General features: G+C 37.4%; 5 protein-coding genes across 11 annotated transcripts in view; 2 read left to right on the top strand and 3 right to left on the bottom strand.

Annotated features, from left to right (window-relative positions):
• Positions 1-888: 888 nt before the first annotated feature.
• map3k15 (mitogen-activated protein kinase kinase kinase 15) lies at positions 889-31,349 on the bottom strand. Of its 3 annotated transcripts, XM_079863960.1 has the most exons (30): positions 30,561-31,349; positions 28,886-29,025; positions 26,551-26,574; positions 24,391-24,468; positions 23,507-23,700; positions 22,332-22,500; positions 22,142-22,248; positions 21,842-22,012; positions 20,736-20,848; positions 20,459-20,618; positions 20,079-20,229; positions 19,877-19,984; positions 19,747-19,796; positions 19,449-19,544; positions 18,843-18,930; positions 18,603-18,736; positions 17,519-17,646; positions 17,308-17,438; positions 17,120-17,225; positions 15,447-15,604; positions 13,496-13,679; positions 11,135-11,312; positions 7,974-8,148; positions 7,711-7,896; positions 6,382-6,487; positions 6,048-6,279; positions 5,073-5,188; positions 2,143-2,252; positions 1,937-2,013; positions 889-1,718 (listed from the first exon to the last, which is right to left on the bottom strand). In XM_079863960.1, exons 1-30 carry the CDS (start codon positions 30,865-30,867, stop codon positions 1,622-1,624), a joined length of 4,074 nt encoding a protein of 1,357 aa, XP_079720086.1. In that variant the 5' UTR covers positions 30,868-31,349; the 3' UTR covers positions 889-1,621. The 3 variants fall into 3 exon arrangements, with proteins under 3 accessions (XP_079720086.1, XP_079720087.1, XP_079720088.1); XM_079863961.1 differs by lacking the exon at positions 24,391-24,468; XM_079863962.1 differs by lacking the exons at positions 24,391-24,468; positions 26,551-26,574 and having other exon boundaries at positions 30,561-31,348.
• A 2,157-nt stretch (positions 31,350-33,506) lies between these two features.
• Positions 33,507-78,232, bottom strand: sh3kbp1 (SH3-domain kinase binding protein 1). Of its 3 annotated transcripts, XM_079862956.1 has the most exons (19): positions 77,889-78,232; positions 65,820-65,977; positions 50,844-50,967; positions 49,986-50,027; positions 49,506-49,612; positions 49,237-49,366; positions 47,719-47,912; positions 43,871-43,946; positions 43,645-43,739; positions 43,268-43,369; positions 42,794-42,845; positions 40,604-40,675; positions 40,187-40,346; positions 39,346-39,413; positions 39,008-39,117; positions 37,560-37,709; positions 36,052-36,269; positions 35,627-35,690; positions 33,507-35,127 (listed from the first exon to the last, which is right to left on the bottom strand). In XM_079862956.1, the coding sequence occupies exons 1-19, from the start codon at positions 77,890-77,892 to the stop codon at positions 35,089-35,091; spliced, it is 1,965 nt and encodes a 654-aa protein (XP_079719082.1). In that variant the 5' UTR covers positions 77,893-78,232; the 3' UTR covers positions 33,507-35,088. The 3 variants fall into 3 exon arrangements, with proteins under 3 accessions (XP_079719082.1, XP_079719083.1, XP_079719084.1); XM_079862957.1 differs by lacking the exon at positions 49,986-50,027; XM_079862958.1 differs by lacking the exon at positions 37,560-37,709.
• Positions 78,233-80,693: 2,461 nt separating this feature from the next.
• On the top strand, positions 80,694-96,322 carry klhl24b (kelch-like family member 24b). Its single transcript, XM_079862959.1, has 7 exons — positions 80,694-80,877; positions 81,910-82,888; positions 85,400-85,584; positions 87,662-87,780; positions 91,546-91,734; positions 93,755-93,943; positions 94,714-96,322. The coding sequence occupies exons 2-7, from the start codon at positions 81,969-81,971 to the stop codon at positions 94,912-94,914; spliced, it is 1,803 nt and encodes a 600-aa protein (XP_079719085.1). The 5' UTR covers positions 80,694-80,877; positions 81,910-81,968; the 3' UTR covers positions 94,915-96,322.
• A 36,124-nt stretch (positions 96,323-132,446) lies between these two features.
• On the bottom strand, positions 132,447-134,566 carry camk2n2b (calcium/calmodulin dependent protein kinase II inhibitor 2b). Its single transcript, XM_079862412.1, has 2 exons — positions 134,330-134,566; positions 132,447-133,755 (listed from the first exon to the last, which is right to left on the bottom strand). The coding sequence occupies exons 1-2, from the start codon at positions 134,487-134,489 to the stop codon at positions 133,685-133,687; spliced, it is 231 nt and encodes a 76-aa protein (XP_079718538.1). The 5' UTR covers positions 134,490-134,566; the 3' UTR covers positions 132,447-133,684.
• A 3,406-nt stretch (positions 134,567-137,972) lies between these two features.
• The window catches only part of chrnd (cholinergic receptor, nicotinic, delta (muscle)), a 6,766-nt gene continuing 559 nt past the window's right edge, over positions 137,973-144,179 (top strand). The window contains exons 1-12 of one of the 3 annotated variants that reach the window (XM_079862411.1): positions 138,025-138,111; positions 138,259-138,393; positions 138,882-139,027; positions 139,489-139,533; positions 140,084-140,193; positions 140,281-140,436; positions 140,538-140,647; positions 140,728-140,928; positions 141,809-141,920; positions 142,046-142,160; positions 142,986-143,196; positions 143,298-143,416. In XM_079862411.1, coding sequence (XP_079718537.1) covers positions 138,336-138,393; positions 138,882-139,027; positions 139,489-139,533; positions 140,084-140,193; positions 140,281-140,436; positions 140,538-140,647; positions 140,728-140,928; positions 141,809-141,920; positions 142,046-142,160; positions 142,986-143,196; positions 143,298-143,416 — 1,383 coding nt within the window. In that variant the 5' untranslated portion in view covers positions 138,025-138,111; positions 138,259-138,335. Of the gene's footprint in view, positions 138,394-138,881; positions 139,028-139,488; positions 139,534-140,083; positions 140,194-140,280; positions 140,437-140,537; positions 140,648-140,727; positions 140,929-141,808; positions 141,921-142,045; positions 142,161-142,985; positions 143,197-143,297; positions 143,417-144,179 lie in introns of all 3 variants that reach the window. The other 2 variants (XM_079862410.1, XM_079862409.1) reach the window with 2 other exon arrangements.

The following is a 144,179-nucleotide window of genomic DNA, read 5'->3' on the forward strand; positions in this document are numbered from 1 at the left end:
AGAACAGGAAATCTTACAATAACAATGTTTTCGCTCCTCATAAAATCAAACTTCATTTAACTTTTAATAAAATTCTTTCACATTTCATGATTTTAAATGCATGTCTTCCTATCTCAAGAATGTTCCCATGATTGCAACATTTTCCATAGTTTAGTTTCCAAACCATGGCAAATATTTGAAGGCAGTCAGATGACTTGCTTATTCTAACAACTGTAATGTTACATTTAATGGAAAAACTATTTGCTGTGTTCAGACAATTTAGGAACCCAGTTGCATGTCTGAACTTTATTCACCAGAAGAGTTTGGCAATCAGAGAAGCAAGTTGGCATTTTTTCTCAGACACAGCCTGAATATCCAGTTTACAAATCATTTTTAAAAGTTAGAGAAAGGCATCGTCCATCATCACATCACTTTAGGCGCACACAGTAGAGAAATAATTTAAATAGCTTAGATGGAACAATGGTGCTCAAGCACAACCGTTTCCACTCAACAGATCAACATATGCAATGCATTAACACTGAAACACGACAGTTGAGATATAAAACAAAAGATGAACAATCAAATCAAACATAATAATCTGTGAATCCAAGACAAACACTTTTGGTGCTTTGAGTCATTGCATTTTCAGGTCATGGTGTTCAGCTCTGTATCAGACTACATGAAGGCTGAATGAACCTGAATTAAAGCAACTACTGACACAACAGGTCTCATCATTCTTAAGAAATTGGACACGTTTGTGGAACGTAAATTGCAGTTTAAGCCAAAGGTTTTGTTTTCTGCAAGACTGGTCTTGCACATATTTTTATAAGAAATGAAAGTTGTGCATCGGTTAGGGTTGGGCCGATAGACGATGCCATCGTCCATCGCGATGGCTTACAGACGTCGATGTTTCACCGTAGGCATCATCTGATGACAAATTGATAGACATTGCCCAACCCTAGCGACAACTTAAGTACAGGTAAGTATCATAGTTCCTGAAGTTGCAAATGAATGTTATGACGATGAGTTTATGTTCATTTAAGTATTTATCTACGTACTGGGGTAATTACATCCAAACTTATTATAATACATCTAAAAGAAGCTCCTTAGCCCTGGTCCGAGAGGTCTGTGGTCATTTTGTCCATACAGTGCCTCAAAAAAGTATGTCACGTAATATTTTAGAATGAACTCAACACATTTTCCAGACTTGTAACGCTAAAACAATCAGTAACCTATATAGACTTTCTATCATTTAAAATGGCATGATCTGAAGTCCTACATTAAGTAGGTATCACTCTCTCCTCTTCCATTGTAGGCCCAGTCCCAAGTCACTTGGAGAGGGTCATTCCTTGACAGGCAACACCTCTCTGTAAATAGCGGAAAGTACGATCTTTCCTAGATTGAGCCGTTTCATCCGCATGGGTTTTCCAATTGAAATTCAATGGAAATTAGATGTAAATCTTGGAGAGGCTTAAAACATATACAAAAATACCACAAAAACATTAGGTCATAGCTGAAAGACAAGTAAACATGTCCAACCAGGAGAGAGCATGACATAATTACAAGTCTCTCGTTATAGGGATGTGTGTGAGGATGCATTGTGCTGGCTCAGGTGTTTATTATCAGCAACTTCCTGCTGCTTTCATCCTTCTGAATTTCCCTCGTCATTATTGACCTTTCTAAGCCCTTTATTTCGGTGTCTCTGAATGGCTTTCCAGACACGACACAGCACTCCACCCCTATAGTATGCACAAAAACAAAACATATGCATTTATCTACTACAAGTAGATAAGGTAAGTACACGTGAGTGCACATACTGTAAAATAAAGTGCAACCTTGTTATATTTATTGCATTTTAAATGTGGCTTGCGTGATCAAATAATCAAGGTCACTTTATGCAAATGAATAGTATTCACAATCAATCACTCAATTAAACATATAAAAATAAAACCCTCACCTAAGCCTGAGGCAGCGAAGGTCTTCTTTAGTCACATCGCTGAGAATGTCATTGAGTGTATAATCTTCTGCAACAAACTGTCAGAAACCACAAGCACTTGGCATGAATCTTCTGTTCGTTTATCAATGAAAACAGTGAGTCATCATTTTATATTGTGGGAAAGACACTATACACACAGCGTGATTCAGCGTTAAGTATGTTTTCACCTTATCTGTGGTCTCGGAGTCAACACCCTGCTCTTTCAGCCAGTCAATGAGCTTTTTGTCAGGCTCGGGCTGTGCAGAAACTTGAAATATAGAGGGGGTGGAGGGTGTCTCTGATGAGGACAAAGGAAAGATGAAGGAATATTTAAGCACAGATGCTAAGATCCTTCTAGACAGCATTTTAAGGCTCACAGAGTAACAAGACTGCAGGGCATTCAAAATCAGTCACTTTGGTGCCATGGCCATTTCCTAAGATTATTTTCTCATCCAATTGCCTGGCAAAATCCATGGCATTGCCTCCCTTGCCTCTAGTGCAAATATGACAAAATATGACATTAATCACTCGTTTTTCTAAAGTAACACTGTCCAACAGTGACACCAGCAGGTAAAGTTACAGCGGGACAATGCGTCTCTCTATGATTGGCTATAATTGGTTAGTCCGATAAATCCCACCTTTTGTTTTCTTGCGCTAATCAGTCTGAAATTAAGCATAGAGTCAGTTCTGGTAGTCAAGCTCTCATCAGCTGACTCTCAGCTGATGCACGTCTACCTATAGGAATGCAATGCCTATCACTGTAGACATATACCCAGATAGCACACGTACGTCTGTAAGATGTCTGTTAAACATCACTTCATCTGGAAAGCATCTGCTGTTTACTAACATCTGATAGACATCTTCAAGATGTCAGTTTAACATACATTTCTAAATCATCACATCTTAAAGACATCTTCTAAACGTCTATTTGACATCTGACAGGAAACGTCCTATAGACGTATTGCAGATGAGCAAACACTCTTAAAAATACGTCTTCCATATGTAAACGCACATCAAATAGACCTCTCCGTGATGTATGTGTGCTATCTGGGTATAAGCTCCTTCAGTATTATCAGCAGCTATCACATTTCTCAGGAGTTATTTACCCTTCTCCATCCCCAGCTCCTCCTCTCGCCAGTCAGTATGGCAATCTGATTCCCCTTGAATCAGAATAAAATCTCGAATCATGTACTTTAAAATCTTGAATTAATGATATCTGCAATACATTCATGTTGGTTCTGTTCTGTTTACCCTAAGGGTTATTGCTGCTCTCCCTGCTCTTATCCATGCTAGGCTGCCATACCTCCAATCCTAACTGTATGCTAATTGTCAATCGTATTTGCCGACAGTGGTTCTGGCAGAATTAATGGTATTAATGGGAAGAATATTTAAAAAGTAAGTAAACAACTCAGCCACTTAGACATCACTGTTTTATGTCCCATCAAACTCAAACTTGAAACAGCATTTTGTTTGGTGAAATTAAAGGTTCATCGTCGTGGCTGTGATCAGTGTTTACAGAGCTTGATGACTGATGAAAATAAGTTGACTATTAAAAAAAAAACAGCTGAACATCAGTTCACAAGTAAAACATATTGTTTAAAGGGATACTCCACTTTTTTTGGAAATAGGCTCATTTTACAACTCCCCCAGAGTTAAACAGTTGAGTTTTACCGTTTTCAAATCCATTCAGCCGAACTCCAGGTCTGGCGGTACCACTTTTAGCATAGCTTAGCATAGATCATTGAATCGGACAGGACCATTAGCATATCTCTCTCAAAAAAATGACCAAAGAGTTTCGATATTTTTCCTATTTAAAACTTGACTCTTCTGTAGTTACATCGTGTACTAAGACCGACGGAAAATGAAAAGTTGCGATTTTCTAGGCTGATATGGCTAGGAACTATTCTCTCATTCCTGCGTAATAATTAAGAAACTTTGCTGCCGTACCATGAGTCCAGCAGGCGTAATGATATGACGCAGTGCCTGAACTGCGTCACTTCCAACGTGACCAGGACTAAGTTTGTCTAACCTATTAGACTTATTTTCAGGCACTGTGTCATATCATTACGCCTGCTGGACTCATGGCACGGCAGCAAAGTTTCTTAATTATTACGCAGGAATGAGAGTATAGTTCCTAGCCATATCAGCCTAGAAAATCGCAACTTTTCATTTTCTGTCGGTCTTAGTACACGATGTAACTACAGAAGAGTCCAGTTTTAAATAGGAAAAATATCGAAAGTCTTTGGTCATTTTTTTGAGAGAGACGCTAATGGTCCTGTCCGATTCAATGATCTATGCTAAGCTATGCTAAAAGTGGTACCGCCAGACCTGGAGTTCGGCTGAATGGATTCAAAAACGGTAAAACTCAACTGTTTAACTCTGGGGGAGTTGTAAAATGAGTCTATTTCCAAAAAAAGTGGAGTATCCCTTTAAATTGTTACTGCCTTTATTTATTATTTTTGTAAAAAAAAAAAAAAAATGAAAAAGTCAAAATGTATAAAAAGATTTATACTTGGTTTTAATAAAAAAAAAAATGTAATAAAAAAATATTTGGTACTATATGGTTATCCGGACCACATCTGACCACACGTGACCACAACCGCTCTTGGTTGGTCGTAACCCCAGTGACGGATAGGTTTAGGGGCGGGGTTGGGGTAGGTCATCACATGTGGTCCGGATAACCGTATAGTACCAAATATTTTTTTGATGTTAGTAATGTTTATTTAACCAGGTGTCAAAAAATGTGACAACATTAAGTGTAACTAGGACATAAATTTACATTTGATTTATAAAAAACAAACACACATTAAAATGACTTTGAGGACTTTCCCTCTTCATTTCAGAAAACCACAGCACAACACTGTTGCCTATGTCGGCGGTAGACAGCATGGCGACTTGCAAGTTTTTTTTAACAGAACTTGTATTTGCTTTGTTCTATAAACTGGTTGTAAACAACTCCAGAGGTCAGAATGGGACACAGGAAATCAGATAGTGGTGAGTCGAACACTTTCTCTATTATCAGGCCTACGTATGATTTCAGTGTAAATAAAGACAGAGTGAATGGCATAATAAGCGAGTCTAAATCAATAAGTGTGTATGATTTGGTTACACAACGAACCTGCAGCAGACTGCTGTCTGATCCTGATTAGCTCGATGTCGTGTACCCGCTGTTGGAGAGTTTGTCTCAGTACCTGCTGATACTCTCTCTCTTTCTGTACCAGTTCTTCAAGCAGCCTGCAGAGAGAGACATAACACACTGTCTCTCAAACTGTTCAAGCTATAGTCTCTATTATGAACAAATTGTAGTCTTCAAAGATCACATTTCATCAACAAGAAATGTCAGCAGACAGAACATTGTAAAAACAACATCAAGATCTACACTCAAAAGTAAAACGGGAAATATTTTGTATAAAATGCAAGGAACACAATGATGGTTTTTCACAAATATGAAAAAAAAAGTAAATAATTAAATTTTCAATAATAATAATGGAATTAATTGGTAATATACTCAAGTATATTTTTGAATATATAAAATACATAACCATTCAAAATTCAGGGGTCAAGTTTTTTTTTTTTAAAGAAATTAAAACTTTTATTCAAGGATGCATTGGTGTGATCAAAAGTGACAGTAAATGTATTTATATTTTACGAAAGATTTCTATTTCAAATAAATGGTGTTCTTTTGAACTTTCTTATCAAATAATCTTTTTTTTAATTGTATACCTATTTAATTGTAAAAAAAACTATTTTAAATTATAAAATAAAAAAAATTAAAATATATATATATAAAAAATCTTTTTACTGTATTTTTGATCAAATAAATGCAGCCTTTGTGAGCAAAAGAGATTTCCTTTATTTAAAAAAGAAAGAAAAAATCTTACTGAGCTCAAACTTTTAAATGGCAGGGTATTTGAAGTAAAATAAAGATCCATGGCCAAGAATTTTTTTTTATGATAAGTATTTTTTATTTTAGTTCTATTTTGAGTTTTGTTTTTCAATCCACTCGCATTCGAACTGATGTCAAAAATGTATTTTTACATTTAACTCCCTTCATCAGAAAGATATTGAGTGTTTTATGAACTGCGGTGTGTACCTGCTAGTCTCCTGTTTGAGGCGTCCGAGCTGGGCTCCCAGCGGGTGCTGTGGCCGCTGAACCTCATGGGATATGACTGAACTCAGGGTGCTGACTCCTGACGTGAGGGCTTGATCTTCCTGCGTCGTACGTGCCACTGATCCAAAATCCCCATCGTCCTCTTCATCAACTTCATCTGCGTCCTTATCTGCGCCCTCACTTTCCGATGCAGGCCCGAAATGTGTCTGTAGCTCTAGAGGAAAGAGAGAGAGAGAGAGAGAGATACTGTTGAAAAAAGGTCTCAGTCCTCTGGTTTCTGATTTTCCTTGTTTTTCCTTGTTTCTCACTCACAAACCTGGAATTAAAATTGTAACAGCTGCCTGCACAGCCCGTCTGATGATGTTGTCCATGGCAAACATCCAGTGTGGTTTAATGTGATGGTTCCTCAACACTTTATTCACCTGAGAAACAAACAGTGAGGAAAGATGGATATTAATGTCATAAAACTCAAACCAAACACAAGAGGGAGACACTGAGGCAACACAAAAATGAGGCACTAACAAGATTCTAACATAAGGGGCTTTCGCATCGAAGGAACCTTTTCATAATTCCTAGAAATATTGGCAGAAGTACCCGGATTTTGGCGTGTTCGCACCGCAGGAACTAGGAACGATTTTAGTTCTAGGAACGCCTTTTGGAGGAACTAATTTAGCTCCTACTTCAGAGTAGGGTCTAAACCAGCACTATAGGAACTACCAGTGACTTAAGTGTACGCTGATTGGCCGAACGCACATGAAACACCAGCACCCGCCATTTTTAAAAAAGCTCTGTAAACACACAGGTTATAGCCTATATATTTACTCAAGAAACGAACATGGAAAACAGTGATAGATGGCCCTCTGAACCTTTACGCTGAGGAGAAAATACAACGCAACTTTGAGGGGACCAAGCCAAACATGATTAACTTATGTATTTCTGCTCAGCTACAGTAGTAACACTGGACATCAACCACACGGCATATGCTAATGACTTTTCATTACTGTCTACTTTCTATATATAATTATAACAGTTCTATCTAATAACGTGTTAGACACATCGTAAAGTAATGAACATGGAGAATGCGAGCGCTGTAGGCTCATTCTCTGGCTGGTGTTCTCTGCGCCGAGCGCCGTCAAAATAAAAGTCACAACAACAAGCGCGGCTTACGTCACTTTAGAGTTCCTACTGGCGGTGTGCGAATGCAACCAGGAAACCGTTCCTAGGGGAACCATTAGTTCTCGGGGAACCACCCTGGCGGCTAGTTCCCAGAACGAACCGGTGCGAAAGCCCCTTCTTTATCATATATGCAAAATATGCTCCAAGATGTTGATCACTATATAGCAAAGAAAAATCTCTTTGATGAATGAAGAAAGAGAAATATCTTTGAAGAATGTATTTGGTCCCAAAACAAGGTGGATAAAAATCACACATCATTTGATCAATGTATAGCTTTGTGCTGTGCGATTATGGAACACTGAAAATCCTCTGTTGGTGGCACATTGCAACAAAAACAAGAGCAACAAACATATCTTCTGAGAGATAAATAGGATTTCATCAGTTGTGTATCATGCCTGAGAAGGACACTGAGATTGTTCACTACAGCAGCATTAGAAAAAGATACTATTTTGAGCCTAAATCCACTCACAGAATCCTGGAAACCAAACAGAACAAGCTGGATCTGGTTGATTGACGTGCTGTCAAAGTCCAGGTCTAATTTGAGTTTTGATATAGTGGTTGCCATGACGCGTCGCTCGGGGCAACGTATAAAGTCCCGTAAGATGCAGATGATCTGTTTGATGTGGTCCACCGACAACTTCAGCTCCTCCTGACCCTAAAAGACAAGGACACAATAATCAGTGCATGATCCAGACTATTCACACACTAACACACATTCGCAGGGGTACACACCTGAATGTGGTTCTCCATGAGGTTGGAGGTCACTTTATCTTGGTCCTCATTGAGGACCTTGTAGAGTATGGCGCGTCTCTCACTGTCTTTCTTCAGCAGGAAGAGGCCGGAGTCGCTGTTCTCAGAGGAAGCTGGAGAGCTGCGGTCTTCTGCTGTAGGACTCTCATCTGGAACACTGAATCACACACATTTAACACTGATTCAGTGAGAACATATTAATCCAAATAGTCCTCTACTTCAACATATTTTAAAATGTCATTTATTCCTGTGATGGTAAAGCTGATTTTTCCGCATCATTACTCCAGTCTTCATTGTCACATGATCCTTTGGATCATTCTAATATGCTGATTTGCTGCTCAAGAAACATTTCTTATTATTATCAATGTTGAAAACAGTTGTGCTGCTTAATATTTTGTGGGAAATGTGATTGAATAAATGTTTAAAAGAACAGCAAAAAACAACAACAAAAAAAACTTCTGAATGGTTGTATATACACTTACAAATGCCATGGTTCTTGACCATTGATTCTACTATGGTAATGCAGTGTTTTTGGACATATACATGGTACTTTCAGAAGTACTTTCTAGTACCATATACAGATACGGCCTTTGCAATTCGGAGGCCCATTTCAAAGAGAATGAGAAAAAAATTCTCAATTAGAAAAAAAGACAGACAAAAAAACTGTATGCGACTGTAATTACTTTATTATCTCTTATTTTACATATGATACTCTATTTATAAACGCATTTTATGCACCACTATCTCTTTAACCAGAATCGCGACCAATCGCTGGCAAAATCACAACCATGACCAAAAACAGCATTCAATCTTCATTAATCTTAGCCCCTCAGAGTATATTGGAGTATGACACGAAAAGACTAGGCATGTAGAGCAAAGAAATAAAAATGAGAGAACAGGGATTAGATAAGGGGTTTAATGGAAATTACAAGTGTGTTGCAAACTTGCCCTGACAAGTTTGTCCTTATCCAGCGATCTCATAACACTGTGCTCGAATGACAGCAAGTGCAGACAGTCTTTTAATGCAGCATGATGGATTTAATCGCAAGTGTGATTTTATCAGCCGCAGACACGAGATATAAATATAGAAAAATAAAAAGATGGGGGGGGGGGGGGAAATGAAATAATACTTGTAGATACGAAGCTAAAACTGTCATTAGTTGGCAGGAAATCATTGTTTTAACAGGCGAGTCATTGGCCGCATCTGAAATCGCATACTTCCCTACATACACGGATGACCTACTACTTCCGGTGAGATTTTGAAGTGTGCATACGATGGGCACTTTACTATCCCATGAGGCCACGGGAGAGGATTTGTGAATGCCAGTGAAGTGACGCAACTGATGCTGGTATGTCACATCATGATAAGGGCAACATGGCAGATGTAGTACGTCCAGATTATATTCATACTTCACATATATAAAGAACATACTTTTTTAGCGGTCGTTAAGTAATTAATTATTCAAAATAAGTATCTACTCAAGAGAGTATGCGATTTCAGACGCAGCCATTGAATCAAACAGTCAAATGTTTCGTTCAAAACGGCTGATCATTCAGAGATAAAGCAAGTGACTTGCTGAATTCGGAACTACATACCAGCATTCTACTCTTACAATTTCTGCCATAGATAGATATGATTAATCTAGTACGGGTAGTATAGTATGCAGTTCTGTATTCAGTGTGCCTTGAGTCGTTCATTAGACCGATTAGTTCAATAACGAAACATCAGTGTGTTGCTCGGAGATGCGTAATTGCTCTACTGTGGATTTGTTTGGAACTATTTTCGTTTGCGAAATAGAGCAAAAACAGACAATATTCTGTTTACAAAAATAGTCTAAACTGTAAGTCATCTTATATTAAAGGAGAACTCCGGTCAATTTTAACATTGAGCTCATTTTTTTGTCAATTTGGAGTGCTGTCAATACAGAGAACAACGACAAAAATCGGTGTTGCCTACACCGTGTTATCCTCTTTTTAAAATTTGCACCCTGTTGACTTCAATGGGGCAAGTTTTAAACCTGCTTTTAGCCTCTTAACATCCTTGATGTGTCATTACAAGTGCACAGGTCATGTGAGTGATTCCTTCAGAGTGAACTTTAATAAAATTAAAGTAAAATTGACCGGAGTTCTCCTTTAACTTCTTGTTTATTGAACTGTTGTATAAAATCAATATCACATTTGCAATTGTGCTGATATTCAGGAAAAAGCAGCTCTTACTCGTGTGGTATTGCCTAAATGGCATACTTTATTGTATTTATTGCCATACATCTTATATATTTTCATCATATCTTAAATGTTGTCAGCATTTAAATATTAATTGTATTAATTTGGCTATCAATAAATTAAAACAATTTAATCTTATGATTTTTACCATATTTTTTTTTTTAATTATCTCAAATATGGAATTTTAAATGTTTTATAATTGTTATTAAAAATGCACTAGTCAGCAGCAGAATGTTTATTACATTTTACAAACAGTGTTTTGCTCATAGGTGATCTCATACTTTTTGAGCTTTCAAATATCAATGAATTAACTGTGAATTTAATATATCTGAAATGTAAATGTTAACTTTGGCAGCCAAAGTATAAATAAATCTGGAGTGGTGATTAAAAACGTGATTTCGTTAGAGGAAAGAGGAAACGTGGTTAATGTGTGACAGCTCTGTGATTGGGTGTGTGTGCGTTGAAACCGAGGTGAAGAAGTGGTCAGTAAAGTGTTCATGGGATTATTTTATGAGCAACCAGAGAGCACCTGTTGTAAAAGGCATTATCTCATTACACACACATACATACACCTGCCCAGAAACCGCGGCCCAGCACACCTGTCTCCTCATTCCTCCGTGTTAATTAAACAGCGTTTCCAAGGAGTCGACTAGCTGTCAGGACAGGCCTCAGCGCTTCATGCCCAGGAAGTTGATTTACTGTCGGGCTGAGAGCCGAAGCAGACGCGGGTACTCAAGCTCCGTAAACACAGTCACGTCATTAACATTCCAGACGCTAATCCAACGCTCACATAATCTCATACATATACACACTTAAGCAACTGCAGCTATCGCTGACCAGCGCATGACCTAAACTCGTCTGGACCGGTTTTCAGCTCTGCATTCACCTTAGTGCTCTGGCGAGGAATCTTCTGAGCTCACCTGAGGAAGTTTGAGTTGGGCGGTTTGATGAGGTTCTCGGAGCTAGAGCGTTTTTTCTTCTCGAAAAACACGTCTTGTTTGGAGTCGCAGTCTGGAGACACGGAGCCCGGTTCACTGCTGCTGCTCCCCGTGGCCTCCGTCTGTAGCTGTACTGGTAGCGAAACGCTGCGGATGTAGTCTAAGAGGAGTAAAACACACACGCGGTTATACGTACACACACCCACATATATGCACTCATTCAGTCAGACCAGAGTTTACCACCATTTTTGTCTTTTTCCCACTCTGAAGTTCAAACCTTTCAATAAATATTTATAATAGCCTAGATAATAAAGTCAAGTGTTAGCCTATATTTTTAATTCATTTTAAAACGAAACATTTTATTGGGGCTGTCAATTCAACATGTTTTTTATATTGTTATTAACAACAATTAATTATGCCTCCTAAAGGCCGTTAATAGACTATACAATAGACATATATAAATACCTACTGTATATACACATACATAATAAACAAACAATTTATTTACATCTAAAGACAAGTTTTGTTATGCCTGTTCAATGATTAACTCATCTTCCACATTAATATAAATGTATTTACATTAGGGTTTTTAAAGCCGCAAATATGTGAGATTGACTGTAATTAATTAGATTTAATAATAAATAATAATAATTGACTGACAGCACCCAATTGAATTGAATTGAATTTTCCATTTGGGTTTCTATTACAATATAAAAGCACAACATTGTAAAACTTTACAATAAGGTTTGATTAGTTAATATTAGTTAACTAGCCTACTACATTAGCTAACATAAACAATGAAAACATACTTAGTTAATGTTAATGTAATTTCAACGTTTTGTAATACATTATTAAAATCAAAAATTGTATCTGTTCATATTTTTTAATGGACCTGAGCTAAAATGAACTGTTGTATTTTTATTAACTAAAATTATCAAAAATGAATAAATACTGTAACAAATGTATTGCCCGTTGTTAGTTAATGCATATTAACTAACATTAACTAATGGAACCTTATTGTAAAGTGTTACCCACAATATTACAATAATACTCAAAAAAAATTCTAAAAAGCTTCAATAGTAAGTTAAACCCCTAGAACCAAATCAACATTAAATCACTGAGAACAGAAAGGAAAAGAAAACTGAAGAGAATTAGGAAAAATATATCACAAAGAACCAGAGCACACAAAGAACATGCACTCAATACAATAACCAGAAACCAGCAAAAGATCAAGGATTATGATTTCATGGTCCTCAGGAACACATAAGCACACATAGATGGGAGACACAAACCTTGCCACACTGTTACACAGAGAATCCAAGCAGCCGATTGGATGGCGTGAAGGGAGAAGGAAATATTGAGTTGTTATCATCTGCGTGCTCCAGATGCAAAGACTGCTCAAAATATACCTCCTTCTAAGAGGAAACTTTTTTTGACCAAATTTCAAGGGAACACGTAGCACGTATCCTTCACAGAAATTAAATTTACCAGAAACCATTCCAAAAACCTTACTTGCAATAACAAATTCTTTCAAACACATTTTACAGACCCAAAACATTTGAACGGTAATGTATACAAAATTATATTTAATTTAATACCTAAAAGTATTAACAAAAATAGTGTTATTTATGTAGGCTAGCCTATGTTTATGCTTATTAGAGTATCAAGCCATTAGCTTAGCAACATGCTAACACTAAACTATTCAAATCAACCAAGGCTTCTGTGCAAAAAGGTATTTATGTTATTCACTACATGGAGAGTTTTTTTAAATGAGTCACTCATGAGCTTAAACCACAGACAGCAGTAGGCAGCTCACTCGTATTTGGAAAAGAGCTTGTCTCTCACTAACATTGCTAACATTGTTGTCTTCTGTCAATGTCAAAGAAACCTGAGTGGTTTGTAAGAAAGCAGTGTGCACGTTTGTGTGAAACACCACACCCTGAGAATGCTTTTCACGGACAGCGGGGTAGCTGACATGTGCGGCAGGATGGAAACAATTTGTGATGGTAGCGTGAGGCCGTACTGTGGGCTTTCCTCTGACCCCTCCCCTTTTCCAGGTCCTGTTGTTCCAACCCATCTCTTGTGCAAGTTCAATCTGGACCGCAATCGGCCGGCTGAGAGCAGTTCGGACCTGTTGCGAGGATCCCAGACAGCGCAGAGAAGCAGGAATGCTGGGCTATGGGGGGGTTTGGCAGCTCTGTGTGTTTGCCTGCGAGAAATGATCCATGTGCGCTCTCTCACAGACCCAAAATGCCTTACACACCATGGATATGACCAGAAGGGTCAACCCAGGTCACATTATTATCACAGCTGCGGAAAGCAAGACTTGGTAAGAGACGTTACCTGAGGGTTTGAAAGCGATCTTGCTCTTTTTGCCTTTGATGTTTTGACGCAGGAACAGATCCTTGAGCAGGTCCCCAGCCGTCGCTCGTTTATTTGGGTCCGGCTCGAAGCAGGAAAGGATGAAGGATTTGGCCTCTGACGAAAGAGACTCTGGGATCTCAGGATGGATCTTAAACATGCCCACCTGGTAAAAATGAAAACAGAGATGAATGGAGATGCTCTCTGATTAATAATAGCCTATTGAAAAGTATGAACAATACACACTATTTTACAAAAAAAACAATGCATCTCTACAATCAAAAATCATACTGCGATGATCCATATTTTTTATTCAGAGGATAGGATTATTTTATTTTTTATTCATCATTTTAAAAATAAATAATTTAATATTAATAATTATATATACATACAAATAAATCATTTCTTGGTCGGTTACCTTGTGCTTTGAAACTAGATTATTAAACAAAATGATTTCTAAAAAAAGATCTCCAAAAATACTGTAGTAATTATATATTACTTTAAAAGATCCAATAAATTAATACATAAAAAATTATATTACACACATATGCACACACACATTATATATTGCTTTATACAGTACCTTCAGGACACATATACATAAATAAATTATTATAAATGATATATATAATTTCAATGTTATATATGGTAAAGCTGAATTTTCAGCATCATTACTCCAGTCTTAAGTGTCACATGATCTTTCAGAAATCATTCTAATATGATGATTTATTTTCAGGGATGTTTTCCGAATAAAAGTATTCATTTCTTTCATTTCTTTCCAAAAAAAAAATAAATTCTTACATATCCCAAACTTTTGAACAGTAGTGTATAATAAGTGTAGAATTTGCACTATTGATATATTTTCAAGTTTTTTAATCAAAGTTGGCATTAACATGCTATAATTTCCATCTAATGATACTAAAATTAGTAAAGATTAGGGATGCAACGGTACATGGTAAAATACCGGACCGTTCGGTCAGCCCTGCACGGGACAATCTACCCTCGTGTCCCGCGGTACTTCGGTTTTGCCATTGAGTTCGCGCTGATCCTTTTAGTTTTTGCTTTAGGCGCCGTTCACATATCGCGCCTAAAAACGCGTAGAAAACGCTAGGCGCGCCGCGTTCTCCTTTTTCCAAAGCGCTAGGGCGGTTGCCTCCGGAGGCGTCGGTCGTTGCTAAAGCAACTACTGTATCAGCTGCGCTCTGGTTGGTTCTTGTCACGTGACCTACGGTGCGCTTGCGGCATTCTGAAAAGTTGAGAATTTTCTGCTGGGGACATCGTTAGTGCCAACCGGCCTCGCCTTGCACCAGACAGTGTTGATAGACTCATCTTTTTGCACAAAAATCTCTCAATAGTGGATGAGTAAATAACATTGCACTTTGTATCCTGAATGCAGTATTTTTTCATTATATTATTTTGCTCTGCTTTTTTTTATTCAAAGCACAAGCTAATTTATGTTTGTTAAAGGTAAAAGTGCACTTTTTCTTTCACATTGATCACTTCATATACCAGTTATCAAGGTTTGGAATTGGGATCCACTTGAATATTTTGAAGTGTGTTTGTTTACATTTTGTATTTCATATAAGTGATAGTTGAAGAGGTTGAATTGTGTTGTTCAGTACAGACTAGAGTGTTAATTTATTCCATACATTGATGTTCTTCCTACTGTGACATTCTGTTTATGCTCATAAGAAAAATAAAACATATTTTTGGGATGAAATAGCAGTCTCTTTCTGCACAAAACATGTACCGAAACCGAACCGAGACCGTGGCCCAAAAACCGAGGTACGGACCGTACCGTGGGCTATCTGTACCGTTGCACCCCTAGTAAAGATAGGCTATATTTATTGGGAATACACATAAGTGTGAAGTATGCAAATGCACTAGAAGTATCAGCACATTTCTATTTTTTTTTTATTAAATATATTTATACCTTGAACATGGCAGCCTGTGGCTCTCCCAGCTCATGGAAAGGTGGTTTGCCTGTCGCCATCTCTATGATAGTGCAGCCCAGGGACCAGATATCAGCAGGTGCCCCGTAACCTCTAGGGCCTTTATCGATGATCTCGGGGGCCATGTACTGCAACGTGCCTGGACAGAGGTTTACCAGAGAAGAGCAGAACTTCAGTAGATACGAATGTGCTGTGACAGGATGTTACACAGAATACAATAATTCATGGAGAGAAGTTCAGAAGTGATGACGATGACAGTGGAAGGAGAGAGGGAGGACGGATGAGTGCACCTGCTCTGATGCTTCAGCAGTCACTAATGAAACACAAACACACTCCTTTCTCAGACGCTATGCTAATCTAATTACTCTCCCACAGGAGACATTCTCATGTTACCAGTGACCAGGTCTCAGAATCGCTCACCACACTAGAATAAACGCTGTCTATTTTGAGTCAGGAGATAAGAATTATCTAAGTCCTGGAAAGTCCACACCAGTGGTTTGGATAGCAAAACGACTAACAGTCAAGTGTTTGTTTGTTTTTTTAAATATAGAGGAGACCCTTTCTAAAATATAAAGGGAGTTATATAGACTATTGTTCAAAAGTTTGGGGTCACTAAGATTTTTTTTTTAAAGAAATGAATTATTTTATTCAGCAAGGATGCATTACATTGATCAAACGTGACAGTGAGGACTTTATAATGGTACAACATATTTGTATTTTTTAACAAAAATATTAAAGCAGCACAACTGTTTCCAATACTGATAATAACAACGTTTCTTGAAAATTAAGCTTGTCCATCACAGGAATAAATTACATTTTAAAATAAATTCAAATAGAAAACAGTTATTTTAAATTGTAATAATATTTCACAATATTACAGTTTTTATTCTATTTTTGATCAAATAAATGCAACCTGGGTGAGCATAAGAGACTTCTTTGTCAAATAATTTTTATGTCAAATTATTATAGTTAAATCAATTAATTATTAAATAAATATTTATTTTGAATGATTAATCAACTATTATTATTATTATTATTATTATTATTATTATTATTAATTAAATAGCAGCTATTTGTCACGTCTTGTTTTGGTCCATGTTTCATGTCAGACGTGTTTCGTGTCTTGTCATGTGATTCCCTTGCCTTCATGTGATCCTGCCAGGGGAATGGTCTCCTGGAAACATATGTGGAGAAATTTAGTGAACTCTGATGACATAGGATCACAAGACTAGAAAAAGGAATCACATGACAAGACATGAAACATGACTGACAAGAAACATGGGCCAAAACAAGACGTGACACATTGTTTTACAATTGTACACTATTTTTCTCTCAACCTTTTTCCATCGACCCCAGTTTGAAAACCCCTAATGTAGAGCATTAAAACTGATATTGGAAATCGCATTCTAAAATGTATTAATGTATGCTGACAGTGTTGGGATGGAGGAGGTGCCCTGACACTGAAAGGGGAGGAATGAAATTCTCCCGGATCCTGTTTGGTGGGCTAATGATGGACTGAACTTTAAGCCCAAAACCCTGACCTGGCAAGACCACCAGAATGTATGATGCGTGACACACAGCACGGGTCAAATGAAACAGGCGCGAGAGTCACATGGAGAGCACATTCTGTAACTAACAAAAGGCGATAAAATACCAGTAAACGTTTCTGTGCAGGGATTGACTCCAGCCAGCCTCTTGGACGTGCCGAAGTCTGAGATTTTCAACACGCCACTGTAGGTGTTGACTAAGACATTGTCTCCCTGTGGACAGATGAACAGGCATTGAACTTCTGGTTTTGATTGCCCGCAAATAAAGACCCAAAAGGTTTGTCACAGTTGTTACCTTGATGTCCCGATGAACGATTTGGTTCTCATGCAAATAACGAAGTCCTTCCAAGATCTGCCGAGTGTAGAAGATTATGGTGGCTTCTTTAAGAGGACCCCACTTTGAACGTAACAACGCTGACAGACTTCCTGTGGAGGAGAGATGATGAATCATTTTTAAAGTAGAAAAGATATACTTAATATTCTTCTTTCAGAAACCACACATGTACCTCCAGGGACCTGTTCCATGAAGATCTTGATATAGCCATCCTCTGACACAGAGCCCAGGTACTGAACAATGTTCCTGTGTTTCAGGTACTTGTGGAGGGCTATTTCCTCATGCAGTGGTTGGGAATACCTGTATGTATCAGCGTTATTATAGTATTATTTAAATGCTATTATAGTATTTATTAATATTTCAAATTAGCTTTTATTTTTATATTTGAAGTTTTCTATTTAGTTTAAGTTTTAGTAATTTTTTTTGTCATTTTTACTACATTTTTAAAGCTTTAGAATTTTGTTTTCTTTCGGTTATAGTAAGTTTAATACTTTAATTTAAACTCATTTTTTACATTTTTCTAATTCATCTTATATTTTATTTCATCTTTATTTCAGTTAACAAAAACTATTATTAGCTTTACTTAACAATAACAACACTGTAGAGGTGATATCACTTATATGTATCTTATGGTTTAGTATTGTAGAACTACAATCGAAAAAATTTAATTCTCTATTCATCTTCCCTCCTGAAAAGACCATCTAAGACATTTCTCTGTGTCATACAGGGACCATTTTTCACAATCAAATCAATTCCAGATTGATAAAATTAAGTCCTACCCAACATTTTTCATTTCAGTTGGAAATGCATAATATTGCTCAAAAAATCCAAAATACTGAAAAAAAATATTTTTAATAATTTAAAAAAGATGAATTAATTGTAAATTTTATTTGTTAATTAAAGTTATTGTTAATCATTACATTATCATTTTTATAATTACTCCCACTCACTCACTCTTATGTCGTTAAAAACCTGTATGGCTTTCTTTGTAAGGTTGGGAACAAACAACATTGTAGCCCACTGACTTTCATTGTATGGAGATTAAAAAAACACTGAAACATTTTCCAAAATATCTTGTTTAATGTTCCACAGAAGAAAGTCAAACAGGTTTGGAACAACATGAGGCTAAATGATGACTGGATTTACTATTTTTTTCCCTTTAAGACGTCTGATGGAAACACCAGCATCCATAAGCCAACAAGCTGGTGAACATCCATGCTGGCCTTTTCAAAAGGGTTATCATAAAAATGTCTCACCTGCTGTCTCTCTCTGGGATCTCTTTGATGGCAATGCGCACCTGGTTACTGAGGTCTCTCCCTGCGTAGACCACTCCATACGTTCCCCTACCTAGAACCACCCTGTCGCCATTTTCATTGTAGTCGTACTCGTACTATAGAACAATTCAGGAATTAAGTACATCAATCCACACAAATCCAACAAGAATCGACTAGTTTTTAGTCTAGTTAGACAAACTAGTTAGTCTTTGAAGCGTTCACCTCCAGGGTGTCCCCGTCTCCCTCTCCCTCCAGCTCGACAGCGTTTCCTGATCCGTCAGTGATCAACTCCTTCACCATGGAGCAGAACCTTCAAACAGGAGACAACCATTCCCACATCAGTAAGCAGATTATTTTTTTCAAATAACCAGTAAAGTAACTAATTTCTTTTAAATATCTTTTGTTACTTTTTCAAATAACATAAGATATTTTGTTTTCTCATTTATTGACTGACACCTCTCCTGTCTCCATGTTGAGAGAAATCAGGAATAAGTGCAGAGGCGTTGTGTGCGCTGTGTAAACATGATGGGTATTGTAGATCAATACTAAATGTGAGCATGCATTTACTCAAACAGATTGAGTATTCCTCAAAATGGATAGAAAATAGTGAATTGCAAACTCAGAATATTAGGCAAACCTGCAATAATTAAATATTAAATTACACAAATATCCTTTATGTATTTAATCTCACTTTATTAACCAATGTCTTTGCTTCTGACCTTCAATGAACCAATTCAACCATACTAACAAGCCATCATGACTTTAGATGAACATCACATTTGCGTTTCATTTTTATATATTATATAGAAACTTGACCTAAACACCAACCTGCCACACTGTTCCTCTGTGGAGAAGTAGATCTGGAAGTCGTCCGAGTTATCGTGGACATACAAAAAGCAGCAGCGCTCATCAAATTTTGAGATGCTAGAGAGTGGAAGGAAGCAAGATTTGTTTCACATCATGAATAAATCACATTTAAATGGAAGAATTGCAGCTGAAACAACATATGTTCATATTTTGGCCGATATTAAAATTGTATATTACTTACAAATTTATTTTTTTTAATAGTTTTTAAAAATACTATTGTTAATTTAACCTTAGAAAAAAAGTAGAGACAGAATCTCACCTAATGCCTTTGATGGATGACGCCGTGAAGTTCCACTCATGTATTCCCTTCTGTAACCAATTCGGAAAATCAAACAATGATACACAAAATAAAAATTTTCAGCAAACATGACGTCACATAAAGCACTGACCGTCTCAGAAGGGGACACGTGCCATATTGAAACATTCTTCTCGTCAGCTTCACTGTTAATGGACACATACGAGGGCTGGTACACTTTAGTCGGCTCCAGAATCAACACCTGCGAAATGGAAAAAAGGACGAGCGTATTAAATGCCGTTCGGCCGATTCAGTTGTGGTCCTGGATAAGACACTAATGCCAGGCGGTTTAGTACCGGAAAACGGAGGCCATTTGTGGTTCCCTGTGTGGCCTCCACGATAATGTCCATCCAGAAGTTGAGTCTCTCTCTTTGAGGAGAATGCTCAGTGTTCTGCTTCTTAAAATGCTGAATCAACTGAAGGTTTTGGACGACTGATCGTAGGTACCTGAAAGATTAAATTAATGCGGATTGCATTCAAGCCCAATTTTGCCATTTTAGAAAGTTGAGCTGTGAAAAGAAATTATGAGTAGAAGGAGGATGTGGCCAGATTCAAATTCACATTTCCAGCATTTTGGCGAAATGCATCAGGACACAACTGTTTGGCCACAGCTCCAACTCTATTTCTTAAACTTTACGTATAAAATAAATATTCTACAGGTATATTGTATATGTACCATATGGGTGGTTTGAGTTTGAAGAGTTTCTCTGCAGCCTGGACAGCTTTGGGGATGTCATTGGCAAGCATGCCGACAGTAAAGAACTGCCCCACATCCCAGTAGTTATTCATCTTCTCCAGACTGCCTTTACGGCCCAGCAGACTGTTCAACCTCACACCTGAGAGAGAGAGAGAGAGAGAGAGAGAGAGAGAAGGTGATAAGGAGGGAGATGTGTGCTCTTAATGAAGTGAATGGACTGAGAGAAACAGGATTCAGGAAGTGTGCTCCTCCTCACCGATCTTCCTGAGTTCTATGGAAGTCTCAAACTGCTGTCCGGACACTATAAGCAGCACTGCCAGATTAATGCCTGAATACAGAGTGGGCTGCAGCTCAAAGCCTTTTCTATACCTACAACACACACACACACACACACACACACACTACACATTAACATTTTCTAAAGAAATATAAAGTCAACACCACAATAATACAGTGCCATAGGTGGACGCCAGTGCTTTGCTATGTACTGTAATTGCTACGGGTTTTTAGTAGATTTAATGTGGATGCTAGGTTGTTCTTGGTGTTTTAACCCACTTAATGTAATTATTAGGGTGTTTTAGCACATTTAAGGCCCTGATATACCTCAAGCAAAATCGAAAAACTGATGTGACGTCATTTCGAAGTTTGTTTGGAGTCAGATGTCCGTGGGTAAAAACATGAACCCACTGGAGAGCAGCTTTATATAGAAAATTAAGTTGTACTTCGGATGAAATGAGACACTGACACAGTTTTTCATGTTTAATACGGCAAAGCTGTTTGCTTTTAACAATCTACCCCTGAGCGAAGAACGAAAGAGAACTTCGGCTTGAGTACATCGAGTCCTTTAATGCGGCTGCTAGGGCGATCTAGGTATTTTTAATGCATTTTATGCAGATGCTAAAGTCTTCTGGGTGTTTTTTGTGCATTTAATGTGTCTGCTCTCCTCAGTATTTTTAGCACATTCAGTGTTGTAGCTAAGGTGTTTTTAGCGCGCTTAATGCGGTTGTTAGAGTGTTCTGTGTGTTTCAGTGCATTTCATGCACCTGCCAGGGTAATCTGGGTGTTATTAGCATATTCAATACACCTACTTGGGTGTTCTACCACATTTAATGCAGCTGCTAATGCATTCTGACAGTTGCTAGGGTGTTCTAGGCGTTTTAGCACATTTAATGAGGTTGTCAGGGTGTTCTGGGTGTTTTTTTTAGCATACTTAAATTGGGTGCTAGGATGTTCCGGGTGTTTTAGTGTAAAATAATGCAGATATTTGTTCCAGAGCCCAACCTAAAGAATTTCCTTCATTAAAAACAAAAATAACATGACCTTTGAAAAGTGAGTTTCGAGCAGCTCATTTCACTCACTCACCACTGGATGGCGTTCTCTCTGTTCTTGGTGTCCTTGCAGTCAGAGTCGAGGAAGATGTCTTTATAGATGCGCCCACACAAGCAGAACATATCAGGTGCAGGGTGCTCACATGACTGAAGAACCTGCAACATCACACGCAAAGCCTGCTCTCGATCTCCAGGGCTGTTTCGTCTGCGTTCGCACACACACACACAAATATAAATGCATTTGTTCCTGAGATCAAACGGCGTATAAGTCAAATGTCTGTTTGCCAAGCATATGAATAGGAGAATATACCACACAATGCAGATTTGTGGTCACCTATTGAGCGCAAAAGCATAGTGGAACTGAATCATGGGCTGGATGGCCAAGTCACAGGTGGGCAACATCTCAATGGTCTGTACCAATTTAACCATGGCATCATAGTCCTGAAAACACGAACCAATGACCATTAAAACCCAGCTGTAAAGTTTTTTTTAATGCTTAGATGTTTTTGGTTTATAGTATTTACCTGTATATCTCTGTAGGAGAAAAGCAGGTTCATTACAATGTCCTGAGTCAAAACCTCAGTGTTGTCGATGCGGAGTTTGATCCGGGTAAGCTCCTTAGCCAGCTCCTCACCCTGGTATTTATCTCGAGCTTTTCGGATGTCGTTCAGGAGAGTGTCTTTGTAAGAAGCACTGTCGAGAGAATTTACAAAAGGATTTAGAATACACTGATAAATCTGCTGGTACTATAAACCTCAGATCTACTTTTAAAGGGTTGCTTCACCCAAAAATTCATTAATTTCTCACCCTCATGTAGTTCCAAACCTGTAAGACTTTCGTTCATCTTCAGAACAAAAATTAAGATTTTTTTAATGAAATCTGAGAAATTAGTGAATTTTTGGGTGAAGCAACCCTTTAAAAGTAAAGATTCTTTATTTGCATCTATGGTTCCATAAAGAACCTTTAACATCCATGGAACTTTTTCATTCCACAAAAGATTCTTTATAGTGAAATAAGGTTCTATAGATTATTAAATGTTCTTCAAGTTAAGAAAAAAACTATTTTAAGAACTGTTCATTGAAAGGTTCTTTGGGGAACCAAAAAAAGGATCTCCTCTGGTATCGCTGCGAAAACTACGGTGGCAGAGAGTGCTCTTTTTTACAGTTGCAGCGCATTGAGCACTCTCGGCCCCCTGTAGAAAACACCTTCTTGGAAACATCTGATGCATCTAAACATCATGCAACAACAATTAATTTAGTTTGTACCTTAAGTGTTCTTGTCCAGCTATAAAGTGTGTTAGCAATAGTCAAAAATCTAGTGTACTTTATGTAACAGGGTGCTGAAATCATGGCACTACAATCTGCGGGAGTTCTAAAATTTGATACCAGAGCTCTGGGTGAAATGACACCCCGATACTTGTTAGAAGCTACAGTAGTTCCTAATAAATATTGCATGCACCTGTGCATGTCTGTCCTGATGATATTATCTGACTGCTACATCCCATTTGGGCTGAGTCCCATTTCTTCAATTCAGGGACAACGAGATGTGGTAAAAAAAAAAGTTTTAACAATCACAAATCACTTGATTTATCTTCAGCAAAAATGTCATGACATCGTTGCGTAACTCTGTAAAAGGATATCCTGAAAGCAAGACCGAGTGGGCATCCTGCCAAGAGTGATCATAATGTGAGCAGTCATACCAAGACGTGACATGAATGTCTTTGAGTAAGTTGACAAAGCGGTCCACCAACGGGACGCACAGAGGTCCAAGAAGGTTGTCCCAGTTGGGTTGCATGTACTCCGATGCTCTACGCTGGGCCACGTTCTCACAGCACAAGTACTCGTTGTTGGGCGTCATCAAGTAAGGGATGAAATAGTAGTTTCCACTGGAGGCCTAAGAAAGAGAAACAAATTCTAAATCTGTGAAAAAATGCAATATAGACCTATTCTTTGCAGGTAGGAGCAATTTAGAGACCACTGGAATATGAAGTCTGTACATCTGTAAAAGTACAAACTGTCTGTCAGAGGTGACTCTGTGTTAGTGATCATGTACTCAGCAGCTGCCAGCCAAGAGATGTGAAGTGCCAAAGGAAATCTTGTTGACACCTTTGTGATCATGTACTGTCCCAGAATTCCAGGGTGAAATGGAGGTGGCCGAAGCACATCTTAGCAATCTGCCACATCAACACCTCAAATGCAAGGGGTCACCTAAAGCCTCTTTCAAGTCAAATGGACCCCATATACTTCTAGACTATTTAAACTGTTAGGACTGTGTTCTAATCATAGCAACTGAGCACATTTTAAATTCTCAGACTCTTCAGCTAAAGCATTGTGATTTTTAAAATGGGGTCCAAGGGGCCATAAGGGCATGGAGGTCCAAAAAACTACAAAGCCATTGGATCCACTTAATGGAAATGATAAAGCATTTAAAATTAAACAAGCTGTTTCTCGGCAAGAAATAACTCACTGACTTCTGACTTCACTGATTCTTTTAGTGATAGAGACAAACATCAGAGGTCACTCTCATACCAATACATGAATATGGGATTTTCCCAGCATGCACTAGCACACTCGCAGTACCTACTTTGTTCCTTAGGCTGGAGCCCCTGTACTCAGGAGGCAACTGGACCCATGGGAAGCCTATTTTAACAGGCCTTGCAGCCTACTCCAGGTAACACACGAGATAGAGAGAAAGAAAGAAAAGGAGAGCAAACAGTGAAGGGAACTGAAAGGAAAAGAGAAAAAGAGAGTGACAGAGAAAGAATATATAATACACGGCACAGTATGAATTGAAGACAGGAAAATAAAGGCGGAGTAAGACAAAAGCAAAGTTCTTCCAAAGAATTCTGTCATTTACTCACCCTCATGTTGTTCCAACACTAGTCACTCTTTTCCATGCATTTACACTAAATAGGGAGTTGACTTTTCAAGCTTTCAAAGAGATGTAAAAACTATAAAAATATTAAAGATGTGGTTCATACAACTCATGCTCTGTATGAGAAGCCATTTAGAAACCGCACAACACCTTTGCGTGAGGCAGTGGCGTTATTGTTAAATAACAACTATAACTACTAAAACTTTTTTGTTAATCGAAATAAAGCTGAAATGAAATAAACTATAAATATTACATTAAAAACTTAAAGGGGACCTATTATGCCCCTTTTTACAAGATGTAATATAATACATAAATGTGTCTGTCGAGTTTCAGCTAAAAATACCCCACAGATCATTTATTATTGTAAATGCTCATTTTTGAGTGGAAGAAAAACCATGCTTTTCCGTGCATGTATCTTTAAAAGCAAATGAGCTGCTGCTCCCCACCCCACTTTCCAGAAGAGGGCGGAGCCTGTACAGCACTTGCCTCAGACACTCTGCCAAAAACTAGAACATCTGTTTAGTTTTGATTATCATCTCTATCGCGGTCACGTGACATCGCAGTTCTTCATCATTATGAAAGTTTATTATCTGCATTAGTTTGAAAGCCATGTCAGTCTAAACTTCTGATTTATGGTTTTCTGAGCGCACACATCCGAAGCACTCGCACAGAAAGCTGGCTTTCAGACGCCGAACTACATTCTCTTTCATGTCTTATTGCGCTTAAACTGTCAAATACATACAAGGTTATGTCAAAGATACTCAAACTGATATAAAAATAATGCTAAATAAAAAAAAAATTTTTTTTAAAACATAACAAAATTAATAAAACTGAAATTAGAATAAAAACTGAAAATATAAAAATAAAAGCTAATACAAAATAATAAATACTATATGTAAATAATACTAAAATAACACTGGTGTGAGGAGAAAACATATTTAAGCAAATTCAAATCCTAGCTTCATCCTTGGTACGTTAATGAGAGTTCATGAGAGAAGTAGCAATTTGGAAATTACTCTTTTCAATTAATTGGCTGATCCAGTTCATTTGTCTTACTCTTTTTACAATTTACTCATGAATTATTATTCACACAGTGATCAAGTTACTGGGAGTTAATGTCATCCGAAAAGAATACAGATTTAAATTTCACCCTGTTCCTCACACAAAGCCATCACATGACACCAGAAGCCCATGAGACATATGGACCATTTTTATGACACTTTTAGAGTGTTTTTGCGGGGGTTTGACGCTTGAAAGCTTCACTCAGCATAGAAAACAGAGCAAAGAAAGTCATGCGAGTTTGGAACATGAGGTTGAGTAGATAATGTCAGAATTCTTGGGTTAACGATTCCTGAGAAAGATGCCTGAATAATTCCTAATGAATGTTAAAGAGCAAACATTGAATTTCAACACACTTTTGCTTGTTTCTGGACCATTTCGATGAATCACATAGATATAAAATGCTGATATAAAAGATCAGATTCCGCTCTGTATCCAATAGACGAGGTTTATATTTAAAGACTAACACTCAACGACCATCTCCTTTTTCAAAACCACTAACTCAGAGTACCATGACACCTTGAGAGCCCTTAGGGGTTCATCAGAATCCTGCAATAGTCTTCACACCTGGACACGGCGACCCACCAGAACCTTGTGTCCACTCACATTAGTGTACTGTATGTGCATAAAGAAGAGTTCAGGAAATGATCTGCCCACCAAATGAAGTGGAGGATATATTTTCGAACCCTGACACAGAAGAGCATGTAAACGTATGTCATAAGAGCTCCAAAAATAGTCTCATACACAAAGCTCTTGGCACACCAACAACGGACTCCAAACCTCATCAGATTACATCCTTTTGATACTTACTGTGTTTTTCTGTGCCACCATGTCCTATGCAAGAAAAAAAAGAAAAGAAAATAATTACTCCATTTCCAAAAATGCATGCATGCTAAAGCCATAAGCCTCAAGAAACAGTGAATTTAGAACAGCTAAGGGTGTTGTTAGGCACGACGCAGAGCAAAATCCCCTTAGCTGTTCTAGATTCACTGTAAACCATAACTTCACAGGGCGTATTGTTTTTATAAAACGGTTATTCTACATACCTGGCATGGTTTCATAAAATAAACACACAGACAACTCTTCCGTTAAGCATTATAGTTCATCAGAACAAGCAACACAGAGACATAGTGGCGCAGTAATATTGATGTAATGCGGTCATAGGTGTATGTTTGTAGAGACATTTACAATGGCTTTGAATGTGGCTCAGCCAATCATAATCAAGGACTAGGACTGTCCAGGACTATAAGTCCCAAACTTCCAATGTTTTGCTGTCATGTCATTTATTATACTTATTCCATGACTGATGGCCATGTGGTGCAGTGAATGAAACCGGACTGAATCAGTTGGACACAGCAGCGTGACACAACTTATACACAAACAGATCGTGTGATGCTCCTCCCCACATGTGATTGTCATCATTTCAGTATGCTAGAACACATGCCTTCCAATGTCTCTGTGGCAACGTGGCTATGAGCAGCTGTCCCGGGCAGATAGCATTCCTTAGCACGAATACAGACCGTGTTGTTCAGGCAGCGCTACTGTCCGGTGCCCAGAAAAGATAAACTCCTTCCTAAGCTGAGAATAGCAGGTCAGGCCCTGCAGCTAGTAGTGGGCGGCCTCTTTGTTCAGATGACAAAGATACTAATGTAAGAGCCTGAGTTAACTAATGTTACCCTCCCATCAATCCTTGCTAGTATACACCAAATACAAATTAGCGTCTGGTTTAAGACATGCTTTTTGGGCCATTATGCCATTATTTACCACCCACCAATTTAGGAAATACATATTCCTGTCATAACTTTTTCTAAGTGCCACTACACAAATACTAGCAAGGATTGATGGGAGGTTACACTTTCGAGCCTTCAAGGCTCTTACATTCTCTTTTAGTATCTTTGTCATCTGAACAAAGATGCCACCCACAGGCGGCAGGGCCTGACCTGCTATTCTCAGCTTAGGAAGGAGTTTATCTGAAAGGGAAACTCATTTAAATGCATATGCAATACAGTCAGCCACAAAAATAACCCTGTCTTTAGGAAATCCTGAAGGTAGTTTTTTAACGCCAAAAGAGGGTTTGCACTGGTGCAAGCTATTAGTAAATCTGTCCCAAAGTCTCTTTTTGTGGACATTTTTTAGGTGAAAAGCAGTTAATTAATTTAATTTAATATATATATATATTCTAGAAATGAGCTAAATAAGACAAAGCCTCTTTTTGTGGATGTCTTAAAAGGGGAAATGTTTTTTTTTTATTATTAATAAATAGGATTTTCTTTAGGGGTAAGATTGTGGTTTTGGATAATTCTTAGTCTAAAACATCTGTAGTAATTATAATTAGCTTGATTTAAAGGTATAGCACTTCATTTTTCTGCAATCAGCAGCACTAAACAATGGCAAAAATACTTACTGTTACCAAACAGGTTTCCAATATTCCATTATTTATACAAACATGTAGTCCCACCTCAAACTCAAACTATTAATTAATCCAGTATTTACTGGAAAATCAGTAAATCATTGATCTTAAAATCATTGAACATCAAAAAAAGTGACACACAGCACCTTTAAAGGTGATATATTATGATTTTTTACTTTTTTTTAGTGTGTAATGTTGCGGTTTGAGCATGAAAAAGGTCTGCAAAGTTATAAAGCACAAAGTCCACTCCAAATGGACTTATACTCTATATCAGTGTGTACTGTTTCTGAACCCCCTGAAACGTCCAGGAACGTACACATCACAATATCCCTCATTAAAAAAATTCCCACCAAGGCATATATGCAAAATAAACGGGTGAAGCCTGGATGAGTTGTGTTGAAACTTGCAGTAATGATAAGGGGAGTGGCATTCCCGAAAATGCTCGAAGCGGTTGACCAATCATAACACACTGGTTCAGCCGACCAATCAGAGCACATTGCACATTTTTGAAAGGAGGTGTTTCATAGAAACCAAAACTAAACAGAGCGTCACTGACAGACTGTATTTTAAAACAATGTAAAATATGTGAAAAATAAGGTGTTTTTTTGAACATTCAAGCATGAAACCCTATTCTAGTAGACCCTAAAAACAAAATCAAAACTTTGTAAAAGGGCATGATAGGTCAACAGAAGTCTAGGTAAACAAACTGTTTGTGAGTGTGTTTAAGACTCTCACCTTAAGGGATTGTGCCGTGTCAGGGTCCGTGTCGTGGTAGAGGATGACATTGTTGGCCATGTCAAAGCTCTCACGCACACCGAGGTGATAAAACAGGGATGGCTGTCTGAACACATCGCTCATATCCACAACTGCAATGTCTGCAATCAATCAGAGACACAGTAAGCCCTCTGGGAGACCATAATGCAGAATCCCTCTATAGTACACTCTAGTTTTGCATACTTAGGGCATCAGTCTCAGTGCCTGTTATTTAAGAAACATTTTTATGAGCTTCTTTTGTTTATTATGACTGTCCATGACAGCACACACTATAAACTATTTAAATAAGCTTGTGTCTGTTTAAAGTTAGTCCTAAGGGCATATTTGTTCTACTATATATGGTTATATTTGTTAGTTTCCAGTCAAACAGTCTGTGCTTACTCTGTTGAAACTACTCAAACATCTGAAATCATGTTTAAAAGCCATGCAGAGGCAAGACCAGACTTGATGTACTGTAAGATGCATGACTCACATTCTTAGTAAAGAGGAGAAGAGGAAAATACAATAACAAGAAGACTATTCTATAGAACTGTATATAGAGAGTTTTGTTCAGTAGAATTCAAAGTTTTAGCTCTAAAATGCACTTTTCATCATTGAAAATTGCTGTAAATGCTGTAACGAATTCTGCATGCACAAAAGGGCACAGCAAAGCTTAAAAACATTCCCATTTTCTCACCCTCCTAAAGCTCATATGTAAACATATTTTGATCACCCAGAGTAATGCGTGCAGCCACGCCCACGACAGAGAGAGAGAGAGAGAGAGAGAGAGAGAGAGAGAGAGAGAGAGATACTTCATACTAGACCTAGCGAGTAAATTCCAGGAAAGGAATGTGCTGGAGGCAGAAGATCCCAAATGCACACCTAATATCCCTTGAAAGAGATTGCCATGACCTTGCTTTTAGTAATAGCCTTCCCATAGGAAAGCCCATTGATCCCTAACCATAACATCACATTATATATATAAATAAATGTATACATATATGTATACATTTTTTTTAATGTAATAATTATAATGTTTCTTATGTTATATTGTTTTATTTATAATTATTTAATGAATATATATTTTTTTTTTTTTGCATGGTATTACTAATATTTACTTTTTTAAATGAATTTAAGTAATAATTATAAGAGAGCAACTGCAAGTTTTTGCATATGCACAGCACCACCATTTATTTATTTATTATTTATAATTTTACATTTTTTTTTATATTGATGTTTTATGAAGTTTTGTTTATAACTTTTTATTTTTATTTATATAATATTATTTTATTTGCATGTATTTGCACCATTAATACTATAGTACTATTCTTACAAGTAATTTAATTCAATTGCACACCCATGCTCTAAATCTTACATGACCAATGCCAATGAGTTTCTATTCTTAGATGCACCATCCTGCAGGGCTGAATGTTATCTATGGAAGTCCTGGTCCAAGCGGCTCTCCAAAATTACACATTTTGAATGTTTCCGTAATCCAGCACACACTATTCAACTCATCAGCTCCTTGTTAGAGGCTCCAAGAACTGAACTGGGTGTGCCAGATAAGAGAGACACCCAAAGGGTAAAGTGTTGGGGGGCTCTAGAACTATAGCCCCCTAGAGCACCCATGCCTTAAACCTGCCTTGCAGAGCCTCACCTGCGTCATAAAAGGTATCAAGCACGGTTGTCTCCCCAAAGTCTAATCGTCCAAAAGTCACTGTAGTTAATATGGCACTCTCCGCGTCGCAGGCGCGCTGGAGACACTGGAGCGCCCCGGACTCCGGGCTGTTCGCGGCCACTGCTTTCAGTCCATCATTCAGCACATAAACCGCTCGCAGGGACCTCTGTTTGGTCACCGGACTCGGGCTGGTCACATCAGTCCTCTCCACGCCTGCAGACATGGAAACCGCTGCGGTGTGGTCGCCACCAGTCTCTGATGTGGGTTGATTGGACATGATCTCCATACTGCGAGTAATTGTTTTGTCCCTCTGCGCGTTCCTCCTTTTCTTTGCGCCGTTAATCAATAATGAATAACCAAAGTGTAGTGCGCACCTGTGGCACGGAAAGGCGCGTGGCTGTGACGTCCAGCGTCTTGCGATTCATTAAAGCAGCGCGCATCACTAAATATTACAATCCGGTCCAGTTTTATCTCGTTTGCGCCAGCGGTTGTGCAATTATACAAAATGCAGCTCTTGTGAATTAACGCGGAAAGTGCAGATAGTCAGACAAACTTAAGGCGCACCGCGCACTCGATGTCTCCAAAGACAGGCATTACCATCCTATTTGAGGAAGTCATTCCTCCTGCCCTCTCTGCAAACTGATCCGATCATTTCCTCAAACGTCTGTTCTTCCGTTCAGGCGTAGCCTAAGTATATTTCATAAGAGTTTAGTGCGCGAGGAACGTCTCGCGGTTGTTGCTGCATGTACAGACTCTATTGAATCATCTGGAACAGATGTCTAAATATAAAACTTGTCCGTGCTGATACGCGCATGGCAAACAGAGCACCGCCACCAGATCCATATAGCCCAGGGCACCAGCTCATCAAACTGGTTTACTTTCTGTTGTTTTCTTTTCATTTCAGAATCGAGAAACTGGAAGTAAACAATTCCAATTCATTGCAAGGCTTCGTTAAAACTTTTCCCACGCTCACTAACATTCAAAAGAGTTTAGTAATTTTTCCTCAATTGTGCCATTTCCATCACGTTTGAAGTGTAGAAATGATGAGGTGGAAATTGCATTTTACATATTTAAGTAATAAAGCGACCGACTGCTTTTGTTTCGCTATTTTATGACTCATAGCCTACACAGAATTAATATTTTCGTAATTCAAAAATTACGCACCATGAAAATATTCTGTAAAATATTCACAAATGATAGGCCTACCTTGGTTTTCTTTACACGCCACAAATTTCACATTTTATCTCACTCTTCAGTGACACGGATGCCTTCTTGGTAAACAAATACACGGTTTTAAACTTCATTAGGCGCAAAACGGCGACGTGACGTCATAACCGTGGTGACAGCAGTAATTGATGTAGCCTAAATTATTTTCACACAATAAATATTGAGATGTTTTTGTTTATTTCTCCATCTATTTATTACATTTTAAAACATAATAATTCATATTTTGAAATAGACCTATTGAACAGCATACAATATGAATTGCTGTCAACTTATTTTCTAAACTCCAACCCAGTAACTTCCTTTTATTTTCAAATATACATTCATTTGTATTGTCATATGTACTGTCTACCTTGTCTGTAAACAAATGTAATAGATAATATATATGGTGTGTGTATATATATATATATATATATATATATATATATATATAGTCAAATTGTAAATGTAAAAGATTTTTTAAGAGATTTGTTGATCTTGCTACTCATATGAGGGTCTAGAGCGGTTCAGTTTTAAAAATAATAGAAAATATAAATAACAACAACAATAATAATTGTGATTATTGCTGTTTTTATTGTGATTATTGTTATATTATTATTACTACTACTACTACTAATAATAAAATATTTATACAAATAGAATGCCATTTAAAGAATAACTCTAATTTTAACTTAAGTTATCATTTATTTCATTTGTTTACAGACAAATAGACAACCACATACGAGATCATGCAGAAGGGACATTCTCAACATGATTAACACATCCTTTAAGGCACACAAATTACAAAAAAATGTTTTTTTAATTACAACACAGGATTGTTTCTTCAGAAATGCTGTCAACATGGCATCGTTGACAGAAGTACTTGGAAAAACTGGTGGTTGTGGCGAAATGCCGAACTACTAGCAGTTCCTCATTCATACAAACTTTACTCTTGTAGACAAAAGGTGTGATGAGAGGGTTCAGAATGATGTATGTTTTGTTTATGAATAAAATCTGCATGTTTTCAATTATTCCACCTGCAAATGTACTGATATTTTATCTTTCATACATCTGCATTATCAAATAAATTAGAAGTATTAAAGAAATATAATGCATAATCAAATGCAATATATATTTTTTTTTCAAATGATTGACTCAAACAACATAATTTACATACTGGATTCTAAAACATTTCTGAGGTGTGCTCACATCTCCTGGTTTTGTGCATCATTAGTGATTGACCGTCCTTAGAGACACAGTTATCTGCAGGCCTCAGTGGCCAGCAACCAGGAGACCTGATCCTCAATTACCAGATCAAATACCATAAAGAGCAGCGGATGCCTATGGAATGATATCAGTGAATGTCTTAAATGTGTTTGAGAGAGGGGTCCATATAGCTGCAGACGGTGAGCGCTTCTGAGGGTTTGTTTGTATCTGAGCCGCTTGATGTGTGTGATCTTACCCAGCTGAACTTAAAATAACCTTCATCTCATAAAACATCTCACATATACATGACAGTGACCCCTATCCAAAAAGACGTACAAGAATTTAAAATCTGATCACAGATCAGCTGTTTGATGCTTGGATGGAGGCTTCTGACTTATTCTGGAAAGGGAAATGAACTTTCTGGTAATTATATTTTCTACTGAATTATATTCTTTGGTGGGTTAATACAGATGACCAAGATGATGAGAAAAAGGTGTAAAGTAATGATTATAGCATTATATTTAGATTTATTTCCAACACATGAAAGGTTGCAGTGATGAGCATTGAGCAGATGAAAGACAGTCTGTTGATCGCATGAATGAAGTGATCTCATCATTGCAATGCAATTTCTGCACTCTCACAAATGCTTTCACCAAATAACAATGCAAACACGATGTAAATACAGTAAGAGATTCGTTGTGCAGTGTAACAGCATCATTAATTTCATAACGAGTTTTGGCAAGTGTCCAGATAAACTCGTGCTGTATGATTGACAGCTTGGGCGATTAGAAAAGGGAGCGTTCTTTGATTGCTTTCTGTATATAATTTAATCACAGTTTAAATAAGATTATTTTCATCCTACTAAGAGAAACGATGTGAAGTTGATCGCTTAGTCACTAGCTTGATTTGCTGATGCATAAACAGTATTGAACGATTTTAAGAGAAAGATAATCTATCTGAACTTGAATAATTACACATCAGAAATCACTGATCACAGGCATTAGAATAAACATGGTTGCTTACATGTTTGTGGCGTTGCTGGCAGATCCATATCGTAAAAATCTGTTTGCAAAGCCTGCGTTGAAATTGCGACTACCAAATAATCCACAGTGAAATGCACCGAATACAAACAAATATTGCACTTCTGAGACATTCACATTGTTGAATTCTCAGTTCATGACCCCTTTAAAACATGTCCAAGTCACTGTCTATATGATTTGGAATTTTTGTAATAATTTGTTTATATAAATTTTGAATAATTTTTGTATAAACCCAGGCAATAAGATTTACATAGGCTACTTGACCCTGGTGCACCACCTAGAGGACATAAGCAAATATAATAAACAAAGAACCAGAAAATCACTTTTTTGAAGTATCTTTTTTTAATAAAATCTGCACACATTATTGTATTTAGTACATTAAAATATAAAAGTATATATAGAAGATTTCAAAGAAAACAACCGAGTCAAGAAAACAAAACGTGAGTTTTCTCATTGTCATCACCAACGTAAAAGAAATAGGAAAGACTACGCTCCAAATAAACAAGGCCTCAATGTGGGTTTGCTGCATGTGGAAACTGCAAGGGGTGTGAAATCAAACGCATCTTTGCATATAAAGAAAATAACAGAAGGCCTCCAAGTCAAAAGAAAAGAACTTAAGGTGAAGAGTATTTAAGTAAAACACACTGCTTTCTCCTTCATTTGATGTGTTCTTTGACTAGCGTTCAGAGGCAGTACTAGAGAGGGTGATGGGGTAACTGTGTCACAGTTGTGCAGGAGACCAGCTAATCCCCATGGCAACCGCTATCACCCGTCTCCAGGTGTGGGTCATCGGCACCCTTTAATCACATGACCCACCGTAAGGCCACACCCGGGCAACCGGTCTGTGAGTCAGCGCCCAGTCTGAGCATAACACGCAAAATAAGCTTCTTAAAACAACGAAAGCTGAAAGAGTACAAGTGATTTGGGGGGGTAAACAGTTGTTTTCTTTATGCAATTGTTCTGATACATTGTTCTTCTTTTTTTTGGCACAATCTACTCGGGCTGTGGTGTGGAACCTCAGCCAGATCCTTCATCTGATACATCCAGCATGCTTGAGTTCATTTGGACAGGGATTTCTTAATCTGCTCCACTTCCATCTAAAACAAAGCATAAAACAAAGAGGAGTCAGTTAAACAGAGCCATAGGAAATATAAACAACACTTCACATATTAAGATTTAAGATAATTTCCCCCTGGTTTCACAGATCTTGTATTGAAAATGTTAAGCACTCTGTAAAGTCTACTCCAGCACATCACAAAGACTTTCAATGAATTTAAGGTCTGGACTTAGAGGTGCCAATTCATGTGTGAAAATGATTCGTCATGCTCCCTCCCAGCCATTCTTTCACAATTTGAGCCTGATGAATCTTGACATTGCCATCCTGGAATATGGCCATGATGTATCTTTCTACATGGTTGTTTAAGAAATGATCTACTCAGAGTTAGAAGAACTGTTGCCAAACATTTAACATGCTACTGTAGAAACATAACAATAATCACTGCAATACTTTTTTTTGGCCGGGCAGTGTATGTTAGGCTGGTTAATATTGCTTTATTGTGTTGCACCTGGTTAGTGACTGATCTAATATCCCCTCACCTGCAGTGAAATACGAATCCTCTTCTCCTCATCCAGTTCACTCACCAACTGCTTTATTTCTTGTCTGATAAAACAAGTTTGGGAATTACACACATTTCACATCCTTCTAAAAAGACATCAGTCAATCAACTCATTCATCCCACATCTCATCTCAAACATTTCCTTCCATACTTCCATACATTGATTAATAATTTCCTTCTCTTTATACTTCCCCTCTTTCACTACTTCACTCCATCTGTCTTCCATCAAACCAGGGTCCTGGAGGGCCACTGTCCTGCAAAGTTTAGCTCCAACTTGCCTCCCTGAAAGTTTCTAGATTGCCTAGTCAGACTTTGTTTGATTGGGGTTGGGGCTTAACTCTACAGGACAGTGGCCCGCCAAGAGCAGGACTTGACACCCCTGATCCCCATCCCGTTGGTTCATACTTGTGCTGGCTCTTCATGAGCTCCACGGTTCCTTTCAGGTCTCGTAATTGTGCTTTGAGCTCCTCCAGCGTGGAACCCTGTTCATTCTTCCCTCTCAGATCAACGGAAGGGGAATGGGGCCGCAAACCAGCGGCGCCCTGATGGAGAGAAGACCCACTGGACCCAGAAGAGGATGGAGGGGCGCTTGGTTTAGGGGGTAAAGACGATTTCTCAGGAGCCTGTGGAAAACCCCCATGAGATATCAGAAAAATAGCTTATCAAACAATCACTCTTGGACGTTTGTCTTCCATTTCGGGCCTCAGTCTCTCTTTGTGTGTGTGTGTGTGTGTGAGTGGCACCTTAAAGTATTTGGACACTTGAAGGGATAGTTTACCCCAAAATTTAAATTCTATCATTATTTACTCACCCTCATGTCATTCCAAACCTGCATGACTATTTTTCATCTGTGAAGATATTTTTAAGAACAGTTTTTATCCATGCAATGAAAGTCAATGGGGTCCAAAACAACAAATGAAGTGCTGCAGGACTGACATATTTTTGGAGGTGAAAACCTAAAAACAAGTTAGCATTTAAGCACTTCCGGCTCCATCATACAGTGGGTTTTTTGCTTAAATGCTTGAAATAAGGCCTATGGTGAACACAAGCTCAGGATATTTTCATGCTTTATTCTATAACATAAAATGGATCAATAACAGCCCCTTATGATTTCTTCTAAGCTTTGACTTGTCTTGAAAAAGGCAGGTGTCTAAATGGGACTGCAGAAGTTACTGGGGACATTAAACATCATCACACCGAAAAGGTAAACTCATCTCCTCTCTATAATCTGCTTTTACAGACAGACTGTGTTCATAATTGTTCTCTTGCAAACTATTTTAACAAACTTTTTTTGTATAAAGACCGAAAGTGTTGTTGGAAGCTTAATATTGGTGGTCATGTGACCAGGGTGTAGTTTGTTTATAGCTTACATTTTGTATTTAAGATTCCAAGATTAGATTATCATTTAAGATCTTCAAAGATTGAAGATTATTATCGTGATGAACAAAATGTGAAAGAATCATAAACTTTTGTTGGTCCCAAAGCTTATTTTCTGCAATAATCCAAATGCCAAATGTTTTTTGTCGAACCAGGGTGATGCAATTGGAATTGAATTGGACCCCACTGACTTTCATCCAATGGACAAAAAAAAAAACCAGGCATTTTCCTAAATATCCTCTTCTTTTTTTCACAGAAGAAAGTAAGTCTTACAAGTTTGGAACATTATGAGAGTGAGTAAATAATGACAGATTTTTCATTTTGGGGGGAACTATCCCTCTAAGACACACTTCAAATGTAAGAATTTTTAAAGAAATCATTTAAAAGTGTGACTCAAGTATCCAAAAGTAATACTTTTTGTGTCTGTACATAAAAATGCTTGACAAGGGTGCTCCCTTGTGGTAGAACAGGGATGTGCATGCAAAAGGAGAGGTGGGTGTAAGGATGACTGGGAGGGGAGGGGAGGGGGGGCTTACTGTTATGACTGGCACTGCCTTGGGCATCTTCTTGGAGTTGTCAAAAGTTTTGGGAGTGAATGAGTCCTGCTCTTCCTTTCCCATCTCCTTGTCTCTCCTCTCCTCCTCTGGAGATGGGAGGTCCAGGAGGTCAGGACTAGAGAGAGAGGACTAGGAAGTAGAGAGATATTTAAGTGATCATGACCAGATAACCCATAGACAGGCAGAGCGGGGTAAGCCCATGTGATGTTCACACATAGCAAATGACACAATCATATCTGACGGATTAACACTGAACACTTGTAAAAGTCACAAATCTATGACATTTTGTCAGTTGATTGCATCTGATAGGCGTGAAAACCCCCCAAATGAAATTGACCTGACACTCTGATTAGAAAAAAATACAACAAAAAAGCATGTGTGGCAGAGTTATTATAGTTAACAGAAACTAAAACCATAACAAAATTCAATGTCCAATGCCCATGTCATTTTGATGTACTGTAGAATACTGACAACAGTTGAATTGATATTTTGTTGATTTTAAAGGTGGTATCAGCGATTTCAGGCCCAAACATAAATGATCACATTCATTTAATATTTCCTAACGATCCGCTAGCTGCCCGCCCCATAAGCGTGCGTCTCTCTAGGTAGCCTAGGCTCTGAGATCTGCACACAAAAACAGTTGGTATCAACATCACTCAAAACCAAAATAAATAGTGTTCCAACCAATCATCGACAGGGGCGGGTGTTGTGAGGTTTTGCGCTCGTGCACGGCTGCCTATGACGGCTGCACGCGAAAACCTCACAACACCCGCCCCTGTCAGTGATTGGTTGGAACACTATTTGTTTGGGTTTTGAGTGTTTGGCTAAAACGGGTGAAAACAACTGTTTTTGTGTGCAGATCTCAAAGTCTAGGCTGCCTACAGAGACGAGTTTTTTTGACGGCATGCTTATGGGGCGGGCAGCTAGCGGATCGTTAGGTAAGATTAGATGAATGTGAACATTTATGTTTGGGCCTGAAATCGCTGATACCACCTTTAAGTTGTGGTATTACTTAAAAAAAATTCAATGTTTTCCAAACATCTAATGCCTACATCAAATTGACATCCAACACTAACATTTAGTCATGAGGTTCATGAGAGTCATAGTGCTAATGTTGACACAATGTTAAATTATAACATCATTACACTTTGATATTTTGTTGGTTATAAGTTATGGTTTTAAGCAACCAAAAGTCAACGGTGGTCCAATGTTGGAGGCTGACAAACAAAACAATGTTGGATTTTGACGTCAACCCAATTTTCATTTTCATCCAAAATTTTACGTCAGTACAACATTGTCCTTCGTCTTTCTGATGTTACATTGACTTCCGGTGCCCACTGGGTATATATAAAAAAATAAAAAAATAAACATAACAAAAACACACAAACATAATTACGGAAAGGCACAAATAAAATCCGTGGACTCACAGACGTGAAGATTTGCGATCGTGGCCGCCGGTCCATCACACGGGGCCGTGATGCGGTCGGGTGGTTCAGCTTCTCTGTGGATAAGACGATGGAGTCGAAGTCTTCTACATCTTCAGCCGAGAGTCACACGAATACAAAGATAAACACACAGGACCACATATATATCACGTGCATATGCATCACGAACACAGGAAAAAAAACGGCAGACCATCATCTCCAGAAACGAATGAAGTGAGTTGGGCAGAGAGCTGTTTTAATCTTATTAGATATAGATTATTATAAGTCTTATTAGTCATGAGTTATTCTGGATTGAATGGCATCTCTGAACAGGGACTCACCGATATCTAGGGATTTGTCTGCAGAGCCTCGGTCAGCTGCCACACCGTCAGTCTTCGGACTGTCACTACTGTACAAAAGATATTTAAACCAGAATGAGCTTTAGTAAAAACACAAAAATAGCACAAATGTTCTTGGAAATGACAACAAAATGGAGTAATAATGTGATAAGAGATGAATTTCTAATACAGTATGTATCATTGGAAGTCTGATTCATTCTAGTGAACTGGTTCATTTGGATATTTCTAAATGAATATATTCAAAAACAAAAATGACTCACTGATTCACAATCAGAAGTCATTTAAATGGTTATAAATCAATCCATTGAAAAATGAAATGAGTTACTGATTCATTGGAATCACTGAACAGAAGTAGTTTGGATGGTTTTAAATAAAATGAATCCATTCTAAAATGAAATGACTCACTGATTTATTGGAATCACTACATGGAAGTAATTTTTAATTTATTTAAGGTATTTTTAATTGTATTATTTAGTGTAAATTCATCTGTTAAAATGTTATCCGTTAATGTTTAATTGTGACACTAATTGAATTCCATCTTTGTGCCAAATAAATAGTTTTCTTAGTGTAAAAATTAAGAATATCATCTGGTACTCTGTGTAAGTGTTCTCTATCCTGTCGATTTTTGTTCATGGTATTCAGCTACAATGAAATGTTTTGCAATAACACTTAGAACAAATGCATTGGAATCAAAATTAGGAATCAATACGAATCGGAATAGTAATTGTTAAAATTCAAATGATTCCAACCCTAATGATGCATTAGGGCATGATGAATGTGATCATTTATGTGTTGGTGATGCTAGTACACGTGTGAGACTGACGGTATATTGGGTACAGCTGGTCTCTCAGGTCTGTCTGGGCGTTTGGGTGGCAGGGATGACGGTCGATTCGACATGTTGTTGTTCTTCGGAGGAAGAGGCTTCTTTGGGAGGACAACTGGGAGGGACGGCTTTGGAATCTCACCCAACTTCGACTCTTCACCTATATGTAATAACCATCATCATCACTGATATCATCATTACCAAAGGGTATAAAATGTCATACAAGGATGTTTACAAGAAACTAAAAGAGGGATTGTCAAAGCAGAGATAGAAAATGTTATTTCAACTTATGTTTACTTCAGAGAAGCAAGAAGTCTTTGAAAACACAAGCACTATGTCAATCTAAACCTTTTAGAGGAAGGCAAGTTTCGCAGTGAAAGTTCTAAAATTAAAACAACTCTGAAAGACGCTACCAACCTTTTTCCTCAGCTCTCTGTGGGAGGGATTCGGGCCGTTCTGGTGGAACCTTTCTTGCCTCTGTCTTTTTGTCTGGGGATCAATACACACAATATGAGGGTTCAAAAGCCGACTCACTGGAAACATGCACAAATTGAACATCTAGGATTCGAAATCCAATTTAAACATGGAAATAAAAAAAAAATGAAACAAAGAAATGTTACAAAGTAAAATGAAGAAATACATGAGACTCTGCACTATTTCTAAGTCACAAATCATATAAACATATTTGTGACACTGATCATGTGACTCTTTGTACAGACAGTCAGATGTTCTTGCTTCTATTGAAGCAGAAGATGTTCTTTGGATCATTCTCAAATCATGAAGGAGAATATGATCATCAGGTTTTACACAAACCTGTGGAGTTCATGCAGCTTGAGTGCTGCTGTCACTGAAGCAAAAAGCACATAAAAGCAAAAGGGTAAAGTCAAGAGTATTGCATTGTGGTATACAGTTATCCCACAATGCAGTAGTCTTGACTTGACCTTCCATTTCCAGTGAGACAAATGTCAGATTTAGTCATTTATTTCTGTCACAAAAATAACGTGGTCATGTGAAGTCTTAAACAATGTAGCATGCAACAGTTTAAAACAGGTTTTAAAATACTATCTATTATATTATGTTATATTATATGTTATTATGATTATATAACTATTTTACTCAGGACGTAGGCCAGTAAGAGCTAGGCATGTAAACCTCACTCCCCTGGCCTCAAGAGGCGTATTAGCAGTATAACAAGCAGCTGTACAAAATATGATACACCAGTGTTTTGCCAGTTTCTTTATTTTAATTATTTTTATAACTGTATCCACTATACGTCCGACTGACTGCACTGTATTCTTCCTTTTGATTCTAAACTGAACTCAAATGGGACTGAGAACTGGGTAAGAGTGGGCACCACTTAATTGGGGAACTTGAGAGATGAAACCATGCTGATGGCCTGGGTCTGTGTTGGTGTGGTGAGTTTGACGTGATTAAACCCGAGGTTCAGTGGGGTGCGGACTGGATTGATTCCATTAGAGCTTCCGAACAAATGGGTTTTTGGGGTGCGGACTGATGGGGCAGTGAACCTGAGGTTACCCCGTGAGTCAGTCCTAGAGCTCCTCCTGTCCGATTTTAGGGAAAAATCGGGTCCATCGGAGACATCCAATAGATAATTGGATAGATAATAGATAATCACAGTAAAACTGGGAGTTGTGAAAAATATGATACACTGGTGTTTTGCCAGATCAGAAGTTTATCTATGTATCATCTTTTAACTCTTTTAATTGATTTTATAACTGTATCATATATCTATTTTAATTTCTTTTATAACTGTTTTAATTTTCCTTGCTTTTATTTTGTGATTATTTTAATTCCTATCTGTAAAGCACTTTGAATTGCCATAGGGTATGAAATGTGCTATATAAATAAACTTGCCTTGCCTAAATTGGTTGATAATGCAAAAATGGTCAAATATCTGTCTATCACTATTCCATATACTAGTGTTGGAAATATAACTACTGCATAATTTCTGTGTTCCCTCTAGACGTAGCCTTTGTTTCTCCCTCCGATTTCATGGTACGTTAATACAAAGATTACGTGGGCCGAGTTTCAAAACCTCTGAAGAGAAGCTATAAGGAACTCTTGCCTATTTATATTTTAAGTGATTTCTGAGTAAGCTGGTATATATACTGTACATAATGTATATACATACTGTATATCCATGAACACTATTATGACAGAGAAGATCATTATGATAGATCATAATGAAAGATTCCAATGATCATTAAACAGACAGCTGAAAGATTTGTAAGCCACAAGGAAGAGCCAGAATAATATAATATAATATAATATAATATAATATAATATAATATAATATAATATAATATAATATAATATAATATAATGAATTTTTTTAAATCCATTTTAAACTGATACATTGTTTTCATGACTTCATAGGACCACGTTGCATGTTTAATTTAGTGACAGAAATAAATTATTTTTGAATCCTTCTTGCTTACATTTGTTACACAAGAAATGGAAAAGGGTTAAGTCGAGAGTAATGCATAGTGGGATACAGTACCCCATGTAGAGCACTCTGCCTGTATACTACATATTTTTACATCTGCAGAAAAAAAATTCAGAAAGAAAAGGAAAGGAGTTTGTTACCTGTGACCTGTTTAGTGGTTGGTGCTGCAGGAGGAGGTGGTTTCTTAGGTCTCTGTAAGCACACACACAGTTAAAACACACAGTACACCTATTAAAACACACATGTGCACTCATTAACACACTGATCGCCCTTTTAAAACTCACACTAAAACACAAACATTAAACATACACATTTGTCCTATTAAAAACACAATCCCTTCAGGCCACACAGCAAACATCAAAGGACATGCTGCTCAATCAGGCAAAGGGTAAGGAGGGAGGCAAAAATACAGGGCAGAGGGCAGTGTGTGTGTGTGTGTGTGTGTGTGTGTGTGTGTGTGTGTGTGTGTGTGTGTGTGTGTGTGTGTGTGTGTGTGTTTATTCCACCACAGCTCTCCTTTCGCACAGAGACTGAGGCCCGTTGACATACAGGACAGGAGCTCCCCGTTGAAAATGGCTAAAGTGTGTCAAAGAGAGACAAAAATAAGATCTCACCTCTTTTTCTACCTCAGGAATGAATAACTTCACAAAGTTGTCTGGAAACACTCCCTGTTTGCCATTCAGCTCTCCAACCCACCAACCAGCGTCTGCACAATCCTACACACAACAACAAACAAGGAAAGCACACATTTCAACAGTCTATCTGTGTTCCAATCAAGCCTGACATGATGTCAGTAACAATTTGTCAACCACAACGAAAGCAGAAATGTCAATCTGAACATAAACTGTATAGTTATCTGGAGAGGAATTTTGAACCAATGAGATTTCACAGTGGGCGTGTTCATTAAAATGAATAACTATTATATATATATCTCATTAGAAGCTCATTTTATTGGTTTTAGAACAATTTTGTGTTCAATCACCATACTCACCTTATTGACAATCGCAACAATATCTCCTTCTTTGATTGAGAGCTCATCTTCGTTCTGAGCTTCATACGGGAAAATTACTTTGCAAAACTCCTTTGCTGTAATTAAAATTTTCACAGCCACAAGTCACATCAAGAAACAATTATGTCGTTTTTGCATACAAATTGAGTATATGGACAATCTAGGCATTGAAATAATCCAAAGAACAGGTATGATCTAATCCTGTTACCTTTGGCCTTATTTTCAGGCTCCGCCTTCATGGTTTCCTGGGCAACCGCTGGAGCGACTTTCTTCACCATCGGAGGCTGAGGAGAATCAAATACTTATATTAAATACTACTTCGAACATGCCATTCAAAAGTTTAGGGTCGGTAAGATAAAAATAAGATAAAACATTTATTACCAGTTAAAAAGGTAATATTGTGAAATATTACAATTTAAAATAACTGTTTTCTATTTAAATATATTTTAAAATGCATTTATTACTGTCATGACAAAGTAGCCATTTTTCAGCATTATAACTCCAGTCTTCAGTGTCACATGATCCTTCAGAAATCATTCTAATGCTGATTTGGTGCTCAAGAAACATTTCTTATTATCATCAATGTTGAAAATAGCTGTATTGGTTAATATTTTTGTGGAAACTGTGATACTTTTATCAGGATGATTAGAAAGTTCAAAAGAACAGCGTTTATTTGAAATAGAAATATTTTGGCAACATTATAAATGTCTGTACTGTCCCTTTTGATCAATTGGACGTGTCCTTGCTGAATAATTAGTTTAAAAATATATAAATATAGATTTATGTAGTATATTAGACATATTTATACATTTATGTTAAAGTTAATACATGTTAAAGTAATTTAATATCAATATTAATTCATATTAAAAACAATAATGCTGTTGAGTATGCATGGCAGTCAATGAGGGCAACTAGAAACATTGACTCCAAGTCAATCAACCGAGTCAAAGACCAAACAGTCTCACAAAAAAAAAATCTGCATTTTTTGATAACAAAGAACAATCTGCAGAATTAATCAAAAGCTATTGTGCAGTTGGGAGGCCATAAGGAAGTTGTCAGGGGCCCAGTGAATTCAAACATACGTGTGTGAATAGCATACTGTCCAGTTGACTCTGTTTATCTGGCCTCTTTCCCACAGGGAAGCCACAATCCTTCCACAAACATGGCAGGGAATCAATCCAACCTGACATACAACAAGCTCTTTAACATCCTGCACTCCCAATGTGGCCTTAACACACACATTCGCTGTTCACTCAGAAAAAAAAAAAAAACCTACCCACTCTTCCTCCTTCTCCCTCTCTTCCTTTTCCTCTCATTTAGAGCAGTCATGATGGAGTCGGACTAACAAGCGCCATGTGGCACCCAAATGTTTAAACGACATAAGAACATCATTACAACATCTGGCTGCACTGCTCTTCTCAAAGGCCACATGTCATCTCTGTGAAGACCCTACGTTGACTTCCACCCCGGAACACCCATAATGCCCTGTCTTGAAGCCCAAATCACGCCACATGAAACGAAACACATCTCGGCGGTCGTATTTAACAGCTCACTTCTAGCGAGGAAGCCACAGTTTTAGCATCGTTAACATACTGTAGAAAGACGGACAGATTAAGAAAGAGATGCAGAGAAAAATATATCTTATTTACCTTCGTCTTTGCTCAAAATGACAAAAACAATCCTTCAGAAATATCCGGCGTGCATACGTAGGACTGTGCGCGCAAGTCCTGCCTGCAACAGGAACCTACAACAAGCTTTCAGTCTAACCACGGTTCACTCCCCCCTGAGTCATGAAAGTCTCTTACAGTCTTACAAGCCCTACTTCTGCTTTACAACAGCCCTTCAGTCAGGAAACCACTCAGAGAGAGAGAGGAAGAGAGGAGGAGAGGGGAGGACATGGAAAGAGAGCCGTGTCAGGGTGTGGTAAATTTGTATGTGGGTAAACCTTCAGCTTATAAACGACACTGCATTTCCATATTGCAATAATCACTTGCCTTGCAAAGAAGAAAATTGTCTCTGTATGTAACAGGTGGAAGAGTTAAGCACTGGAATGAATAATAATAGATCTGAAGAGATTTCCTTTTCTTTAGGACTAAACAAAGTGAGTCTGACTCTGAGAGACACAAAGTGCGGAAGACGTCCCATAAATACTTCTTTGACAATAACTTCCTTTCTTAGTGACAGAGAATACCGGCCCATCTCACACACACACACACAATAAATATAAATATAAATATAAATATAAATATAAATATAAATATATATATATATATATATATATATATATATATATATATATATAAAAATAATTTAACTGAATTAAACATGCAAAATGAGGTCATGTGATATATATATATATATATATATCACATGACCTCATTTTGCATGTTTAATTCAGTTAAATTATTTATATATATATATATATATATATATATATATATATATATATATATATTTATATTTATATATATATATATATATATATATATATATATATATATATATATATATATATATCACATGACCTCATTTTGCATGTTTAATTCAGTTAAATTATTTTTAACTATAATTATAGAATAATAATTATTATTATTTTAAATTTAAATTATTAAATTATTATTTTGTATTGTTTATCTAAGTTTGTGTAATAATGTGTGGCAGTGTAAAATTCTGTCACAGGAAAAAGAAGATCGAGTTGAGCACATTGCTTTATGGGTACAATAATGAGGGCAGATTACAGTGTTGTTAACCAATAAATAATTATTTTATTAATTTTTTTTTAATAAAGTTTTAATTAATTAATTTATGAAGCAATTAAAAAAAAACAATGAAATGCTACTAGTGAATTTAGTTAAAGATTACCATTAAATGGGTGTTAGATAATTGCAAAAATAATGTAAATGTGAAAATATGGGAAATTATCATGCATAATTAAATATTTAATACCGGGCAATAATCAATATGGTACCGATATATTGCGCATAGTATTAAATCAATACACACTACTGTTCAAAAAGAAAATAATTATTTTAATTAGCAAGGATGCATGAAGTGATCAAAAGTGACTAAGGACATTTCGGTTACAAATATTTTTTTTTCAAATAAATGCTGTTCTTTTGAACTTTCTTTTGAATCAGCATATTATAAAGATTGGTAAATTTAATTATCGGATAAATATCGGACGATAATAAATATGGTACACACACACACACACACACACACACACACACACACACATATATATATATATATATATATATATATATATATATATATATATATATATATATATATATATATATATATATATATATATACACATATACACAATATATATATATATATATATATATATATATATATATATATATATTATATATACACAGTATGTATATATATATATATATATATATATATATATATATATATATATATATATATATATATATATATATATACACACACATATATATATATATATATATATATATATATATATACACACACACATATATATATATATATATATATATATATAGTACTCTAAGCATATAGAAAGTTCACATGAATATGGTACATACTGTGTACTGCAGAAATATTATGCATTGAATGATAGTATGCTATTTCATACATAACTATTAACTTCTTAACTACACAGACTCACACTTCTGAGCAAGAACTTGCCAGAGAGAGACAAACACACAAAATAATCAGTTTCCACAATAACACAACCCCCCCCCCCCCCCCCCCAAAAAAAAAAAAGAAAAAGAAATGAAAGGCATAAATTAAATGTGAGACTAATAAAGAGAGCCAACGATGGGTAGAGAAAATGAGGAAATGAGCAAAGGAATACATGCCACTCTCAGTGGGACAGGAAGGCAGGAAGGTTTTAATGAACAAGAGGCTGTGGGGCCGAAGGCAGAGTGAACGCAGGGGACCGAGATTGAGACGGCCTGACTGTAATTACTGAGGAAGAGAGTCATAAAATCTGAGAGCCGCACATCCACTTTTCTTTTGCTTCATTAAAACACAGAGATACCAATATTCCAAACTCACCTTCTCCACCTCATTGTCCATGTCCACGGATCGTGGGCGGAGCCTGATCGGCTGGTCTTTGAAAATGTCCCCGAAGCCGAACCCACGAACCTTCTTGGGCTGAATCTCAGAACTGGAGGACACACTGCCAGTGTCAGACCGTAAACTACTGGAGTCACCGCCATCACTCTCTGAGCCGGTGCTGTCCTTTATACCTGCAAATACACAAACACGTTTCAAAGGAGGACTGAAAGCATTTGCATGCAGCTTTGAATACAGCATTCTTCACAGCTGGACTGTTAGAGTAGATCTGTCCAGGAATCCTTGCTGATAGTGCTGTGCACGCTTGTGCATTTCAGTAGGTGAATTTTGGTAAATGAATCCTGACATTTCGCTGATATAGGTATTATATGTAAATATTACAGCTAAAACGAATGTTAATGAACACAATTTATTTATAAAGTTTAATTTCATTATAGAAACATACGCTACTGTTAAAAAGTCTTTTTTAAAGAAAATAATACTTTTATTTAGCAAGAATGCATTAAAGTGATCAAATGTCACAATAAGGATAAATAACTGTTTACAGATTTCTTGAGCACCAAATCAGTATATTATAAAGATTTCTGAAGGATCATATGACACTGAAGACTGGAGTAATGATTCTGAAAATTCAGCCCATCACAGGAATATATATATATTTTTTTTTTCAATATATATTTTTAAATGTATTTAAATTGTAATTATGTTTCACAATATTACTAATATTACTGTTTTATTGTATTTTTTATCAAATAAATGCAAAGAAATCAGTGAACTTAAAACAGCGACATTTGCGCATTCATTCAGGCCAGGGATTCCTAAACTTTTTTTTGCCAGCCGAACCCCTTTAAAATAAAATGTTTAGTTTAAGTACCCCTGAGATTTTAAATGAATAGTTCAATAAGTAAACAACACATTTGCATGTCCACAGTTCTCTGATGCTGGCTTATGGTCACATGACATGCAGCTAAACAAATAAAATAAACTTCTAGTAAGTGATTTATCTTAATTGTTTTTTTAATTATTTAATTATTTGTGATTGGTTAAAAGCAGAGAAGTAAGTGAATGCTAAGATGCATGTAACATGATTGATTAGATGTGGCAGGATATTTTGTAAAACTTATTTTTTTTCTTCCATGTGTTACAAATGTTTCACCACTTATCCAAGTGACTTCATCAGCTGTTGGGCGGAGGTGGAGATTTCCCCACACTTAACCTCATTACACTCTGTAACATCACAAGCCTCACAAATCACTGTGGGAGTCGCTTGCTTAATGGTGTGAATCATGTTTCAAGTTCATCATCTGCTTGTTTGCTGGAAAATCGTCACTTCAATAAGCCAATATGTCTTCAATAAGAAGAAAAACATGCTCCAAAATATATTCCATTCTTTTCTATCATGACCTGGATCCCTGGGAATTTTCACAGACATTGGTTTGGTAATATGAGGAAGCATTTTCAGATGTGGTCAAGAGAGTATGTGGTGTAGAGACTGACTGGTTCGTGTGCTGCGCGTGTCTTCCTGTGGGGTCAGATCCTCAGCCTCGGCCAACAGCTCCTTGGTGAAGTTAGAAGGGAACATCCCAGTTTTGCCGCTGAGAGATCCCTCCCACCATCCCTCCTCCACCTGAGCGAGAAAACACACACAAAGGTAGCTTTAAGAATTAGAGACTCCATATTTGGTAGAAACAATCTGTGACATGAAATATAATTATAATGTGATGGTCATGTATTTGTTTTAAACTACAGTCTTGTACATTACTCACTTCTCCCAGAATCTCAATAACATCTCCGATCTTCAGTTCCAGTTCATCTTCATTCTGCGGAGTGTAGCTAAAGGTAGCTTTGCAGCGCCTTTTTCGGATTGCCTCACCTGTTTACATGAAATGCACATGGATAAATGATGTGTGAGTTATCTCACACCTATCTACCCATCTATCATCCATCCATCAACAAATAACAAAACAGAGCAGCACTTACACATTCTAGCACTAGGTGTCGCTCTTCTCTTAATTTATGCTAGACAATTAGCAACACATTTTACTCCAGTGCTGACCACTATACATACAGACTTGTATGTAGCTCATGAATCAGCGTAGATACTCAAAGTTTTAGTTCTCTACAGAATGGAGAAACTGGGCATCCCAACTCTGACCTATCGATATCAATATCTTGATGCCATACAATACTGAGAATGCCGAAATATTTCAATAATACTCTGGGGAAAACCAATGAGACACACATACTGTATTTTGGTTCACGTTTTCTTTGGAAACCAACATCTCTATCTGAAAAACAAATTCAAGTCACATGAACCAACACTAGTGCTGTTGTCTGAAAATCAGGTGATACACGTACATTGAGGACTCGTAACAGAATGTTTCTTTGTTTCAGAAACCAGATATTACATTTAAATAGTATCCAGTAGATATATATTTTTTAAATATATCTCTATGACCCAAATTATTTACTTATTTAAGTAAATAATAAAAAAGTGTACTATTTTGATGGTTATATTTTCATCCATATTTTTTAATTATGCATTTTATTTTAAATTAATTTGGCAACATACTCAACTAATTTGGCCAAACTGATCTCTGACCACTCAGAGGATTCACAGTGGCCCAATTAAGACTATATGTGATGTTTATGTAATTGTGTCAGTGTAAAGGTGATTTAATAATGTATAATTGTGTACCTTCACACGCACACACAGGAAGTGGTAGGAGTAAATGGTTTCTGGTCTGAGGAGAGTAATACTGTACTTTCTCTCAAAGGCCCAATCACACACACACACACACACACACACACACACACACACACACACACACACACACACACACACAACCGGTCTGATGGACAGATTCTGGACCCGTATGGGTGACTTGGCACATTTAAGAAGGATGAGTCTTTTTTTATATATTTAACTGTCTCTCTTTTCATCTGCGAGAAGCAAATCTGAGCCAGATCTGTTTAATTGAATCTTTGATTCACAGAAACTTTATCCAGCCCCCAAATCCTGTCCTGTGAGACATGAGGGTGTGTTTGTGTGGGTGTATTGTGCTGAATAAGCACTGGTCTACTTTTCAGATCAGATGTGCTACCTTTCTTAGCGGGTCTGAGGATGGGTTCTGATTTCGGGCTGGCGCTGCCATTGGACAGGTCTGATCTCGATCCGGCCAAACTGGACTCCTTCTTCACCTCCTTTTTCGAGTCTTTCTTTACCTCCTAAAATAGAAAAAGGGCATTTAATGCAGAGAAACCATAGGGGGAGCACTGGCCCATTCTCATTCACTGTGTGTGTATGAGTGTGCAAGACAGAGACAGACAGACAGAGAGGCGGTGATAGGCTTCAGTGCAGCAGAGCGGGGCTCATTTCCTGGATGGGCCGTAGAGTGACTCAGTCAACCCCTAACACACACACAGCTTTAAAACACTTCTCCATCTGTCTGTACGTCTGCTAGCAGAAGTAGCAGCTCTGTCTGTACTGCACTTCTCTCTCCCTCCACTAGGGCTGTCAATGTTGTGAAAATGTGGCTATATAAAATTCAAATAATTGTGACTAAGTACTTAATTGTCTATTTAGTTCAGTGAAGCTCACATTAAACTTGTAAAACTAAACTATGATTTAGGTGATCAAGGTAAAATTACAAATTAAACAATATGGCCTGATTTCACAGACGGTTTAGATTAAGGCAGGATTAGGCCTTAGGTCAATTAGGACATTTAAGTAGTTTTTATAAATGTGCTTTAGAAAAAAAACATTACTGGTGTGCATCTTGAGACAAAACCATGGCACTGTCATATTTTAAGATATATCAGTGCAAGTTGCTTTCAGTTAAAACAGCTCATGCATTTTAGTCTGGGACTAGGCTTAAGCCTTGTCGGATACCGGGGTATATGTCTCTGCCTTGAATTCTTCACTTTCACACAGCGTTTAACAGAAAGGTAGTCTGAAAAAGCCGTTGCATTAAGGAGGATGACCTAGTTGAACCTCATAGTAGTTTTTAATATACTCCTCATTCCAAATCTGAAGTAATGTGCTCATCTTCCCTGAACTCGGCAAACTGTAATGGTCAAAAAGGTCATTACCTGTGCTGATGTAAAAATAAAGTGAACCCACAGTGTGCTGCATTTGTAATGGAGGATATGAAAATTACACTGCAAACTGAACATTGACTGAGTTGGTCATAAAACAATATATGATTGGCAATATGCGATAGTAATTTAAAGAGCACAATGATTGCTCTACCCTCCTCATTCTCTCGTTCTGCACATAGGAATTGTGAATGTAAGGTATCTGACTTCATGGCCTGTGTAAAGGTTAAGAGAACTGCTGAGAAAGATCTCAAGCATCTCTTGGCTCACACAAAGCTGTCATCCTTTCTCAATTTCCTGCATGTTATCTTTCTCTGCTCTCGCTGCAAGTTCTTTCTGCGTGTTTTACTCTCTAGCTCACTCTGACATGGTTATTTATTTAGAGGAATAAGAGCAGACTATCTGCTCGCTGGATGCTTCATACTTCATCAAATTGTCATTCTGCAGGTGGACAACATCATTAATCTCAACTATATTATCAAGAGCACATCTTACATTTTTTTAATCTGACTCATGTCTCTACACATATCTCTGGATCTTATTAAAGACTAAATTGGTTTAATATATGCTATTCTTTTTTCTGTGGTGACATATTTCCTTCTGAAACAAAAAGGTTAAGCCAGGACAAATCAAAAGATATATCAGGACATAGCCTAATATATATAATAATATATAGCCAGGACATATCCAAGGATAATCAATATTTGATCAACTTTTAGGTATAAACACATATGGATGGCTGGATTCATGATCTTTCATTCATGGATCTCATTAAACTCTTCATTAGTAGAAAAAAAAAAAAAATCTAAATTAGTTCAAAACATCATTAACTCCAAGTAAACGCAAAGATGCTATATTTTTTAGCTAGTTAATGTTTCAAAAATCCCAAAACTAATAGATGTGTTTTAAAAAGCTAATAAAAAATAAAATAAAATGGGAAGACGCATCAAAATTTATCATGACACACAAACAGGAAGTGTCTCTCACAAAGGAAAATGCGATTTTATTTTCTGAATAATGTGCAGAAATATTAAATTTAGTTATCAGCCAGGGAATGAAATAAGGTTATAGTAGTTAGCTTTCTTTATGTCGACTGCATGATTGCGTGAGAAAGAGATGGAGAGAGAGCGGTGAACAGTCTAGGCGTGAAACGAGAAGGTATCAGAGAAAATGCAGTATAAGAGATATCCAATCATGAAAATCATGCATTTAACATCCATGTGCACAGACCACAAGATTTTCCTGATATCACACAATTTTGATGTCAATTTATATCTTTAAATCTCTATACAATGTTCCCTGATGAAATCCAGCTGATATTTTTGCAATGTTTATGGTTTATCGTTTATGCAAATATACTCCTTTTACATTAGATGTTGCCCACAAAATATGACGCTTAAAATAGAACGGAATCAATATTTTTGGTCTGTTTTCATGGAAGAGAAAGAATGGATATTTTAAATGCATGTGATGTATTGGTAAAAGCTTTAAATTTTTCCCTAGAAAAATGAGGAATATAGGTACGACAGAATGCTATGAGAGCTAAAAAGAATATGTACACGTACACACACACACTTGCTGAAAAGTCAGGAGATAACCAGACAGATCGAAAGGACAGAGCCCTCAACAGCAAATAAGAGTTGACCTTCAGCAGCACATCACACTGGATCCTGTAAATGTCCGTATTGTGTTACGTGTGTGTGTGTGTGTGTGTGTGTGTGTGTGTGTGTGTGTGTGTGTGTGTGTGTAGACACATCTGTGTGTATACCAGAAACATTCTTTCCAAGAAAAAACCCTGAAAACAAAATTCCATTCACTCTGCCATAACTGCCTTATCAAGTTATTTATGATGAGAAGAACACACTTGCAACCGTCCTGCTGAAAAGACCAGAAGGATTTCATGCTAGATCAGACTGGTTTATGATGATTAGTGCTGGTTTGGTGCGAGTTTAGCTGGACTATAAAAATGTAAATATTTGTGTATGCGTGCATGTCAATCAAATGGAGCACAACAAAGAAACTGAATGCAATCATTCATCATAACAATATCTTTGGACATCAAATGTAGGCATTAACAACTTTTTATATTAACTTGCTTATATTCTATCACTATATTTTAAGCTATTCTTGAATACAAATGTTTAGCATACACTATATAGAATTGAATCTGCCCTGTTAGCATTGGGTTGCAGCCCTAGCATTAACTATACTGTTAGTGGGCTAAGTTCTCTCAGTCACTGTGATAGCACTGCAGACAGGCGAGCTCATTGATTGATGGGTCTTCTCCAAACTCCACATCTCACAAAGTCCTACTGTTCGAATCGGATCAGCCGGTGCCAGCCATCAGCACGGAGCTGATGAACTCTGAAAACATCTGAATACGTCACAGTGTTCAGAAGCAAAGCGAATGTTGCTGCAAGTACTGTTAAGTGTTAAAGTACAATCGTCATTAAAACAGAAATGCATTTCTGGATAGAAACTGTTTTTTTTTGTGGCTGTTGGAGCTTCTCCCCAAATAGGTTGACCTGATTCTAACCAATACCACACTTGGTTTTGGTTAGACAGTGGTAAACAAGTTATTACAATGTAGATGCAGCTCGATCCAAACTGATAAAAGCATGGATGGCATGGCATATGTGTAATGGTCTACCTGCATACCTTATGGTGTCGCTTCCATGGTAACTTATTAAAGCCAGGCCCCTAGGGGCCGAAGTACAGCTGGAGATCACATAGTGGGTCAAACACTGAAACTTGAGCAAGAAGAATAGGGACGATCATGCAGACCCATAAAAATTAGGAATGGGTCACAATGGCCGACTAGTCACCCAAAAAACAGTTTGTCTAGATTATTTTGGTAAAACTTAATTAATAATTAAAAATAATAAATAATTAATTTATTAACTTTAGTTAGTGTGTTATGCATCATAAGTGCATAAAAGGTATAAATTACATTTTAAAATATATTAAAACAGTTATTTTGAATTTAATAATATTTTACAATATTACTGTTTTACTATATTTTAAACAAATAGATGTAGCCTTGGTGAGACTTCTTTAAAAAACAGTAGAATATGCACAATTTAACATGAAACTCTGCTGCTAAATGATGTAAAAGTATTGTTCATTGTTATTTCATGTTACAGCTAAGGCTTTGAATCGTCACTGGTCTCACGATTCAATTCGATAACGATTATCATGTCAACGATTCGATTCGATATTACGATGCGCTGCATCCTCACTTTTCAATATTACTGCACATGCCTACATTTTCGTCAATGAATACAAGCAGTCAGATATATGAACTCCCATTTTATTTTATCTGCTCCAAGAAAGTACACTTCCTGAATGTAAAAAACATCGAAACACAACTTAAGTCTGAACACAGTAGACGACAGGACCATTCAGAACAAACACTTGTAAATACTAAAAGCGCATGAAACTGTCAAGTGTACTTAAGTTACAATAACGCTAACACACACTCAAACACCCACACACTCGACTCGCGTAGCCGCCAACGCACGCACGCATGCACGCACACACACACTTGTGCTAATGTACATGATCTTGGAAAAGTTGTATACTTAAATTCATCCTCTTTAATGCACCGCCGATACAGCCAAACACATGCAAACAAATCTTTGTCCACTGCATCACATCTCATGCTGTTTTTTGAGGGTTCAGGTCAAGTAAGCGTTGCGTTGCTCTATTGTGTGATATTTGAATGCAAAGCAACCTGTTTGATCAGGGTCAAGTGACCCCAAACTAGCTTGTTACACAAGGCCTCCTAAAGATAGATTAATCGACTGGTCGTTTAGGCAATCCACTAACTTGTTGATTTTTGAAAATACATAGTTTAACACATCACTAACATGCTAACACGCTGTGTTTTTGCTCAAGGATACCTTTGGATAGCTATATTAAAACCATATTCATATTCATGTAAAACTTTCTATGCACTATAAAAAAAATATGTAATTTTGCACATAAAACAAGATGGTGACTTTTTGGTAAATGGTAACCATTTAAGATGGTAACTGTGGTGTTTGTAGAGGGGACAATCACAACTCGTTGTTTTTCGCTCATCTCGCTTTACGGCATGCAGCTGCAAGGCTCATTTTTAATATACACTTCCTGCCAAACTCAAAGGCTTCAACTGAGCTAAAGTCAAACCACAGTTTGTAGTTGCAAACTTCTGCAGTGCGCTCCATCAAGCGATACTGTACGCACAAACACAGACATACAGACCAGACAAGACGAAACCTTTTCCTTTTAAGCTGTAAAAATAAACTTGCCAGCAGAAACAGCAGTTTTGCAATGCATCGTGGGAACAGCAGATGCCTAATCAGACTCACCTGACAGAGAGAGTCTGGGTTTATCAAAGGAACAGATTAGAAGGGGGCGTTCACATACTTGCATACTTCAGGCCACAAAGAATTCAACTTCCACCACATACTGACTGACTATTTGTGTATGAATCTCAAACATGGTTATTCTTTTAATGCACTGACACACACACACACACACTGACCTCATACTCGGGGCTGTCACGAGACTCCCTTTCACTAACTTCCTGTTCGCAAGAGCATTAACAGAGCTCTGAAAATGTGTGCGTGTGATCTACATCCCCCCCCCCCCCCACTCATTGGTCTGCTCCAGATGGTCAATGGTAGCTGGTTTCCACAGCGTCCCATCATTCCTTGGTCTTCCACTACACAGGGAGGAGGAAAAAAAAGTCATCATGTGCTTCGGGGAATGACAGGCTCTCTCATACACAACAGTGTAGACGACCTTGGTAAGCTAGCGCTGCTCTTTGATCAATGCCACGGGCCTACTCATGCTGAGAACCAGGCTGCACGATGTACGAAAAATGTGTTTATTCCCATAAAAACTAATTTCACGTTGGAAGACAGAGGAGGTGAATAATGAAATGTCTCCCGTGCACCACCAAAAAATGTCTGAACAGCTGTTTTAACAATGTTTATTCCATAAAGTCTGTTATTTGCGCAGGTTTGAACAACACAGAATACATAAGTAGCAACAACAATAGGGTCAGATACTGTACTTTTAAAAAAAGTACCTTAGATTGATGTTAAATTGAAGCATCTAACATGTTTAAATGACTTGCGCCCTGGGCTTGGCAAAAAGGGAACATGAAGATTCAACAGCGGCTATAAAAAGATGCAAGATCACATCCACATAAACTGCAGCATTAGGAAAGGGTCAAATGTATATTTCAGCTAATGTAGCAAGTTAGCAGCTAGCAAGCTAACTTGCAGATACAATGTGCAGTCTTATATAGGTACAGGTAAATTAATCCAATACTTGGATCTTTAAAGATACAGACACTTCACATATAAATAAAGTCAAGGCCAAGATGGTTGACTTGTTTTAGTTGATTTAGTTAGCATGCTAACAGTGTGCTATACTTTAACTGTTAGACAGTTGGCAGTGTAAAATCCTCTTGAAAAAGTTGTTTACTAATTGTTGGCTCAACTGCTTTTGATGCTCCACTTTCTTTTCCATTCCGTTCTATTCCTCTTAGCTCTTTCAGAATATAGGTATACATAAGGGACATTTACCTACGTTTGGCAAATTTTCATAGGTGAAATCCAGATATCATTTCAATAGAAATACATGCAGACAGGACTTTCATGTGAGGGTGAAAGATTTCCCTGCACAGATTTCACAATAGGTTCAATAAGACACACTAGGTTAAATTTGCTATGTTGATCAAAAAAAAGTTGCTTGGTTTGAAAGTGACTTCTGTGCGAGCTGTGCTGCATACATTGCTAAACTATTGACTAGAGACAATGGATCTTTTTTGCCTGCGAAATTTCCCCCAAAATAATGTGACCGAAAGGTCCTTAGCAACCAGTATGGTGGGTTGGAATTCGTCAGTATCATGACGAGACTGCAGTGAAGTGCAATTCTGACTAGAATAGAAGAATGCAGCAAGAACAATGAATGACGTAAAATTCCACAATCCAGCACACCACCTAAACCTCCCTCTTATTTTAAGAGGTTAAATGCTCTACAAACCAGTTACATCAGCAAGTGCTTCAGGATTCCAGGATACAGAATTCAACGTTTCAGGGTGAAACGCTTCATTGGCTGTGACACAGTTTCATGAGCTGCTGCCCCCAATGGATTATTAGTGCAGTAGAGCGAGAACAGAGACCCACGCTGAGACACACTCATACAAAAGTACAGATAGGTAAAAATGACAATCACACATAAAAAAAAGAATATGCACATGCATGTAGACACATACACACGATTTTGAAGGATTTCGTTTAGACAGCTCAGGCACCAAGTAAAATGTAAAGCACCTCTACGGAGAAAATGAAGATCCATCCATCCATCCATCCATCCATCCATCCATCCATCCATCCATCCATCCACATCCATCCATCCATCCATCCATCCATCCATCCATCCATCCATCCATCCATCCGGTAACCTTCCAATGGGACAGTGAGGATACGTAACTTTGAAATAATGCTACAATAATATTAACAATAAATAATGCCAACTGTCTTTGTGAAAAGTTGCAAAGACAACAACATAGAAATTAAGAGACTCATTTAGCTCATCCTCTTGAATATATTCCAAATACTCAATGCCATGAATCATGCAAAGTTTGGCAAATCCAGTGATTAGTTGTTCTGCGTTGTGGGCCATCTGACACAATATCTGAGCAGATTGAGCCTGTTCTGCTGAATCATAAATGTTCTGGAGATGCTGGCCTAATGGCAGTTACAATTGAATGCTAAACGTTAATATATATTAACATTACCCTTGTTCAAACCCCTAGTTGATGAAAACAAAAACAAATTTTTAAAAAATGCATAAACAAAAAACTATTTATGTTCAACAAGCACTATTTATGGCATTTATGCGATATGATGAAATCCAAAATATAAAATGAAATAAAAATAAAATCTAGTAAAATAACAACCCAGAAGGAGAGGGCAAAAGTGAGATAGGAAAATGAAAGGTTAAAAAGTAATTTATGACAGAACATAATCTCCTTATTTCAATTCAGAGAATAGCAGATTATCTGATCTTAATTAAAAACGTGATACTGAAACAATCCTTACCAGCTGTGTCGAATTGAATCAGAAAAAAAAAAAAAAGAGAGAAAGAAATGCAGGATGGCATGAGTCCATCATTGAGCGCTTGTGATGCCTGTCTATTCAAAATTACATCGCTCATTTAATCACAAGAGGCTAAATTATCGGCCCATTATCACATCACCAAAACAGGAAGCAGGGATGCGCGAGTGACTGAACCAATCTGCCAGAGAGGAAGCCCCCCCCGTACAAGAACTGACCGGCCCACTGGTGTGCTTGCAACTGTTATTTATCATCACTCATTATCATAACCTCCCTGTAGCATGTGGCAGCTCAGCAGATCATGGTAGAGCACAAATCGACAGACAAACAGGATAAGGGTGAGATTTACTTGTGGCAGACCTCAAGCAGGAAACACCTGTAGATACCAACATGCTTCTTGTGTCTCTTTCTCTTAAAGATAAATGCACACTTCCACTTAAACATCACACGAGAATGAGTCAGATGGTCCACTGCTTATCTTTGACTAGTTAAGTTGTTGATTAAGCGTGATTGAGTTGAACGTTTAGCGTGCTTTAGAGACATAACTTATCTGAGAGGGTTTTAGCACACTATGATTTAGCATGCTGAAACTGAAAGAGAAGTTCAAAAACTAACTAAAAGTAAAAAGGTTAAAACGAAACTAAAATGATTCCTTTTAAAGCACAGCCTAAAACAAATGGACATTTAAACCAAATAAAAACAATAAATTAACTAATGTACATGAGATGTAGCCTGGCAAGCCAGACCTACATCAAGATGTTAGGTCTGGCAACTCACCATAGACACGGCTCAATCCGAGGGGCGGGATAAACGGCTGTCTTTCAAATTCCCTCAGCACACAATAGGACAGCGCTTCAACCAACCAGAGCGTTTTCCCAACAGCGGAGCTAACGTTAGTTGATAGATTCAACTTTTGAATCTGGCCAGCAAAACTACGAACACATCTTCCTTTTTTAAGAATGACTTAAGTGCCGTTCTTTGCTCTTTTCTCAAAGAAAAGCTTAACTCCAAGTCCTCCAGAGTCGCGGCCAAAGCCGATTCGAAAGACTGTTCGCCAGCAGCAGCCGCCATTCTTTGTTTTCAAGTAGCAGGGAACCGTCGCAACTCTGTCGTCATTATGTTAAGCCCGCCCCGCTTACTCTATACACGATGTGATTGACCTGACCCAATTTAGGTTTTTACAGCTCGAAAGTCAACGGAGAGTTGCTAGACTACCCTGGCTGCAAAATAAATTTTGCTGCTGCTAGGGTGCGTCTAGATTTCTAGGCTACATGAGATGCCCAAGAGCTAAGAACTGCACTTTGTTTTCAAAAGTCTGGTTTGTAAGTCACAGCTGCTCAACTGCATTTTTGCCCAAAGTTGACCATCTAATGCTCTGATAAGAGATTACGTAAGATTATGAACTTCTCAAGTAAACAGGGTGTCTGGGAATGAAGCTAGACAAAATTCAACACATTTTTCAGATGCTTATTTCCTGACACACTATGAGTGTCTGAATGTTCACGCTCACTTTCTCACAAACCCTGCGGGAAGAAAAGTCATTACAGAGATGCTCAATTGTTTCTCCTGGAAGATTAAATAAAGGGAATCGAGTTTCTTGTTTCTCAGATTTTTCTCCTGACAAAAATAAAATAATATATATACAGTATATATATGTAAGACTGGAAAAACTGGAAGAAAATTCACCCAAAAATCTATATGGTTTAATGTGAATAATTATCATACAGTATTATACATGTTTGGTATAATTTGAAATGTCTCAGTGCGACTGGTACAAATGTCTCATTCCCAAAGAAGTAAACCAAAAGGTAATAAAGTTCTTAAAAGTTTAGAGACAACTTGCACACAGAGGAGGGTGTGTCTTCCAGGCAAATGGCATTCTGATCCCAAAAGGTGCAAACTCTGAATGCAAATTCCTATTGTTAACAAATGTTTCCATGTGAAAGAAGTTTCTGTCTATATAAAGAAATGCAACAAGAGGCTCAGGCCGATTCTGTAACTCAGATCAGCCCATAATGTTGACGGATCTCAAAGACTTCAGCATTATGTATTTTTCAAAATGTTGGGTTTAACCTACATCAGAGTTCTCAAACCGGTTCCACGGAGGGCCTAGTGTATGCAGGTTTTTGGTCTTTCCCTTCAATTAGTGCCCAATTAAGACCTAGACTACCAGGTGAGGGGAGATCTTAACCAATTAGTGACCTACTCAATCAGTTTGGTTCAAGGTAAAAGAGAAAACCTGCATACACTAGGCCCTCCGTGGAACCGGTTTGAGACCACTGCCCTACATCTTTTACTCTTTATCTCTGAGCATTTGATGTTATTGTATTGATTATCTTTGAACTGATTATGAAATTGGCATGATACATTTACCTGACATAACAAATTGTTACATTTGATTTTAATCTGAATTACTCTGAAATTATTTTCTCAAGTAGATTAAGTGAAGTCTTATGTTTCCACAAATCTGCGTCCGGGGTTAAGTACATACTAGATCCCAGTTTAGATGGAGCGTGAGGCGCATCTGGTGGGATTCTAGATTCCTGACTAACTGCTTGATTTGAACTAAGTTGTTATGCAGTCGCAAATAGAGGGCTAGATAAAAATACTATTAAGGTAATAGCAAGCGTTGAAATGGCATTATCTTAATGTACTAGCCATAACCTCTGGTTATTGTTTGGGCTTTAACTAAGTTGTTATATGGGCGACTGTAGGGGGCTAAATGGGTACTTTTTAACAAGAGCAAGCGTGTATGCGACATTGTTGAATTGCTTTAGCCATAACGTCTGGTTATCTATCAGACTGGCGAGATAGGAAACGGCCGGCGCGAGACTCTCTGAGCGACAGATTCCTAATGAACGAGTTAAATATAAAGAAAAGAGTTAAATAGAATAATCAAATGCATTGCTAAACTATTATATAATTGACCAAATACCAATTGGGCAATCTAACCTAAATTCGAGGTTGTGATAAAATGGAGTCAGATAAAAGCTTAAATAGAATTAAATGACTTTGCTATGCGGATATAGCCTATATATAAAGACAGTAACGTGCAGAGACCTTGAACCGTTCTATCAGAAACCGCCATTGGGCCGATTTAGACGGGTTTACACATACATATATATATACATTATATATATAAATGTTGTTCTATTCAATGATGCTGAAAATTCTACTTTACCATCACAGGAAAAAACTATATTTCAAAATATATTAAAATAGAAAATAGTTATTTTAAATTATAATAATAATATTTCACAATATTACTGTTTTCACAGTATTTCTGATCAAATAAATGTAGCCTTGGTGAGCATAAGAGACTTTTTCTTTTAAAAACAATTAAAAAATCTCACAGACCCCAAACATTTGAATTAGCTATCCTCCTGAGATATTAAAGAAAATATTAAAGATGACGTGCTCACACAATGTGTTTTAAATAATCAGATAGCTAGTGCAAAAGCCCTCCAGATTGCCATCCATCTTGAACTAAAAAGCAACTGTCATATGAGGTGAAGAAAATGTGCAACAGAAAATGTCGCTGCCTGGGATTAGCGCCATCATGGAACAAACTCTGGAATGTTTGCATAAAGTGCGTGAAAATTGAAGATCGGATTTATATATATATATTTTTAAACATATGTATGAGGTCAAAAATAGATCGGATAGCAATCATTAATGTAAACAGGCCAAAAGAGCAACCTTTGAGCAATAAAACAGTCCTCGAGAAAGAGCCTCAAAAAACCCCAGCATGTTGGCTCATCTTGCTTTTGCTCAAAATTTTTAAGGTCGTCAAGGTGCTGAACTCTGAACACGGTGGATGAATTAAGTTAGCGTAGACACAAATAAGTGCAAATGTTCCAACCTCGCTCAGCTGCTTTAAGACCACTGCGAGCCGTATGATATGTGTGTGTGCTCTGAGCTGTTCAGGTGGAAATCTGACTCCCACACCGTTTTTTTTACTGATACCCCAACTCAGCACAATCCAAACCCACAGAGAGAACATAACAAAACTAGCCCTGCTTTAATATGAAGGCACCATGAATCGCTTCTGAAACACTCCATTGCAGCCAAGATCTGCTGTTTGCGTTAGTGTTTTTGTTCTGAAAATGGGCTTGGATACAGTGTAGATACAGTTGATCATCCATATGTGGGTGTATGGTCACTATGCAAACCATTCTGAGAATGGAAATTTCACTCTAGCTTATTTAATGGCCATTTATTTGGCAAGCTCCATTTTAGCATGCTGAGAGAATACAATACATATATGCTAGCAGTAAACAAGCTTAGCTAACATATGTGATGCAATGTGATAGTGATAAATAAAAGCTAGCAGGCAGATTAATTGAGAGTAACATTAATCTAACACTCACATTCAAATGTTTTCTCATTAAATATACAACAAAATCACATGAAAATGATCTTAAATGTGAAGTACATTTGGGCATTTTAGTAGTAAAAAATGTGCCAACTTAAACCTGTATAACGTTATTCTGTGAAACAAAAGATATTTTAAAGAATTTTGTAACTGTTTTTGTCTATATACTGAAAGTCAATGCAACACTGGACACCACTGACTTTCATTTTATGAAAAAAATACTTTCTGTGTTCCACAAAAGGAAGAAAGACAAATTTAGAAAGACGTGAGGGTAAGTTTTCCTTTTTAAGTGAACTATCTCTGCATAATTTATATAATCAGCTTCCAGTGTGTGAAGAGAATCTTTTTGTCTTTTAGGAATGACTTCTATGATGATTGTTTTAGTGTTTTTAGAGTGACTGCTTGTCTGATACGCCCATTGGTCATGCTCAAGCTGAGAAAAGTGTGTTTAAATTGCACCCGTAGACTTTCTCGCGTCTGACTGCACCTACCCTCCCCAGTGTCATCAGAGGAAGTCTATACTTCCCTCTAACCATAGAAGAGGAAGTGACCTCACAAAGCTGCAGTCTCACTGCATAGTTTATAGTCCTAAAGTACAGACAAGCTAAAGGTTGTGGGATCTGAATAAAACTAATCTACAGTATATTGTGCTTTTTAATCAATATAAAACATTAAAAAAAATACAGTCTCAATTCAAGACTATGAATTTATGATGAATCATACATAAAATGACTCAAAAGACTCCAACAACAAGTTTTTGAGGACAGACAGAAAAAAAAAAAAAAAACTTTCCTAAAGTAGTATGGTGCTTCTTTAAAAAAAAAAAAAGATGAACGGTTCTTTCCTTGCCAAATTTGATTTACGTAAAACTTTCAATGCTTTCATTTACATGAGCATATCAAAACAAACTAATAAACAAACACTAAAAGAAGACATTATGGATATTGTAAAGTGCTTTTTATTTGCCATTTAGTTTCCTAAAGCTTTAGTTTATTTTTTTAACTACTTTGCAATTTTTTCAGAAAAGTAGCAAATATGTATTTTTTTTTTTTAAGCTCAATTCATTCATTTAAAACTCGGATTTAACGATTCATTTGTATCATCAATTAAACATATTTTTGCATAAGGAATTGTGATATGAAACTCAATTTAGACTCATAAACAACTGACTTGATTCAGACTTCAAATGACTCAAAGACTTGAGTGAGATTTCACAGAAAAAAACTTGACCAGAGTAATTCAATGATGTATTTAGATGAACTTTGATTAAAGTAAAACTTCACATGTTTTCATTAACATGTGCATATCATATGAACAAATAAAGACTAAAAGAAGAAAACTCTGCATCTTGCAATAGGGTTATAAAACTAACCTGCATAAAAAAAATTAAAAAAACTGTGAACACTGTTAACTTTTCACCCAACCACATGATTTACACTAATGTTCACACCGACATTTGTGGTATTACTTGTTGAAAAGTAGTGTGTTTACAGTAAGGAATTAACAAAACCATCGTACAATAAGAACTGTACTATGAAAATACTGATAATTCTACTAGCGTGATTAGAAAGAGCCTCAATCACGCCTTGTGAAATGGAGTTAACAGGTATGTAGTGCTACTAAGCTAACAAGCTTTCATGGACTCTCACACCTGAGCTCATGACAACCTGCTAGTGGAGTTCACAGGTTTCCTGCTGCAATACGCCCCTAATGTATTGATGTCACTGGAGAGAGAGAGAGAAAGAGAGAAAGTGTGCACAAGTCACAGAGATGCTCTCTCTGTCTCTCCAAATCAACACTAGCATCCTGTTCTTCTCCAGTGCTGCTCAGTCTGACCAATACTCTTCCAGTAAGCACACACACACTGACACTAACAACCTCACCATCCTCTGATGGTAAGCATTGGTTGCCTGCTAAGTTCAGTTTAACACAAACATACACACTTGTGAACACACACTAGTGCTGGGTGATATATAACATATATTCATTAAATGTGCTAAGGATGCTCCAATCAGGATACCCTGAAGACATTTTTAATGATTTCACATCTAAGTGGTCTACTTAAAAGTAATGGCTTATAACTCTACAAAAATAAAGGTATCATCAAGCACATGGTCTCATTTGATAAAAAACCTTTCAGATTTTGAAGAAAACTGATTTTGAGAATGTTTGGAGATTCTTATGTTACAACACTACTGAGAAAACCCAGAAAAAGTGATGCAATTTATTGATTTATTTTGTTATTCATGCTTGACATGATGACAATTTTGTTGCACCAGTTGTGAAAAAACAGTAGTGTATTTGGTTGTAATTGGTGTTTGATTGAAAAATGGTTGCACTGAATAAACCTTTTCAGAGCATTACACACGCATTACATGTTAATAGTTTGGTCATGCTAAATTACAGAAAATGTGGTGAGACTGTAGTGTGAATTCATCCACGACCTCCTGCAGTGAAAGGTCAAAAGTGCAAACGCTGAGTTCAGCACTTACCCTGACAAAGTTGTCGGGGAAGAGCCCTCTCCGACCGTCCAACTCTCCCTCCCACCAGCCCCCCTCATCCTTCCTGATGTTACTGATGATGTCACCGACAGCTATGGTCAACTCGTCATCATGCTGGGCCTGGTAATCAAACTCCACAATGGCTTCCACTGAGAGAGAGGAAAGCAAACAGAGAGATTTAGCACTCATAGTTACACACAGGAAGCAGGATATACAGTATTACTGTATGAGACTACGTAGACAGACTTTCTCCATTCAGTGAAAAAGAAAACTCAACCTACAGGAGATCCATATATATTTCTCAAAGTATCAATATGTGACCTTATAGGAGATGCAAACATTTTTTTATATGTGACTTTTGTAATTCAACATACGCAACCCACAAAGATCCTGTTTTTGGTACTGTTGCTGTTTTATCTTACTCTTATGAAGTAAAGTTAAACTAAATGTTTTTAGTGGTGCTTGCCTAAGTTGCTACAACAACTCTAGGCTGTTGTGGGTGGTTGCCAGGCCATTGCTATGCGTGTAGTAATACTGTATGTTTGGAGTGTTTGTAGCATGTTGCTATGCTGCTATGTGTCCTGGGTTGTTTCTAAGGTGTCGCAAAGGTAGACAGTTTGAAGTGCATAGATAGGTGATAATAGGGTGTTCTCAATGTTTTCTAGGGTGTTGCGGGGTGATTCTAGGGCATACTGGATGGTTTCTAGGGCATTGATTAGTGTTCTTGATTTAGTGTGATTTAGAGTGTGTTTAGTGTTCTAGGGTGTTCTTGATGTTTTCTAGGGTGTTGCTAGTTGATTCAAGGATGTTCTGTGTAGTTGCCAGGGAATTGCTATGTTGATACTAAGGTGTTTGGAATGTTTTTGAGTGTGCTGCTATCCATGTTCTGGTTGTTTCTATGTGATTCTATTGTATCCTGGATGGTTTCTAGGATGTTGCTAGGTTATTTTAGGGTTATTTTAGAGCAATACAAATAGTGATGCTTACCATAAAAACTACTTTGTCATGTGTGTTCTGACAACATCATAACTTCATTTCTTTTATCGCATAATCATATATATATTTATATATACACAATAATAAAACGTTAACTGAGATAGAGAGAGAAAGATATGAGTCCTTCTGAAAGGATAAGAGCTGACAGGCCCCTGGAGCATCAGAAGGCATCATGTTTTCACTGCAGATAGGAGGATTCCTCTAGGTGAGATTAAGGCAGGAGCGAAAGCAACAAAACAAGGAACCGAGAAATTAAAGTGACAAGAAATTTTTATGTTATAGTTTGTAATATTTAAAGGAAGCTTTTTGAACTCTACTGAACTACAGAGGTGCTATTTTTGTTAGGGAAGTGCAGGATGAGCATGTCATCCTCCCAGCTTTGTGACTCTGCGGGTTTGAATTGAATTGTGTGTGTTTGCATGAGGTCATGATGGTGGGAAGGGGTTACCGTCAGGATGGGGATCAGAGATGGAGATAGAACATCACAATGATTCGTTTATGAGTCATCAAGCCATGCCACACAAGACGAGATCACACCCACGCTTCGCTTCAATGCAACGCATGTTGCACAGACACAAACACACACAGCAGGACATTGCAAACATCCTTTGTGACTTCTATACAATCTTTGCTCTATATAGCAACTCTTACTACAGGTTTTCTAAATGATCACAGAATTTTCCTTTTTTGGGTGAACTAATCCTTTAAGCTTTTTTAAACCAAATTCTACAGTTTTTCCAACAAAGCAATGGAGGAAAGGCAAGAAAAGTCTGAAGAGATTCTATCTGGGCCTGATCAGCCATTAGAGATGATAGATCTCCATATAACAACACAGACTGTTGCATTTCTGCAGTTATATTGTGTGCGTGGGTTTGTGCCGGTAGTTTTTTTTATATCTGTGCATATGCGTAGGCGCGTTCCACCAGATGTTTGGAAGTATTCGGTACCTTTGTGTTTGTTATGGCTGCGGGCTGACCGATTTCTTTTATACAACCTCATGCTTTTCTCCCTGCACAGCTCAGCAGAATGTTCCAGAATGTTCTGCAGGGTCATCTGAGGGACCATATAGACCATGCTGTTATGTATTTTTGAATATCTAATGGTATATCAATACCCTTCTGCATGAAGAGATAATCTGGGTGGGTGGTATTTACTCACTCTCGTGTCATCATTCCAAACCCTTAAGACTTTTGTTCATCTTCAGAACACAAATGAAGATATCTTTAATAAAATCTGAGCCAGTTCTGTCCCTCCATTGACAGCTACGCAACTACTACTTTGACGCTTCAAATAATTCATAAAAAGATTGTAGAATGAATCGAGCGGTTTAGTCCAAATTTTCTGAAGAGCCTCGATAGCTTTATATGATGAACAAATTGAATTTAGTCTTATATTCACATATAAACAACACTGATCACCGAACATAAACAGAAGCTCACCAAACCTGCTTAACGTGCAAGAACAAAGCTCATTGGTTCTTGAGGAAGTTCAAACGTGCTGCGTAACACAAGAATGAGCCTGATTGGTTCTCGCACATCAAGCGAACACGCTTGAGCTTCCGTTTAAATTTGAACCATTTTCCACGTTTCATACCGTAACCGTACATTATAATGCTGTGATGCCTAAATTATTTTAAGTATCACAACATTGCTTAATGATCACTGGAAAAATAGTATAATAAAAAAAAAATAGGCTTAACAGTATCAGCCAGAGTTTATATACAAATTTATTAAGGAATTTATATATTAAATTTATATAAAACAGTTGATATTTAAAAATAAAAATGTAACATACAATTAATATATAAACATATTTATTTATATAATAAACAAAAATACAAAGATCAGGAAATGCGCACAATGAATGAGTGACACTCCATAATCAGCGGCGCTTTCTGGAGATCTGATGGCATAGATTCTATACATAGGTGGATCATAACATGGCCTTAATCACAATTATTCATACTTAACCTTTCTACAGGCCTTGAACACCATGTTGGATCTTTTATTCTTTAAAGGAACTGTTATGCTAGACTTCCTGAATGATGACCATCAAGTCGGCCCATCTCTCTCACTCTCCAGCTGTTTGAATTTTGGATTGAAAAAGCACAGCTGTCATGTTTAGGGTAATACATCTTCCAAAAAAAAAAAAACTCCCACACACACCCTTACACTAAGAATACTTGCGTTTGTCTTGAATGTCTGCCACAAATGTCAGTCTCTGTCTGACTTTTTAGCACAGCCTTTCTACAACTGACCAACACAAACACACTCATACACAACAACACACTAGAATTACAGACATAAAACAACAAAGCTGTTTCCTGTTGATTCTTGTCTTTCTTTTTATTGGCCACAAGAAAGACTGAATCAGGATCAAGTTATTAGTGACACATCCAGGGTATGAAACATAGACTGTAAAAAAAGATGGACGACGCCCCTTCGCTCTCTTCCATTGATGAGAACTGAAGCCGCCAGAGTCCCGATATGGCGCTGACATATTGGAACTTGAGTCTGCGCAGTAGCGATCTCGGGACCAGACCTGCGCAGTAGTGAGCAGGAAGTAAAGCCGCGAAATCAACGCTCCGCCCTCACTCTCTCAGGGAGAGTGGATTCTGCACACTTTTTTAAAAATTGATTGCAGTACGACAAGAGGCTTGTTAAAATAAAGTAAATACAATCTCCTCAGTCCTCCGAAGATCCCGAAAAAATGTCCGTTGGTGCTTCAGTGACTACTTCGCTCAGAGAACCTGTCAATCACAGCTGTCAATCATGACGTTACACCACCGCATCACATAACTAACTAAAAAAACAACTTATTTTTGAAACAGACACTTGAACTTACATCAGCGTGATAAAAACGACAGCAAATGAAAGAAACCACCTTTGGAAAAAATATATTTGAAGTGTAATTTAATTGTTTAGTTGGTCTCACGTCCCTATTGAATAACACGGGGAGGCGGGGCTTATGACCTATACTAGGACCAGTCACCGGGGGGCGATCGAGACGTTTTGGCTTCACTTTTCAGGGCTTGTGCGGCACGCTTGGTATGAAATCATGATATCAATATATAAGGGTGAAAACTGCTTTTTGTTGATTTAATATGATCTGTAAGAGGAAATGCATTCTCAAAATAATTACAAGAAATGGTGTTAATGAATTGATCATATTAAAGTATTTGACATGAAGGATAATAGAATATTTTTTTAAATAAAATGAAATACATTATTTAAACTATATTTGTAATCATTTAATATATATTAATAATAAAATATTTTAAAATAAAAATATTCCCATAAAGAAAACTTTATTTAAAAAATGTCCTTTGATTTTTGTTGATTTAATTTTATCTGTAAGAGGAAACAAATTCTCAATCTATTTATTGAGAATGTGTTAATGAATTGATTAAAGTATTTGAAGAAGTATAACAATTATTTTAAAACATATATTCTTTAAAATATATTTTACATATAATATAATATATAAAATATTTTTAAATAAAATATTTTACAAAAAAGTCCCCATGAATCGCAATGATTTGTGACAAATATATTACAATGTGCATTATATCAAGAGGTAGTTGCCAATTCCAGGCCATATATTCTAGGCAACTGGACAATTATCATGTGGTGATTTAAAAAATATCACATAGACCCACGTAATATCTAATATAACAGACACTTGAGCCAGCAACAACCAAGCAACCACATAGTAATGTCCTATGACAATTTAGCAACCACCTCAGCAACTGCATGCATAGCAAGCACTAAAAACAACTCTGCACCACGTGTGTGCATTGAAGATTAGAGGTATTATTCTTTTTTACCAGCGTCATGGCGTGCTGGTCATCTCCCTGAGCAGCTATAAATAGGCCTACTCCTCTTCTTAGTAGCTCCTTTAGCCTGTGTGTCTGGACTCAGTTGATTTGCGCTGATGTGAGTCAAGTGTTTGTCTGCTTTAGAGGACCTCAGTGAAATCATGTGATGCGCTTTTCACGCCAGCACAACTCTCTGAGCTTATGCATTAAACATCAACACAGTCGATGTGTAATATTCACTGAATTCATGTATGCCTGATCCATTCCCTGCCATATAAGCATTGCACCCATAATCCACTGCACAGCATTTGCATAAATCTTGGAAGTTAAGACATACACGCATTATTGTTATGTTGCATTGATTCAGAACAAGATCGATAATGTTCCAGCGTTGTACGAACAACCTTTTTGGCTAATTATGTGATTGAACTGAACTAAAATCCCTCATTGTTTCCCGTCTAAGGGGAGCAGCTTGTGACTTACATTTTAATTGGTAATTCTCGAATACTGACTCAGGCCATGTACTCCCTAAAGGTTAATCAAATTTACGGTATTAGATTGCATTAAATGGAACGGACATGAATTAAATTAATTACACTGGCAAAAGTATTTTTATACAGCAAAGAGCTCATGCTTAAGTCTGACTGGTTGAGCAGCATTAGCCTAGATGCGAATGGCTCAAAATGACTCCAATGAGTCAGTGAAATGAACAGCAGATATCCTTCATAGCCAAACCATTTCATGCCACCCTGACTTATTACAAACCTCCTAATGTAGATTGAAGGAACAGTAGGCCTAATATAACTGCAGATAAAAACCACTACGAAATGTGGTGGGCCCTAACACAAACATACAACATTCAGAGCAGTGCTGTGATCACAGGCGTAGTCCTGACCCATTTCACCAAATGCACTCTGTTATGCTGTGGTCTGGTTAGCACTTAGGAGAGACATCAATGTCCTTTCGTACAAGCTTTAGTCAGATCTGTTGCCAGGGCAACAGAAGAAGTAACACTGACATGAATATACATTAATCAGCTGATTCGACGTGGGTGGGTTGGGTGTCGTTGACTCTCAACCACACCTATCAGGGAAACCCTGTGCTTAAAGGGTTAGATGACCTAAAAATGAATTTTCTGCCATTAATTTCTCACCCTCATGTCGTTCCAAACCCTTAAGACCTTCGCTCATCTTCGGAACACAAATCAAGCTATTTTTGATGAAATCTGAGAGCTTTCTGACCCCCTATAGACACCAACATCATAACTACTTTCAAGGCCCAGAAAGGTAGTAAAGACATCGTTAAAATAGTCAATGTGACTACAGTGGTTCAACCTTAGGGCCCTATTTTAACGATCTAAGCACATGGTCAAAAGCGAAGAGCGCAAGTGCTCTTAGGGCGTGTCCGAATCCACTTTTGCTAGTTTAACGACGGGAAAATGGTTGGCGCGACCAGAGCATGGTCTAAAAGGGTTGTCTCTATTCTCTTAATGGGTGTGTTTTGGGCGTAATGTGCAAAAAAATCAATCAGAGTGTAATTTCCCAATGCCTTTAAAAGCCAGTTACGCTCGTGCCATGGCGGATTCGCTATTAAAATGGCACAATTTGCAAACGTAAAGACTGAACGTGTCTCCAGAGCAAACGCAAACGGAGACGCGCAAGCAGACCATCTAGGGGACAAGCCGGATTTCACCATATATTTATGTACACAATAAAAACCTTTTATTTTTATTTGGCATGTTTGTGTGCTCCTGCACGTCCCTGTGTGTAATAAGCAGAGTGTAAGCGTGTTGTGGACCCGCCTATAGGCGAACATTACTAATGCGCTAAAAAATATTGCGCTATTGACTTGCGTCAGGCTGAAACTAGCAAAAAACACGCTTGCGTCACGCTTGGCGCTGCATTGCGCCGGGTGTATGAAAGGGCCCTTAATGTTATGATGCGACGAGAATACTTTGTGCGCAAAAAAAAAATCTAACAACTTCATTCAACAATTTATTCTCTTCCGAGTCAGTCTCTTCCAAAGTCTCTTCTCAGAACAGCGTCAGATGCTGATGGTAATTGAAATGCTCATTTAATTTATTTTTTACAATTAAATATCCAATGACTAATATACTAAATCAGTTAAATCTGTAATACCATCTTATAACTGATAAGGTAACGCATTCATAACATTTTAGAAAGACAGGTGGGATATTTCTGAACACTCTGTGATGACAAACGAATCAATGTTTTCAAGCAGTTCACAGAAATGAACTAGTTTGAAAGAATTGAATCTCAAAAATTAATCAAACTTCCTATCACACTTTTTGCTACTGAGATTAAATTTATGTTAAACAGTCAAACTGTTTAAATCACTGCAATATTCTTAATGATGCTTAATTAAATTTGTATTCCAAAAAAAACACTTTTTTTTGTTTTGTTTTTGTGTTTAGAGGACCTTTATATAGTAAAAGAAAAGGTGAAGGTCATCTTAAACACATTACCACATGTGGCTCATCATGTGTTCTGGCTTCCCAAATTGTATTAGCCAAGCCACTTATTATGTGGGTTAGACGTTGAACTTGGGTCATGTGCAGAAATTCAGAGAAAAACTAACGATTGGTGCAAGACACAAAATGACACACTTTCCCAGAAGCATAAAACATGCCGTTAACATGCCATTAAATTATGTAGTATGTAGGACAAACACTCTTGTGCTCAATGCTGGAGAGTAAAGTGCAAGACAACTTCCTTAAAGCTAAAAAACAACAATTTTACAACTCTTCTTTAAAGTTACTGCTCCAAAGTCAAACACGTTAATAAATCATGAAGTTGCTTGTGATTGCAAAGCACTTGGTTGTTTGGATGTCCTAATGCAGATCTATGAGAGCATACTGCAGAGACAAAGTTTCATTATAGCTTAAATGCATGATTTAAAAGTGAAATGTTCAGCGAGTGTAGCAAAACTTAAATTATTAATCTCCAAAAGCTCTTTCAGCAGATGTTTTCGACTGTATGTGATGAATAAATCTGGAGCTATTGCACAATATTTTACAAAACTCTTACACTGGACATGGTGGATCTACTCTAGTACCGCATGACACTTTAAGTCTGTCTTGCACTTTAACACTTGGAGCAATCTCCTGTAGACTTAAGAAATCAATGACTACTCGTGCTCAAAAACACATAACTCTTTCTTCCTTCCTTCTGTTTTTACGAGGAACATTTTATTATTTTTCCATCTGATACAAAGCCTTATGGTTTTTATTACTGCATATTGTGCATTTCCCCTCCAGTAATATGCACAGAAAACTTTTTCGTCTATGCCACACAAAACAACTCTCCTCTGAATTATTTTATTAGGATCTATGAATACTATTATTTAACATAGGCATGCCCAGAAGGCATCTGCTTTTGGGGGAAAATCAGCAGTAATGGTTTTAAACATGGTAAGATGTGTTAAATTGGAAGCTTAAAGAATAGGCTAATCAAATTAGCTAAAATATTTAGTAACCAAAAAACAAAAGCAGCTGGAGATGTGTAGATCTTCCAAACCAGTCACCTTTAGGCAGAAAAATGTGATATATAAACAACTACGACTGGTTCCCCAACAATGCTTCCACTGACAATAAAAGAGCAACTATAACATGGAGGAACTTGTGGTAGATGTGTAAATGCTCCACTATAACGGGAACTCATCATACTGTACACAGAAACATGCTTCTCTCACCACTTCCCTGTTTTCTGCCAAAGGGCAATGAATGAGCATGACATAGCAGCCATGACAGTAAAGAGACCGGAGTACAGTGCAACCCTTCCCAGAATCCAAAGCGCACCACATCACTGGGGAGGAAAAGCAAAGCTGGAGCTTGCGGCGAAAACAGTAACAGAGGAAGCCAGGGCTTCATTAACTTGCATGCGATATGAGGATTCACAGGGAGCCCTTGATCACTATGAATTCACTTACTGAAAGCATGTTTAATTCAAAACAGAGGAAAATAAATTCCTACACTCTTGAAAATAAAGGTTCTCTATTGTCATTGACGGTACCATGAAGAACCTTAAATATCAATGAAAGCTTTTCCTTACACAAAAGGTACTTCAGATTATTCAAATGTTCTTCAGACAAAAAATGGTTATTTTAAGAACTGCTCACTGAGAGGTTCTTTGGCGATGCAGAAACAAGCGATCTTATATATATTAATAATAAATAAATAATGCGATCACCAACATTAAACAGCATACAAATCAAAACTGCCTGCTGCTACTGAATGAAATGTCGACCCAGGACAAGCTATAGGACTGGGCAAGTTTTGGGGGGTGTTGATGGACTCGATCTACTCCATGTGTGTTTTGATCATCATTCTGAATCTGATCCAGACGTAGTCTTTGACAAAAACGTGATTTTTTTTTTTTTTTTGCTCAAAATTGAGCTTTTTTATGAAACTTACGCATATTCAAGTGTTGATAAAAAGAATGTATGAAGCTAGAATACAACAGTTATTTTTATCTAAAAGCAGTGGGTCTGTTCTTTCTTTTGATGTATTGCATGTTCAGATATTCATAAAACAAAATATTCTGGGGGTCATGAAAAGATTCAAAATCTGATCAAAAACGCTGGCAACTTTTATTTATATTTTAAACGCTGGTGGGGAAAGAGGTGCATGTTGGGATCAAAAAATTTACCCTCAAGTCATTCAAAACCTGCATAACTTACTTTCTTCTGCAGAACACAAAAGAAGATGTTTTGAAAGACGTCTCAATGTATTTTTATCCCTATACAATGAACCTCACCGACCTCCACTGTACAGACAAACCAGTGAAATATTCTTCAATATATCTTCTTTTATGTTCCACAGAAGAAAGAAAGTCGTACAGATTCAGAACGACATAAAGTTGAGTAAATAATAACAGAATATTCATTTTTGAGTGAACTACTGTATCCCTTAAGGTACTAATATGCACCACTTAGGGGTTGATAAGGTACAAACATCTTGCATGTTTTATATTTTTTCCATATTTAGCGCAGAGCATGGATCATTTGTCAGATTGATTTTTAAATCATATCAGTCCTGCAGTCCTGTTCGTGTCATTGATTTATGTTTTGAAATAGTTGGTACACACAGCTGGCCCTGGGTCGTTAATATCCGTTACCGTTTATGTTTAGACAGAAATGAACAAACCTAACAAACACTCCGGTGGGTTTGTACACGGATGGCTTTAGTCACTAAAGAATGTAACCAAATGTGATGTGCAATGTGCTCAAAAACCGGACTGTGCCGTTTAAGTTTTCAACATGAATGCCTGTTGATCTAAACGCTTTGATGAATCTTGCCAAGAGATCAGAGACACGTGTGTGACTGTCTCACGCTGGTGTTTTGTCAAACAAAACACCCCCTTTTTGATGAGCTCATCACGGCAGAGTGCTTAGAACATAAGAGGATTGTACATCTGTTTGCGCTTCATTCAATAAGAAGTTGCTTTTAGTTTGTTAAATATAAACCATAAAAGATTGTAATCCAATGCCAATGATAGGCTCAGTACGACAGTCTTACATATGAGATTACTCTACACAGTGATGACTCTGCAGATATGATCTCGTTTCACAACGGTGTGGCATTCCTCAAAAATGTCTGTCATCGTGTTTTATCATCAGTGAAGTATAACAAAAGAAAACAACACCAATGAATTTCTTTTTTTTTTTGACTGAGATGCTAAAAACAGTTTTGGCTGCAGCCGCCCAGTTACTGACTGCGATGAGCTTGTGGGCATCAAGGGCGTCTGTTTAAAAAACAAAAACAAAAAGAAAACCGTACAAACAAGTCTCCTTTCTTTAAAGCACATAGTGTGATGTTACCCGATACAGTCTAATGGAAGAAGCATTCGTGGCCTGTTTTGTTCTGTTTGACCAATATCATTTGCCGATTTACACACTTTTCTACCTAAAGTCGCAATGAAATGGAAGAAGTGTCTTCTGTATTGTGATGTACATCTGAGTGAAACAGATTATCAATACAAAAATGTAGGGGAGGGACTCAGTTCTAACTTTAACATTTAGACCCTAGTTGAATCATCTCAAAACCATTTTGATCACAAAGAAACGTTTCCTTTTTGGAAACATTCCACTGAATTTAAATGAACACTTATTAAAGTTAAAATATATAGAAATATAGAAAAATGTGCATTGTCCGTTAACAACACCGAAGGCCCTTCACGCCAAGGACGATAACTTTAACGATAAAGATATCGTTTTAAAATAATAGCAGACTCCACGTCACAACTTAAGGACACAGTGGAATGATATTGTTGGAATTACTTTAAAAATATGTATTTTTCCAGCTGATGAAAGATAAAAACATTGACAGCCAATCAGAATCCACCCTCCTCAAAGAGCTTGAGCATTTAAAGTGGCAGACAAAACTGCAGCATGTTTATAATGAACAGAATGCTATCTGCGTTGGTGTGGACGCTAATACAGTAGTTCTTTGTGTGAATGGGCCTTAATAGTTATCGTTATCTTTCTTGGTGTGAACGGACCTTTACGCTTAGCAGAAAGAACAGGTATATTAATCAGCCAATCGGGTACAGTTAATGCCCGATACTGACAATCTAAGAATATCAACCAATCAATCAGCCTGCCGATATTTGAGTCTATTACACAATTTATGAATTAATATAAGCCCGTCAGCTCATTTTTTGCAAACTATTTTGTATTTATCATTGTGTGGAAACTAATAATTAGCCAATTAACAGACATTTCAACATGAATCTATACAGTAATCAGTCGTAAAGAAACAATATCGGTCGATATGTAGCCTATTCAGAACTATTCAAGGTAATCCATAAAGGGAAACAGATCAAATGTGATGAGCAGTTTACGTTGCATTGTTAGGTCATAACAAAATAATATGCATAATGAAAAGAGCACATCCTTATGAAACAAGGAGCAAAAGCCACATCTGTAAAGAGAAACATAACGGACAGCTGGAGGAGAGCAGGAAACCTCAGAGGGAAATGAAATTCAGCTTTTAACTCTTCATGACATTTGAGCAACAGAGAAGAGGGGGGAAAAACCATGCAAACGTGTCCACATCTTGAAATGATCAGATCTTCTTTCTATAGTTATAATAGTGCGACGGACACATCATGCAATAACTATCAATGATATCAGTTTCATTTAATGTTTTATATGACACATCAATTGCACAATGAGGTCAAGATCTAGCATAAAAATGAACGGACTTATCCCAAATATGTTGTACTCACCCATTTATGAACTTGTATACGCTGCGTGTTTGTCTAGGATGTTTTCAATGTAGAGAAGAAAAAAAGAAATCCGCTACTTTCGGAGATGCAGCACACTGGGTCGGAAATACCTCAAATAATCACTTAAAATGAAAGCGAAACGCGGCTTCTAAGCATATTTCTTACAAATGATCCTGCCCCTCGTTAAAAAGAGCAAAAAAAGGCAGGGGCAACAATGCAAGAGGGGGGAAGAGATGATGTGAATGTTGCCCCAGCCGTAAGGCGCTTCACTACAGTTTTGCCTCCGTCGCTTAACGAACTCCAGCTTGCCATCACTGCGCTCACTCAGTGGCGCTCGTGAAACCGAAAGTTCTCGCGAGAACTGGAAGGATGCGCTGTAATGGTCGAGGCCATTGAACGGGATTTTCCGCTTTTATACAAATAAATAGGCCTACCTGGGGCCTGCAAGTCGCAGGTAATTGTTTCTAAAAACATGTTTTTGTTTACTTAATACATAGAGCGTAATCACTGGGGTGTAACATATTTGGTTACTTTTAAAGAACTTTAAGTGTTTGAAACTAATGTAAACTGTAGGGAGACAGGCGGTGTTTGGTTTAAACGTCAGAAAACGTAGGCCTATGCCAGATTTTAATGTAATATTCCCATATCTGCCAACTAAATAGCCTACTTATTCTTAAACAGTGTAAATTAATGTCAAATAGAGAGCTGTTGTTTCAACCTGTAACTTATATCAAATATGGACAATTGGATTTATTTTTTAAATTATACTTACCTCAAAATGATTGTATCTCAAAAACTCACTCCTAGGCCTATATAAAATGTTGTGCTATATGAACTGATGAGACCTTAACCATGTTAAATCAATAATTACAGATATGTTATAGCATGGATTTAATTGTAAAATATAAGCCTACAAATGAGCCCTAAATGACTATTTTTAAAACAATAAATCCAAATACCCATTTGTTATCCTGCATGCGCCTGCAAATTCCCAGTTATGCTGATTCTAAAGTCACTATTGCCACCCTGTGGCCAGTATAGAATACAACCCGCAGTGCACTTATGATTTTTTTTTTTTTTTTGGCCATGTATCCTTAATTAATATTCAAATATAAAATAGCACTTTCCCCCCATACTTCTTGTCTTATATTCTGCTTGGCTTAAGTCAGTAAATTTGCTTTGGACTTTCTCCTGTTGTGCTGTAATGAGGCTTAACTGAGTGGATCTTTATAATAGCACTATTAATGCTGGAATGACTACTGATCACATAAACACACAGAGACAGAGGAATGTGCTTTAGACAGCAGAAAGTGCAGTCGGCTGCTGTGCAGCAATGGTGGAAACCAAGAGAGAACAGAGACACATGATAGCAACCGAACACAAATAAGGCAGAGAGAGATAGCAGGTGAAAGCATTGAAAGAGAAAGGAAAAGATCTGCCATCAGAATGCTTTAGGCCTTTTTTTGCCACAATGTGCAAACTATGGAGTTCTGATACAAACTCGCAATTCTGACTTTTTTCACTTGCACTTGCGAGTTTATAAGTATATGACTTTTCTCAGAAGTTATGAAGATAAAAAAAGTTGCAATTGTGAGGAAAAAAAGTCTGAATTGTGAGATAAAAAGTCGCAATTACCTTTTTTAATCCATGGCGGAAACAAGTTTCCATTGCAAACTAAAGTAGACTTTACTTGTATATATTTTGTTTATCTGAGAGAACTTCACAGTCCAAATTTAGTATTGAAGCAAAACGGTTTAAATGGGTGCATTTTTTTTAAACAATGCAAATAAAAGTGTGTGGGAAAAGTGTTGTTGGTGTGTTAAGAACACAGAATGAATTATTCTACAGTAGTTCTGAGTCAATTATTCTACAGTAGTTCTGAGTCAATTATTCTACTGTAGTTCTGAGTCAGACTCAATTGAACCTGTAGCTTTCTGATACCTTCTACTTACTGCCTCATTTATGCATATGTTTATACAAGTTCACTTTCCTGAACATGTCATGATTCAGTATCCTATGTATGTTTACGTTTAGCGTTCGGCACTCAGAGCAGAGGAAGTGATGACTATGTATAGAAATAGATATGCATAGCCCTAGTCTATTATTAGGCCTATAACCGTTTAGCCTCCAGGCATTCAGAAGAAGAGAGGAAGTTAAACCGCCTCACCTGCTTTCCAAATGAGCCAGACGTCACTTGTTTAAATGGTGCCTTTTGGTGTTGAAAGGATTGCGAGAAAAGGACATCTTTGTCTTGAATCTCATACAAACAATACAATTGAAAGGAAAGAGAGAAACATTGTTAATATACAACGCTCCCCAAATTAAACATGTGGTTTCACATGTAAGTTAGTAGGCTATATTATAGAAGTAAAAATGTTTTTAAAATGTAGGAAAAACTGAAATCTGCTACCGTGTTCTTTCATCTCAGTTCAGACAGTTAAATAGAAAATCATCAGCGCAGTACAAAAACAAAAAGACGTCAATTAAAAGTCTTGTGTGCGTGTTGTTTATGATTGTTTACTAATATGTGTTACATGATTTTCTGCATATGAATGTGTTTTATAACCTTCTTTCAAACTCTTAAGAGGAAAAAAAAAAGGAGTTCAATATCTTTCCGACATGAGATTCACCTCCGCCACTCTTGTGACTGTTGAAACGTTTACAAACAATCTGTGGCCATGTGGCGTTTTGAGCAGTCTGGTACTTGTAGTCACTTGCGCTTCTGCCGTCATTCTGTCAGCCTACATAAATACTACATTTCCCAGAACTCCCTGCGTCATCAGCTGATTGCCGCTTGTGTTTTTCGGATGTGATGATGGCAATAAAGCACCCAGCGGACCGTTTTTTCCTCAGACGTTCTTTTGGGCCCATTGCTGGAACAGAGATGACCGCCGAGGGGTAGACGAGCAGAGTTTTCATGTACTGATTTTCTGACTTTAAGTAGGCTACTTAAGAGACTTCCACAACAAAGTCTTCACTTTTTAAACTGGTGAGTTTATGCTTGTTATAATATTATAGGCCTAAAGTTAATTATATTCTGTTCTGTTCTATTCTATTCTGTAACAGTTTTGTATCTATGATAATTTAAATTATATAGGTATGAAACACATTTTGTGACAATTAATTCTATGTATTCATAATGCTTGTATTTATATAGCCTAAGTCCTACGTAACCAATGCAAAAAAAAAAAAAAAAAAAAAAAAAGAAGAAAAAAAAAGAAAAAATACTATTTGTCCATTTTTATCTAAAATTCTTCATACCGTGGTAGGCTATCTGTTTTTTGTTGAAAAAAGGCATAACTGCGACACAAGAATTATGGAATTTTACTAAGTATACAGCCTGCTATAAATATGTTTTAAAAAGCATATAAGATGATGTAATTTAACTTAATAATATAATTTCATTACGATTGAATTTAATCACAAATTTGAATGATTAATTTTGTCTGTCAACACGTGGTGGCAGGTCAATTTCTGAAGTATATTTTGTTGACGTTCCCCAAGTTCTTTGTTTTGATCCTCTTGTTGAATACGGAAGTGACCGCTAGGCGGCTGCAGTACCAGAAAAACAGCATTCTGTTGTCTAAGGTGAATTCACCTGGGGCAATGAGAGGCCATTGTGAAACAAACAAAAGGTTGTCATGACAATGTCATTTTTGTAAATTAGGCAGAGATTTGTACTTTTCTGATATAAAAAAGTTACAATGTCATTTAACTGTTAATAAAAAAGGTTTAATACTAAATGTCTGTCATATGTTTGTCACATAACATTTGCCAGCAACATGGCAACACTTTGTGTATGTTACTGCATGGTTGATCAGCTGCTCCTTTACCTTTTGTAAATTGAGCCTGAAAAGCTGTATAGGTTATAGTGTTAAGCTTATTTTCAGTTAATACAGCATATTTTTATATTAGGTTACAAAAGCAATGACTCAGAAATGTGTCTCATTGTAATTTGTATATGCTTATAACAAGTTAATGGATTTCCTGATTAAAATAATATTTCTCTTTTTCATTTCAGCTGAGGCATCATTTTCTTCTATTGTCTACAGGGCCTCTGGCCTCACTGGTCTAATAGCAATGGTACTTATTCTGGGCAGAAGACTGAACCGGGAGGACTCTGGAGTCCGTGAGTCTCCAGCAGTTAAGAGAAAGGTTCTGGAAATGGACAACAAGTCCGTCGGTAATCATGATGTGTTCGATTTCACCTCTGGCCCGTGCCACTCCGAGAGCATTCTGCAGATGTTTAATGAGTTCCGTGATGGCCGACTGTTCACGGACGTGGTGATCAGTGTGGAGGGTCGTGAGTTCCCATGCCACCGCGCCGTGTTGTCAGCTTGCAGCAGCTATTTCCGTGCAATGTTCTGCAATGACCTCCGTGAGAGCCGTGAGATGTTGGTGGAGATCAACGGCATCCGTGTCGAAGCCATGGACACCTTCCTACAGTACGTCTACACTGGACGTGCCCGCATCACCACAGACAATGTGCAATTCCTCTTTGAGACCTCCTGCCTCTTCCAGATCAGCACTCTCCGTGATGCCTGTGCCAAGTTCTTGGAGGACCAACTTGACCCCTGCAACTGCCTGGGCATCCAGCGTTTTGCCGACGCGCACTCCCTCAAGCAACTGGCCAGCCGCTGCCGTTCTTACGCGCTGCAGAGATTTGCCGACGTGGCCCAGCATGAAGAATTCTTGGACTTGCGTAAGGAAGAACTGGAGGAGTACATCGCTAGTGACGAGCTAGTCATTGGAAAGGAGGAGACGGTGTTTGAAGCAGTGGTTCGTTGGGTGTACTACGATGTGGACCACCGCAGAATCGTGCTCAAAGACCTTCTCAACCACGTCCGCCTGCCCCTGCTGCATCCAAATTATTTCGTACAGACGGTAGAAGGTGACCAGTTGATCCAGAATGCACCGGAGTGCTATCAGCTTCTACACGAAGCCAGACGCTATCATGTGTTGGGCAACGAAATGATGTCGCCTAGAACCCGTCCTCGCAGGTATTTCTAGCAACATTTCTTGTGCTTATAATGTACCATATTAATCCAAGTCTCAATCTTTACACACTTTGGCTCAATCCCAATTCACCCCTTGCCCCTACCCCTTGGCCCTACTCCTCCGTTTTGCGCGTTCCCGTGAAGGGGTAGGGCTGTCTCGATTCTCTTTTGGTTGGAGGGGTAGGGGTAAGTGGAAGGGCCAGATAGCCCTTGAAACGAAGATTTTTCGGGACCACACTTCAAACGAAGGGGTATGAGAAATGTACCTGCATACACCGGCTACAGAGGCAACATGACTGCAAATATCATTTTCTTTATGTCACATTCAATCTAGTGTTTACGGTCATGTTCTTCAAAGAAACGGTTGCAAAAAAATCGTTAAAGTTCGTTAACAATATGACGCGTGTAAAAAGCAAAAGTTTGAAGCGAAGTGGACGCGCGAATGAGGCGAATTCGCGTCCACCGCGCTAAACGCCTCAAGACCAGACGCCGCAAGACCAGATGCCCGTAAACGCGTCTTACCATTGAAATCACTCGCGCCAGATGCTCTATTCGTGTTTGGTGTGAACGCAGCATTAGGCGTTGAAGATATCGTCATCTCTGTTGTTTTCTGCAAACTTCAGAAGAAAAATGCAAAAAAATAGCTGTAACTCACGCAAGACTACAGCTGACGATGGCATCTTGGAAGTTTGTGATAAACATTGGCGCATCTCCTGTGACGTAGGTGCTAGCGACGATGTATAATGACATGTGACGGTGTAGTAGTGGTGTCCCATTTCTTAGGGGAATATTTTCACCCCTATGCCTAACCCGAAGGGTTAGGGGTAGGTGAAGGGGTATAAAATAGAATTGGGATTGAGCCTAAATGCACCAAGCAGTTTAAACTGTGTAAAATGGACCAGTGATTGCAGGAGAGAGAAGAGTCTTTTATACCTCGCTTGAACTGTTTGTCTAGTTCACTCAAGTCACTATCAAAGAGTTTGTTTACTATGACTTGACTTCAAATTATTGGCTACCCAGAAACATCAAGCAAATGGGAGTTTACTAGTTATTTGTAGTTGTCTAGCTTGGTTAAAAGCAAAACATGTTCTGCTATGTCCTTAAAAATCCCAGAGACTTCTGGAACCCTTTTCAGAAAGGCTACATTATAGATTCAGTCATCCTCGAAACACGAAGGCATGATTCAACAAGTAATTTAAAGGCTTGTTTTTTTTATAGCTTCGCACTCCATAGTTGATCATTGGAAGCCCAATGCTTTAATTTATGGATATGGAACAACCCGAGCCACATTGTAAGCACAGTGAGATGGAGCAAGAAGAGACGGCCCCTTCAGGCATTGCAGCGCAAGAAAAAAAAACACTCAGCGGGGCTTGCCCATACACATTCTGCCTTCACAGGCTTCATAACACATGAACACCTGAGTTTCAAAACATGTTCCTGTTGACCTGATCCTGCTTGCAGTGTGCGCTCTGTTTTTGTTATGTCTGGAGGAGCATGGGGTGAGAGAGCAGGGGGAGGGGGAATGCACAGTTCTGTTTTTCTCAGAGCCAAATGTATAGTGACCTGGAATCTGCCTGAACGTGATTCGCTGGAGGAACCACCAAAGTCTCATTTAACTGCTTGAAGAAAGGTGTAGCACAGTTATTAGGATAAATGCAGCCCAAGTCTCACGCAACCAGCTAAACTGACAAAAGTGTGCTAAACGTTCATGTAAGACAACGCAAGGGTGCTTTGTTTTTTCAACTCCATGTACCTTTGTTATTTTTTGGTTTGATGAAAAAAGTTATAGCGTACTGTGTTAGAGTTTTCAGACGGGTGTCGGCTTACAGTTGGCAGAAAGTTGTAGTTCCACCTTCTGTTTCCAGGCAGATTTGCGATGGTTCTTAAATTTGAATTATGAGATAGGGCCTAGCTGACCTCCACCATTTATTCTCAGGGAATTATGTGGGTGCGGCACATTTACAGTGATTACATCACGCATGAAAGACTGATCAGATTTTTCCATGTTTGCATGAATTGACTGGGCGACTTGCTCTATTCGTTCTAAGCTCTTTCCCCCAGAGAGGGTATTCAAAGTTCAACTCTAACTTTAGCATCTTCGCTTGAGCTTTCTCCAACCCCATGATCATTTACACAGAGAGCACAGTCTTCTAGGCAAAGGATTTCAGGGGAAAAATGGGGGAAGTTGGTTCTGGATAAAATGTGTTTGCCTGCCGATTGGTTCTTTGAACAGAGAATGCATGTTGTGCTCTGGGCACTAGTAGACAGTGATATTTACTGCTATTCTTAGAAATGGTTCTGTACTTTTCTCATTTCAGTGTCATTCAGTGAACAAATAGACTGAAAATGACAAGAAAACAAAATGTAAACAATGAGTTGTGCAGTACTAATAGTATGACAAAATATGTGCTTGCTTGCGATGTGAACACTTTCTATTCTCTGTAATGTTACCAGGACTAAATGATTTACATTTGTCCATGTGTCCAAGTTTGACATCCTGTCATGTCCCTGCAGGTCTACAGGATTCTCTGAGGTCATTGTGGTAGTTGGTGGATGTGAGAGAATGGGAGGTTTCAACCTGCCGTACACTGAGTGCTATGATCCTGTAACTGGGGAATGGAAATCCTTAGCCAAACTCCCGGAATTCACCAAGTCAGAGTATGCTGTGTGTGCCCTCAGGAACGACATTCTGGTCTCAGGTAATCTTGTATATTTGTAATAACATTCTTGAGCTCTAAATTGTTTTGTAGGCAATTATTGTTAGACTTGACTTGGTTTTCTTCAAGTCTATCAAAGGCCTTGTTCCTTTTTCAATGCCAGTAACCTTTTGTTTACATCACGTCCAGGAAGATTGCTAATGCTAGCATTATGGAGAGGGACATTCTCATTCTATCATTTGGTTGGATAAAATGTTTTCTAAATTTTAAATAAATAAGTAAATATTGTAAGTGCAAGATGAGCTATTAATATTTTTGGTCTAACATAGAAAAACTATACATTTTGAATGCATATATCTGCTAATTTTGTCAGTTTTTAGTGGTGCATTAGCATTTAGATGACATTAAAGCTAACAGACATGGACAACAACTCACAAAACTTGATTTTTGATTTTGTGAGGTCTTTAATATATGGATTACTAACTGTAAAATGAAAGACATTATTTAGAAATGTTTAATTGCTGTACTGTGGTCTTTTTATTTCTAAGGGTTGTTTTTATACGCCCTCCATCTGTCAATTATCCGTATCCTCTGTCTTAATTTCTCAATTATTGTCAGTTTGATGGTTTAGTCTGCAGGGGTTTATCAGACACAGCAGGGCGCCACGCATTACAGAGCAGCTCACTTTGAACAGCGAGCAGGTTCAGCAAAAAAAGACTGTGAGACATGATTAAAAGAGATCAGCTATCTCATGAGAAAATAGTGTTAGAGAGAGAGTGAGGGTGAGTGAGGGGGCTAGAATCCTGAGCGATCAGTTTACGTTCTGCATGTGCCAAGCGCTCACGTGTTTCCAAGAGAACAGATCTGCTAGTTAACGCTCTCTCTCTCTCTCTCTCTCTCTCTCTCTCTCTCTCTCTCTCTCTCTCTCTCTCTCTCTCTCTCTCTCTCTCTCTCTCTCTCTCTCTCTCTCTCTCTCTCTCTCTCTCTCTCTCTCTCTCTCTCTCTCTCTCTCTCTATAGTTTCAACCTCCTTTTAAGTTCAGTCCTTCCCCAAACATTTTGTTCTACTCCTCCTTTGAAGTTTGTTTAGTAAGCCAGGGCCAGGCAGGCTTTTCCAAGGCAGGAAGCCTGTGTGTTTGTCAAACTATACTTGTATATATGTCAAACTCAAGACTAATATATGTAAGTCAGAAAATAATAGAAACTGATAGAAAGATGAGCTTCAGGTTGAGCAGATTTGCTGAGTCCAGTGTGTTCTTTCCACGTGCTTCCTGAAGAACTGGAACAGTTTTGTAGATTACTTCCTTCTGTTAGCACAATCACACAGATGCACACGTTAACCGATACGCTAGCAGTCAAATGTTTGGTCATACCTACCTGCTCAGTCTTTATTACTATTTTTACATTGTGTAATTGTAGTAAAGTCACTCAAACTATGAAATTACACAAATGGAATTATGTAGTGACTAAATGAATGTTTCACGAATCAAAGCTACTTTTTTAGTTCTTCAATGTAGCCACACGTTGTCTAGATTACTGCTCAGGGCTGAGTTTCCCAAAAGCATTGTGAGCCAAGTTGATCTTGGAGACCATTGCTTACTATGATTTTGAGAAACGCAGCCCTGGGCAGCTTCTCAACCAACTTCATGAGGTGCATCCTAAGATGCTTTTTAAACAGTAGCATACCGGATGCTTGTTGGCGGATTTTTCTTCACTATCTGGTGTAAGAGATGCATTTATTTTATACAAAACCCATTTCAAGCTTTAAGTATTAAAGGAGTTTAAGATGATGAGAAACATAAATTCAGTCGCAAACTTGTGGCTGGTAGTGTATATGCAAATAATGAGTTGCAGTTTATTCATTGCATTGCAAATTTGTTTTCATAAATTTATGACTCATCTGGTCTAATTATGTTGCTTCACCAGAATTATCTCAGAACTGGAACATTTTCAATTGTGTTTTTTATTATTTACATAATGTGTTTATATGAGATAAGATAAGAAACAAGGAACATTCACAAAGTGTGTCATGGGTTATTTACTTTTTCACATTGTTGAAAGGATTATAATCAGCGTGTGAATTCAAGAATGGTGGTGACCAATTGGTGCTGCAATTTCAGGGGGTAGAATCAACAGCAGGGATGTCTGGATGTACAACTCCCAGCTCAACATCTGGATCAGGGTTGCCTCCTTAAACAAGGGTCGCTGGAGACACAAAATGGCTGTTTTGTTAGGAAAGGTGAGTTGAACGACTTCCACATTCATACACTAACCAATAGCCCACTAGATGCCCCTAACTGGAAACATGTGATGTGGGGAACCCTCTTCTGGTAGATAACATGGACAGGTTGTTTCACATGCCCTCAACTATGAACAAAAATAAGTACTCAAATGTGGATAAACTAGATTTATTACTAGTTGACTTGTAGCAAGGATAACCATGTTTGCGCCAACCACAATGTGTTGTGTTTTGTGAATTATTGGCTGCTGAGAGCATGACACCATCAAGCCATTCAAGAGACATTTAGAAACCAATAATAAACCAATACATTCCAGTGTTTAACTTTTAAGGGCATTTTGTTGGCTTTTAGTCATGCCACAGGAAGAAGACATTGATTTCCTATTTTGATGATAGCCTGTGGTTTGCATACCTTTAACCATGATGAATGGGTGTTGGAGTATCTTTGTCCGTATTTAGTTTTCAAACATGTTCCCACCCTTATAATTTATTGCCTGCTTGTCATTTACTGCTCTTTGTCTTACAGTCAGTTCCACTTTCAAAGCCTTGATTTGTCGTCCTTTTCCTGCTTGAAACTTGTTTTCATTAAACATTGTTTTCATTTAACAATGACATAATTAATTTTTAACTTCTCCCTTGGAACTGGTTTGCTTACACTGCATTTTTTTTAATAATCAGTAACTGAATGTGAACTGATCAGTTATATGAACCACTAAATAAGGGCGCTGTCAAACGAATTTGGATCTGTATACGTCACTTGATATTGCATCACTCATGAGGCTGTTTTCAACATTTATTAACGAACGTAATCAGCTCCAGAAATCTGATTTACTTTGGCAGGGGGTTAAATAACGTTGTTCTGTCCTGTTTGAGAAAGATCTGATTCATTTTATGTAATCGGTGAGGAACCGGCTCAAAAGTGTCTTGTTGTTATCGAATGAACTGAGCCAACAAAAGCTACTTGTGCAATCACTAATTAACATGCACTGCAAGTTATAGCCAGCTGCTGCATGAACGCCTTTTTCTCTTGCTTTGTTTGTTTTGATGCTTTGCATTGTGGCTTGTTCAGATAATTCCCCCCAGCTTCCTGTCTCTGGGTGTCTGCTATAGTCTCTCCAACTCTTTGTGTTTCAGGCCCATGCTAGTTTTGGATTCAAAACTCATTTGACCCCAAAAGATCATTTGGGTTTGTTTTTGAGCAGTAACTCCTTCAGACATATGGATTGTTTGACTGCAGTTGGATTTATTGGTTGTGAAAGATTCATGACTGACAGATAAAATCTAATCAACTGAAGTCACAACACTGAGACTTGAAAAATGAAATGCATGACTACAGGGTTAAGCTGCAATAATCTGATGTGAGCCATGCTGACACTGGTTAGATATACTGTATATGATTATTGTGTATGCAAGTGTGTGATATAAAATTATGATTAACATTTAAATGAGAAAGAATGACTCACATTCTCACACCCTGTCAGCATATATTAGCCTTTTACTTACGCACACACTGAACAGGAAATCTAATTCCTCTGAAGACATTTTATAATTCCTTATAACAGTTTGTTGATATACATCTTATCAGTCCCAGGGATGATAGGACCGTCTCAATAACATCTGAGTCTGAACAAAGAGCTCATTAGAAAGCACATTGCTTTGTTTTTCGTAAGTTGCCCCTCTTTGTTCGACCACGTTTGTGCGCCAACACTGGTTCAACCGGTTTTCATGGTTGTTCCATTAAGGGAAACATGTTTACCTTCTTCTTTTTAACAGTATTGAGCCACGAGACAGGAGAAGGAGACAAACTCTTCAGGGGTTTTGCGTTCCACGTGTTTTCATTTGAGAGTGAGCGAGAAATTCCTCAATCTCTTCATGGACTTAAACAAACAAGAGTGATTGAGTGATGCGTTACAACACAGAACTGTCAACGATTTGCACTCAGAGAGGTCATGTTTTTGCAGCGGAGATGTTTTGATCGCATTTGTTGGATGCTGTCAATAAGTCTTACATCGATTGTGATTAATTACCAGGTTATGCAAAAACGGTGGTTTTAAACGGTCTTAAATGATTTAAGTTGAACCTGATTTGCACACATCAATTTCCACCCGTTACCCCTAATTTGCATGTAATACCTTTAGTGTTTCTGCCGACTTATTCGATAAGGGCATGTCTGTTTATGTTTTAACATTAAAACAAGAAAAACCCTTGAAGTGTAAAGGGTTTCTTGCATTTTCAGGTTTTTGTAATGAGCTGATTTTTGTGGCTGAAAATCTTGGAAGGAAAAAACAAATGCATACACACACAAATATATATATATATATATATATATATATATATATATATATATATATATATATATATATATATATATATATATATATATATATATATATATATATATATATATATATTTAAATACTAATGGAAAGGTTAGTTTAGGTTTTTAAATGTCAAATGGTACAACCCCATAAATATTCAATTAATAATTACATTCGGTATATTTATTAAAAAAATTAAAAAAAACTTTTACCTTAAATATTTGAATTGTAAACCCTTGAAGTGTAAAGGGTTTCCTGCATTTTCAGGTATTTGTAATGAGCTGATTTTTGTGGCTGAAAATCTTGGAAGGAAAAAACAAATGCATACACACACATATATATATAAAATGTCAAATGGTATAACCCCATAAATATTCAATTAATAATTACATTCGGTATATTTATAAAAAAAAAAAAACCTTTTACCTTAAATATTTGAATTCCTTTTTTTTTAAATAATGAACAAACTTACAATCACTGAATCATCAAAACTGTAGTTTCATTCAAAATCGCACACTGTCTAATGAGGAACAACCTTCACGACTGTTGAGAAGTATGTTCTGTATGGTATGAATGTTTAGTTTGAATGAAATTCGGATGAACTACGACTACACGTGATTCAGTTGTTTCGCTTCACTGTCATTCACGACTCCTTTCCTGTGGCCTCATGGGACAGTAAAGTGTCCTTTGGATGCACACTTAAGGATCTCGGCTGAAGAAGTAGGTCATCTGGGTATTTTCCACTGATTTACAAATACTATGAATTCAGACGTACTACTCATTTCTTGTACTGCTTTTGACCTACTAGAAAGTAGGCATAATAGGACGCACTGGATTTCTTGAAGTAGTCAAGGAAATTGACATTCAGAACTTTTACATTTGTGTTTTTTAAGTGTCTTATCTTCATCTCTGACATCCATATTTGTCATTGACCCTGCTAGGAAAAGTTACTTAAAGTAAACCTGCCTCTGGCTACTCAAGAGTAAACCACGAGATTCTAACCGCTGGCACAGTCAGAAGTGATATGTTCACCTCATGACTATTTTTAATGTGAACTCAGTTGAATTTCCTGCAAATGGATATTTGTCATTATTGTTTCTGGACCAGGTTTGTTTAGTCCACTTGTGCAATAAAACGCAGGTATAATCAGATTAGTCATGTTGCGAATGCAGTGGTAGCCTCGAGGCTTGTGCGTGTGTCTGTAACGATCCATTTGTCACTAAATCAATTTGAGAATCATGAAACAGTCGTAAACAGTAGTTCTTGTTTGGCTAGATCCACACGCGTTGGCTCACCTCCAGATTGTTTCATCCACGGAAACGTCATGTGTACATTTCAAAACAGACAAAAACAGTTTGAGCTTACCTACATTACGCAACACTATAATGGTGTATTGTGTACAGGGTCATCACTTAAGTTTAACATCTCGTTGTGTTTTGTTCTACAGGTGTATGCCGTTGGTGGATATGACGGTCAGTCACGTCTCAGCAGCGTCGAATGCTACGACTCCTTCTCAAACCGCTGGACAGAAGTGGCACCCATGAAGGAGGCTGTCAGCTCTCCAGCTGTCATCAGCTGCGTCAATAAACTGTTTGTGATTGGAGGAGGACCCGATGACAACACGTGCTCAGACAAGGTTTGTAGAAGAGTCTGACGCATGCTTTTGAGGAGTAGGGAGTCTTTGAAACCACCCTGTTGTTATCTCTGCATGTCATTGTGTATTTACTGCATGTAAACATGACATTTATTTTTGGGTCACGCACGGGTGTGACATGCTTTGTTTTCCAGTGTAGTGATGTTGGCAGTTCTCTGAACAGTGCAGTGGACCATAAACCCAGCCGCTGTAAATAAAACAGCTCTGATTATATAGTTTTACTTGAGAAATGGGCGATGTCTTTATTTGTATTCCAGTGCTGTTACTATAGTAAATCCTTATAATTCATATCTCATTGAAGTCTGTTAGTTATCACTTGGGACAGTTAAAGGGACAGTTCGCACAAAAGTGGAAATGATGTCATAATTTACTTGTACTCATGTCATTGACTAGATATTTTGAGACTTTCTTTTGTCCAAATTTTATTGAATGGACAAAAACAACATGCCAAGTCTTATTTGGTGTTCCACTGGAAAAAGAAAAGACATACAGGTTTGTCATATAGCTTTTATTTTTATATTTTCCGTTTATTTTAGTTTAAGTTGTATTATTATTTATTATTATTACTATTAAATTTTGTTATGTGCTTTTGTCATTTTTATTCATTCATTTTTATTTCAGTTTAAGTTTGTCATTTTAGTACTTTAACTTTTATTTTAATTTTGTTTTATTTAATCTTTTTTTTTTTTTTTTGTATTTTATTTCAGCTTTATTTCAATTAATAAAAAGGATTTTTAATAGTTTTAGGGTTTAGTTTAACAATAACAACACTGCTTTAAACTCAAGCTGAATAACTTATCAATATATAATTGAGTTGAACCAGAGGTCATTCTACGTTTAAATACGTTCTGCGCACGAATGACAGGATGTTTAAGTATACAAAGCCCCTACAATGGTAACTACGACATTGTGTGTGACCAAAATGGCATCAATCGCCTAAACCTTGAGTTTACCAGCTGTTAGATTCCCCCTTTGTTTCATGATGGCAGCTTGTTTACTCTTACACTGTAGTTAGAAAGAGTTTGTCCTTCATCACGGCCTGACTTTGCCTTAGCTGAACAATGGATGTAGGATGCATTGAATGTGCTGCCCGCTGCCCCCTAATGGAGATCAACAGTTACGACCATCTGACCTGGATCTGTCAGCCCGCTCTGATACATTCTCCAGGTGTCTCTTTGGAGAGAAACACTCAGCCGCAGATATTTTCTTGGATTTCCTTAATGTATTTCACTGCGATTCAGTGCAGGTCATATGATTAGTTCTGAACTAGCTGACCTTTAATTCCCAAATAAAACTTCTTTGGACCCTTGATTCCACAATTGTACAGCTTGACGCTGTGTTTCTTAAAATTGTTGTGATGGTTGATTTGAATATTGAAGGAAACGTCCTCAGAGAATTCCATAATGCTGGAGCATTTCCTGCTTCCTTACAAGGAAGTTCTGATGATAACTAATGTTGGCGCATATCTCAACTCTGATTGGTCAAAGCATTATATGTCATGTTGTGTGTTTAATTTGACTACTATCGTTGTCATAGTCCCGTTTCTATCCTATTAGTCTTCCAGATCATTTGTGCCCAGAGCATTCTCTTGCACAAGTGTCTGCTATTTCTAAAATGTGTGAAGCCCCTATAATACCTTCCCGTCCACTATTACATACTCAGAGGGAGATAGAAATTCACCCAGGCTTTTCTCAGGAGATATTGTGTCTGTGCGCGATTGTTTCCTTTTTATCAGGACACAAGATCAATGAGTACTGTTTTTGTGAGTTTGTATCCCTCCAGGGTGGTTTCATAATTTTAAGATCACAAAAATATGTGAAGTTGTTATCAACACCCTCCTTTCAAGTATGGCAGGGGGATTGATGTATGTTTGCGGTTGCGACTGTTTTGCAGCCTGAGGAGGCAGGCTTGAATAAGGCTGTTGAATAGTTAATTACCAGTTGTATAGTTAATTCCTTAAGTGAATTAAAAAATGTTAACGTCACTGTGTGTTTGCCCTCAGGTTCAGTGCTATGACCCTGAGTCCGACTCCTGGTTGCTAAGGGCCAACATCCCCATCGCTAAGCGCTGCATCACAGCCGTATCACTGAACAATCTCATCTATGTTGCTGGAGGCCTGACCAAATCCATCTACTGCTATGACCCCAGTGAAGATTACTGGATGCATGTGGTCCACACTTTCAGCAAACAGGTACTGACTGAAATGAAGTTACGATTTGAAATGCTGCAGAGCGCAAAAGTGACTTGGCTTTAGAAAGGTTTTTCTTCTTTTCTCTGTTAGAGAATGAATAGTTCAAAAAAGAGTTCTAAGACTTGAACTAAACAAACCAGCTTCAACACAAATCACAACATTACAAACTATAATTTGAAGCCATAAAAAAAGAAAGAATAACAACTGATGTATCAAATTAAATTTGTAATAAATTAATAATTAATCATAAATAACAGTGAAAAGTAAAATACCACATACATTTTTTATTTTTTTGTGTGAAATATACATATATTGCTTTTGTTTCTCTATTGTCACTTTGGATAAAAGCATATATATATATATAGGCCTATATGACAACCTATATACACATACATTTTAACAATTATTTACAAAATATTAATAATATACAAATATATCAATTGTTTTAGAGAGTAGGGAGAATGACATGATTTAATCATTTACAATACCATCGATTCCTGTTTTTGATAGTAACAGCAACATTCCTAATTGTTAAGTATTGTGAGTAGTGTGGTTGTTCATCGGGAAAACGGTACATTTAAAAATATCGAAATCACACTGACTTACGGCATCTACAGAAGTATATATTAGTCCATTAACCACCTTAGATCTTGCCTTGAAATGTTTGCACTAAAAATGTTTTTCTGTGGAGAAAATGCACTATTGAAACCCATCTGTTGCACTCAGTTGACACATTGTGTAAACAGACCTGCATGTTTATGGTTTTTCAGGAAAGTTGCGGTATGTCGGTATGTAACGGCAAGATCTATATCCTGGGTGGGCGTGGTGAAAACGGCGAGGCGTCAGACACCATCCTGTGCTACGACCCATCCACGGGCATCATCACGGGCGTGGCCGCCATGCCCCGTCCCATTTCTTATCACGGCTGCGTCACCATTCACCGCTACAATGAGAAGTTCTACCAGTCATGATACTAAAAAGCTCACTCACAACAGGGACGCATATAAACTGAGCCTTATTATAGAAAATGGATCATTACGACAGGTAAGGTAGAGAAGTACGGTTTCCCAACCCCCCTCAGTTCACAAGCTTTGAGAGCTGTCCGTTAAACTGACAAATACACAACCCTAACTGTTTTACATACTACCATCAGGAATCAGTTTGACAGAATTGATTCACGGCTGTGAATTCAAGCTAGTCTCTGATCTCCCGTTCTCTGTGATCTGGGTCTTCCCCTCGGGTTAAACTCCTCCATTGGTGATTTATTTTTTCCACTTTATTATTATTAATATTGAATTTTCTTTTGTATTTTAATGTATGGTGTCAGTGGTTGTTTAAAATGGGTGAATGGTGTGATTATGTGCGACTGGTCGAGAGAGTGTTCAGTTGTGATGGATTTGTGTATATATAAGTGTGTTTGAAAAGATTCAGCCAGATGTTTGTGAGACACAGAATATGCAGGAACCACTTTTTGTTAAGCTCCCATGTCTAATGGGTATATAGTAAACACAAATCCATCAGGCACCAAAAAGTATAGGGTTTCCTTTAATATTGCTTTATGTATGCATGTTTTCTGGTGATTATTAAATATTTTCTGTGTTTTGTAATAGAAATTGCGGCAATCATGACATTTATTGGGGAAAAAAAACATGTTTAGAAATATTCTGTCTAAACTTTTCTAGTAATGCCAGCCATATGAAGCATTACAATTACAATGTTTATTCTGTTTAATGTAGTCTATGGGAAAACATGATTTCTTGCCTATAATGTAGAATACAATCAGGAATGTCTTGTTTATAAGTGAATCATTATGTGCTTTCACTTTGTAAGTTATTTATTCTTGATCGAAGTCCAAAAGCCCCAACCAGGCACTTAAGTTTTAATATTTCTCAGTGTCCCGGATGTAAATATGATCCTTCTTCAGGTTTACTGTATCAGTAAGTGTTTGCAATGTTGATGCATCAGGCCAAAAGGCCAGTTCACACTCTCAGCTCCTATAAAACTCTTCCTTTTTTTGTTGTTCTTACAGTAATCTGAGCTCAGTATTTGTGCATGCAGTTCAGTGATGTAGCAGCAAAAGATTGTGCGTTTGTGTGCCAGGGATTCTAAGACTAGTGATGTCAGCTTTGTTGCCTGCTTTTGGTTAGAAGTGTTGTTTAGATTTGTCAGATGCAAGACCAGAACAACACATTGTTCATTTTACTCTGGGAATTTTACAATGCAACTGAAAGACAGAGTCGAAACCCTGCGCACAAATGCGACAACACGTGGCCTTTCTTTAACCTTTTTTGGTGTGTAGTTTTACGACTTTGTGTAAATAAATGTATAGATGTGATGTGTGTTTGGTGTCTTTTGGTGAGTGCTATATAGGCTTGCTTTTTCTGATAACTTTCAGTTGCTAAAAGCCATAGACAGAATGAGTGTTTTTTTATTATTATTATTTTACAAATGTTTCTTTTTGAATGAGTCATTATAGGGTATTGAATTATATGTGCATGCCAAAAACTTGTATGTCAAAAAAATAAAAAATATGGCAAGAATGAGGCGCTGATTACAGCTGCTTTTTCAGAAAAAATGCCAATTTAAGAAGATATTACTTATAAGTGTGTTAAAAGAAATTACAATTTTGTGCCTTTGTGGCGGAATGATACACATTTGACAACTCGCCAAAGATGTGTGATTGGTTTTGTCTGTTAATTCCAGCACAATATTGTAGAAATGTTTAAAACTGTCGCTAAAATTTTCTTGTTCTAAGTAACAAATATACAAGAGCTTAATGTGGTGTATATGCATAAGTTTTCCTTAATAAAGCAATTTTTAGTATGGATTTGTAAACTATATTTGTTTTGTTTTTTCTTTATTGGACCTTGAATTTCTATGAAACCACCATCTCACACTAATAACATTGTAATCAAAATTATTCAACCCCCATTGCAAATCAGGTTTATTGGCAAAATGTACAGACTTCCAGCTGTTTGTAATGAACAAATCAAACAAAAGTAATTGAAATAGCTCAACACAACAAATGTTTCAAGTGGTTTCCCCAAATTTGAATGACTTCTGCAGTCTCAAAATTACTCAACCCCTTGAATAGAATCCCTCACACCAGCACAAATCTGCAAAACAGATGTTTCACTCACACCTGATGCAACTGATCAAGGGCTTCATTAGTTGCACCAGGTGTTCTTGAGCTAGAACACATGAAATATCTAAACTGGCTAGGTTTGTTGAGTGTTACTTTGACTGAATGTTAGAAATATGGCTAATTCAAAAGAATTGTCCACAAAGTTAAGATATCATCACCGTTCACAAACAAGGAACAGGATACAATAAGATAGCGAAGGCACTAAATATTCTTAGAGACACCTTTTGGAAGCATAGTTTGCAAGTTTACATTTAAAGGAACAGTGGTTACACTTCCTTGGTGGGGCAGAAAAAGAAAGCTATCGTCGGCTGCAACAAGATTTCTGAGAAGGCAGGTTCAGAAAAACCCTTGAATGACTGCAAAAGACCTGCAGCAAGACTTGGTGGCAACAGGCACTGAGGTTTCAGCTTGCACAGTAAGGCACGTACTAAACACATGAGGTTTCCATGCCAGAACTCCAAGACGTACACCACTACTGACCCAAAAGCACAAGAAAAGTGCCCAAAATCATATAAATAATCCACAGAAGTTTTAGGATTCTGTTCTGTGAAGCGTTGTGATCAAAAGGGGAACAGTGAAACAAAACAGTGGAACTTTTGAGCCCTATGGTATAGCGCTTCACATATGGAAGGGGAACCTAAATTCCCCCTTTTGCAACCTCATTGCAATTCCCTGGTATCACTGTGGTGAGTTTTTCACAGGTAAACTAGTCCTGTAAAAAAAAAAAAAAAAAAATATGGTATGTTGTGGTAAGTAATTATGTGAATGTGATTCTTGCCTTAATTGCGTCATGTATTTCAACAAAGTCTTACTGGTTTCCTTCCAGTGTGCTGAGGGATTAAATTGTGTACTAAGTCACTTTGAATAAAAACCGTCGGATAACTGCCAAAAACGCCACTCTTGTCAAACAAAGAGCAGAAGTGTTGAATTACAGAGACACCTGCAAATAAATGTTCTCCAACTGGAGGTACTGTTCCTGATGTCACTATACACAACGCCACAGGGCAGGAACTGTAAACTGTCGCCACTGGCAACATGGGAACATTTAATGGACATAGGCTATTGACGTTGAAAATGCCGTGCTGAGATGTAATCTGGCTGCATAAGGCTATGAGTTCCTTCTCAAGAATGTATGTTTTACTGGACAAAAAGAAAAAGGAATTCTCAGAAGAACTGACATGAACTGTCATTCAGTTTATAAACTGTCAACTGTCTGTCATGAACTGTTTATTTAAAGATAAACATGGGGTCTAATTCACTAATCGTTCTAGCCTGATATGTGCAGAAATCATGATCTATAAGTTTGCAATTAAATGTATTCACACAAATTTACAATGAAACTTAGAACCATCTAAAACCACACATACAACAAAATGATCCTGGTGGCTTTTAAGTAAGTATTTTAAAACTATTTTATTAGAAAATATATGTTAAAAACTGAATTGACTGTAAAAGTATTAGTTATTAGGCTATTATATAGGCTATATTTCAAAGTAAATAAAATAATGACAGGGCAAAATGCAGCCTGTACATTCAAATGTACACTGAGTGTAGTCTATAAAAATAGTTTTAACTGTTTTTTAGAATGGTTGAATACCTTACTTTAAAGTCCAACTGAAATCAAAATTGACCCTATTTAGGCTACTTTGTTAGCGCATATTACTAGTCTTGTGTTGAAAAATTAATCCGTGCAAGTTAATACACAGAAAAAAATTGTTTGCCGTCTTAATCTTTAATCAAAGTCTGAAAAGTTACTTCCGGTTTGGAATGGCGTTCCTTCTCTGATGATGTAGGTTAGACGGCTTGGGTTGGGAAACGCTTAACCACTCCCCTCAAACCGTTAGTCTGTTATGAGCAGAGATGGAGAGGAGGAGCGCTAGAGTAAAACCCTGCCCTCTGTTCAATATTCCGTTTCACTGGGAAATACGTCAGAACACTGGAGAAAAGTAGTTTGCAACTTCCGGTTCACGCGGGCTTTAATATCTGTCTGCGCATGCGCTCTGGCGAGACTTCGTGCAAGCGAACTTGAGAAAGAGGGGTGTGGGCGTGTTTATGCAAATTACCACCTCCTGGCACTTTTCATGAACATTAGAACAGATCTTAAATAAAATAAATTTAGATTAAATAAATTTTATGTGCGCATGCACCTGTTTAAACTTTGAATTTAGTTTCTGCACACATAAACACACCAATTGTAAGTTATATTTGAATGAGATTTTAATGAGTTCACCTTTGTTCACTGAAATTGTGTGCAACTATAAGTGCGTAGGCTATATGGGTGGGATGTATTTTTGTTTTTAACAGAAATTAGGTAACATGTACGAGCACAGATGACTTGGAATAACACACACTTTGAGTGAAGGCACTATGGCAAAACAGCAGAGTGTGCATTTCCCCTAAGGTGAATATGGTTTCCTCGTTCTTCGGAATCACGTGCAATGCATTATCTGGAATAGGCAACAAGGAAGTGGTGTATTGTTCAGACCTGCAGAATCCTTCTAAGGAAAATCGTATTCTTTGTTCCAGGTTGACCTTTTACCTGCTTTCGGATATTTCCAAAAACCTCCAGAAAAGTATCAAAATATCAAGTTCATGTCTAAATTTATTTTAATAGAGACATGCCTGCCACATGGTCAAATGGTTTGATTTCTTTAAGAAATCACTACTGCTTACAAGTAAGACGTTAAACACAGTGTATTTAAAATAAGAAAATATATTTGAATTCTCATAATCTAGAGATAGGCTATGTTGTTACTTGTTAGAGACACTACTAGACAATAGAAGACACCGAATCATGGTCATGCAATTCAAATATATAACCATAAGATGTCAGTATAAGACAGGAAATCTTGTTTGGAGTCAAATCTTGTATAAATCAGGAAATATGTCTATGTGTTGTTTTTAATGTGATTTAAGACAAACCATGTAGGCTACTAATGCATTCAACACCATCGCTGAGTATTTTCTCCTTAACACTGCAGTGAACCAGAGACAGTCTCAAAAATGCACTCATATTCTCTGTGACAGCCATCAGCTCTAAACAGCAAAAAATACAATATATTACATGAGCTAGTACATGTTAGCCAATCAGAAAACTTGAAGGAAATTCTCTGCCAATATCAAGCAATGGCTGAGATTGGGGGCGTGGCTATCTGTTCAGAAGACAGATTGTTCACAGTTCTGGAAACCTGTTTGAAAGCAATCATTAGCTTTTCACATTCAAAATTCACTTAAAGCACATTTTCACTCAATGTGTTTTGCCATTTTGGCTGCAGAAACCAAGTTTATATGTTCCAAAATCAGCTTGTCGACCTTAAACTGTCAACCCTCTGAGCCCCTTCATTTTTGGGTCAAAAGTGACCGAAGCCTTGAAATGTAACACTTTTTTTCAGGAAAATCTATTTAATACATTTTTGTTTAATAATATTTTTTTGCTTATTATTTAGAATTTTGGGGGAATTGTATGCACGTTTTTCGAGTTATGAATCAATGTCCCAGTGCAATTTGGGCGTATGGGAAAACGTATGGGAAAACGAAATGTGAAAATATGTTGCTATATCCTCATCAGCCCATAGGGGCCAGTGTTGAGCTGCAGCACGCTGCTGAAATGCGCAGTAGTTTATGTATGTACAGCATCACCTGTCCTGTGGGGCTTGAAAATCTGTGTTAGGGAATGACAGGAACTCCCGGCACCTCAGCAAAATCACTGACAGTCACTGAAACCGCCTCTCTGCTCTTAATTGAATAGAGTTTCTGTCCTATGCGTGTTTAGTTTGGCAGCCCTGGCCAGCCACCCTCGAAGCTCTGTCATTTTCACCCTTCAATCTGCACTGACATGCATGTAATGTGGTCTGAAGTCCATGAAGAAGGTGGAGGGTGGGAGAGGAGGTGGATATACATGCGCTCAGTGAGAGAAACACGTGTCTTTATATTTCTCCACACATGCGTGTTTAATGTTCTGCCCTATATACACACAGGCTCGCGAACATTTAACATTTTCTCACATTATATGGACTCATAAATACATAAATATATTTGCTACTTGATTTGTATGCTCAGCTACAAGCTGATTACCGCTAAAAAAAAAAAAATCCATTTACCATGGTAAACATATTTCCACCAAAGGATCACGGCTGGTTAGCATAGACTCCATGATCAAACTTTTTAATTTAATTTATTTGTCAATGAGTAGGCTAGATTTATGCTGATTCTAACTAATTAAATAAATGCTTTCTGAACATAAATAAAATCAAATAGATGCAAATTTAATACGCTATACCATGATTTTTTTAATGCAGATATATTACATGTTTCATATATGTATGACTGACAAATAAACATCACATTAAGATTTTCTTTATGAATATCTTCACTTTTTTTTTTTTTTTTTTGGTGAGACAGAGCGCTTATCAGAGTATGGTGTAACAATTGTGATATCCAAATGTTTTGGGGTGATTAGTTGATTATACCTGCCAGGAAAAGTGTTGTCAATCATGCCCTGCTGCAATGTTATGTATCACAGGAAGCCAGACCGCTTTAGCTTGTGTCCAGCAAGGCTTCCCACATTCATTTAGCCTACTTCCTCCAGCTGGGAGTGAGAAAGAAACCGGAGAAGCTTCACCCTGCAGAAATATCCATGAGCATGCTAAAGCATGAATTACACTCAAGAGCTGTTATTCACTGCACTCTCTTGTGTGTGTATGTCAGTGTGTTGAGCACCCCTCAATATGCTCAAAATATCATCCAAATGCTTCCTCACTTATCTGTATGATGAGAGAGACTACATTATGTGCTTTCGCTTTCATCCCCTACTTAGTATGCAGGTGCACGCTTGGGTTCGGTATGCTCTCTGTGCTCTCATTGATGTTTTGGTGGTGTTTTGCAGCAGAGAGCTGGGGTGATTCCTCCCTCCCCTGTTCTGTCAGTGGTGTTGCTTCTTATGAATGAGATTCAGAGTTGAATGGAAGGCAAAAGGGCTCCACTGTCTCCCCCTAAAGAATCCAATTGCATTCAGATCACAGACGACTCAAGAAAGAGAAGGAAGCCTCAGCTTGCACGCGCACGGGCAGCACAGACAATGGGAGGCTTCTGTCTGCAGTGAGTGAGTTCCTGAGATGCATCTAAATTCCTTGATTCTTGGGCAGCAAAGCCCAGGTGAGGGTTGTGCGGAGAGAGAAAGTGAGAAGTGTCAATATCCATAAGCCAGGGTAGGCGATTCGTTCCACAATTGTTTTTGCTATGCTAGTTGAAAGTCTCTTAACATCCTGATATCAGTATTAAGTATTAAGAGGTCTAAAGGTATTTAAATGCATATACAGTATATTGTCTGTAGAAGGTGTGGGACCATAAATTGGTCCGATTGCAATGGTACGATGTCCTGCCTGCCTATCAACGTATATTCATACCTCCACGCACCCATCACACGTCATCAGCGCGTTTCATGCTATTAAGAGTTAGACAGACGTCAGTCACCGAGCACCGCAACCAAAACAGCAGCCACCTTTTACCTTTTACAGTTCCTCCTGAACCAAAACAATGAGCTTATGCTGCGTTCACGCCAAAATTACTGTAATTTGGAAGAGATGCAAAACTGAGCAGTTCATGACTCGAATTTATGTGTTTCAGTGGCAACACTATCAATGCTGAAATGAATCTGAAGCAGTCAGGTGGTACAGGTCAGTGCTCTTTAAGTTGTTCATGTTCATTATGTTATGTGCTTTGAGATATGATGTAGTTTAACGCCGTCTATCGTCTTGTGACGCTTTGCAAACTCTGCTGTGTGATTTTATGTATTTTGAAGGAGGTGTGGCTTTGAAAACGCTCTGATAGGAGGGTTAGATCTAATGCTTATGTGAAAGAATGCCCCTGAAGGCCTTTATGCTGTCCTGTCACTGTCAACTGAGAAGCACAGGTCAGTGGGACACAGAGGTCTGTGGAACTGAGAAGACATGATGATGTTATCGAGGCATGCATGAGCTTATTCTTAGATCCAAAATAAATGACCACAGTCTGTCTGTTCTGAACTTTCGTTGGATGGATAGATGGATGGATGGGTAGAAATGAGATAATTTAGTATAGATTGGATTATAAGCTTTGTATCATTTTCTGTTGCATTCTATAATCTATTTATCTGTTAATCTCAGGTGTTACTTCTATACATCAAAATCAAAGAACTACAAAATTAAAAACAGAAAAGCCCACCGAGAAATATGCACACACCTTCAAAATCTCTCTCACACACACATACACACACACACATAATACAATGGATTTGCATCTGCTGGATTGCAGCAGAGAGCACATCTGGCCATGGTTTTTTTTTTGCATCTTGTTTGTACAGTCTGTATGTTTCCACCCTCTTACGGTGCAGTAAATCTAATCTGTTCAGGCAGGAGTAAACCCCCCTAATAAGCTCTCAAGGCAGAATGGCAAACATCTATGCCGTTTCACCGATGAAAGCCCAGCTCACCAACCAGTTCCCCCTCCCAGACACATTACAGAATTCACTAGAATGCTTGTGGACCTTCTTACCGGAAGAAAGTCTGATGATATAGACTAACATTTTTTTTAAAGATTAACAAGCCAATCAGAATTTAGCACGTAGAATTACTGCAAATTGATTGAATCACCTGATGTGCTGTACACAAGGTCACCTAAACTGATGGTTAACCAAGCCAGAAATCTCACCAGCCAGTTGACTGCCAAATCACCAAGGTCACCTTGGAATAACAATTGAATTAATTACTTCTTGGAAAATGCAGCTTAACACGTATTATCTATCTCATGATCCTGTTAATATTGATTGTCTGTATTATGTGCTCAGATGGTACATATGGCTGTTTCTGGGATTATAAAAAGGTTAGAAGGAACTTCCTCTGTAATACGTTAAGATTCGGTGATCACGGACACCAAGTGCAGATGAGACCACGGTGTATGATCTTAGTTGAGAAGAGGTTATGGTCCGTCAGGTTGTGTGAGAGCAGGAGATTATCTGATGTTGCAGCACTCCTGATTCTCCCCTTCGTGTTTTCTCTCCTCTTCAGTCTGTGATTAAAATCTGCTAGCAACAGACAAGAGTATAAAAGCCTTTAAAACCCAATCAGGGTTCACACACACACACACACACACACACACACACACACACACACACACACACGAGACCTTGGGTTCAGTAAATGTTGTATGAATACAGAATTTGTATTTGAAAGTGCTCTGTGCTGTATGGCCATATGTACATATATAATATATTATAGTCTTTATTAAACACTGACCTGTTTCCCTGCAGACACTGTTCACCAAGGCTGCATTTATTTGATCCGAATTACAGTAGAAACAAAACTGTATATATGTGAAATATTAATACAGTTAAAAATATCTTTTCTATTTTAATATATTACATTTTTAAATACATTTACCTCATTTATTTATGTGATGTCAAAGCTGAATTTTTAGCATCATTACTCGCAGTCTTCGGTCACATGATCCTTCGCCAGAAATCCTTCTAATATGCTGATTTGGTGCTAATAAAACGTATTTTTTATTATCAATGTTGAAAACATATAACGAACAGAGATTATGAATAATTAAAAAAAAATATATACAAATATTATATTTGTTCATATTTTTTTTATATGATATTATTTATATAATAAACCAAATTAATGTTATTCAAATAGCAGTTAATTTTAGTTAAAGCCTTTACACATTCCGCACCCTACTTGAGGAAAAAAATTATTAATATTATAATTTTTTAGAATATAGTGTATGTGCATATACTGTAAAGTAAGACATTAGATAGAGGTGCATTTCAGCTCAGTAGTTGTCTCATTTCTTGGTGATTGGTGAGTCAGTTTCTTCCCCCTAATATTTTAGCAGGCCTTTCTAGTAATATTAATTATAATGCACCAGGTTTGCTGTTGTTAAAGGGGTATTTGAGTCTTTCTGATAGGACTACGGTGCGACCTAAGACGTTCAATGCGACTTGCATTGAACCTGGGCGAGAGATAAATCTGAGCAAGCAAAGGTGGACATATACAGTCTAAAAGACAAAATGTCAGCATGCAATCATTTCTCTGACCTCCTTTCCTCTCGTGTGTTACTCTGGACATATGTTTGGTACATCCCGACCTTGACTATAATCTGCTGCACTTCCCCAGGACTGCGGGGCGTCGGGCAGACCGAATGACAGGCGGTGGGTCTGAAACCAGTGCCCGGTCCGCCTCATGTCCACACTGATTAAAATATCCCCAAGGATCGGTGATGTAATGCCACAGGCTGGACTCTTTCCTACTGTAATAGACCTCTGGCTGCTGTTCCCAAAAGCATTCCTCCGAAAATTGAAGGTCTTAATCTGCCCTGTAATGCTGTCTTTCTGGACAGGCCGGACAGAGAGGATCATCTATATGAGGGACAGATTTGTACTGTTGGCATCACTGCACGCTAGTTCTGCTATAAGTTCGGCTTTACTTTGTCCTCTGAGGAGTTTGAGAGGTGTTTAAACTTATTCTAGAGAAGATATAACATTAAATATAATGGCGAAAGGAGGAGGACATACAGTATGTGTGCATCGGTGCTCTTTTTGTAAATACAGACCTATATGTATGAGTGTTGGTATAAGGACCCTGAGACTCCCTCTATGGAAATGATTGGTCAGGAAGAGACAGACTGTTCTCAGTAAACCCTTTAATCTCCTTTTCTTTTACTGAAATCTCAATGAATGGGCATACACCCACACACATGCATATACAGACAAAAACATGCACACAGATATACACTACATTTTATTGGGGGAAAAAAAGTATTTAGAATAATGTGCACTGATGAAATGTGCACAATAATATTGACATTCACCTATGGACTAAACACGTGATGCGTATGTGGACGCCGTCTGCGTTTTCGCAGGTTTGCGTTTTTGAGGTTTGCGCAGAGATAACCTTTTTTCTTTTTTTTTTCAAGGCTCGCACCTTGGATTCTATTCCAGGTTCTCGAGCCACCAGGCACTGTTGTTGTGCGGATGAGCGGGCCGGAGCAACGGTGTCGTGTAAGCGGCCCCTGAGTTAATAACTAATGATCTTCGCAACAGAAGTACATTAATCAATCAAAACTAACTTTAGCTGGACAATAACTTTATTCTAGAGCTGCTGTAAAGCCTAAACAATCTCTGTTACTGTAATGTCCTATTATCACTGTAAAGCTGCTTTGAAACAATCTATATGGTTAAAAGCGCTATATAAATGAAGGTGACTTGACTTGACTTGACATTTATTAAGATGTAGAATAATAAAATAGAAAGAAAAACTCTTTAAATCTGAAAATATAGGCTTTTATAAGAAATTTTGTGTGCTTTTTTTAAGCATTCGAGCAACAGAATTAGTGAGGTTCATATTTAAAACGAGACCAAAAAATCAGATAAAGTTGTAATATACAATAGCTTTTTTTAAGTGCAAGAATGAAGTCCATATTTTTTCTTGTAAAAAATTTGCCATAGAAAATTATGCAATCTCTGTCTCTTTCTATCATTGTATTACATTATGATGTATGCAGAAACTGATATTTGGCCTATGAATTAAGCAAATGTGATGAAAACATTAAATATGTCTCTTGCAAGATATTTTGATATATCTTAAATCAAAGGGATGTGATAAAGCAGAGAGTCTGAAGTAAACTTATCGTTCTTCTATCTATATAGGCTATCACAAATATGATTAAAAGGAGTGCATGCAGGACCGGATATAACATGCACATACAGTACTGTGTGTTTAGCTTTGTTTTCATGGACTTTTAGTTTGTATTCGTCAGTTACCCGTTTCCTGTGTTTCCTTTTGTTCAAGTTTCCTGCCACTAATCTGTTACCATGGACGTTTATTAACAATGACACGTGTTTGTATTCCGTTCATTATTATCCTATGTATTTAAGTTCCTCGGTTTGGTTACTTCTTTGTCCGGTATTGTTTGTGCTATGCACGTTCGTGTTTCAGCTCTTCTTATATGTTTATATTGGAATTACCTCTGTCTTCTCTTGGATTAAGCGTGACAACATGCAGTCTACTGTATACCTAAACACGCATAGCACACACACAGTCTCACACCAGCCTCACATACACCTAAACACACTCACTCAATTAAAGTTTGCCCATGTGTGTTAAGTGAGTGCTGCCATGCTTAAATAATGGATGCATTTGCTTGTGACAGATCAATTTGGAAGCCTCATCATCACTAATTATTTGAGCCCCTCAGGGAGAATGTAATTGGTGGCTGTTAGGCTGCTCTCTGCATCGCAGTTTCAAACACAGACCCGTTTATGCCTCTGTCTGTGTGTGTTTCCTGTAAAGTACTTCCAAAATGGTGAGATATCAAGCTTTAAAGAATGAAATCTCGAGTAGTGCATCCTTTCCCCCCTCTCTGTCTCTTCCCTTTATCTTTTACCAGTCAGGAAAGAAGGATGGCTGTGCCAGTAATTTGTATCATTAGGTATACATTTGCAAATCTAAAATACTGCATTCAAAGAGAGTTGCACGGAAAGACTGTTGCTATGGGAACCATTTCGTGAGGCTCACCCTCTTCAAACTTTGATAGCAGATTTGGACCTTTTTGTGTGTGTGTGTGTGTGTGTGTGTGTGTGTGTGTGTGTGTGTGTGTGTGTGTGTTGCGCAAGATAAAGCATATGTGTGTGTGAATGAGACAGAAACAGATGTGCATGCAAGATTTACAATTATGTTTACACCAAAACAACAGGGCATTTCATCAGCACTGGATGACATCATAAAAATAATTCATATACACCGTCTTCAACAGAAAAACTGGCCTAAATTTCCCAGAACGCATTGTAGGCCAGAAAAACATGCATCTCAGTAGAAGATGAAGATGCATTGATTTGACTTCTTGTTTTGTGGGAAATAAGAAAAAATCCTGAATTTTTAATATAAGATTAAAATATTTGATCTGCAGCAGCATTTTGAATTTGTTCAGTAAAAGTGTCACTATACATTTATTTGGGAGAAAAAACTGTTTAATATAATAAGACTTAAACCTCACACTCCAATGTATTATATTTAGGCTTAAACCCAGAAAAGCCTATATTGTCAATGGCTAATAAATATAAATGCAATTAAAGACATATTCTCTGAAAATAAATATTAATATCTTATACATTTTCCTTCTCAAGTAAATTATTCTTGTTTTAAGGAGGCTTAATGGAAAATAATAGGCCTACAAAAATGATTAAAAAACAGATTTTTTTTGCAGTGTATCTTCTTATGGCCATTTTGGCTAACATGATAAACTTTAAGTCTTGTAAGTGGAAGCAGCAAGCTATTTCTAAGAACACATATGGCTGGGGAGAATCACGTAACGGCATCTCTGTTCGCCTGTGGATTGCTTGAGGATTTTGACTGCTGTATGAGTGATAATAGTCTGTTGGTTCCCTGGAATAAAATCTCTGATCCCTAAAATGACATTTTTGTCTGAGGCGTATTGCCAAGTCATTTGCACGCTAACGAGGTTACGTAAGTCTGCGATTCTTCCACCCCTCAGCTGTCACTCACAAACACAATAAACCCACATGCATGCCGTCACATGCTTTTGCGACGACAGTCAGGGTATTTTTCGCTGCCTACAACGCCCAGAAACAATAAACATCCCACCAAATCTTCACACCTCCTCCTCCTCTTCATGTCAGTTCATCCTTATGTTCTCTTCCACCCCTCATCCTTTAGTTTGACACAAAAGCCTCCCGCTCTCTTCACGAACACCTGCCTCCGACTGAACTGAACTGTCGGCGTGTGTGTGTGTCTGTCTGATGAACTCATAACAGCACTGCACAGCTGCTGACCTGTGTGTGAATACTTGTGAGTGTGTGTTCCACAGTAGAAAGAAATTTACACGGGTTTGGAACGACATGAGAGCAAGTTAAAAAAAATTGTTCTTTGATTAACATTAATGACAGACAACATTAGCGGCTGCTGTCACTTTAAGATCTGACGCCGCTGCAAGTCTCACACGCGTCCCATTTTCTCACAACTCCACGTTCATTTAAGACTTTATTTTAAATGGATACTCAACAAAACGGACAGTTTGGCATTAATGTGTATGTTATTGTTCGTTCAAGCGTGAAAGAGAACTCGAGTCTGGCGCGCGTCTTTCTGCGCGTCGTGTGTGTGTCACATTGACAGGACATTCACAGACATTCTTTTGTCTTGAATGGTTTAAAAGCATTTGCATGTATAAGAGCGTGATTGTATATTGTAACGCTAGCCAAAGGATGACAGAAAAAACGGATGCTACCAGTTCTGGTAGGTCACGTTAGTCAAGCTCTCATCAGCTGACTCTCAGCTGATCCACGTCTACCTATAGGAATATGACGTCTATACATAAATAAGCTCTCAGGAGCTATTTAACCTCATCCCTCTCCACGCCAGTCAGTATGGCATTCTGATTCCCCTTGAATCAGAATAAAATCTCGAATCATGTACTTTAAAATCTTGAATGAATGATATCTGCAATACATTCATGTTGGTTCTGTTCTGTTTACCCTAAGGGTTATTTCTGCTCTCCCTGCTCTTATCCATGCTAGGCTGCCATACCTCCAATCCTAACTGTATCCTAATTGTCAATCGTATTTGACGATAGTGGTCCTATAGTGGACGATAGTGGACAGAAATATTTTTAATGCGTTAAACTGAAAAAAAATGGATTGTATGCGTTAACAAGTTAGCGTTGACAGCACAAAAAAAAAAAAAAAATAGCCTAGTCCCTTTAAGTTACTGTTAGTATCTTGTTATGTACACACAGAATTGTGTGTAGTGCATGGAAATCTATATGACATTTTTTGAAGATGATTCATCCGTTAGGTTTTCTGGACAGTGACCCTTTCATCCGCCCACATGGCAAATGATATTGGCCCGTGTGACGGAAGAGGTCAGCGAGTGATGAATTGCGCTGTCTTTGCGGCCAATCGAATCAGCGCTGACCCTCAAAACACACACAAGAGGCATCAACAGTCACACAAACACAGAATAGAGCAATCTGACTACAATCACAGTCATTTACAGTGGTTTCCACCAGATGTTTCTTAAAGTTTTTGTATGTGTTTGTTGTGTGTACATGTGTTTGTGTGGAAATAATGGCATTTGCCCCAAATCATTTGTAATTAAGTTGTTTTCAGGGGGACGTGAGTGACAGCTTGAAACCTTGAGACAGAAGCTCATTTTTCAAAGGCAAAAGAGAAGCTGCAGAGAGATGGAGTATGTGGGAGAGAAGAAGAGAGAAAATATGAAAGCTATTTCATCATGCGGAACTCAGTGAATATTTCATCATGTGATCAAAAATAGCTATACACTCTCTACTGTTTCGCTTGTCTCTGTGGTTCTTCATACAGCAGGGAACTACCATCAGATGTGTTCTAACATGAATTTGGCTGTTGTTTATATGTGAACTCCCACCTTTACATTTTTATCAGACATATTTTTTGTATATTGTGCAACTTGTGTGTGTGTGTTTTTTTATTGTAAAAATGCTGAAAATGTTCTGTTAGGGTGCAGGTTAGATTATAAGTCTATGCAATGTCCCTAGGTGTGTGTGTGTGTGTGTGTGTGTGTGTGTGTGTGTGTGTGTGTGTGTGTGTGTGTGTGTGTGTGTGTGTGTGTGTGTGTGTGTGTGTGTGTGTGTGTGTGTTTTGAAAATCTAAAAAAGGGGTAGGTTAAAGGGATAGAATATACAGCTTGTACAGTAAAAAAAATCATTATGTCTAAAGTCCCCTTAAAACATGAACATCCAACATTTTTTGTGTGCCATATCCCATGACTCAACATCCACTTGACTGAAGTAACTGCTTATTCTTTATTTTAACAATTCAGTATCGATATCAACAACTGTGTGCGAAGGACAAAGCATTCTTAAAATATCCTACTTTTACCTTGAGAGGCCATTGTGAGTGGATGTATCATGACTGAAATACAGAGTAAAATAAAAAACAACATCTGTTATCTCAGATTTCTGATGGTTGCCTGTGATTTGGGGGAGTTATGCAATCTCTCAGGAAAGGTCTGACTCCCTGCCCTCAGTATCCACTTGTATTTAATTATATTATATGCACTATTGCGAGAAACCATGGGCGAGAGAGACTGTTCACGGAGCCTGAGGCAGAGCCCTGCAGGTTGCTATTGGTAGATTGTTTGATAGTATCCTGCCAGTGAACTGATGCTGAAGCTTTGTTTTAGCGCAGTGTTTCGTATCCCTGACACAACTGACATTAAGTTACACATATACCCTCAAGGCAATTTTTTTCTGGCCCAGTTCCAGTCCACACAACCACTTTTCCCTTGGCCCACATACAGAATGACAGCCCAGATCTGGATTAAAGACAAGAGCCACACATGACCCACAACTGGCCCAAATCTAAGCCAATCAATCACTCATAACTGGTTGTAGCTCCTTATTTTGCATATCATCTTGTATACTCGACTCTTAGATGTCTTTTTTTTAGTGTAAGATGCAAGATAAGCTAACATTTAGGTGCGGAGGTTACTTTTTGAAAGTGTACTCTACACTGTGGAGAAGTTTAGACTTTATCTGTTTGCTTATATTTTACACAAATTACTGAGAAGACCAGGGATAGTTGTCCTTCAGGGAAGTTGTCACAAAGGCTGCATCTTAGTAACTTTTGAGTCAAAATGAAAGTTTTTAAAGATAGTTAGTTGTGAAGTTCACACCTATAATGCTTGTTTCCACCAGAATAACAAATAAAAAAGGTAATTGTGACTTTTTATCACACAGTTAATTATAAACTCGGGATTGCTTGAAAATTCTAGAAAATTTCAGAATTGCGAGATATGACTTCACATTACCTTTTTTAAATTTTTTTGGCAGAAACAAGCGTCCATACTAGAATGTAGATTGAACAACAAGACATGTTTGAAACCTTTGTTCAGTAGGACAGTGAGAGAATTGTGGTCTGAGAGAGCAGTGTCATGGTCTGAATTCATTGCTGTGTGTTAAAAGTGATCTGTGCATAGCAGGAATAAGCTAGCTGAAACTAGCCTTTCTGGGGTTGTCACACATACTGGATATTTGCCATAATTGGGTCATGTGATCAAAGGGTTCTCATAGCCTCAGCATGAGCCTTCAGTAATGAGGGTAGTCAGCACTGTCACTGCGAAGACAAGCAACGGACACTGGGGTACCGGGCTTCGATTCAGGTTGCCATGGTGATACGCATCCCAGCTAAAGTGGGTGCCGTGAGTTACCGTGGAAACTGGAGATGCCTGAGGGGGCCGGAGGTAATTGGCAGGAATGATAGTGGCAGCCACTTTCTTCTGTGGTGCAGAGAATCTCTTGATGGCTGGGAAAACAGCTTTTTTTTTTGTTTGTTTCCTTTTCTTTCTTTTTTTGGTTAATCTCTGGAGCTGAGAGCTTTTTTCCACATGGGTAACTCACAGCCCATGATGGATGTGCGTGTGGGTGTGGAAGGGTCAGAGAGAGGGAGGAAGAGAAGAAAAAAGGCAGGAGAGGAGGTAGATATGTTTTGACTCAGGCCAAACTGTGTCAGCCAGCTTTTCAGACATATTCAGATCAAGTAAAAAACACTAATCGAATAGTTTATTGAGAACTTTGGATGGTTTTGTGCTTTAAACTTTTTTTTTTTTTTTTATGTCATGCCACATGTGATATACACTATACTGTGTATACTGTAGTGTGTAATATACATTTTGGTCACACATTAGATTAGGGTCAAATTCTGACTATTCTAACTAATAACTAAGACCTTTGCCTCAATAAACTCCTTATTACTGCTTATTAATAGTTTATAAGTTGTTAAATTTAGGTATTGGGTAGAATTAAGGGATGTAGAATATGGTCATGCAGAATAAGACATTAATAAACAGCCAATATCCTAGTAAAATGCTTGCTAATAAGCAACTAGTTAATAGTGAGAATTGGACTCTAAACTAAAGTGCTACCTATTATAAATATTATTGCTGTCAAATCGATTAATCGCATCTAAAACAAAAGTTTGTAAATATATATAGTTCAAAACTTCGGCAAGTTGTATGCTTAAAATAAATGAAGATATACTTGAATTCCTAAATATTAGGATATTTAGTCATTCTTAAATATTTATATTCCTTAAAAATGTATATCTTACACAATTTTGCTTCAAGTAAATTTATCTTAATTTGACTAAATATACCTAAATATTTTTTTTTTTTTAAATGATATAGCTTTGTGTCTGCTTAGTTGTGCTGTCAAATCGATTAATCACATCTAACATAAAAGTTTGTAAATATATATGTGTGTGTATGTATGCAAGTATGTACAGTATGTTTGTGTGTGTGTGTGTGTGTATATATATATATATATATATATATATATATATATATATATATATACAATATACACAAATTAATATTTTTACAGGTTAACATTGGATAAAATCAGATCCTTTCACCCTAAAAATGTTTTTGGGGGATGCAAACATTTGAGAGGCTTTCTGGAGAGGCACTGAAAGTGTAGGTCTCACTCTCATTTCTTGGTTTCATGTTAAAAGGGTGTTGTGAATATTTAGATCTGGCGACTTCGTTCATTATTTGTTTAGCTCATTGGCACCATTTAAAAACAACATGACCACCTGTAGTGGGAAATCTACTCACCTTCACATAAAAGTTGATATACAGGGTGGGCCATTTATATAGATACACCGTAATAACATGGGAATGGTTGGTGATATTAAAGTCCTGTTTGTGGCACATTAGTATATGTGAGGGGGCAAACTCCTCAAGATGGGTGGTGACCATGGTGGCCATTTAGAAGTCGGCCATCTTGGATACAACTTTTGTTTTTTCAATAGGAAGAGGGCCATGTGACACATCAAACTTATTGGTAATGTCACAAGAAAAACAATGGTGTGCTTGGTTTCAACGTAACTTTATTCATTCATGAGTTATTTACAAGTTTCTGACCACTTATAAAATGTGTTCAGTGTGCTGCCCATTGTGTTGGATTGTCAATGCAACCCTGTTCTCCCACTCTTCACACACTGATAGCAACACCGCAGGAGAAATGCCAGCACAGGCATCCAGTATCCGTAGTTTCAGGTGCTGCACATCTCGTATCTTCACACCATAGACAATTGCCTTCAGATGACCCCAAAGATAAAAGTCTAAGGGGGTCAGATCGGGAGACCTTGGGGGCCATTCAACTGGCCCACGATGACCAATCCACTTTCCAGGAAACTGTTCATCTAGGAATGCTCGGACCTGGCACCCATAATGTGGTGGTGCACCATCTTGCAGGAAAAACTCAGGGAACGTGCCAGCTTCAGTGCATAAAGAGGGAATCACATCATCATGTAGCAATTTCAAATACCTTGAGGTTTCCATTGATGAAGAATGGACCCACTATCGTTGTACCCCATATACCACACCAAACCATCACTTTTGTTGTTCCAACAGTCTTGGAGGGATCCATCCAATGTGGGTTAGTGTCAGACCAATAGCGGTGGTTTTGTTTGTTAACTTCACCATTCACATAAAAGTTTGCCTCATCACTGAACAAAATCTTCTGCGTGAACTGAGGGTCCTGTTCCAATTTTTGTTTTGCCCATTCTGCAAATTCTGTGCGCCGATCTGGGTCATCCTCGTTGAGATGCTGCAGTAGCTGGAGTTTGTAAGGGTGCCATTTGTGAGTAGCTAATATCCGCCGAAGGGATGTTCGACTAATGCCACTCTCCAGTGACATGCGGCGAGTGCTACGATGTGGGCTCTTGCTGAATGAAGCTAGGACAGCCACTGATGTTTCTTCATTAGTGACAGTTTTCTTGCATCCACATTTTGGCAAATCCAACACTGAACCAGTTTCACGAAACTTAGCAAGCAGTTTGCTGACTGTAGCATGGGAGATGGGTGGTCTCGTAGGGTGTCTTACATTGAAATCTGCTGCAATGACCCGGTTACTGCGTTCACCAGATATCAACACGATTTCGATCCGCTCCTCACGTGTTAACCTCTTCGACATGTCAATGGCTGTGAACAAAGAGAAACTTGTAAATAACTCATGAACAAATAAAGTTACGTTGAAACCAAGCACACCATTGTTTTTCTTGTGACATTACCAATAAGTTTGATGTGTTACATGGCCCTCTTCCTATTGAAAAAACAAAAGTTGTATCCAAGATGGCCGACTTCTAAATGGCCACCATGGTCACCACCCATCTTGAGGAGTTTGCCCCCTCACATATACTAATGTGCCACAAACAGGACTTTAATATCACCAACCATTCCCATGTTATTACGGTGTATCCATATAAATGGCCCACCCTGTATTTCACATATTTACAATATTTAGAGGGGACTTACATGTTTAAAAAGTTGTCGTTAAACGTCAGCTTATTGAAATTCTTTTCATAATCTGTCTGAAATGTTTGTATCTCAGGGGTCACGTTGCCCTTTTAGGGGTATAAAAATAGACTGTGGTCTATAGACTTTTTCCTTTGTGGTCTGTTTAAGAAAATGAGTTCAGTACTTAAAAATCATATTCAATAATTTAGTCATTAATAATTTAGTTAACAATATTAAATTCAGTTTTAGGTCAACAATACAAGGATTTTTTCCAGGCAATGTCTGTCAACACTTTCTATGACATTTTCCTCAGGCCCAATTAGGACATGCAAATAGCCTTTATAAACGTGACTTAGAAAAAAAAAAAAAAAAAACCGGTCTGCATCTAGAGACAAAACAATGACAGTCACACTAACATATTCTAACCTAGCAGTAACCAAAAATCAATGATTGCAAATGTCACTTCTGTTCATAACTGATCCTCGTAATACCAGCCACTTCCACTTTCTGTACTCTTAATCCTGATCTCTCCAGTTTTATCTGATAATTCTCCATATTTCTAGGTCAAGCTAAAGATATCTACTACCTGCCACTCTGAATTACATTTCATATGCAGCTTGTTATGAACGCTGTGCGTGTTTCTTTAATTTGTGGGATTTTGTGCTTGTTGCAGGGATGAAAAAGGAAACAAAACAATTTGAAAAGATCCTGTTTAGGAGGCTCTGGGTTTAATCTGGTAACCAGGCAACAGTGGAGCCTGGATCCTCAGTTAGTGAGTGCAGACTCACCACGTGAATCCACCGCACGTGCTGCCCGTTTCACATGCACACACACATACACACACACATACCTACTGTACTGTACTGTACACACACACACAAACACTTGCACACAATACTGTTAATGAGCACTGGGATAATCTCATGCATAAGTGACTTTCACCGCTGTCAACAGCAGTGAATTTTAATTGGGTCAGTCATCCAAACCTTTCTTTGTGCTCCTGATCTCACCCAAGGAATGCTTATTTTATTCTCAGTGCTCTTCATTTTGTTCTTGTTTATATTTAAGTTAGTTTAGTTTGGGGGAGGAGGTAATTTGGTGTCAATGTTTTTAATGCTTGAAAGACTCTGAACATTATTAACTAACTATATTACAAAAGCTGCATACGTTTTTTTTTTTTAGATGTAATATGTTGCAGCACTTAGATTTTGGTAGCCAACATAAAAAACATAATTAGATTTTTTTCAACTTAACTTCCTCAGATCTGCTCTCAATCAGTGTACGCAAACAAGTGACATTAATGATTTTGCGTTTGGTCTGTACTCTGTACACCATTATTCGTTATTATTTTCTTATTATTGGTTTTGGTTAAACCTGAATAAGTTGTCAAAACTCAAATAATTTGAGGTAATCAGGTACATAACATTTTTAAGTTAAGAAATTTAACCTTTAAGTAAGCAGAACTTGTAGATTTTTATTTTGTACTCATATATTTTAATTGCTCTTAACTTGACTTATTTGAGTAAGCTAATTCATACACAATTTTAGATTATCATGTAAACTCAACTTAAATATTTTTAGTAGTAGAAATTTGTCTTGCTTTAACCTGCTATTTCAATAAATGCTACCTTGCTAATTGGTTACACAATGCTTTGATAGCATTAGCATAGCATAGCATGTGCTGAATGAGTACAGCAATATAAAACATTTATCAAACATTGTTCTCAATCCAAGCTCATGCTCCGCTCGTCACCATGATGGTAACCGAATCTAACAGAAACCTAACAGAAACTCTTCTAAACAAGCATAACAAAACATTAAACACTACTAAATCTCCCACTTAATATTAATCTGGCACAAAAAAACATCATATAACACTTAATTTTAGCACTTACTCTCCCTTTTGAGTTTCATGGCAAAGCATGCTAGAAATCCCAGCCCAGTTTAACTTATATTTAAGTTTTTCTAAATTAAATGAAACAATTTCAGAAAACTCAAAACCACGAAACAATTCAACTTACTTAAAATGTGTCCGTTTTATAAACTCAAAAGAAAAAAAAAATTCTTAATACTCATAAAAGTTAATTTGATAGAACTAATTCGTATAATTTGAGTTGGCTCTACTCAAACAAATTAATTATTTTGAGTGTAGGGTTTACTGAGTACACAATAAAATGGCATTTAATTCAATGTAAACTGCCTAGCTTTTCTTTGGGCCACCCAGTCATAGGAAGCAAGAAAAGACTGAGGGGGCATTTACAGAACACCGTTTTCAACTAAAAACAGAAAACTGTTAATGTGTTTATTAATTTTGGTCGGCCTGTTTAGCACGTTTTTGAAAATAATACCGTTATCCGTTATCCATCGTCTCCGTGTAAACTGCAAAAAAGCATAATTGTGAAAACTGTGACGTCAAATATGCATATTGCGTGTTCAGTCAATAGCCGTTTAATGTTTCTTGACAAAGTGACATCGCCTACTATGGCCTCGCAGCAAAATACAGCGTTTTTAGTCGTTTTCGCGGATCCTTGTGAACGGGGATCATTCTTGACTTTGTCGTCCGTACACGAAAAACACAGCAAAAACTTCAGTTTTAGTACATCTTTGCTGTGTAAACGCACCCTAAGAACATTATTTAACACATTCAGTATATAGATTTACAAGTATCAGAACAATAATAATAATCTGGGTAGTGCTTTCTTTATTAGCATTTAGTGATTTCTTTAAGCTCATTATCATATCAGCAAAATCCAATATCAGTCAACCTCTTATTCAAATGTTTTCACAAACCAATTTAATATATTATTGACTAAAACATGTCTTGAGTATTTTAAACTTGCAGTAACTGTTTTGCTGATAACCATGATTAAGTCCTTCTTTGAATGTGTGTTGCAGTCTGTTTAAATAAGTAAAAAAATCTGAGATTTTAGCCTACAGGCTATTTTGAGATTGTATAGGTTTGTTCTGTATGGCTTACGGTAATAATTTTCTTAGTGCAGATCTTTTAAAGTCTTGAATTTGAGTTTAAACCCCCTGCTGCTTGCCTCTGAGTAAAAACTTACTCTGACATTAAATTTCGACTGATATTGTGTTTTCATTTTTCCCTTAACAAGTGTTGCTCAAGGCATAATGTGTAGATATTAGATAAATTGAGAAGATCGTGAAGTAAACCTAGCAGCATATCTCTAATCTACCTGGCTCTTCTTCTTTCTTTCTTTCTTTCTTTCTCTTGAAGATGGGGGAATCCAGCCTCACGGCAAATGTAAATGTAGGTCACACGAGCATGATAGAAACAGACAGGAACTTTAGAAGGTGCCAAGACAATCTCTGACCCTCAGCTTATGGACCACTGCGGGGTAAGTTACTGTCGACGCTAATGAGGATGATTCACCCCACCAAGTTTCTCTTCACGTATTCTGGTTGCTTACTGTTGCCATCTCACACCAAATAATGGTGGTCTGGTCTCTGTCTCGTTAGTCTCGTCTGATATTGCACATAATCTGGAAAGCATTTGCAAAATAAAAAAAAATTCGGAATAATTTTATCACATATGTTGTAGCGTTTCCAACTGAACTCATATTTTTTTTTAGTAAAAGTTATGAGTTTCATTGCATCTGACTGAAAAGGAAACTGGGTTTCAGTCTGATGAAGTGAAAACTTCTGCTCAGGGAAAAAGTTGGGTAAGCAGTCAGAAACTTTGGTAATTAGACTGTGCTTTCTTTCATGCACCTTCTCCAGAGGGGAAAAGAGAGACTGATATCACTGAGAAGTTGAGGTTATGAAGGAAGAAAATGTAACAAATGTTCTTTCTTAGAAAGTTCTACTTCTGTTGTCCTTCAGAGTCTTTAACTATATGTTTATGTCTCCGATAAAAAGAGTGCTCTCATGGGATGTGGATGTTATTAACTTATTTGTTATAATTTCAAAACATTTCAAACTATGTATTTTGTTTAATAGCATTTTGTGGTGGAAATTACATTTTAAACAAATTATAAACAAAATAGGTGCTTTAAGGCTAATTTCGTAATTTTATTTATCAAAAATAAACTAAATGAAATATTTTCATATTTTTTTGCGTAATTTCATTGAAATTAAAACAAATATTCTGGGTTTTAAAACAATAAATACTAAACTAATTAGTTCATTGGACTTGTTATTTAGACCATTAAGATAAAAAAAATGTTTTATAGTTTAAAGTCAACACAAAATCAAAATGGACGATTCTTGTTTTTTAATGGAATATTGCAGTGTTTAGTATGAATAAGAAAGAATATGAAAGAAAACTTCTGTTTTAATAACTTAAGATTGAAAGCCTGGGTCTGAGGCAAAAGTTAAACATTAGAATCTAAAAAAAGAAAAAAAGAAATTCAACCCCAGGAACATAAAATTCCCTTTGCTGACAAAAGACTTTGGATATTTGTCAGCATGTCCCCATAATGACATTTGACGTAATAGTCACTTACAATAAATGTTTTCATGGTTCATTACCCAACGCTATCTCATGACCAATTCGTACGAATTCGTACGAGTGATAAAAAAGTGGCTAATTCGTACGACCTCACTCGTACGAATTTGTACGATTTGTCTAAACCCACGTGATGGGTAGGTTTAGGGGCGGGGTCAGGGGTAGGTCATTCGTATGAATTCATACGAATTGGGCAATTCGTAAAATATGTACGATTTAGCAAAAATCGTACAAATTCGTACGAGTGAGGTCGTATGAATTCGTACGAATTAGCCACCTCGTAGAATTTGTACGAATTGCCGTGAGATCAGGCTGCATTACCTCACAGAAACACTCTAGAGTATTATTGATTCTTCATTTCCCTCATCAGGTGGTTTGATTGGCAGGAGATGTTTGTTGTCTCAGTGAAGGACACATTGATTTACTACTGTAGCGATTGTACTCACTCTCTCTCTCTCTTCTGCAGGACTGCTCAGAGAGAAATCATTGGACAGGACATGGACAAGTCCTCCGTCTTCCCTCTGCTGAAAACACACGTCAATGACATCTGGGGCCGAATCAACATCCGGCCCCACACCAATATCTAAACAGATTTCAGATAATTCTGAAAAACAGGAAGGTTAATGCTTCCCTTGAGCAAACATTTAATGCTGATCCAAGTTCTTCAACTAACTAAAAGAGGTCATTTGTCAGGCATTTGCATTGATATATTGACTAATACATGGGTGTTGGCTTATCAGGATCATCATTTACCCATCTTTCAATTTTCTTTGGCATTAACCCCCCAACAAACTTGCTTTGTCTCAACTTTTCTCCCCAGTTTCTGTAGTTGTGCTTTGTTTTAATAAGAGTAAGTCAGTAACAGGCTGCCAGCTCTTGCTCATTGATCCAGGCAAGCACATCTCCCAGCTGGCTTAAGAACCCAGGCTTGCCACATTGATTGGAGCAAGTGAGCCTTCAGCAAGCAGGCGGCCTCCTGAGAGAGCTTCGCACATTCACACGGACACACACACACACACACACACACACACACACACACACACACGCCGCCTGTAATCTGCTTTTATGGGCTGTTTTTGTGTTATCAACGGGAGGGAATTTTAGAAACACAATGCAGGACACATGGCCCAAATTTATGCGATGACTCTAATGCTAATGTACTTACAATTCAGTTCAGTGCATACCAGGATAAAGTCAATGTGTTACTAGGCTATTTTTTGTCATTTGTTTATTAAGTTTATGTGGGCCCACACAGGGAACAAGGTCATTGTTGAATTTATTAAAAGCTTTTTTTAAACTTGTTTATCTGAACTTTTGGCCCTGTCGACTTTTAGAAATGACCATACATTAAAACACTTCTGTTCACGTCTGTTATTGTCTTCATCTCAAAACCATGGATACCCATTTCCAACCCATAAGAAAAATGCATTGGTAAATTGTAATTATGACTTAAAAAGTTTCAATTATTAATAAAAACAAATTATGAAAAGTTAAAAAATTTAAAGTTGAAAATATGAGATAATTAAGACATCAAAATCCCAAAAAAGAAAAAACAAAAATGTAGTATCTCATAATTTCAACTTATGTCATAATTATGCCTTTTTGTCATAATTATGACTGTTTATGTCACAGTTATTTCTCTTATATTATATATTTATGACTTATGTCATCAGAATTATAACATTCTATGTCACAATTATGATTTACCAAAAAAAAAAAAAAAAATGATTGTGGTCAAAATGGGCTTCCATACAAAAACATTCTGTGGTGGGAATAACATTTCATTTTTTGGACAATTTGACAAAACAGCTTGATTAGAATTTATGTGCAGTAAAATACGCCATTCACAAGAGTTGGGGGCCATTAAAAGTTCATTAAAGAGAGTTTTAGAGCTAATGGATGAGATTGACTTAACCTACATTTTCTTCTAGCTATTATATGGCTTCAGAAGACTTGGGAAATAGTGCACAAATCACACTTTTTTTTTTAGCTTGACAGTTCAATATAAAGTATAGTCCAATTTGCAGACGAAATCCTAGCGAACTTAGAGTAGAACGTCTGACTGCCTGCCTAATATATTTTATTTGTACTGTATGTGACTCTTAGGGTTGGATTAATCTAAAATAGTTGATATACAATAAATAGGAGGTTGCTAAAAATTGGCTACTCATTCATATAATAGGCAGTTGTTGCATAAAATCATACAGACAACACTGGAAAAAATAATGGGAAACACACCACTTCTTAAAACATGAGCAGAACAAAAAACATAATTTTGATTTGTGGGTGATGAGAGACGCCCAAGATGAGTTTTCACACCAAAGCAAGTTTGTCATGTGCAAGAAAGACATGTCGTTAAACTGTGTGCTCAAGAACCCGTGCTCCGTGTTATGAGACTATTTACAGTGTCATCAGATTTTTATTTCAAAGCCATTCAGACTATAAAGACATATATATAGAGGAAAACAGAAGGATGGGAAAGACACAAGGCAGACGTGTCCTGTCACCCACAAGGATCTCCCTTACGCACCGAGAACAATCACATCCCTGGGGCCTGCAGAGGTGGCATGAGAGACAGACAGCTTGCCCTACTTTTTCTGAAGCCTCTGAACAATAATAAAAAAACTGCTCTACAGAAAACAAGATGGAGCCCACTCTAGCTCGAATCATCTCCTGTTGAATACGGATTGTGCAGATAAATCAATAGATATGCTTTCAGATCATGAACAAAAGACTCAAGACTATTTTGAAGCAGGATATAGAGCAGAACTTCGGCATCTCAGTGTATAATTGTACATTTGTTTAGTCACCATGAAATCATAATGGACAATTTAGTATTTATTATAAATGATTTTTCCTTGCACATAACCTGTCACTCACATGACATCACAGCAACAGCAAATCACAACCATCCAATCAATTCCCGATTGACAAAATCAAGTCCCGCCCTACTTTTTTTTTTTCTTGTTCAAAAAGCCATAACTTCACATGTACTGGTAAGTAAAAGAGATTTGCATTCTGTTTATCAGGTTTTTACATTTTAAAATATGTATGTATTTACCCCTTAAAACTCATTCTAAATATTTTCTTAGCCTGTCTCAGCACTGAGGGTGTTTATGTAAGTTTTTAGCCTGCCTTTTCAAGTCTTATCAGCATAGTACTAGTGCACGAAACTTACATAACAGGCAGAGAGGAGCCAGTGGACAACTGAATGTCTGTGTGGCTCTTATTGCCAGTTTGCTTCTCTCTTCCACAATAATTCCACTGGTTTGCTCAAAGGCCCCATAGATTGAACCAAGAACACAAAAGACAATGATCACCAACTTATTATCAGATTGTATTATAAATTATAAACTCGAAATTGCAAGTTTACCTCTCACAATTCAGACTTTTTTCTCAGAATTTTAAGTTTACATCTCACAATTGTTTAATATAAAAAAGGGATTTTTCATCTCAGAAATGGGAGTTAACATCTAGCAATTCTGAGTGTATCTCGCAGTGGTTCAACGGATCACAAAACATGCACGGTTTGGATCATATTAGGGTTTATAAGTCACAGATCAGAACATTTTTTGAATCAGCAAAAAAAATAAATAAAATAATTGTCAGTAAAATAAAAACAAATACACTAATTACAAGCATGGATAATAATACAAAGTTACAAATAAAGCAAGGTCTAACTGTAGTTTTCAGGTACAGAAATGTAATAATTAGGCTTAATGTAAAATTACACTACGGTGTATAAATTACATATTGATTAATCTTTGTTAAAGCTGTGTTTTGTTGTTTGATTAATGACATAGACAGCAACAGATATTTATAGGCTTCTGTCACTTTAAGAGCGAATGCACGGATCCAATATAATGACACACATTAGATTTCTTTCTTAACGGTTTACATTCACTTAAGACATATCCGACTGTGTTTTTGAGAATACTTGCCGATACGGGTATTTTGACAATTTTGTGTATGTGCCCGTTCAAATTCAAGGAAATGCGAAAGAGGAATCAATTCAGTGTTCGTACGTTATCTGAAACGCGCCACTCTGTGTGTGCAGGCTTCGGGTGTGTGCGGCTATGCACACAGATAACACTGCGTGAGTACTAAAGTGGCAATACAAAACGTGCAAAATGATAAACTTTCACTCTATGATGCATGGTTAAACTTTGCAGTTAATCCGCGAGTCCCATGCGAGCCGAACCGTGGGGCCTGGTCCGTACGGCTTACGGATCAACTTCGATCTGTTTAACCCCTAATATATGAGGGGGAAAATGTCAGAATTGCAAAAAAAAATTGTAAGATAAAAGCTTTCTTTTTTATTCCATGGTGGAAACAAGCTTATCTCACATCTGTAATCATTCTCTCTCTGTGTTTAACACATGAATTCATGTGTTTAGGGTGCCATTTGGAACAGGGCCACTGTAAACCCACTGGCGATGCTTGCCCCACCCCCTGGCTTATTCTGATTGGTCCACTGTGGAAACTAACTCTGATGAGAAAAAGTTGCGATTCACGGTGAAATGATCAAAGAGTTAAATGTTCACACGTAAAAGAAGCGTGTTCTGTGTGAACCAGCTCCTAAATTTTATCAGCTGTATGATACTGTCAAAAAGACATTTTTGGTTAATACAGGTGTGGAGAAAACAGCAATGCTACATATGAAGTTATGTGACATTTCAAAACATTTCACTGTAGAAAAGGACATGTGCTTGAGGCCTCTCTCAGCGGAAATGTGATTCAGCTAAATGATGTTTTATGCATCTGTTAAGCCTTGTTTATACTTTCGCCTGGCTCCCAAACGGACGAGGCGTTTATAGGCCCTGTCCCAAATGGCACACTTCATATGCACTTTCGGTCTGGTGGACATACAATGGCTGGCTGCCGCGTGCGCGTGTCCATAAGACCGTAGGGGTGTCCCATTTGTCATTTTAGGCCTCAGAAGGGTGCTCGCGAGCGCCCCCTTGCTCATCAGTGAACGCACTGATGCGGACTCCGCAGCAAACTTCTTCCCGACAGTCAAAGCGGCATTACGTCACGAAAGTGCGGACTCGTAGGAAGACCACGAGTGCTTAGGGTGCCATTTGGGACAGGGCCATACTCGACGTGCTCGCCGTTGTACTATACTGTGAAACGACAGGGGGCGACTCAAGTAATTGTCCTCTTAACCATCAATCAACAGTGAGAAGAAGAAAGGTCCACACATAACAATGTTTATTTTAGTACATCACCACCAATACCACACTACAAAAAGAATCATGTAAAATCCAATAAACTCTCAGATTATACTTGTAACATTAGAACAGAATATGTGGATATAAAAACATGTATAGGCTATACAACTAAATTAACGATCTCTTAAAGGGGTGGTTGATTATGATTTCAGTTTTCTAACTTTAGTTAGTGTGTAATGTTGCTGTTTGAGCATAAACAACATCTGCAAAGTTACAACGTTCAAAGTTCAAAGCAAAGGGAGATATTTACTTTTAAAGAAATGATTTTTAAGGACTACAACAAACAGCTGGTTGGGACTACACGACATTCCTCCCGGGTTAGTGACATCACCAACCCTAAAATTTACATAAACCCCGCCCCCGGGAATGCGATTTATAGATTATCAAAACAGAATATGCTAATCAATGACTAGAAGATAACTACACATATAAGCTACATAAATTCATCAACTAACCATTCAGAAATGTTGTCTACATGTTGTCACTTCTTCTTGAGTCTCTCCATCTTTCTGACTTCGGTTTGAACATAAAAGGCTAAAGCTTTTTGAAATTTCCAGTGCATGTCTGTGTGAGGTAAAGGGACACAAACTGTTGAAGCTCCGCCCTCTGTACCGGGAGCAGCAGCTCATTTGCATTTAAAGGGACAGACACAAAAACGGTGCATTTTTGCTCACCCTCAAAAAGTGACAACTTTAACATGCTATTTACAAATATCTTTGGGGTATTTTGAGCTACAACTTCACACTCACACTCTGGGGACATCAAAGACTTATTTTACATCTTGTGAAAAGGGTATTATACCACCCCTTTAAATATTTTCTAATTTCATTAAACATTTCATTAAAGGAACCGTATGTAAGATTGTGGCCAAAACTGGTACTGCACTGCGGTGTATCCCCCCCCCCCCCCCCTGACTCGAGGTTGCCAGATATGCTGCAGGATCCAGCAGAAACGTAGGCTAGTACAAGGAGCTTCCAATGGCAAGTGACGAGTCCTACACAGTAAGTTGTTTCTGTTAATTATGTTTATGTCTTTCGGATTCGTAACAAGGTATTTTCGGTTTCGTAATGCTAGACATTTTTTATCCGACACGTTTGTAGCTGCAGCTGTGGTAACTAGAGCAGAGCTGGCAACCCGGATGCCGAAACACTACTGACTTCGTGATTGGTAGATAGGTGGAGGGTGGCGCATCAGACCAAAACACAAAATGACAACATCAACATCAGTTGAGGGCTGCAACTATCACTTTTAAATGACAATATCCTGGCCGGACTACTATTGTCAATGATATAAGTATTTGAAATGAACATGATTTCTTAATGTCTAGTGACATATCAGGCCATTTTATGATTAATTGAAATACATTTCTTACATACGGTTCCTTTAAGTTTCATGGACATTTTATAAAACATAGACCTTTATTTTTATTAAAATGGCTTATGCCTGCTATAGGCTCATTTTGTAATGTAAGCAACTAATTTAAGACGCACAAACTGGGTGCCGATGCAGTGAGACGTACATGCTCGGCCAGATTCGGCTCGAACTCGTGCATCTTCAGATCATTCAGATATTCAATCATTCAGATATTGTGTGATGATGAACGGATGTTTCTAGCAAGTAGAAAGAGCCTCTCTCGTCTCACTCTTTTAATACAGTCTACTACTGAGTCCAGGAAGGGTTGTCATGATGATGACAGTGCACACTTCAAGGAAAATTGTCTGACTCATGCCAAATAAATGATGTGCTCAAGCAAAAACACGTGAAAAGTGATAAACATGAAGTGGGAAATGGCTGGTTATTACAGGAAAAAGTATATTGGATAGAATTTTTTTTTTTTTTTTTTTGTGCATAACAAACGATTTTAGCGCATAACAAAGGATGAAAACTTATTCTGTGTCCTTAGGTGTTGTCATTTTGTAGTGCTGCACATTTTAAAGGATTTTCTTCTGGTTCTGTACACTTACTTTATTAGGTAGCACCATTCCTAAGGCCTGTTCACACCAAGAACGATAACTATAATGAGAACTGTTTTGGTTTTCTGTTTATTATTACACACTGGTTTTATCATCTGACGCTTTAAATGCTCGAGCACTTGAAGCAGGATGGATTCCTTTTTTTTTTCTTTTTTTTCTGTGATTTTACTTTTATTGTGACAGGACAGTAGAGAGATGACAGGAAACGAGGTGGGAGAGAGACGGGGGATGGGATCGGGAAAGGTCCACGAGCCAGGACTCGAACTCGGGCCGCCCGAGCGCAAAGGCGCAACATGCCGGCGCACTGACCACGAGGCCATTGGCACCTACAAGCAGGATGGATTCTGATTGGCTGTCAATGTTTTGTGATTCAAATATTTGATTCAAATATTTTGTTAATAAATTTCACTGTCTAATAAGTCTGAGTCAGTCTGAGTCAGCCTAATTGTGTTTTATTAATTTAATCAAATCATGAAGCACTACTTTTTCTTGGTTTTGTTTCAGAGGTTTTCCTCATGACAACAAACTCAATGCACAGGTTGTATTCAGTTTATAATCAGTATAGAAACACCTCAGATGCCCACATCTGTTAAAAACAGAAACACACGCTGACTCATGGTCAAGAGACACAGTGGCCCAATTTAGCTTGAATACATTCCAGTAGCTGGTGTTTAAGGGAAGTCCCATGGTGAGCAAATGAAAAGTGAATTATGGGTCAAATTCACAATGAGTCACAACTAAAATGTCATTCCTCATCAAATCAAATATATACAGTACAAAAGCTCTCATCACCAGCACTATATAGAGCACACATTGTTAGGCCTCGTCTGATGCTACAGACTACTTACCTGGGCTGCGTTTCCCAAAAGCATGAGTTAAGTTGATCGTAGAGACCATTGGTAGCAATGGTTCTATAAACTACTTAGCCTTATGATGCTTTTGAGAAACCCAGCCCTGCTTGATGTTCCTGACTGCCTTGCTAGCTACTGCTATCTCCTGTCATCACGTCATTCAAATTGTCTTCCAGTCATCCTTCGTCTCAGCGTTGTTCCCTTGTGTGTCTGTGTGCTCCAACGTTTCTAAAAGACAAAGACTCAAAGCTTTCATCTGCTAACAATCTCAAGTATTACCACGTATCTGTTTATACATTGCGTCCCTGCCATATCTGCAAATAAACCTACCTGTTTGTGCAGTTCTGGTCATTAAACCTGAGCATGACAACACGTATAGTAAGTTAAGAGACCTGTTACTTGGCCAATCAGTAAGTAACAATTTCATCATCACTATCTGCTATTCTCCATAAAGAATGTTTCTCAATCTTTCACATTTGGATTTATTTTGCTATGAGTTGTAAGTCAGCAGTCGCTGCTGTTTATGTCTGTCCTGTTCTTGTTACGGTTATCAGAAAAGGAATATCAAGTGATTTATTTTTAGCTTTGCAGGGAGGACAAATAAACAATAGACATCAGATACAGCTTACAACGGCATATTTAACACTGTCTGCGCAATGTTACTATAAATAATTTATGGATGATTTGTGTCATGAGAAGAGAAGGGTCTCTCTTTACCTCATAGTCTCTCACAGACTGACCTATTTATCAGTACATCTGAAGTAGCCTACACTCCAAGAAAAAGTATGTGAATATTAGTTTTATGTGTAGTGGATAGTTAAGGAAACATGTTTTATTGTATATCACTATTAGGCTATATCTGATATAATATTTATATTTAGTAACTTTCTCTATTAAAGAAACACTATGTAACTTTTGAGGTTAGCAAAAACTGCATGCATTTTGCGGAAGAATATTACTTTGGTTGTGCTTCTGCTCTGCGTGACTGCGGATGGATATGACCAGATATGGCCCTTCGCAATAGATAACGCTTTACAATGAACTTTCTTTTGAGAGCTACATATGGCAATTGATCTGTTCAATAAACATACCTTACTCACCTGCTAAGTAATAAAAATGCCATCGCGCCGCTTTTACAACATTTCAAATCCCTCAGTTCTCCTCATCTTCGAAAAGCAAAGCCTAAATTGATTCTCGTTTTATTGCGAGCTCGGTCGGTCTCTTTTTGCCAGCAGACTCTTCTGTGTTCAGCGATTTTTTTTTATTTTTTTTAAACCCGGAGTTTCGGGATTTAGCTGCTCCATGTCAATCTATCTCATTCGTTGTAACAACTAATAACCTATGCCACAACTTCCACAACATACACACATAATAACTTTCTTTATTTACAGATAAGTGTGACGTAGCCTATGTTCGCGATTTACCGCGAAAACCACACTGACCGTTCTAAAATATTAACAATTATAATAGGCTTAACCATAATCAGGGCAACAAAAAGGATGTAGAATGTTGACTAATTGTTTTGTTAATTTGATTAAAAAGTTGTAGTATATGTGCTAGGCCTACTGCGATTCTCTAACAGAAATTTATCAAGGATGCATGGGAGTTAAGTGTTCATTTAATCCTGCCTAAATTAAGCACATGAACACTGCATAAACCATCCCATTATGGGGATTCCTATGGGATGTGCACATTAAGGGATAATCTAAGGATTATATAAACGTGAATTCATGAAACATCCATTAAAGCTTCATGTCATTCAAGGATAATGTTTAATTCAACCCCAACTCTTACAGTATTATCATCAGCATCACTGCATATAATGTCAGTTATGAGTCAAAACTATTGCTCAACAGTTTGTAGGGATGGATATTAAATTGTGTGTTCCTGAGGTATAAAAACAAACAAAGCAAGTCAGTATGTGCCATATATAAATATTTTAATAGAACCCAACACAAACCCACAACCAGTAAACTGGCAATTCAATTTGCAATTCAACATAGATCTAATAATCTAATATTATTAATAATAATTATTATTATTATAATAAAGATGTTGAATATTCTCTCATATGTATAGAAAACACTTTAGCATGATTAGACAATATACTTCTACATTCTGAAATACATCTAATACTTTCAAAACAATTAACCTATTAATCAAAAAAGTCCATCATATTGTTTTAGATAACTGTATAAAAAAATAATTATTTGTATATTATATAGGCTACATAATAAATGTAATTTTAAATTACTAAATTAATTAATAATAAATTAAATATGTAAATGAATAAATAATGAAATGAATAACAAAATATGCATTACAATAAATGATTAGTTTTAAAATATAGAAATTAAATGCACATTTTCAGAGGTTATTAATATTATTCATGAAAAAAAATCCTGTATGTTGTGTGTATGATAACATTTGTGGACAATTAATACTGTAACGTAAAAACTACACTTACAGTAGTAATGTCACAAAGAATATGCTGTCTGAGATTATGGGTGATATGACAATGATATGAAAACACAGATTTCATTAACTTCAAGAACAAGACCTGACTTTCCTCTCCACGAGAATCTCTTTGTTTTCCCCTCTTCTTTGTCCTCCTGTCTCCCCTCATTTGACTTATCTTATGTTCGTTTGTATTGGAACCTGTTTTTACATACTCAGCCTTTCAGAACATTGCCCTAAATCCATGTTTTCAATGATCTAAAATTCAAGCTCAAATTATGTTTGTGTCTTTGTGAGTCAGCAGAGAGGTGCGCCACATGCAGATCAGCACAGCAGGTTTCAGTGTCCCTGCAGAGGATGCTGGGTGCCCTGCCCTGCCTGTGTCGTGCTCCGACGCCTCTCCTCTGTATTCGTTGCAGAGAAACATCAAACACCACACCGTGCCACAGCACAGCGCAAAACTCTTCTGAGGTCTGCATTAATAAACCAGAAACCATTCATTTTTAATCCTCCGCTGAAATGTAATTTCTTTCTATTTTAGAGCTCGATAAGAAATAGAGCTTGAGGGTTGTTTAGACTCTTCTGTGCTATTTGAGTCACTACTTCATGGCCCGTTACACACCTCCTAGGAGGCACTGGTTTGGGTCATCACGAAAACTGATACAGCAAATAAAACTTTTGAACTGAAATTGAACCTTCAGGATTTGTTGTTGTAAAACAGATGAAAGCACATTTTAACTGCCAAATGCAATTATGCGTAATATTCATGACTATGCAAATCACTGATGCGGTCTATTTAAAGAAACACATTTAAACCAAATACAGCTTTCTCTTAATGCAATACAGTGAATGATAACCATCTGTGGTCTCCCAGTGGCTTACATTATTGGCAGTAGTGTTACTTTACACCAAAACAAAAGATAACGTATGCCATCATCTCCGAAAACCTTATTTTTGTCTTGTATTTCATAATGAACTCAGTGCCGACTCGTTTTCCGTCCACTCTATGTCATGAATTTGAATGTGTGCAGAGAATTGTGTATGACTGAAGGCCACGAAGGATACGCTTGAAGCATCCTTCAAAATGACCGGAAAGAAGGAGAAGTAAAGGCTGCCTTCCAAGGATCCTTCAAATTGAGACGTCCTTTGACGGAGTTTGATGACGAGATATGCAGCCTTCCGAATGAGAAGCACCCTTCATGTGAACTTGCAGTCTTGTGGACTTACAATCTCCACAGCAGACATCTACCCGACAGTCAAAGCAGCATTACGTCACAAATGTACTGTATATGGGCTTAGGGTTCCATTTGGGACAGGGCCATGAAAGTAGAGCCGCTGTTGTGTGGCAGCATTGCCATGGACAACAGCGAATGTCTGGAACAGGGGTGTCCAAACTTGGTCCTGGAGGGACACTGTCCTGTAGAGTTTCGCTCCAACTTGCCTCAACACACCTGCCTGGATGTTTATAGTATGCCCTTGAGCTGGTTCAGGTGTGTTTGACTGGAGTTGGAGCTGAACTCTGCAGAACAGTGGTCCTCAAGGCCGCTGAATGCTGGGATTGACCAATTAGGAACAGGTATTCCTAGTAATAATAAGCAGTAATAATATTTAATGTCTGGCATTTTTACAAAGAGGTACATTGGCTTTTTGGTATTGGTTATTTAGATGCCAGGTTTAAAATCCTGAAGGTTTGCATGCCTAGAGCACATGTGTGGTTGGCAGACTGTGTGAGCCATTAGGTTTGTTTGTTTGCTGATTTGTTCTCATGCTGTCGGCTTAGCTGGAGGGGCAACATTCGCTCTAATTTCTGACAACTGCAGAAATCATCCCATTTATTAACTCATTCCATTCTCATTCCTGCGTTAAGACCCTTAGATACCCCTCAAATTCACCAGATTATATCCAAATTATAGGATAGCCCATGATCTGCAGTTCACTCTTTTCTCGTTTTTTATTTAACTAGGTATTTATGTAGCTATATATAATTTAAACAGTGATTTGAATACGTTTTAGGTAAAAACGAAACCTCATGATGAATGAATCCTCTAAATTTATTTATTAATTCATTTGTAGAATGTTGAGACATTTGTGTACAGTTTTTTGCTTCATAAATGTATAAGCTTGAAAGATATTCATATTTCATGCACAATAAACCATACACTGAACATTATGAATACAAAAACAAACAAATAAATAAATATTCAACTGAAATGTAAAAAAAAACAAAAAAAAAAACATTGATGTAATTGCAGTGAGAGTGCTGTTGAACATTATATTTCCTAATCATTTCGTTATCAACAAAGGCATGATCACTTATTGCAATGAAAAGCATGTTAATGCAGATGTGTGAAACCCCTTATCCAAAATAACATTCAGTCTGTCCTTTTATGATTATGTGTTATGCCTCTGTATCTACAAATACCCTGTCTGTGTCGATGGACTTAGATGATAATATCATAACAAATATTCAGATATAAAAAATACAAATACTGATTTCGGTAAAAACAAGCGTGCCTGGGTTTAAAAGAGGTGGAAACTCCCGCGATGGCACAAGAGAAAAGTTCATGCAAAGAGAACCGTATATATTAATCTATACACAACGCCAAAAAACAAAACAAAACAAAAAACAGTCATAGAAAAGACGCAATAAATCAAACAAGAAGTTATACTCCTCTTTCTCATTTTCCTTCCATTGCTGTCATTCTTCAGCTCTTCCTTGCTGGCGTTTCAGTGGCTTAATTCGCTATAAAATGTATTCTGGGCATTTAATCAGTCAAGGATTGAAAATGGAATGTGTGTAGATATGACAGCAGTGAATAAATGTAATCAATCTCCCCTCGATTACATACATCATCCCATTTCCATGCAAGATATAGCTTATTTCTCTGGAAAGACAGTCAAGTTGTGCGTCAGGTGCTGAACTGGACAGCTCCCTTGAATGAGCAGCTCATAGTATGATAGATGCCTATGAAACAGGGGCTTCGGTTTGCTGATGTCGGGATGAAATATCACACCCAGACCCGCGGCTTCTACGAGACAAGGGGCTAAATGACCAGAAATCTTGAACAGCTTTCTTCACAGCGGCAGGTCGGGATGGGTTTCGGTTGGAGAATTGCCAGCATCTTCAAATCTCACTATTTTAACCCACCGCCCAGAGTGGCTCTTCATCCATCATCCTGTACTTGTACACTGAACCATCATCTTCACCTCTCGTTCACATGCACAGGCGACAAGTGCTTCAAACCAGTGATTAAAAGAAAAGGTTGACGAGGTGTAATCGTTCAGGTTTACACGCCAGGAGTTGACTTGTCTGTCATCCCTTTGAGAACTTCATCTATTCGGTCATCTTCAATGACCACTGTGGAGAGAGGACACATATGTTATTTTAGAGCTTTTAAATAGTAAGCATGAAGGCAAAAAAGGGGCACATATCTATGTTTCAACAAGAAAATAGCTATTTTGGAAAACTATGGAAGAAGAATGCTATGGATAAATAGCCTATAAAATACTGTAATTGGTTAACTGTAGGTTACATCACCACATGCAGTGAAATTATAATAGATTCAACAGGAAATGTAAATGTAAAAATAAAATACAAATTAATTTGTTTTTAATATTGTATGTGCAAGAAAAAAAATCTATGAATTACCATATGATTTTGAGTGAAATAATACATTTTATCAAATACATCTATCAAAAAAATGTTTTTATTGTTCTTCATATTTAATTTATTAAGATACTAAAATTGTACATTTAATGCTTTTTGGTTAATGCTTATTTTGTATCGTGTTTTAGTATCCTGTGTTGACCTGATTTAATTTTGTTTGTGTGTAACCTCTGTTGTTACACACAAACAATGTTATAAGCCATTGTTACAGGTAAGACCCATTTTGATATGTTATGGTGGTTACCAGTATATTGCAAATACATACCATGTTTTGCCCTGCCAATCTGCCCGAGTTTCGGTGGCCTTTTGGACTGTGATGTTCCGAAGAACGAGTTCGTGTCTTGCAGTCGACAGCTGAAGGAGACTTCACTGTCCGCCCCGTAGCCGTTCATCTTCCCCTCGCTGTATGGCAGCACTTCGGACATGGCTATACTCAAGAATATAGCCTACTCAAGTTCCCAGGTAAAGTCGTATGGAAAAACAAATATTATTTGGGGGTAGATATCAATTTTTTTTTTTTTAAAGTCTTTTCAGGCTACTTTCCCCCCTTCAGTGTCGAAAGATAAAGTCCAGTTTAGACCCTGGAATGATAACTATCTCTCCTGGCCGAACCGTCGGGTGTATCTGGAGAGAGGAGTGCTGCGTCCGCCTGCTGGTGAGCTCTTGAGAGAAATAGAGGGAGATCCCGAAAACAGAAAGGAAACCCAGACGGAAAAGTGAAGTCATCCATCCGGGTTTGAATGGGGGAGGGTTGCAGGCAGGGAGAAATAAATAAATAAAGATGCGCGAGTTAAATAGCGTAACGTTTTGCTAGCATCTAAACAAGAAGCATCTATTTATTTAGTAGGCTAATGAAATACTATATTTCTTAGTTTCAGCGTTTTTCCCCACTATTGACTACTATACTCAATTCCTTTGCTATTACATCAGAGTTGTTTTAAAGGGTCAGTTCACCCAAAAATGAAAATTCTGTCATTGATTACTCACCCGCAAGACTTTCGTTCATCTCCGGAACACAAATGAAGATCTTTTTGATTAAATCTTTAGAGCTTTTTGTCCCTCTGTTGACAGCTACGCAACTACTACTTTCTTTGACCCTTCAAAAAGTTCATAAAGAAATTGTAAAACTAACTCATATGAATAGGGCTTGGGCGTCGTGACGTCATACTTGGTGTGGCGGCCATGTTGATGGCCTCGCGAATGTAAACATACAGCAAGTCAACGAGGAGAAGCAGAGTTGGGAGAAAGAAAAAAGATGTTAAAATCCCGAAAAGGATGTGGAATTTACGGGGATACGTTAAATAGGGAAGCAAGGGACCAGTATGTGGACAAAATCGGCAAAAAAAAGTGTAGTAAGTAGCTGTCAACCCTCCCGTTTTTTCCAGGTTTCTCACGTATTTGAGCTCTTTTCCCGCTGTCTTCCCGTTTTAGTATTTACCTATAAAATATCCCGAAAAATTACAATTTCAACATTCATCTTTCTGTTGCTATCCCTCTGCAAAACTGCAGCATTAACTAAGCGAGTTGTGAAGCTAGGTCTAACGTGACTTTGCTTACAGATTGGCGTGAAATCGTGCTCTCACAACAACCACGCTGTTATCTAAAAAAAGGCCAATATCACGCTAAGGTTGCCTTCAAGTAAGCAAAACTATGCTTTGAAAACATCTGTTTTTCTGGAAGGGCAAGGGGGTAACAACAGGACAACAGTACAGAGACTGACAGGTCCGATGGAAGGGCTAACATTAATGTTATGATAGTAAGTTATTAAAATACGGGATATTTTACAGGAAAATTTGTCCACATAACTTACTGGTCCCTGGTTTCCCTATTTAACGTATCCCCGTAAATTCCACATCCTTGTCGGGATTTTAACATCTTTTTTCTTTCTCCCAACTCTGCTTCTCCTCGTTGACTTGCTGTATGTTTACATTCGCGAGGCCATCAACATGGCCGCCACGCCAAGTATGACGTCACGACGCCCAAGCCCAGAGCGGTTTAGTCTTGATCACTTGATCGCTAAACAGATTTAATTTAGTCTTTTATTCACATTTGATCAGCGAACATAAACAAAAGTTCAACCGAAATAACTTGACGCGCGAGAACAAATCTCATTGGTTCTTGCGGAAGCTCAAATGTGATGCGACACACGAGAATGGTTCTCATTGGTTCTCGCACGTCAAGTGAACATGCTTGAGCTTCCATTTGAGTTGATGAATGTTTATATGTGAATAAAGGCTTAAATTCAATGTTCATCATATAAATTGATCATGTCTCTTTAGAAAATTTGGACTAAACAGCTCAATTCGGATCTCTTTATGAACTTTTTGAAGCGTCAAAGTGCTAGTTGCATGGATGGACTGTTAGAAATCTCTCATATTTCATCTGAAAGATCTTCATTTGTGTTCCAAAGATGAACAAAAGTCTTACGGATTTGGAACGACATGAGGTTGGGTAATTAATGACAGAATTATTTACTTTTGGATAAAAAACCACCATTAAGTAACTTGTTAATGGTAACCAACCATTAAGTAACTTGTTAATGGTAACCAACTGGTAACCAATTTATGGTTCGGAAGCAGGGCCAGAATTTACCTCATATAGTGACGAACCAGTTTCTTTATTTATCCTTGCAAACAAGCAGAGACGGTCCAAACTGCATCCGGCACTTCATTCACGATAGAGGCGGGGTGGAGGTTATGAGGTTTTACCGAGAGTTTGATGAACCAATGGAGTTACGAGGTTTAGTCACAAGATCTTTTCAATAATTTTCATTGATTAAATATTTGCAAAACCCTCAGACAGACGTAAAGAGTGACCAATAGTAGGCCTAATGATTTTTGAAAAATGGAGATTCAATCTTCTGCCCGACAGCAACAATATTATACATTTGATTAATTTATGAAGTAATTGCAGTACAAAGATTTAGCATTAGAGTGAAATCACCTAGCCTGGTAATACCAAACTCTGCTACTTCGCTTTGCTTCGTAGACAGAGTCTGGCATGGCATAATTGAAAATCGTTTTCTTTCTCGCGGGGGGGCGCTTGTCTGAAGTTTAAAATCATCTAACTTCCACTGTAAACACATGTATGATGCGAAAACAAAACTATCGAGCGAAATACCGGAGTGAACATGGCTGTGAACGACTTTTGCAGATTATGTGAAGTAAATCTACGCATCCACGGTACAATCAGCATCTACGTCACGGCTCTCAGCCCGCCCTCTGTTCGTTGATTGGCTGGCTGTTTTCAGGCCGGAGGAAAACGGGGAAAACGGTCGCTATCTCAGACTGAGTACAGAAGCGAAATGAAATTGAGCGGAAGTACGAAGTCTGACGTAGTCAGGCTAGAAATCACCCCCTCCTAGTAGTCATTCTTAGGATTAACTATATTACAATTGGCTACTCATGGTTATTTTGTCAATTCAAGGTTTACTAGTACTTAGTAAAGTAATTGAAATAAAACGTTGACTGAGTGAATATATATATGAATAAATGTGACAAAGTAAGCAGCTAATTTATCATTCATTTCAGAATCACACATGTAACATAAGTGAATTTCTAAAATGCACAACTTAAGACGTCACTGACCCAAAATGTTATACCAAAGGTAGTTAGAAAAATACATGAATGGGTAAATATGTACAAATCTGCTGCACATCCTATGCTGTCATCTCCTAATAACAAACCTTCAGTTATCTTTTGGCTCCCTCTGCTGGACATTTCAAAGACATCCTAAAACGTGTACAGTAGCAACGCTACATGCTGCATGCAAACAGTGTTAAAACTGGACAATCCAACTCTTTTTTTACTATCAATGTCATGTCAGGTTGCACCGATGGCGTCTAACAGATCTGACTTTTGCCTTAAAGACTTATGGTCTGTGCAAACACTTTTTTTTTTCATTGACAGGTGGCCTGCTAGGATCACCACTGGAATGTTGTGTGATCCATTTTTAGACCGGGGCTGTGTGGACAAAAGTAGAGAGCAAAACAGTTGGCATCTCACAGCTGATGATGAGTGGTTTGGGTTGACTCTTTTGGATAGATAAGTAAGAGCACATATATGTTTCTTGACTACTGGGACCTTGAATCTTGTTGAGCATTGTCTACATTCTCTTTAAGGCCGGCAGTGGACATTGGAGATTGTGTGTGTGCTTTTCTCCTCTGTGGATTGACTCCACACCTGTCTGTGTCAGTCAAGGGAAAAGCAGTACAGTAGAGCCCTGGACGGGCACAGCAATAACAGTAAAAGGAAGTCATTCAACGGCATGCCATGATGAGAAGCATTCTTCATCTGTTGACAGTGTCTTTGTTTTTCTTCTTTTTCCAAGGTAGGACAAGCTAAATTAATATTTAAAATATGGGATTTTATAACCATCCATCTGTCAGCTGTTGTTCTATGGTGTTTATTTAGTAAAACAACTACTAAATGTAGTTGTTCTAACGTTCAAACTGAAACCAACTTATTTACAACCACTTTATTATGTATTCGAATTGTGTTTGGAAGTCGATTTATGGGAATTAGATTGCAGTTGAACTAAGGACTGAATGCATTATATAAAAGATTGTTATTGAATCAGTTGATTATTGTCATATTTTTATGATGGCAATGTTAAATACTTGTTTTGAGGCATGTAGAATTAGTTTTTTGTAAGACTACAACATCCATATTGCTATTTTCTATTAGGTGAAGGTGTTTGTTACCGTTACTAAACTGTTAAAGGAAGCTCATTCTGATATAGAACACATCTTATCAATCAGAAATGATTTTTTTGATAGATTATCTTGAAATAGGCCTGACTGTCAATGTGTTTTGCAGAATGTTGGGGACGGAACGAAGAGGAGCGACTCATCAACTACCTTTTCAAGGAACGCGGCTACAACAAAGAGCTTCGGCCGGTCCAAAATAAAGATGAAACCGTAGATATTTACCTGGCGCTAACACTTTCTAATCTAATTTCCTTGGTGAGTGCATAATATTACCAATATGAGCATTTTTTTTACACAGAGCAGGGGAGATATTATTATGTACTATTATATTGCGATCAGTGTTTGGGAGTAACACATTACAAGTAACATGCATTATGTAATCAGAATACTTTTTTTAATGTAACAAATTATTATTATTTTATAAATGTACACATTAATGTTTCAATTACTTTTTAAAAAAGTGATGCACATTACTTTTCAGTTTAATTCATTTGCTTAAACATTAAACTTCTCCATAGTCACTTACATATGCACAGTCATGCATGTGTGGAAAGTAACGTAACATTACGTAATTAGTAGTGCAATTGTAACACATTACTTTTAAAAGTAACTTTCCCCAACATTGACTGTAATATAGATATATACTAGACATTGTATTGATGTTTATAGTTTGATACTGTGTCAGTCTGTTTAACAAAGATGTTTTTCCATGACAGAAAGAAGTTGATGAGACATTACTAACAAATGTGTGGATGGAGCATGTAAGTATTTTAATTGCTCCATGCAATGCACACACACACACACACACAAATATATATATATATATATATATATATATATATATATATATATACACATAGGCTACTGTATATATATATATATATATATATATATATATTAGGGCTGTCAAACGATTAATCGCGATTAATCGCATCCAAAATAAAAGTTTGTTTTTACATAATATATGTGTGTGTACGGTGTATAATTATTTTCTATATATAAATACACACACATGCATGTATATATTTAAGAAATATTTGCATGTATATACTGTGTATATATATTTATATTATATATAAATATTTTATATATGAATAACACATTTTTCTTAAATATATATGCATGTGTGTGTATTTATATAGAGAAAATAATTATACTCCATACACACACATATATTATGTAAACACAAACTTTTATTTTGGATGCGATTAATCGTTTGACAGCCCTAATATATATATAATTTTTATTTTATTTTTAGATGAATATTTAATGTGTGTTCACCAACATATATTTCTCTCTTGTTCTTTTAAGGGCTGGGCTGATTATAGACTTGAATGGAATGAATCAGAATTTGATAACATCCCTGTACTTCGTCTACCGCCAAGTATGGTGTGGTTACCAGAGATTGTCCTTGAAAACAAGTATGCTACCTTTCGTCGCCATGTTTTATTTCTCAGAATTTATTTATTTAGGAAGGAATTTTTGATTTCATTGTTTCTTTTAAATAGCAATGACGCCCAGTTCCAGGTGGCCTACTACTGCAACGTATTGATCTATCCCAGTGGATACGTGTACTGGTTACCTCCAGCTATATTTCGGAGCTCCTGCTCTATAAACGTCAACTACTTCCCTTTTGATTGGCAGAACTGCTCTCTGAAGTTCAGGTACGTTTCGTAGTATGTCTATACACACTAACCACTGTATGAATTACTTCATGTATTTTATAGTCTTATGAGCCCCACAACGCTTATTCTGTCTCAATTAGCTCATTAACTTACAACGCCAGAGAGATTAGCATACATCTGAAACAGGAGGAGGAGAATGGAAAGTCCTACAAGGTGGAATGGATCGTTATTGATCCTGAGGGATTCACAGGTGAGATCTGACATGATGATTTTCTCTTTTCCTGCCATTTCATCTAAATCCAAGATCCCTCCCTGTCTCCTTTCTTGCAGAAAATGGCGAGTGGGAAATTGTTCACAAGCCTGCCAGGAGAAACATTTATAAAAACATCCCTATGGAAAGCAACAAGCACCAGGATATTACATTTTACCTCATCATTAGACGCAAACCGCTGTTCTACATCGTGAATATAATCATTCCCTGCGTTCTCATCTCTTTCTTGGCCTCGCTTGTCTACTACCTGCCTGCAGACAGTGAGTGATCCTGCCATTTACATCATTTTATAGCTCATACTGTACATCCTGAAAAAGACAATGACTGAATATTGAAATAAACAGGTAATCCTTTTATGTTTAAGCGCCCCGGTATGCTTATTCAAATATTACCTTTCATGAAGTGTGTAATGTAACTGTTTGTAAATTTATAAGGTATGTAAAGTTTTAAAGATCAAAGTGCATCTCCTAAAAAATAATTGATTCTGAACTGCCTGAAACGAGTCGTCAGCAATTCCAGTCTCACTTCCTGTTATATACCTATGTAACAATGTAACAAATTTGCATAATTCCAGCCTATGGTCTTCATTGGCTGTCTGCGAATGACGTCTACTTTGACCCGCCCTCAAACACTATAGTTGTAGCAGAGGCTTGGAAGAGTTTGGCCTTGAAAACACTGTTTTTACTGCTGCGTATCCACTTTGCATGCACGTCCAAAGGATGAGGACTCACGCTGGAATTGATACAGGAAATTTGATGCCTTCATTCATATCATTGTATCAAGTACTGAGGAAGCCTCTGGAGCTGAAATTCAAATACGGTAACAGGCATTTAGTTTCCGACATGCGCTGTAAGCGGTAGACCAATCACAATAGAATGAGCTGTCCGACCAATCAGAGCAGAGTAGGCTTTGAAAGGAGGGGTTTAGAGAGAACGAATCTTCGAACGAACCATTTTCAGACTCGTTGAGAGATGAGGTGATGCTGCAATGTATATTATGATATTTTTTTACCTTTGATGTATGTAAACTTATTGTAGGAGACCTCCAAAACAAAATTAGGAACATTTAATATAGCGTAATTGAGGCACTTTAACATGTATATTAGAATAAATATATAACATAAAATGTATTTTGTTTCAGGTGGTGAGAAGATGACATTATCCATCTCTGTGCTGCTGGCTCAATCTGTGTTTCTGCTGCTGATTTCACAGCGTCTGCCTGAGACGTCTATGGCGATTCCCTTAATCGTCAAGTATGCCAATATGTTTCAGTATCACTATGACACTATTAAGTATTGATTTTAAATACATACTGCATAAAAGTATCCCTTTTTAAAAAAAGAAAAGTTAAATAATAGTAAAAAAATGTATTTGACAGGTATCTGATGTTTATCATGGTACTGGTCACTGTGGTGGTGTTGAATTGCGTCATTGTGCTGAACCTGCATTTTCGGACTCCTAGCACCCATGTCATGACAGACTGGACCAGAGAGGTCAGGCCCTCACTTGTCTGTAATGTTTTGTTTGCATGTGACATAAACATTTTAAACACGATAGGTACAAACTTTGACTGTTGTGCCCGTCATCTTGCTGAAAATTTGTATTTCTTATTGATGGTGTAGTATATACATAGAGATGCACTGAAAATCTTTTACATGTTATGTCCAATACTAAAATTCTATACTATTTTGTCTAAATAAATGAAAATTAAAACACTAAAAAGTAAAATCAATCATTTTAAATACCACATTGAAGAAAACATTGGCTTTGAAACAATTTACACTTTTACACTAGAAAAATTCACAAATAATTGCTATGCTATTGCATTGAAATGGCTATTTCATTAACATTACATTTTGAAGTATAAAGACTGAAATAGTATTTTTGTGTAAAATGGATTTTATTTACAACTTCGAAAAATCTTTTTTACACTGTACAAGCAAATTTAAGCATCACGACATTGTAATGTACATTATTAAAAATTATTATTATTAAAGATTACATTTAAAGTTGGCATGAAACAGACGTTTTGATAGTCTTTTCTTCCCTGTTTTGATGTTAATTTGAATGAAACTGCTTCTCGAACAAGATAAAATGTAGGGAGGGACTTTTGTCCACCGGGATTTGATTGGACGGTTGTTGTTTGCTATTGGTGAGTGACAGGTTGCCCCGCCCTCGTGCCGGTAAACACATCAAAGAAGAGATGTCATTGCAAAGTTAATTTGATTCAAGCAGCTTTACTGCACATAACATAGCCATTGATTATGTTCTAAGCCTGTTTTGGATTATTTTACAACTTCTCATCTTGTCGTCTACAGTTCTTTTTGGAGCGCCTGCCTCGCCTTCTCTACATGTCCCGTCCGTCCGATGACAAACCCAGCCTGGAGGGGGCGCTGCCGCGACGCTCCAGCTCACTGGGATACATCGCCCAGGCCGAGGAATACTACAGCGTTAAATCACGCAGCGAACTGATGTTTGAGAAGCAGTCAGAGAGGCATGGCATGGCCGCTCGCCCCACTCCCAAAGCCAGTCAGTCCCACATCACCAGAATGATACATTAAACTCGCATTATGATCTTGTTTTTGAAGTGTTATCACAGTTTAGTGCCACTAAAAGTAATTTCTTCCCAGCATACACATCCAGTAATGACTCAGAGGTGTCGGAACAGCTGTACAACGAGATGAAGCCAGCTGTGGAAGGAGCCAATTACATCGTCAAGCACATGCACGATAAAAATGACTATAATGAGGTATGAAGACAATTAAATCCAGTAAACACTTTGCAGGAGATGACTTCCTGTTTTTAACCCTGTAAAGCCTGACATATTAAACCGAATTTTAGACAAAATATGTAAAACATTTTTTGAAATGTTTTATGTATCATATTTGATACCTCAGGCATTTATAATAAATTAGTTATAGTCATAAAAATAAAATATATGATATTGACAATTTTTTTTGTGTGTGTGGAAGTTGGAACCTTTTCATTTTGCTTTATTTCAAAGAATGAAAACAGGTTTATTACATTATTATGAATTATATATAATAAAACTACAAATTATGATACTTTAATAATTATATAGTAGGCTGCATATATAAAAATACATATGTTAGATTCCACTCTAAATATATCTTAGAAAAATTATATTTAAAATTTTAATGATTCATTTAATACATTTAATTTAATTTAACGATTCATGTAATTAAATGCACAACAAAAATGACTGTAACGATGATCAATACATCAACACAACAGTTTTCCATTACTTTAACTCATCAAAATAATTGACCAATTTCAACTTTTTTTAAGTTCTGAGATTAAACTCAATTTTTGTAAGTCAGATTAATATAATTATGTTGAAATGATTTGTACATCCAATTTGATTATACAGCAAATTATAACTACTAAAGTTAAGTTGCAGTATATGTGATTTTTTTTACAGTGTGTGTGCAAATGCATTGCATGAACATCTTTATTAAAAAACGATATATATGTATATATATATATATATA

The sequence above is a fragment of the Squalius cephalus genome (assembly GCF_949319135.1).
Source record: "Squalius cephalus genome assembly, chromosome: 25".
Taxonomy (NCBI): Eukaryota; Metazoa; Chordata; class Actinopteri; order Cypriniformes; family Leuciscidae; genus Squalius; species Squalius cephalus.

What these genes read in the sequence shown, in the direction of transcription:
- sh3kbp1 (XM_079862956.1), bottom strand. An exon ending in CACGCGCAGCACACGAACCA is followed by an intron (nt 47,913 to 49,236) that starts GTCAGTCTCTAC and finishes GTGTATTTGCAG; the next exon opens with GTATAAAGGACAGCACCGGC. An exon ending in AGGCAGTGCCAGTCATAACA is followed by an intron (nt 36,270 to 37,559) that starts GTAAGCCCCCCC and finishes GGTTTTCCACAG; the next exon opens with GCTCCTGAGAAATCGTCTTT.
- camk2n2b (XM_079862412.1), bottom strand. Translation starts at nt 134,489, where the DNA reads ATGTCCGAAGTGCTGCCATACAGCGAGGGGAAGATGAACGGCTACGGG. An exon ending in GATTGGCAGGGCAAAACATG is followed by an intron (nt 133,756 to 134,329) that starts GTATGTATTTGC and finishes CTCTCTCCACAG; the next exon opens with TGGTCATTGAAGATGACCGA.
- map3k15 (XM_079863960.1), bottom strand. Translation starts at nt 30,867, where the DNA reads ATGGAGATCATGTCCAATCAACCCACATCAGAGACTGGTGGCGACCAC. An exon ending in TATGCTTTTGCGCTCAATAG is followed by an intron (nt 22,013 to 22,141) that starts GTGACCACAAAT and finishes GTGCGAACGCAG; the next exon opens with ACGAAACAGCCCTGGAGATC. An exon ending in CATGGAACAGGTCCCTGGAG is followed by an intron (nt 17,439 to 17,518) that starts GTACATGTGTGG and finishes TCTCCTCCACAG; the next exon opens with GAAGTCTGTCAGCGTTGTTA.
- klhl24b (XM_079862959.1), top strand. Translation starts at nt 81,969, where the DNA reads ATGGTACTTATTCTGGGCAGAAGACTGAACCGGGAGGACTCTGGAGTC. An exon ending in CCTAGAACCCGTCCTCGCAG is followed by an intron (nt 82,889 to 85,399) that starts GTATTTCTAGCA and finishes ATGTCCCTGCAG; the next exon opens with GTCTACAGGATTCTCTGAGG. An exon ending in ACAACACGTGCTCAGACAAG is followed by an intron (nt 91,735 to 93,754) that starts GTTTGTAGAAGA and finishes GTTTGCCCTCAG; the next exon opens with GTTCAGTGCTATGACCCTGA.